Raw genomic sequence first — 126,178 nt, forward strand, 5'->3', positions numbered from 1 at the left:
ATATCAAACTATGTAAAACTATATAAAACTATATAAAACTAATACAACTATATAAAACTATATAGTACTATATAAAACTATATAAAACTACATAAAACTAACAAAACTGTATAAAACTATATAAGACTCTATAAAACTATATAAAACTATATAAAACTCTATAAAACTATATAAAACTATATAAAACTAACAAAACGATATAAAACTATATAAAACTATATAAAACTAACAAAACTATATAAAACTATGCAAAACTAACAAAACTATATAAAACTATATGAAACTATATAAAACCATGTAAAACTATATAAAACTATATAAAACTATATAAAACTATATAAAACTGTATAAAGCTAACAAAACTATATAAAACTATATAAAACTATATAGTACTATATAAAACTATATAGAACTAACAAAACTATAAAAAACTATGTAAAACTCTATAAAACTATATAAAACTATATAAAACTAACCAAACTATATAAAACTATATAAAACTATATATAACTCTATAAAACTATATAAAACTCTATAGAACTATATAAAACATACAAAACTATATAAAACTGCATAAAACTATATAAAACTCTATAAAACTATATAAAACTCTATAAAACTTTATAAAACTATATAAAACTATATAAAACTAACGCAACTATATAAAACTATGTAAAACTATATAAAACTATATAAAACTAATACAACTATATAAAACTATATAGTACTATATAAAACTATATAAAACTACATAAAACTAACAAAACTATATAAAACTATATAAAACTCTATAAAACTATATAAAACTATATAAAACTCTATAAAACTATATAAAACTATATAAAACTAACAAAACGATATAAAACTATATAAAACTATATAAAACTGACAAAACTATATAAAACTATATAGTACTATATAAAACTTTATAAAACTACATAAAACTAACAAAGCTATATACAACTATATAAAACTCTATAAAACTATATAAAACTATATAAAACTATATAAAACTATATAAAACTATATAAAACTATATAAAACTAACAAAACTATATAAAACTATATAAAATTGTATAAAACTATGTAAAACTATATAAAACTACCAAAACTATATAAAACTATATAAAACTATATAGTACTACATAAAACTATATAAAACTAACAAAACTATATAAAACTATATAGAACTATATAAAAGTAACGAAACTATATAAAACTATATAAAACTATATATAACTCTATAAAACTCTATAAAACTATATAAAACTATATAAAACTAACAAAACTATATTTGACTATATAAAACTATATAAAACTATATAAAACTCTATAGAACTATATAAAACTATATGAAACTCTATAAAACTCTATAAAACTATATAAAACTATATAAAACTAACAAAACTATAAAGAACTATATAAAACTCTATAACACTATATAAAACTAATGAAACTATATAAACCTATATAAACCTATATAAAACTGTATAAAACTATATAAAACTGTATAACACTATATAAAACTAACAAAACTATATAAAACTCTATAAAACTATATAAAACTATATAAAACTAATAAAACTATATAAAACTAACAAAACAATATAAAACTATATAAAACTATATGAAACTCTATAAAACTATATAAACTATACAAACCTCCATAAAACTACATAAAACTATATAAAACTATATAAAACTAATGAAACTATATAAAACCATATAAAACTATATAAAACTAATGAAACTATATAAACCTGTCTAAAACTCTATAAAACTATATAAAACTATATAGGACTAACAAAACTATATAAAACTATATAAAACTATATAAAACTATATAAAGTCTATAGAACTATATAAAACTATATAAAACTCTATAAAACTCTATAAAACTATATAAAACTATATAGAACTATATAAAACTAACGAAACTATTTAAGATTATATAAAACTGTATAAAACCATATAAAAGTAATAAAACTATATAAAACTATATAAAATTCTATAAAACTATATAAAACTATATAAAACTGTATAAAACCATATAAAAGTAATAAAACTATATAAAACTGCATAAAACTCTATAAACTATATAAAACTAACAAAACTATATAGAACTATATAAAACTATGTAAAACTAACAAATCTATATAAAACTATATAAAACTCTATAAAACTATATAAAACTATATAGAACTATATAGTACTATATAAAACTATATAAAACTATATAAAACTAACAAAACTATATAAAACTATATAGTACTATATAAAACTATATAAAACTATATAAAACTCTATAAAACTATATAAAACTATATAAAACTATATAAAACTCTATAAAACTGTATGAAACTATATAAAACTAACAAAACTATATAAAACTATATAAAACTATATAAAACTCTATAAAACTGTATGAAACTATATAAAACTAACAAAACTATGTAAAACTATATAAAACTATATAAACTAACAAAACTATATAAAACTATATAAAACTATATAAAACTATATAAAACTCTATAAAACTATATAAAACTATATAAAACTCTATAAAACTATATGAAACTACATAAAACTATATAAAACTATATAAAACTTTATATAACTCTATAAAACTATATAAAACTATATAGAACTATATAAAACTAACAAAACTATATAAAACTATATAAAACTATATAAAACTCTATAAAACTATATAAAACTATATAAAACTCTATAAAACTATATAAAACTATATAAAACTATATAAAACTAACAAAACTATATAAAACATATAAAAGTAATAAAACTACATAAAACTAACAAAACTATATAAAACTATATAAAACTATATAAAACTCTATAAAACTATATAAAACTATATAAAAATCTATAAAACTGTATAAAACTATATAAAACTAACAAAACTATATAAAACTATATAAAACTGTATAAAACTATATAAAAGTAATAAAACTATATAAAACTATATAAGACTCTATAAAAGTATATAAAACTATATAAAACTAACAAAAGTATATAAAACTATACAAAACTATATAAAACTATGTAAAACTCTATTGGACTATATAAAACTATATAGAACTATATAAAACTATATAAAACTACATAAAACTAACAAAACTATATAGAACTATATAAGACTCTATAAAACTATATAAAACTATATAAAACTCTATAAAACTATATAAAACTATATAAAACTAACAAAACGATATAAAACTATATAAAACTATATAAAACTAACAAAACTATATAAAACTATATAGGACTATATAAAACTTTATAAAACTACATAAAACTATCAAAACTATATAAAACTATATAAAACTCTATAAAACTATATAAAACTATATAAAACTAACAAAACTATATAAAACTATATAAGACTATATAAAACTCTATAAAACTCTATAAAACTATATAAAACTATATAAAACTAACAAAACTATGTAAAACTATATAAAACTCTATAACACTATATAAAACTAATGAAACTATATAAACCTATATAAACCTATACAAAACTGTATAAAACTATATAAAACTGTATAAAACTATATAAAACTAACAAAACTATATAAAACTCTATAAAACTATATAAAACTATATAAAACTATATAGTACTATATAAAACTATATAAAACTAACAAAACTATATAAAACTATATGAAACTATGTAAAACCATGTAAAACTATATAAAACTATATAAAGCTATATAAAACTATATAAAACTGTATAAAACTAACAAAACTATATAAAACTATGTAAAACTAACAAAACTATATAAAACTATATGAAACTATATAAAACCATGTAAAACTATATAAAACTATATAAAACTATATAAAACTATATAAAACTGTATAAAACTAACAAAACTATATAAAACTATATAAAACTATATAAAACTATATAAAACTAACAAAACTATATAAAACTATATAAAACTGTATAAAACTATGTAAAAGTAATAAAACTACATAAAACTAACAAAACTATATAAAACTATATAAAACTCTATAAAACTATATAAAACTACCAAAACTATATAAAACTATATAAAACTATATAGTACTACATAAAACTATATAAAACTAACAAAACTATATAAAACTATATAAAACTATATAAAACTAACAAAACTATATAAAACTCTATAAAACTATATAAAACTATATAAAACTATATAGTACTATATAAAACTATATAAAACTAACAAAACTATATAAAACTATATAAAACTAACAAAACTATATCTGACTATATAAAACTATATAAAACTATATAAAACTCTATAGAACTATATAAAACTATATAAAACTCTATAAATCTCTATAAAACTATATAAAACTAATAAAACTATATAAAACTAACAAAACTATATAAAACTATATAGAACTCTATAAAACTATATAAAACTATATAAAACTCTATAAAACTCTATAAAACTATATAAAACTATATAAAATTAACAAAACTGTATAAAACTATATAAAACTATATAAAACTATATAAAACTATATAAAACTAACAAAACTATATAAAACTATATAGTACTATATAAAACTATATAAAACTGTATAAAACTGACACAACTATATAAAACTATTTAGTACTATATAAAACTATATAAAACTCTATAAAACTATATAAAACTATATAAATCTATATAAAACTAACAAAACTATATAAAACTATATAAAACTGTATAATACTATATAAAAGTAATAAAACTATATAAAACTATATAAAACTCTATAAAACTATATAAAACTAACAAAACTATATAAAACTAACAAAACTATATAAAACTATATAAAACTGTATAAAACTATTTAAAAGTAATAAAACTATATAAAACTATATAAAACTATATAAAACCAACAAAACTATATAAAACTATATAAAACTATATAGTACTATATAAAACTATATAGAACTATATAAAACTAACGAAACTATATAAAACTATATAAAACTATATAAAACTCTATAAAACTATATAAAACTATATAAAACTAACAAAACTATATAAAATTATATAAAATTATATAAAACTATATAAAACTACCAAAACTATATAAAACTATATAAAACTGTATAAAACTATATAAAAGTAATAAAACTATATAAAACTATATAAAACTCTATAAAACTATATAAAACTAACAAAACTATATAAAACTATATAAAACTATATAAAACTATATAAAACTATATAAAACTATATAGTACTATATAAAACTATATAAAACTATATAAAACTCTATAACACTATATAAAACTAATGAAACTATATAAACCTATATAAACCTATATAAAACTGTATAAAACTATATAAAACTATATAAAACTAACAAAACTATATAAAACTATATAGTACTATATAAAACTATATAAAACTGTATAAAACTGACACAACTATATAAAACTATATAGTACTATATAAAACTATATAAAACTCTATAAAACTATATAATACTATATAAATCTATATAAAACTAACAAAACTATATAAAACTATATAAAACTGTATAAAATTATATAAAAGTAATAAAACTATATAAAACTATATAAAACTCTATAAAACTATATAAAACTAACAAAACTATATAAAACTAACAAAACTATATAAAACTATATAAAACTGTATAAAACTATTTAAAAGTAATAAAACTATATAAAACTATATAAAACTATATAAAACCAACAAAACTATATAAAACTATATAAAACTATATAGTACTATATAAAACTATATAAAACTATATAGTACTATATAAAACTATATAAAACTATATAGTACTATATAAAACTATATAAAACTATATAGTACTATATAAAACTATATAAAACTAACAAATCTATGTAAAACTATATAAAACTCTATAAAACTATATAAAACTATATAGAACTATATAAAACTAACGAAACTATATAAAACTATATAAAACTATATAAAACTCTATAAAACTATATAAAACTATATAAGACTAACAAAACTATATAAAATTATATAAAATTATATAAAACTATATAAAACTACCAAAACTATATAAAAGTATATAAAACTGTATAAAACTATATAAAAGTAATAAAACTATATAAAACTATATAAAACTCTATAAAACTATATAAAACTAACAATACTATATAAAACTATATAAAACTATATAAAACTATATAAAACTGTATAAAACTATATAAAAGTAATAAAACTATATAAAACTATATAAAACTCTATAAAACTATATAAAACTAACAAAACTATATAAAACTATATAAAACTATATAAAACTATATAGTACTATATAAAACTATATGAAACTATATAAAACTCTATAACACTATATAAAACTAATGAAACTATATAAACCTATATAAACCTATATAAAACTGTATAAAACTATATAAAACTATATAAAACTATATAAAACTGTATAAAACTAACAAAACTATATAAAACTATATAAAACTATATAGTACTATATAAAACTATATAGAACTTACATAACTATAAAAAACTATGTAAAACTCTATAAAACTATATAAAACTATATAAAACTAACCAAACTATATAAAACTATATAAAACTATATATAACTCTATAAAACTATATAAAACTCTATAGAACTATATAAAACATACAAAACTATATAAAACTGCATAAAACTATATAAAACTCTATAAAACTATATAAAACTCTATAAAACTTTATAAAACTATATAAAGCTATATAAAACTAACACAACTATATAAAACTATGTAAAACTATATAAAACTATATAAAACTATATAAAACTAATACAACTATATAAAACTATATAGTACTATATAAAACTATATAAAACTACATAAAACTAACAAAACTATATAAAACTATATAAAACTCTATAAAACTATATAAAACTATATAAAACTCTATAAAACTATATAAAACTATATAAAACTAACAAAACGATATAAAACTATATAAAACTATATAAAACTAACAAAACTATATAAAACTATATAGTACTATATAAAACTTTATAAAACTACATAAAACTAACAAAGCTATATACAACTATATAAAACTCTATAAAACTATATAAAACTATATAAAACTATATAAAACTATATAAAACTATATAAAACTATATAAAACTATATAGTACTATATAAAACTATATAAAACTAACAAAACTATATAAAACTATATGAAACTATGTAAAACCATGTAAAACTATATAAAACTATATAAAGCTATATAAAACTATATAAAACTGTATAAAACTAACAAAACTATATAAAACTATGTAAAACTAACAAAACTATATAAAACTATATGAAACTATATAAAACCATGTAAAACTATATAAAACTATATAAAACTATATAAAACTATATAAAACTGTATAAAACTAACAAAACTATATAAAACTATATAAAACTATATAAAACTATATAAAACTAACAAAACTATATAAAACTATATAAAACTGTATAAAACTATGTAAAAGTAATAAAACTACATAAAACTAACAAAACTATATAAAACTATATAAAACTCTATAAAACTATATAAAACTACCAAAACTATATAAAACTATATAAAACTATATAGTACTACATAAAACTATATAAAACTAACAAAACTATATAAAACTATATAAAACTATATAAAACTAACAAAACTATATAAAACTCTATAAAACTATATAAAACTATATAAAACTATATAGTACTATATAAAACTATATAAAACTAACAAAACTATATAAAACTATATAAAACTAACAAAACTATATCTGACTATATAAAACTATATAAAACTATATAAAACTCTATAGAACTATATAAAACTATATAAAACTCTATAAATCTCTATAAAACTATATAAAACTAATAAAACTATATAAAACTAACAAAACTATATAAAACTATATAGAACTCTATAAAACTATATAAAACTATATAAAACTCTATAAAACTCTATAAAACTATATAAAACTATATAAAATTAACAAAACTGTATAAAACTATATAAAACTATATAAAACTATATAAAACTATATAAAACTAACAAAACTATATAAAACTATATAGTACTATATAAAACTATATAAAACTGTATAAAACTGACACAACTATATAAAACTATTTAGTACTATATAAAACTATATAAAACTCTATAAAACTATATAAAACTATATAAAACTATATAAATCTATATAAAACTAACAAAACTATATAAAACTATATAAAACTGTATAATACTATATAAAAGTAATAAAACTATATAAAACTATATAAAACTCTATAAAACTATATAAAACTAACAAAACTATATAAAACTAACAAAACTATATAAAACTATATAAAACTGTATAAAACTATTTAAAAGTAATAAAACTATATAAAACTATATAAAACTATATAAAACCAACAAAACTATATAAAACTATATAAAACTATATAGTACTATATAAAACTATATAGAACTATATAAAACTAACGAAACTATATAAAACTATATAAAACTATATAAAACTCTATAAAACTATATAAAACTATATAAAACTAACAAAACTATATAAAATTATATAAAATTATATAAAACTATATAAAACTACCAAAACTATATAAAACTATATAAAACTGTATAAAACTATATAAAAGTAATAAAACTATATAAAACTATATAAAACTCTATAAAACTATATAAAACTAACAATACTATATAAAACTATATAAAACTATATAAAACTATATAAAACTGTATAAAACTATATAAAAGTAATAAAACTATATAAAAACTATATAAAACTCTATAAAACTATATAAAACTAACAAAACTATATAAAACTATATAAAACTATATAAAACTATATAAAACTATATAGTACTATATAAAACTATATAAAACTATATAAAACTCTATAACACTATATAAAACTAATGAAACTATATAAACCTATATAAACCTATATAAAACTGTATAAAACTATATAAAACTATATAAAACTAACAAAACTATATAAAACTATATAGTACTATATAAAACTATATAAAACTGTATAAAACTGACACAACTATATAAAACTATATAGTACTATATAAAACTATATAAAACTCTATAAAACTATATAATACTATATAAATCTATATAAAACTAACAAAACTATATAAAACTATATAAAACTGTATAAAATTATATAAAAGTAATAAAACTATATAAAACTATATAAAACTCTGTAAAACTATATAAAACTAACAAAACTATATAAAACTAACAAAACTATATAAAACTATATAAAACTGTATAAAACTATTTAAAAGTAATAAAACTATATAAAACTATATAAAACTATATAAAACCAACAAAACTATATAAAACTATATAAAACTATATAGTACTATATAAAACTATATAAAACTATATAGTACTATATAAAACTATATAAAACTATATAGTACTATATAAAACTATATAAAACTATATAGTACTATATAAAACTATATAAAACTAACAAATCTATATAAAACTATATAAAACTCTATAAAACTATATAAAACTATATAGAACTATATAAAACTAACGAAACTATATAAAACTATATAAAACTATATAAAACTCTATAAAACTATATAAAACTATATAAGACTAACAAAACTATATAAAATTATATAAAATTATATAAAACTATATAAAACTACCAAAAACTATATAAAACTATATAAAACTGTATAAAACTATATAAAAGTAATAAAACTATATAAAACTATATAAAACTCTATAAAACTATATAAAACTAACAATACTATATAAAACTATATAAAACTATATAAAACTATATAAAACTGTATAAAACTATATAAAAGTAATAAAACTATATAAAACTATATAAAACTCTATAAAACTATATAAAACTAACAAAACTATATAAAACTATATAAAACTATATAAAACTATATAGTACTATATAAAACTATATGAAACTATATAAAACTCTATAACACTATATAAAACTAATGAAACTATATAAACCTATATAAACCTATATAAAACTGTATAAAACTATATAAAACTATATAAAACTATATAAAACTGTATAAAACTAACAAAACTATATAAAACTATATAAAACTATATAGTACTATATAAAACTATATAGAACTTACATAACTATAAAAAACTATGTAAAACTCTATAAAACTATATAAAACTATATAAAACTAACCAAACTATATAAAACTATATAAAACTATATATAACTCTATAAAACTATATAAAACTCTATAGAACTATATAAAACATACAAAACTATATAAAACTGCATAAAACTATATAAAACTCTATAAAACTATATAAAACTCTATAAAACTTTATAAAACTATATAAAGCTATATAAAACTAACACAACTATATAAAACTATGTAAAACTATATAAAACTATATAAAACTATATAAAACTAATACAACTATATAAAACTATATAGTACTATATAAAACTATATAAAACTACATAAAACTAACAAAACTATATAAAACTATATAAAACTCTATAAAACTATATAAAACTATATAAAACTCTATAAAACTATATAAAACTATATAAAACTAACAAAACGATATAAAACTATATAAAACTATATAAAACTAACAAAACTATATAAAACTATATAGTACTATATAAAACTTTATAAAACTACATAAAACTAACAAAGCTATATACAACTATATAAAACTCTATAAAACTATATAAAACTATATAAAACTATATAAAACTATATAAAACTATATAAAACTATATAAAACTAACAAAACTATATAAAACTATATAAAACTGTATAAAACTATGTAAAAGTAATAAAACTACATAAAACTAACAAAACTATATAAAACTATATAAAACTCTATAAAACTATATAAGACTACCAAAACTATATAAAACTATATAAAACTATATAGTACTACATAAAACTATATAAAGCTAACAAAACTATATAAAACTATATAGAACTATATAAAACTAACGAAACTATATAAAACTATATAAAACTATATAAAACTCTATAAAACTATATAAAACTATATAAAACTAACAAAACTATATAAAATTATATAAAATTATATAAAACTATATAAAACTACCAAAACTATATAAAACTATATAAAACTGTATAAAACTATATAAAAGTAATAAAACTATATAAAACTATATAAAACTCTATAAAACTATATAAAACTAACAATACTATATAAAACTATATAAAACTATATAAAACTATATAAAACTGTATAAAACTATATAAAAGTAATAAAACTATATAAAACTATATAAAACTCTATAAAACTATATAAAACTAACAAAACTATATAAAACTATATAAAACTATATAAAACTATATAAAACTATATAGTACTATATAAAACTATATAAAACTATATAAAACTCTATAACACTATATAAAACTAATGAAACTATATAAACCTATATAAACCTATATAAAACTGTATAAAACTATATAAAACTATATAAAACTAACAAAACTATATAAAACTATATAGTACTATATAAAACTATATAAAACTGTATAAAACTGACACAACTATATAAAACTATGTAGTACTATATAAAACTATATAAAACTCTATAAAACTATATAATACTATATAAATCTATATAAAACTAACAAAACTATATAAAACTATATAAAACTGTATAAAATTATATAAAAGTAATAAAACTATATAAAACTATATAAAACTCTATAAAACTATATAAAACTAACAAAACTATATAAAACTAACAAAACTATATAAAACTATATAAAACTGTATAAAACTATTTAAAAGTAATAAAACTATATAAAACTATATAAAACTATATAAAACCAACAAAACTATATAAAACTATATAAAACTATATAGTACTATATAAAACTATATAAAACTATATAGTACTATATAAAACTATATAAAACTATATAGTACTATATAAAACTATATAAAACTATATAGTACTATATAAAACTATATAAAACTAACAAAACTATATAAAACTATATAAAACTCTATAAAACTATATAAAACTATATAGAACTATATAAAACTAACGAAACTATATAAAACTATATAAAACTATATAAAACTCTATAAAACTATATAAAACTATATAAGACTAACAAAACTATATAAAATTATATAAAATTATATAAAACTATATAAAACTACCAAAACTATATAAAACTATATAAAACTGTATAAAACTATATAAAAGTAATAAAACTATATAAAACTATATAAAACTCTATAAAACTATATAAAACTAACAATACTATATAAAACTATATAAAACTATATAAAACTATATAAAACTGTATAAAACTATATAAAAGTAATAAAACTATATAAAACTATATAAAACTCTATAAAACTATATAAAACTAACAAAACTATATAAAACTATATAAAACTATATAAAACTATATAGTACTATATAAAACTATATGAAACTATATAAAACTCTATAACACTATATAAAACTAATGAAACTATATAAACCTATATAAACCTATATAAAACTGTATAAAACTATATAAAACTATATAAAACTATATAAAACTGTATAAAACTAACAAAACTATATAAAACTATATAAAACTATATAGTACTATATAAAACTATATAGAACTTACATAACTATAAAAAACTATGTAAAACTCTATAAAACTATATAAAACTATATAAAACTAACCAAACTATATAAAACTATATAAAACTATATATAACTCTATAAAACTATATAAAACTCTATAGAACTATATAAAACATACAAAACTATATAAAACTGCATAAAACTATATAAAACTCTATAAAACTATATAAAACTCTATAAAACTTTATAAAACTATATAAAGCTATATAAAACTAACACAACTATATAAAACTATGTAAAACTATATAAAACTATATAAAACTATATAAAACTAATACAACTATATAAAACTATATAGTACTATATAAAACTATATAAAACTATATAAAACTATATAGTACTATATAAAACTATATAAAACTATATAAAACTCTATAACACTATATAAAACTAATGAAACTATATAAACCTATATAAACCTATATAAAACTGTATAAAACTATATAAAACTATATAAAACTAACAAAACTATATAAAACTATATAGTACTATATAAAACTATATAAAACTGTATAAAACTGACACAACTATATAAAACTATGTAGTACTATATAAAACTATATAAAACTCTATAAAACTATATAATACTATATAAATCTATATAAAACTAACAAAACTATATAAAACTATATAAAACTGTATAAAATTATATAAAAGTAATAAAACTATATAAAACTATATAAAACTCTATAAAACTATATAAAACTAACAAAACTATATAAAACTAACAAAACTATATAAAACTATATAAAACTGTATAAAACTATTTAAAAGTAATAAAACTATATAAAACTATATAAAACTATATAAAACCAACAAAACTATATAAAACTATATAAAACTATATAGTACTATATAAAACTATATAAAACTATATAGTACTATATAAAACTATATAAAACTATATAGTACTATATAAAACTATATAAAACTATATAGTACTATATAAAACTATATAAAACTAACAAAACTATATAAAACTATATAAAACTCTATAAAACTATATAAAACTATATAGAACTATATAAAACTAACGAAACTATATAAAACTATATAAAACTATATAAAACTCTATAAAACTATATAAAACTATATAAGACTAACAAAACTATATAAAATTATATAAAATTATATAAAACTATATAAAACTACCAAAACTATATAAAACTATATAAAACTGTATAAAACTATATAAAAGTAATAAAACTATATAAAACTATATAAAACTCTATAAAACTATATAAAACTAACAATACTATATAAAACTATATAAAACTATATAAAACTATATAAAACTGTATAAAACTATATAAAAGTAATAAAACTATATAAAACTATATAAAACTCTATAAAACTATATAAAACTAACAAAACTATATAAAACTATATAAAACTATATAAAACTATATAGTACTATATAAAACTATATGAAACTATATAAAACTCTATAACACTATATAAAACTAATGAAACTATATAAACCTATATAAACCTATATAAAACTGTATAAAACTATATAAAACTATATAAAACTATATAAAACTGTATAAAACTAACAAAACTATATAAAACTATATAAAACTATATAGTACTATATAAAACTATATAGAACTTACATAACTATAAAAAACTATGTAAAACTCTATAAAACTATATAAAACTATATAAAACTAACCAAACTATATAAAACTATATAAAACTATATATAACTCTATAAAACTATATAAAACTCTATAGAACTATATAAAACATACAAAACTATATAAAACTGCATAAAACTATATAAAACTCTATAAAACTATATAAAACTCTATAAAACTTTATAAAACTATATAAAGCTATATAAAACTAACACAACTATATAAAACTATGTAAAACTATATAAAACTATATAAAACTATATAAAACTAATACAACTATATAAAACTATATAGTACTATATAAAACTATATAAAACTACATAAAACTAACAAAACTATATAAAACTATATAAAACTCTATAAAACTATATAAAACTATATAAAACTCTATAAAACTATATAAAACTATATAAAACTAACAAAACGATATAAAACTATATAAAACTATATAAAACTAACAAAACTATATAAAACTATATAGTACTATATAAAACTTTATAAAACTACATAAAACTAACAAAGCTATATACAACTATATAAAACTCTATAAAACTATATAAAACTATATAAAACTATATAAAACTATATAAAACTATATAAAACTATATAAAACTAACAAAACTATATAAAACTATATAAAACTGTATAAAACTATGTAAAAGTAATAAAACTACATAAAACTAACAAAACTATATAAAACTATATAAAACTCTATAAAACTATATAAGACTACCAAAACTATATAAAACTATATAAAACTATATAGTACTACATAAAACTATATAAAGCTAACAAAACTATATAAAACTATATAGAACTATATAAAACTAACGAAACTATATAAAACTATATAAAACTATATATAACTCTATAAAACTATATAAAACTCTATAAAACTATATAATACTATATAAAAATATATAAAACTAACAAAACTATATAAAACTATATAAAACTCTATAAAACTATATAAAACTATATAGTACTATATAAAACTATATAAAACTCTATAAAACTATATAAAACTGTATAAAACTATATAAAAGTAATAAAACTATATAAAACTATATAAAACTCTATAAAACTATATAAAACTAACAAAACTATATAAAACTAACAAAACTATATAAAACTATATAAAACTGTATAAAACTATTTAAAAGTAATAAAACTATATAAAAGTATATAAAACTATATAAAACCAACAAAACTATATAAAACTATATAAAACTATATAGTACTATATAAAACTATATAAAACTATATAGTACTATATAAAACTATATAAAACTAACAAAACTATATAAAACTATATAAAACTCTACAAAACTATATAAAACTATATAGAACTATATAAAACTATCGAAACTATATAAATCTATATAAAACTATATAAAACTCTATAAAACTATATAAAACTAACAAAACTATATAAAACTATATAAAACTATATAAAACTATATAGTACTATATAAAACTATATAAAACTATATAAAACTAACAAAACTATATAAAACTATATAGTACTATATAAAACTATATAAAACTGTATAAAACTGACAAAACTATATAAAACTTTATAGTACTATATAAAACTATATAAAACTATATAAAACTGTATGAAACTAACGAAACTATATAAAACTATGTAAAACTATATAAAACCATATCAAACTATATGAAACTATATAAAACTAACAAAACTATATAAAACTATATAAAACTATATAAAACTCTATAAAACTATATAAAACTCTATAAAACTATATAATACTATATAAAACTATATAAACCTGTATAAAACTATATAAAACTAATAAAACTATATAAAACTATATAAAACTCTATAAAACTATATAAAACTGTATAAAACTATATAAAACTATATAAAACTAACAAAACTATATAAAACTATATAAAACTGTATAAAACTATATAAAAGTAATAAAACTATATAAAACTATATAAAACTATATAAAACTAACAAAACTATATAAAACTATATAAAACTATATAGTACTATATAAAACTATATAAAACTATATAGTACTATATAAAACTATATAAAACTATATAGTACTATATAAAACTATATAAAACTATATAGTACTATATAAAACTATATAAAACTATATAGTACTATATAAAACTATATAAAACTATATAGTACTATATAAAACTATATAAAACTATATAGTACTATATAAAACTATATAAAACTAACAAAACTATATAAAACTATATAAAACTCTATAAAACTATATAAAACTATATAGAACTATATAAAACTGACGAAACTATATAAAACTATATAAAACTATATAAAACTCTATAAAACTATATAAAACTATATAAAACTATATAAAACTAATGAAACTATATAAAACTATATAAAACTATATAAAACTAATGAAACTATATAAAACTATATAAAACTATATAAAACTAATGAAACTATATAAACCTATGTAAAACTCTATAAAACTATATAAAACTATATAGAACTAACAAAACTATATAAAACTACATAAAACTATATATATATATATAGTATAATATAATATATATATATATATATATATATATATATATATATATATATGTATATATAATAAATATTTATATATATATATATAATAAATTTCCCTAAATATACAAATTTAATTAATAACATCAATTAATAAAGAAATTAATTAAAATACATATAATAAATAAATCCCTTCAAATATGTAAATTTAATTAATACCATCAATAAATAAAGAAAATTAATTAAATAGGTATAACAATAAATTTCCCTAAATATACAAATTTAATTAATAACATCAATTAATAAAGAAATTAATTAAAATACATATAATAAATAAATCCCTTCAAATATGTAAATTTAATTAATACCATCAATAAATAAAGAAAATTAATTAAATAGGTATAACAATAAATTTCCCTAAATATACAAATTTAATTAATAACATCAATTAATAAAGAAATTAATTAAAATACATATAATAAATAAATCCCTTCAAATATGTAAATTTAATTAATACCATCAATAAATAAAGAAAATTAATTAAATAGGTATAACAATAAATTTCCCTAAATATACAAATTTAATTAATAACATCAATTAATAAAGAAATTAATTAAAATACATATAATAAATAAATCCCTTCAAATATGTAAATTTAATTAATACCATCAATAAATAAAGAAAATTAATTAAATAGGTATAACAATAAATTTATATAAATAAGCTAAATAACATAAGCTAATAGGTTCATACCCTAAAAATAGAAAATATATTAATTCTTTTATATAATTAGTAATATGCCTGATTAAAAGGATTATTTTGATGTAATATTTAATGTAAAAATTTTACTATTACTAAATATTTTTTATTTCAAAAATTTAAATTAAATTTTATTTAAATTTAAATATTAATAAATTATTGATATTTAAAATTCTTAATAATTAAATATTTTTTAATATATTTAAGTGTATTTGCACATAAAATTTTGAATTTTAAAGAATTTAAAAAAATTAAATAAATATAAAAATTTTTAAATTATATTAATTTTAAATTTTTTATTTATATATTATATTAATTTAAATTTTTTAATTATAATTTATGAAAAACTCAAATTATTTTTTAAATAATTAATAAATCTAAATTTAATTATAAATTAATTTTAATAATAAATCAATTTTTATATTAACTTTAATTTTATCTTATATACCTATTTTAACTTTATATCTTTCAAATTTTTTTTATTTATGATTAATTATAGAAACTTTAAATTTAATTTTTATTTCTATTATATGTTTTTTAAATTTTAATAAAAAAAGAGTTTTATATTTTTTAATTTCTTCAATTTCAGGATTAATAATAATTTTTTCTTTTTTAATAATTATAATAAATAAAGAAATAAATATTTATTATATAATATTTATATTTTCTATTTGAATAAAAATAGGTATTATACCAATACATTTTTGAACAAATATTATTATAAAAAATATAAATTATTTTCTTATTTTTTATTTTACAACATTTATAAAATTTATCCCAATATTAATTATTTATTATTTTTGTAATTTAAATTTTTTTTTTTTCATAACTCTATACATAACATTATTAATATCACCAATTTTTATAATATCACAAATTTCATTAAAATTAATATTTTCATATTCATCAATATTTCATTCATCATTAATAATTTTCTTAATTAATTTTAATAATGAAATTTGAATACATTATTTTTTTATATATTTATCAATTTCTTATTTACTTTTTATATTTTTGAATCATTTCAATTTTATTAATTCTACAAATTTTAAATCATTTTTATATTTCAATAAATCAAATAAATTTAAATTAACAATTTTAATTCTTTTATATTGTCAATTACCCCCAATAACTTCGTTTATTATAAAAATTGACATAATACAAAGTCTAATAAAAACAGGTATATTTAGAATAACTATCTTATTTATTATAATAATATCTGTATTTTCAACATTTAATTACTTAAATTTTTTTAATTTAAACTTTTCTGACACTCAAATAAAATATACTTATATATTTAATTTTAAAAAATTAAAATTTAAATTTATTTATAATAAAATATTTTATTTATTTATTTTTTTCTCACTAATATATTTTTTTTACTAAAATTTTAATTATTTACATAATATATTTAAATTTGCAATTTAATATTTTTATTTAAATTATAAAATTTTATTAATTTATAATATCAGAATTATCTATTCATAAATAAATTTACAATTTATCCCTTAATTTCAGGCATGATATTTTTCAAAAAGATTGTAAGTTAATTAATAAACTTTAATCCTTCAAAGATTAATATATATATATATAATTTTATCAATCTTAAAAATTTAAATTTTTATATTTAACATATCAAAATGATTTTATTCAACAAACCATAAATACATTGGAATATTATACTTTATTTTTGCAATATGATCAGGTATACTTGGATCATCAATAAGAATAATTATTCGAATAGAACTAAGTACACCAGGATCATGAATTAATAATGATCAACTTTATAATACTATTGTTACAGCTCATGCATTTTTAATAATTTTTTTTATAGTTATACCATTTATAGTTGGAGGATTTGGAAATTGGTTAATTCCTTTAATATTAGGAACACCAGATATAGCATTTCCACGTATAAATAATTTAAGTTTTTGATTATTAATCCCATCAATTTTATTACTAATTATTAGAAGAATTTCTGGATCCGGAATAGGAACAGGTTGAACAGTTTATCCACCATTATCATTAAGTACATTTCACTCATCAATATCAGTTGATTATGGAATTATTTCACTTCACATTGCAGGAATATCATCAATTCTAGGAGCAATAAATTTTATTACAACAATTTATTATTCAAAAAATATTTCATTAAATTATAATCAAATTTCATTATTTCCTTGATCAATTATTATTACAGCAATTTTATTACTTTTATCTTTACCTGTATTAGCTGGAGCTATCACAATATTATTAACTGATCGAAATTTAAATACATCATTTTTTGAACCATCAGGAGGAGGAGATCCAATTCTTTACCAACATTTATTTTGATTTTTTGGACACCCTGAAGTTTATATTTTAATTTTACCTGGATTTGGATTAATTTCACAAATTATTATAAATGAAAGAGGAAAAAAAGAAACATTTGGAAATTTAAGAATAATTTATGCTATACTAGGTATTGGATTTTTAGGATTTATCGTATGAGCACATCATATATTTACTGTAGGATTAGATGTTGATACTCGAGCATATTTTACTGCCGCAACTATAGTAATTGCCGTACCAACAGGAATTAAAGTATTCAGATGATTATCAACATTCTATAGAACTAAAATTTTCTTAAACCCATCAATTTTATGATCTTTAGGATTTATCTCATTATTTACAATTGGTGGATTATCAGGAATTATATTATCTAATTCATCAATTGATATTATTCTTCATGACACATACTATGTTATTGGTCACTTTCATTACGTTCTATCAATAGGAGCTGTCTTTGCAATTTTTTCAAGAATTATTCATTGATATCCAAATTTTACTATATTAACATTAAATAAAAAATTATTAAATATTCATTTTTTTATAATATTTATTGGAGTAAATTTAACATTTTTCCCTCAACATTTTCTAGGATTAATAAGAATACCACGACGATACTCTGATTACCCAGATGCATATTATTGTTGAAATTTAATTTCTTCAATTGGATCATTAATTTCATTTAATAGATTAATTTTTTTCATTTTTATTATACTTGAAAGTTTAATTAAACAACGATTAATTCTATTAAAATATGTCTTTTCATCATTAGAATGAATTAATTTATCCCCTTCAGAACATTGTTTTAATGAATTACCTATAATTCTTTTAAAAAATTAATTTAATATGGCAGATTTAAGTGCAATGGTTTTAAACACCATAAATAAAATGTAAATTTTTATTAAAAATTGCTCATTGAAATATATATTCATTCCCAGACCCAAATTCACCATTAATAGATAATCTAATTTATTTTTATAATTTTACAATAATTATTTTAATAATAATTACTATATCTATTATTTATATAAATTTTATAATTATAGAAAATAAATTCATTAATTTAAAATTTATTAAAAATCATAACTTAGAAATAATTTGAACTATCATTCCAATAATTATACTATTAATTATTTCTATCCCATCATTAAAAATACTTTACTTTATTGATGAATTATGAAATCCAACTTTTTTTTCAATTAAATCAATTGGACATCAATGATACTGATCTTACGAATATCCAGAATTTAATAATAATTCAATTGATTCATATATAATTAATCTATTAGAATTAAACTCATTTCGGTTACTAGATGTAGATAATCGATTAATCATTCCATTTAATACTCCAATTCGTATATTAACAACATCAATAGATGTTATTCATTCATGAACAGTTCCTTCAATAGGAATTAAAATAGATGCAACTCCAGGACGAATTAATCAAATATCATTAATTTCATTACGACCAGGATTATATTTTGGACAATGTTCAGAAATTTGTGGAGCTTACCATTCATTTATACCAATTACCATTGAAAGAACAAATTTAAAAAACTTTACTAATTGAATTAATAAATTAAACTTATAAATTAAAAAGAATTAGTTAAATTAAATAACATTAAATTGTCAATTTAAAATTATTTTATAAAAATATTTTTTTATCCATTAAGTATCTTAAAAATAAAGAATTAACCTTTTAAGTTAAATATAATAAAAAAATATTCTTAATGATAATTAAAAATTCTTTTATTCCTCAAATAAGACCTATAAAATGAACTTTAATTTTAATTTTTATTATTATTTTATTTACAATCATCACAATATTAATTCATTTCATAATAAATAATTTTATTTACAAAAGTAAAATAACTCAAAAAAAAATAAACTTCAAAAAAAAATGATAATAATTATTCAAAAATATTATGATAACAAATATATTCTCAATCTTTGATCCTTCAACATCTAATAATTATTCTCTAAATTGAATCATTATAATTTGACCTATTTTAATTTTTAATTGATCTTATTGATTTATCCCCTCACGATTTAATTTTAAATGAATTATATTAATAAACTTTATCTTAAATGAATTTAAAATTTTAACAAAAAAAATTAACCATTATAATTTAATTATATTTTTAAGATTATTCTATTTAATTATAAATATAAATTTAATTAGTTTAATACCTTACGTATTTACACCAACAAGACATATAAGAATTAATTTAAGTTTATCTTTAAGATTATGAATTAGATTTATAATATTTGGTTGAATTAAAAATACAAAACATATATTAATTCATCTTGTACCTATAAATACACCTTCTATATTAATAAGATTTATAGTAATAATTGAATCAATCAGAAACTTTATTCGACCATGAACTTTAGCAATTCGACTATCAGCAAATATATTAGCTGGTCACTTACTTCTATCTTTATTAGGTTCCTCAATAACAAATTTATCAATTAAATTCATTCCAATAATAATTATTATTCAAAATTTATTAATAATTTTAGAAATTTCTGTAGCATTCATTCAATCATATGTATTTACAATTTTATCATTACTTTATTTTAATGAAACAAACTAATTAAATTTATGAAAATTAATACAATTATAAATTCAAAAAATAATCCATTTCATATAACAACAAATAGACCTTGACCATTAATTTTATCATTTAATCTAATAAATTTATTATTTAATAATATCATTAGATTTAACTTAAATTTTTCTCTTCTTAATTTATTAAATTTATTTACATTAATATTAACATCATACCAATGATGACGAGATCTAATTCGAGAAAGAACATTTCAAGGATTTCATACCTTAAATATTATAAATATAATTAAATTTAGAATAATTCTATTTATTATTTCTGAATTATTTTTCTTTATTTCATTTTTTTGAACTTTTTTACATTCATCAATTTCACCTTCAATAGAAATTGGAAATTTATGACCTCCAAAAATAATTAATATATTTAATCCATATGACATTCCATTACTAAACTCAATTATTTTAATTTATTCAGGAATAACAATCACATGAAGACATAATTTAATTAAAAATAACTATAAAAAATCATTAAAATTATTAAATATAACAATCTATTTAGGAATATATTTTTCAATACTTCAATATATTGAATATCTAGAATCTAATTTTACATTTAATGATAGAATTTTTGGGTCAATCTTTTTCATAGCTACAGGATTTCATGGAATTCATGTAATTATTGGAACTATATTCTTAATTATTTGCTCTTTACGATTAAAAAAAAATCATTTTTCAATAATTCATCATTTAAATTTTGATTTAGCATCATGATATTGACATTTTGTTGATATAATTTGATTAATTTTATACATTTTAATTTATTGATGAATATATTAAATTATATAAATAGTATAACAAAACTACATTTAATTTCCAATTAAAAAATTTAAATAAAACTTAATTTATATAATACTTTCAATATTAATTATTGTAATATTTTTAATTTTAATTCCATTACTAATTTTGTCTATTAATAAATTTTTATCATTAAAAAATGATAAAGACCGAGAAAAAATAAAACCATTTGAATGCGGATTTGATCAATTAACACCTCCACAATTACCATTTTCTATTCAATTTTTTTTAATTACTTTAATATTTTTAATTTTTGATATAGAAATTATTTTAATTTTACCTATTATTAATTCATTAAATAGCTTACAAAAATTAAGAATATTTATTTTTTTAGTATTTATTTTAATCCTCTTTATAAGTTTGTGATACGAATGGACATATAATTATTTAACATGAATTTAAATTATACAACTATATATAAAGTAAAATAATACAAATTAATTTCGACTTAATTATTGGATAAATTTATTCCTATATATATATATATATACATAAATAAAAAATTAGGATATTAGTTAATAAATTTAAATATAACATTAAAATTGCAATTTAAAATAATTTTTAAATATATCTTAATTAATTGAAACCAAAATAGAGGTAAATTAATGTTAATAATTTAAATGAATACAAAATATTCCAATTAATGAAATAAAACTCATGAACTTCTAATTCATTCTTAAATGAAAATAAATCATTTATATTTCTAAATTTATATAGTTTATTAAAAACATTATATTTTCAGTATAAAAAAAATTTTACTTAAAAATTTATAAATATTTAAAAATTTTACAATTACAATTATATTTTCAATATAATACTCTTAATTAAGCTATTTAAATACAATAAAATTTATATAAATAAAAAAAACATAAAAATAATAAAATAATAAAATAATATATTTACAACACCAACATTTTCTTTATAAATTTTTATTAAAACATTATTTTTAATTATAAAATTTATCAAAAACTTTAAATTCATTATAAAAACCTTATCTACAGATTTATCAAACATAATTTCAAAATTAAATATCTTATTAATAAATCAAACATAAAAAATTTTTAATAAATATTCTGAATAAAATATACTTAAAATAAAATTTGATATTTTAACAAAAACTCTCTTTTTTAAAAAAATTAAACTTTTAAATTCAAAATAAAACATTAAAGATAAAAAATATATTAATAATAATACATATTTATCATTTAATGTTATTTTAAAATTTTCATAAATAAATATATTATAAAAATATTTACCATAAAAAATACTAAAACCTCCTATTAAAATAAATGAATAATTTATATATTTTGATCTTCTTTCATTTACATATAAATATCTAAAATAATTAATATAATAAATTAATACTCAATTTAATAAACGAATACTATAACTTACTGTTAATACAATTGAAATATACAAAATTATTATAATTAAAATAATTAAATTAAAATTATAAAATATTTCTATAATTAAATCTTTAGAAAAAAACCCAGTAATAAAAGGAAATCCACATAAATTTAAAATTGATAAAATAAATATAAATCTCTTTAAAGGATTAATATAAAAATTACCTCTAAAAAAACGTAAATCTTGAATACCCAAATTCATATGAATAAAACTTCCAACACTTAAAAATATTGTAGATTTAAATAAAGCATGACAAATTAAATGAAAAAATCCTAAATCAACATTTCCTAATAATAAAATACTTATTATAAAACTTAACTGACTTAAAGTTGATAAAGCAATAACTTTCTTAAAATTTATTTCAAAATTTGCTATTAAACCAGATATAAATATTGTAAAACTAAAAATTAATAATATTAAAATATTCATAAAATTTAAATCTATAAATATTTTATTATACCGAATCAATAAATAAACACCTGCAGTTACTAAAGTTGATGAATGAACCAATGAAGAAACAGGTGTTGGTGCAGTTATAGCTGCAGGTAATCAAAAAGAAAATGGAAACTGTGCACTTTTCGTTAATATCATAATTAACATAAATAATGAAATTAATTTAAAATCTTGATAAAAAAAAATATTTCAAGAACCAAAAAATGACAATATACAAATAATTAAAATTAAAGCTACATCTCCTAATCGATTACAACAAACAGTTAATATACCAGAATTATAAGAATTTTTATTTTGATAATAAATTACTAAACAATAAGAAATTAATCCTAACCCATCTCACCCTAAAATAATACCAATTATTCTTGGTCTCAAAATTATAAAACATATAGAAATCATAAAAATAAAAACTAATAATTTAAAACGTTCAATATACAAATCATTTTCTATATATTCAATACTATATAATATAACAATTCCAGTAATTAAAATAACTGTACTTAAATATATTATAGATATAAAATCAATATAAATAACAAATCTAAATTTTATAGAATTTATTTCAATAATTACTCATTCTATGAAATAAATAATTTTAAATAAATATAAATAAAATCCAAAAAAAAAAAAAAAAAAGAAGAAAAAAATATAAATAAAAAATAAACTATAAATTTTATAATAATAATTTAAAGTAATCAATTACATCTTTGAAATCACAATTCAATATTTTTTTTTAAACTACTTAAATTTAATTAATCAAATTATAAAAATATTGATAAATTAAAAATAAATAAATTTAAAGGAATTCAATGAGATAAAACAATTAAATAATCTATTAACCTATATTTATTAATTTTACAAAAATTAAATTCACCATGTTGAGTATATCTAAATAAATTTAGTGAATAAAAAAATCTAAAAAATATTAAAATTATTAAAATAAATAAATTTAAAAAATTTCAATTAACTAAACTTATAATTAAAAAAATTTCACTAATTAAATTTAATGATAATGGGGCAGATAAATTTGAAGTACATAATAAAAATCATATTAAAGATATTCTAGGATATAAATTTATTAGTCCTTTATTTATTAATATTAATCGTCTATTTCTTAATAAATAACATAAATTTACTAAAAAAAATAACCCTGATGAACATAAACCATGAGAAATTATTATTATATAACTACCTTTAACCCCACTATTTATTAATGTTATTATCCCTCTTAATGTTAATCCTATATGAACAACTGAAGAATAAGCCACTAAAATTTTTATATCAATTTGACGTATACATAAAATACTAATTAATATTGACCCAAAAATTCTAAAATATATAATAATTTCATTAAATTCAATAAAATTTTTTATAAATATTAATATAAAACGAATTAAACCATAAATTCCTAATTTTAATAAAATTCCTGCTAAAATTATTGACCCAATAACAGGGGCCTCAACATGAGCTTTCAATAATCAAGAATGGAATATAAATATAGGAATCTTAACAAAAAATGTAAACATAAAAAATAAAAATATAAACATATTTAAATATTTAATTTTTAATATTTCAAAGTAATACATCATTAAAATATTATAAAAATAATATAAATCTAAAATAAAAATTAAAAAAGGTAAAGAAAAAAATATTGTATAAAATAATAAATAAAATGAAGCTAACTCTCGTATTTCACCTAACCCTCATTTTATAATAATAAAAAATATAAGAACTAACCTAATTTCAAATATAAAATAAAATATTAATAAATTTATTGAAGTAAAAACAAAAATTAAAGAAATTAATAATGTCAATATTAATATTTTAAAATAAAAAAAATCATTATTTTTAACATCAAAAAAAATAAAAATTAACCCAAAAATTAAAAATGTTAATGATAATAATATATAAGAATATAAATTTATTCCTAATATTTCATTAATTATCCCATTTTCTACAAATTGATTAAAACAAAGAAATGGAATTATACAAAATAATAATATTAATATTCCTAATAAATACTTACTATTAAAAAAAATTAATAAGATTATTATAAAAATTACATAAATTATCATATTAAATTTAATACTTTAACACTTTGATTCCCAAATAAAAAAATTATTCTAATTATTAAACCTAGCCCAATTAAACTTTCACAAACACCTATAATTAAAATAACTAAAAACAATCAATCATTTAAATCTAAATCTGACAATATTAAAATTAAATGTAAAATTAAAATTAATAGAAACTCTAAACAAATTAAAATTAATAAAAATCTCTTAAATCTTAATATTATTAATAAAATTATAACAAATAATAATAATATATAATTAAATTCCCTAAAAACTTCTAAAAAAATTAATTTATAAAATAAATTTATTCAATAAATTTCAAAAAAATTATTTAAAAATAATATCTTTAATCTCCAAAATTAAAATTTTCTTTAAAACTATTTTTTGATAAATTCAATAAGCTATATAATTTAAATATAAAAATATTAATTTTGTAAATTAAAATCAGAAATTTATTTCTTATAGCTAATTGAACTATTTGTAAAAATTATCATTTTAAAAATCATTATATTATTATGAATAAAATTATATAATATCTCAAAAAATAATTTACCTCCTATAAATTTTATAATAACATTAATTTATTATACAATAACTTTAATAATAATTAACTACATTTTCATACCAAAAAAATCTTTATATTTAATAATAATTTTTATTACAATTATTAGAAGTATACTAATTATATTTATATACTTTGTTAGAATAATAAATAATTCATTTATTTCTAAAAAAAATAAAATAGATAAATATTTTCTTTTCATAAATTTTATATTTTTATTTTTATTTTCTTTAACTTTACTTTTATGCAAAAATAAAAAAATAATTATTAATTCAACTAATGAAAATGTTAATATTTACAAAATTTATGAATATCCATATACTTTAATTATTTTTTATTTAATAAGATTATTACTATTAATTTTAATTTTAACAATAAAAATTTCTATGACTAATAAAACAAATCAATCATTACGAAAAATAAAAAATTAATCTATGAAGAATAAAATTTTTTATAAATTTATAAATATTAATCCATTAATAAAAATACTTAATTTATCACTAATTAATCTACCAACTCCAATAAGTATTAACTACTTATGAAATTTAGGGTCAATTTTAGGATTATTCTTAATAATTCAAATTATTTCTGGATTATTTTTATCTTTTCATTATTGTCCAAATATAAATCTAGCCTTTAATAGAACTATTCATATTATAAAAAATATTAATCTTGGGTGATTTATACGATTAACTCATATAAATGGGGCCTCATTCTTTTTTATATCAATATTTTTACATATCGCCCGAGGAATCTACTATTTTTCATTCACACTTACAAAAGTATGATTAATTGGAATTATTATTTTACTACTATCAATAGCAACAGCATTTTTAGGATATGTATTACCTTGAGGACAAATATCTTTTTGAGGAGCAACTGTAATTACTAATTTATTATCAGCTATCCCATATTTAGGACAAATATTAGTTCAATGAATTTGAGGTGGATTTTCAATTAATAACGCTACTTTAAATCGATTCTATTCTTTTCATTTTATTTTACCAATAATTATTTTACTACTAGTAATTCTACATTTATTTTTTTTACATTTAAGATTTTCTCATAACTCTATAGGATTAACAAGAAAACTTTATATATTATCTTTCAACCCTTATTTTATTATTAAAGATTTATTTGGTTACATAATTATTTTAACAATTTTTTTTTTAATCACAATAAAATTTCCTTACATACTAAGTGACCCTGACAATTTTATTCTTGCAAACCCAATAATTACTCCTGAACATATTAAACCTGAATGATACTTCTTATTTGCATATGCTATTCTTCGATCCATTCCAAATAAATTAGGAGGTGTAATTTTTTTAATATTATCAATTTTAATTTTAATTATATTAACAATATCAAATAAAAATAATATAAATTCATGCAAATATTATTATTTAAATAAAATAAATTTTTGGTTATTCATTATATCATTTATTATACTAACATGACTAGGTAAACAATTAATTGAATATCCATATATTCAATTAACACAATTATTTTCAATTATCTATTTTTCTTATTTTTTTACCTCCCCAATTTTAAATTATTTTTGAGATAAACTTATTTATCATAACTAAGTTAATGAGCTTGAAATAAGCATATATTTTGAAAATATAATATAGATTTTAAATAAATCTATTAACTTTAAAAAATAATTATTAATAAAAATTCCTTAAATATAAAATTTAACAAAATATAATATAAAGAAATTAATAAAAACTTTTTTCAACATAAATCTATTAATTGATCATATCGAATTCGTGGACAAATTGAACGTATTAAAATAATGAAAAAAAAATGAATATCAACAAATAACGCAAAATTTCATCTTACAAAATCTACACCAAAAAAAATCAATACTATAATTACTCTAACAAAAACAATTCTTAAATATTCAGACATAAAAATTAATGTAAATGTACCTCTAAAATATTCAATATTAAATCCTGAAACTAATTCAGATTCACCTTCAATTAAATCAAAAGGTGAACGATTTAATTCAACTAATATACTAATTAAAAACATTAAATAAATAGGAAATATATATATAAATATATATATATATAATTGATACTTTAAAAAATTATATAATGAAAAATCTTCAATTAATAAAATTAAAGAAAATAAAATTAAAAATAAACTAACTTCATAAGAAACTGATTGAGCAATAGATCGAATAGAACCTAACATTGAATAATTTGAATTAGAAATTCAACCTCTAAATATTACAGGATAAACATTTAACCCAATAATTATTAACATAAATAAAATACCATAATCAAAAAAAATCATATAACAACTTATTGGATAAATAAATCAAATTAATATAGAAAATAAAAATATTAAAATAGGTATAAATCTATAAATCAAAAACTTTCTTTTTATAACTAAAAATAATTCTTTACTTAATAATTTAATTGCATCTCTAAAAGGTTGCAAAAATCCTAAAAATCCAACTTTATTTGGCCCAACCCGAAATTGAACTAAACTTAATAATTTACGTTCAAATAATGTCAAAAAAGCTATTCTAATTAAATTAAAAATTAATAAAATTATAAATATAAAAAAATCTAAAATAATTATTCTAAATTCAAATAAAATTATTATCTATTATAATACTTATTCTTATAATATTCATAAATTCTAAATTTATAACACTTTTCTGCCAAGATAATTATTAATAAATTTAAATTAACCAAAAAATAATATTTATTTAAACTTAGTCCTTTCGTACAAAAATTTAAAATTAATTTAAAGATAGAAACTGATCTGGCTTACGCCGATCTGAACTCAAATCATGTAAAATTTAAAAAGTCGAACAGACTTAATATTTAAATGTCTTCATTTAAATTTAATTTTAATTCAACATCGAGGTCATAAACATTTTTATAAATACGATCTTCCCAAAAATATTATGCTGTTATCCCTAAGGTAATTTTTTTCTAATAATTTTACAAAAATCTCAAAAATTTTACAATAATTATTGATTAAAATATTTTAAAGTTTATTAAATTTAAACATCCTCCCAATTAAATAATAAATTAATTAAATTAAAATTAAACTTTAAATAATATTTAATAAATTAAATTATAAAATTCTATAGGGTCTTCTCGTCCCTTAAAAAAAATTAAGCATTTTTACTTAAAATTTAAATTCATAATTTATACTTGAAACAGTTTATATTTCATTAACTCATTTATACAAGACCTTAATTAAAAGCCAAATTATTATGCTACCTTTGCACAGTTATAAATACTGCAACTATTTAAAATTAAATTCATTGAGTAGAGCTTACCTTAAAATAATAATCAAAAAGAAATGTTTTTGTTAAACATTTGAATATAAATTTTGCCGAATTCTTTAAATATATATATATATATTATATATTATAATATATTTTATTCATAAATAAATTCAATTACTAATTTAATCATTATAAATAATTTCAATTAATTCTAAAATATTATTTTATAAAAAATATATTAATAAAATTAAATTAATAATAGATAAAAATAAATTATAAAATTTTCTATATCAATAACAAATTTCATGTTTATAAATTTATAAAAATCTAAATTTTATAATTATAAATAAATTTATAGATTATCCCATAAATTTTTTATATTTAATAAATTTTTAATTATATATATATATATATATATTAATATAATAAAAATAATAAAAATTAACTTAAATATATGAATTAAATTCAATTCTAAAATAACTAGATATCTAAAATTTGAATAAAATTTCATTTCTAAATAAATATTAATAAACATTTTACTACATATAAAATTATATTTATTTAGATCATTTTATTTTCGAGATTTATAAATCTATATATATAAATTAAATAACCCTGATACAAAAGGTACAAAAATAAATTTTATTTTTATAAAATTAAAATATTTCTTTCACAATACTATTTAATAAAAAATAAATTTATTCAAAAATTTTACTAAAAGAATATAAAATTAAATTATTTTCTTTAAAAAATAAATATAACAAATTTAATATATATATATATATAATATTTAATAAAATTTTAAATTATAAAAATTAATCTTTTTATTGTAAATAAAAAATTTTTATTAAACTAAAATTTTAAAAAAGTACATTTTCCAATACACTAACTTTGTTACGACTTATTTCAATACTATTGAAATTGACGGGCGATTTGTACATTAAATAAAAAATATTTCAAATAATAAAATTTTATTTAATTTACTTTTAAATCCAATTTTATTAAAATATTAAAATTTTAAATTCAAAAATTTAATTTAATGTAATTCATATAAACCTAAAAAAAAATACATTTTGATCTGAATTCTTATATTGTTAAAAATATTTTTTAATTATAAAATTTAAATCTATAATCTTAATAAACGACAATACATAACCAATTTTTTAGTATATCTTAACGTGGACTATCAAATTAATCTACAAATTCCTCTAATTTAAAGATATTTAACCGCCAAATTTTTTAATTTTAATGATCAACATTTAATTGTTAAATTACAACTTTCATATCTATAGTAGGGTATCTAATCCTAGTTTAATTTAAATATTTAATAAAAATAATATTAATAAAAATTAAATTAATTAAATTTATATATATTTCACTAATAAAACTTAATAAAAATTAATTACATAAACAAATTATTTTAAATTTAATTAAATTAATTTATAAATAAAGTTTAACCGCAGATGCTGGCACTTATTCATCCTTTATTTAAATTAAATTCCTAATTATAACATTAATTAATAAAAAAAAATTAATTTCTAAATAAAATTATTAAAATTATTAAAATTCTAATAAATAAAAATTTTATATAATAAATTAAATTAAATAATTAATTATAATTCAAAAATCAAAAACTTTATTCTTCAATTAAAATTCATTTTAAAAAAAAATATTTGCAATAAATCCTTTAAATTTAATTCAATCTCCCTAAATAAAATTAAATCTATTAAATTTACTACCAATAAAATTTTTTCACTGAAAATTAAAACTACCGACTAAAATTCTTTCACTTTTTATAAACGTTATTGGGTAAAATTTTTTCTTTACTTATTGATGCTATCAATTAAAATTTTTTATTTGAAAGAACTCAATCTATTAAACTTTATTCTTCAATTAAAATTCATTTTAAAAAAAAATATTTGCAATAAATCCTTTAAATTTAATTCAATCTCCCTAAATAAAATTAAATCTATTAAATTTACTACCAATAAAATTTTTTCACTGAAAATTAAAACTACCGACTAAAATTCTTTCACTTTTTATAAACGTTATTGGGTAAAATTTTTTCTTTACTTATTGATGCTATCAATTAAAATTTTTTATTTGAAAGAACTCAATCTATTAAACTTTATTCTTCAATTAAAATTCATTTTAAAAAAAAATATTTGCAATAAATCCTTTAAATTTAATTCAATCTCCCTAAATAAAATTAAATCTATTAAATTTACTACCAATAAAATTTTTTCACTGAAAATTAAAACTACCGACTAAAATTCTTTCACTTTTTATAAACGTTATTGGGTAAAATTTTTTCTTTACTTATTGATGCTATCAATTAAAATTTTTTATTTGAAAGAACTCAATCTATTAAACTTTATTCTTCAATTAAAATTCATTTTAAAAAAAAATATTTGCAATAAATCCTTTAAATTTAATTCAATCTCCCTAAATAAAATTAAATCTATTAAATTTACTACCAATAAAATTTTTTCACTGAAAATTAAAACTACCGACTAAAATTCTTTCACTTTTTATAAACGTTATTGGGTAAAATTTTTTCTTTACTTATTGATGCTATCAATTAAAATTTTTTATTTGAAAGAACTCAATCTATTAAACTTTATTCTTCAATTAAAATTCATTTTAAAAAAAAATATTTGCAATAAATCCTTTAAATTTAATTCAATCTCCCTAAATAAAATTAAATCTATTAAATTTACTACCAATAAAATTTTTTCACTGAAAATTAAAACTACCGACTAAAATTCTTTCACTTTTTATAAACGTTATTGGGTAAAATTTTTTCTTTACTTATTGATGCTATCAATTAAAATTTTTTATTTGAAAGAACTCAATCTATTAAACTTTATTCTTCAATTAAAATTCATTTTAAAAAAAAATATTTGCAATAAATCCTTTAAATTTAATTCAATCTCCCTAAATAAAATTAAATCTATTAAATTTACTACCAATAAAATTTTTTCACTGAAAATTAAAACTACCGACTAAAATTCTTTCACTTTTTATAAACGTTATTGGGTAAAATTTTTTCTTTACTTATTGATGCTATCAATTAAAATTTTTTATTTGAAAGAACTCAATCTATTAAACTTTATTCTTCAATTAAAATTCATTTTAAAAAAAAATATTTGCAATAAATCCTTTAAATTTAATTCAATCTCCCTAAATAAAATTAAATCTATTAAATTTACTACCAATAAAATTTTTTCACTGAAAATTAAAACTACCGACTAAAATTCTTTCACTTTTTATAAACGTTATTGGGTAAAATTTTTTCTTTACTTATTGATGCTATCAATTAAAATTTTTTATTTGAAAGAACTCAATCTATTAAACTTTATTCTTCAATTAAAATTCATTTTAAAAAAAAATATTTGCAATAAATCCTTTAAATTTAATTCAATCTCCCTAAATAAAATTAAATCTATTAAATTTACTACCAATAAAATTTTTTCACTGAAAATTAAAACTACCGACTAAAATTCTTTCACTTTTTATAAACGTTATTGGGTAAAATTTTTTCTTTACTTATTGATGCTATCAATTAAAATTTTTTATTTGAAAGAACTCAATCTATTAAACTTTATTCTTCAATTAAAATTCATTTTAAAAAAAAATATTTGCAATAAATCCTTTAAATTTAATTCAATCTCCCTAAATAAAATTAAATCTATTAAATTTACTACCAATAAAATTTTTTCACTGAAAATTAAAACTACCGACTAAAATTCTTTCACTTTTTATAAACGTTATTGGGTAAAATTTTTTCTTTACTTATTGATGCTATCAATTAAAATTTTTTATTTGAAAGAACTCAATCTATTAAACTTTATTCTTCAATTAAAATTCATTTTAAAAAAAAATATTTGCAATAAATCCTTTAAATTTAATTCAATCTCCCTAAATAAAATTAAATCTATTAAATTTACTACCAATAAAATTTTTTCACTGAAAATTAAAACTACCGACTAAAATTCTTTCACTTTTTATAAACGTTATTGGGTAAAATTTTTTCTTTACTTATTGATGCTATCAATTAAAATTTTTTATTTGAAAGAACTCAATCTATTAAACTTTATTCTTCAATTAAAATTCATTTTAAAAAAAAATATTTGCAATAAATCCTTTAAATTTAATTCAATCTCCCTAAATAAAATTAAATCTATTAAATTTACTACCAATAAAATTTTTTCACTGAAAATTAAAACTACCGACTAAAATTCTTTCACTTTTTATAAACGTTATTGGGTAAAATTTTTTCTTTACTTATTGATGCTATCAATTAAAATTTTTTATTTGAAAGAACTCAATCTATTAAACTTTATTCTTCAATTAAAATTCATTTTAAAAAAAAATATTTGCAATAAATCCTTTAAATTTAATTCAATCTCCCTAAATAAAATTAAATCTATTAAATTTACTACCAATAAAATTTTTTCACTGAAAATTAAAACTACCGACTAAAATTCTTTCACTTTTTATAAACGTTATTGGGTAAAATTTTTTCTTTACTTATTGATGCTATCAATTAAAATTTTTTATTTGAAAGAACTCAATCTATTAAACTTTATTCTTCAATTAAAATTCATTTTAAAAAAAAATATTTGCAATAAATCCTTTAAATTTAATTCAATCTCCCTAAATAAAATTAAATCTATTAAATTTACTACCAATAAAATTTTTTCACTGAAAATTAAAACTACCGACTAAAATTCTTTCACTTTTTATAAACGTTATTGGGTAAAATTTTTTCTTTACTTATTGATGCTATCAATTAAAATTTTTTATTTGAAAGAACTCAATCTATTAAACTTTATTCTTCAATTAAAATTCATTTTAAAAAAAAATATTTGCAATAAATCCTTTAAATTTAATTCAATCTCCCTAAATAAAATTAAATCTATTAAATTTACTACCAATAAAATTTTTTCACTGAAAATTAAAACTACCGACTAAAATTCTTTCACTTTTTATAAACGTTATTGGGTAAAATTTTTTCTTTACTTATTGATGCTATCAATTAAAATTTTTTATTTGAAAGAACTCAATCTATTAAACTTTATTCTTCAATTAAAATTCATTTTAAAAAAAAATATTTGCAATAAATCCTTTAAATTTAATTCAATCTCCCTAAATAAAATTAAATCTATTAAATTTACTACCAATAAAATTTTTTCACTGAAAATTAAAACTACCGACTAAAATTCTTTCACTTTTTATAAACGTTATTGGGTAAAATTTTTTCTTTACTTATTGATGCTATCAATTAAAATTTTTTATTTGAAAGAACTCAATCTATTAAACTTTATTCTTCAATTAAAATTCATTTTAAAAAAAAATATTTGCAATAAATCCTTTAAATTTAATTCAATCTCCCTAAATAAAATTAAATCTATTAAATTTACTACCAATAAAATTTTTTCACTGAAAATTAAAACTACCGACTAAAATTCTTTCACTTTTTATAAACGTTATTGGGTAAAATTTTTTCTTTACTTATTGATGCTATCAATTAAAATTTTTTATTTGAAAGAACTCAATCTATTAAACTTTATTCTTCAATTAAAATTCATTTTAAAAAAAAATATTTGCAATAAATCCTTTAAATTTAATTCAATCTCCCTAAATAAAATTAAATCTATTAAATTTACTACCAATAAAATTTTTTCACTGAAAATTAAAACTACCGACTAAAATTCTTTCACTTTTTATAAACGTTATTGGGTAAAATTTTTTCTTTACTTATTGATGCTATCAATTAAAATTTTTTATTTGAAAGAACTCAATCTATTAAACTTTATTCTTCAATTAAAATTCATTTTAAAAAAAAATATTTGCAATAAATCCTTTAAATTTAATTCAATCTCCCTAAATAAAATTAAATCTATTAAATTTACTACCAATAAAATTTTTTCACTGAAAATTAAAACTACCGACTAAAATTCTTTCACTTTTTATAAACGTTATTGGGTAAAATTTTTTCTTTACTTATTGATGCTATCAATTAAAATTTTTTATTTGAAAGAACTCAATCTATTAAACTTTATTCTTCAATTAAAATTCATTTTAAAAAAAAATATTTGCAATAAATCCTTTAAATTTAATTCAATCTCCCTAAATAAAATTAAATCTATTAAATTTACTACCAATAAAATTTTTTCACTGAAAATTAAAACTACCGACTAAAATTCTTTCACTTTTTATAAACGTTATTGGGTAAAATTTTTTCTTTACTTATTGATGCTATCAATTAAAATTTTTTATTTGAAAGAACTCAATCTATTAAACTTTATTCTTCAATTAAAATTCATTTTAAAAAAAAATATTTGCAATAAATCCTTTAAATTTAATTCAATCTCCCTAAATAAAATTAAATCTATTAAATTTACTACCAATAAAATTTTTTCACTGAAAATTAAAACTACCGACTAAAATTCTTTCACTTTTTATAAACGTTATTGGGTAAAATTTTTTCTTTACTTATTGATGCTATCAATTAAAATTTTTTATTTGAAAGAACTCAATCTATTAAACTTTATTCTTCAATTAAAATTCATTTTAAAAAAAAATATTTGCAATAAATCCTTTAAATTTAATTCAATCTCCCTAAATAAAATTAAATCTATTAAATTTACTACCAATAAAATTTTTTCACTGAAAATTAAAACTACCGACTAAAATTCTTTCACTTTTTATAAACGTTATTGGGTAAAATTTTTTCTTTACTTATTGATGCTATCAATTAAAATTTTTTATTTGAAAGAACTCAATCTATTAAACTTTATTCTTCAATTAAAATTCATTTTAAAAAAAAATATTTGCAATAAATCCTTTAAATTTAATTCAATCTCCCTAAATAAAATTAAATCTATTAAATTTACTACCAATAAAATTTTTTCACTGAAAATTAAAACTACCGACTAAAATTCTTTCACTTTTTATAAACGTTATTGGGTAAAATTTTTTCTTTACTTATTGATGCTATCAATTAAAATTTTTTATTTGAAAGAACTCAATCTATTAAACTTTATTCTTCAATTAAAATTCATTTTAAAAAAAAATATTTGCAATAAATCCTTTAAATTTAATTCAATCTCCCTAAATAAAATTAAATCTATTAAATTTACTACCAATAAAATTTTTTCACTGAAAATTAAAACTACCGACTAAAATTCTTTCACTTTTTATAAACGTTATTGGGTAAAATTTTTTCTTTACTTATTGATGCTATCAATTAAAATTTTTTATTTGAAAGAACTCAATCTATTAAACTTTATTCTTCAATTAAAATTCATTTTAAAAAAAAATATTTGCAATAAATCCTTTAAATTTAATTCAATCTCCCTAAATAAAATTAAATCTATTAAATTTACTACCAATAAAATTTTTTCACTGAAAATTAAAACTACCGACTAAAATTCTTTCACTTTTTATAAACGTTATTGGGTAAAATTTTTTCTTTACTTATTGATGCTATCAATTAAAATTTTTTATTTGAAAGAACTCAATCTATTAAACTTTATTCTTCAATTAAAATTCATTTTAAAAAAAAATATTTGCAATAAATCCTTTAAATTTAATTCAATCTCCCTAAATAAAATTAAATCTATTAAATTTACTACCAATAAAATTTTTTCACTGAAAATTAAAACTACCGACTAAAATTCTTTCACTTTTTATAAACGTTATTGGGTAAAATTTTTTCTTTACTTATTGATGCTATCAATTAAAATTTTTTATTTGAAAGAACTCAATCTATTAAACTTTATTCTTCAATTAAAATTCATTTTAAAAAAAAATATTTGCAATAAATCCTTTAAATTTAATTCAATCTCCCTAAATAAAATTAAATCTATTAAATTTACTACCAATAAAATTTTTTCACTGAAAATTAAAACTACCGACTAAAATTCTTTCACTTTTTATAAACGTTATTGGGTAAAATTTTTTCTTTACTTATTGATGCTATCAATTAAAATTTTTTATTTGAAAGAACTCAATCTATTAAACTTTATTCTTCAATTAAAATTCATTTTAAAAAAAAATATTTGCAATAAATCCTTTAAATTTAATTCAATCTCCCTAAATAAAATTAAATCTATTAAATTTACTACCAATAAAATTTTTTCACTGAAAATTAAAACTACCGACTAAAATTCTTTCACTTTTTATAAACGTTATTGGGTAAAATTTTTTCTTTACTTATTGATGCTATCAATTAAAATTTTTTATTTGAAAGAACTCAATCTATTAAACTTTATTCTTCAATTAAAATTCATTTTAAAAAAAAATATTTGCAATAAATCCTTTAAATTTAATTCAATCTCCCTAAATAAAATTAAATCTATTAAATTTACTACCAATAAAATTTTTTCACTGAAAATTAAAACTACCGACTAAAATTCTTTCACTTTTTATAAACGTTATTGGGTAAAATTTTTTCTTTACTTATTGATGCTATCAATTAAAATTTTTTATTTGAAAGAACTCAATCTATTAAACTTTATTCTTCAATTAAAATTCATTTTAAAAAAAAATATTTGCAATAAATCCTTTAAATTTAATTCAATCTCCCTAAATAAAATTAAATCTATTAAATTTACTACCAATAAAATTTTTTCACTGAAAATTAAAACTACCGACTAAAATTCTTTCACTTTTTATAAACGTTATTGGGTAAAATTTTTTCTTTACTTATTGATGCTATCAATTAAAATTTTTTATTTGAAAGAACTCAATCTATTAAACTTTATTCTTCAATTAAAATTCATTTTAAAAAAAAATATTTGCAATAAATCCTTTAAATTTAATTCAATCTCCCTAAATAAAATTAAATCTATTAAATTTACTACCAATAAAATTTTTTCACTGAAAATTAAAACTACCGACTAAAATTCTTTCACTTTTTATAAACGTTATTGGGTAAAATTTTTTCTTTACTTATTGATGCTATCAATTAAAATTTTTTATTTGAAAGAACTCAATCTATTAAACTTTATTCTTCAATTAAAATTCATTTTAAAAAAAAATATTTGCAATAAATCCTTTAAATTTAATTCAATCTCCCTAAATAAAATTAAATCTATTAAATTTACTACCAATAAAATTTTTTCACTGAAAATTAAAACTACCGACTAAAATTCTTTCACTTTTTATAAACGTTATTGGGTAAAATTTTTTCTTTACTTATTGATGCTATCAATTAAAATTTTTTATTTGAAAGAACTCAATCTATTAAACTTTATTCTTCAATTAAAATTCATTTTAAAAAAAAATATTTGCAATAAATCCTTTAAATTTAATTCAATCTCCCTAAATAAAATTAAATCTATTAAATTTACTACCAATAAAATTTTTTCACTGAAAATTAAAACTACCGACTAAAATTCTTTCACTTTTTATAAACGTTATTGGGTAAAATTTTTTCTTTACTTATTGATGCTATCAATTAAAATTTTTTATTTGAAAGAACTCAATCTATTAAACTTTATTCTTCAATTAAAATTCATTTTAAAAAAAAATATTTGCAATAAATCCTTTAAATTTAATTCAATCTCCCTAAATAAAATTAAATCTATTAAATTTACTACCAATAAAATTTTTTCACTGAAAATTAAAACTACCGACTAAAATTCTTTCACTTTTTATAAACGTTATTGGGTAAAATTTTTTCTTTACTTATTGATGCTATCAATTAAAATTTTTTATTTAAAAGAACTCAATCTATTAAACTTTATTCTTCAATTAAAATTCATTTTAAAAAAAAATATTTGCAATAAATCCTTTAAATTTAATTCAATCTCCCTAAATAAAATTAAATCTATTAAATTTACTACCAATAAAATTTTTTCACTGAAAATTAAAACTACCGACTAAAATTCTTTCACTTTTTATAAACGTTATTGGGTAAAATTTTTTCTTTACTTATTGATGCTATCAATTAAAATTTTTTATTTGAAAGAACTCAATCTATTAAACTTTATTCTTCAATTAAAATTCATTTTAAAAAAAAATATTTGCAATAAATCCTTTAAATTTAATTCAATCTCCCTAAATAAAATTAAATCTATTAAATTTACTACCAATAAAATTTTTTCACTGAAAATTAAAACTACCGACTAAAATTCTTTCACTTTTTATAAACGTTATTGGGTAAAATTTTTTCTTTACTTATTGATGCTATCAATTAAAATTTTTTATTTGAAAGAACTCAATCTATTAAACTTTATTCTTCAATTAAAATTCATTTTAAAAAAAAATATTTGCAATAAATCCTTTAAATTTAATTCAATCTCCCTAAATAAAATTAAATCTATTAAATTTACTACCAATAAAATTTTTTCACTGAAAATTAAAACTACCGACTAAAATTCTTTCACTTTTTATAAACGTTATTGGGTAAAATTTTTTCTTTACTTATTGATGCTATCAATTAAAATTTTTTATTTGAAAGAACTCAATCTATTAAACTTTATTCTTCAATTAAAATTCATTTTAAAAAAAAATATTTGCAATAAATCCTTTAAATTTAATTCAATCTCCCTAAATAAAATTAAATCTATTAAATTTACTACCAATAAAATTTTTTCACTGAAAATTAAAACTACCGACTAAAATTCTTTCACTTTTTATAAACGTTATTGGGTAAAATTTTTTCTTTACTTATTGATGCTATCAATTAAAATTTTTTATTTGAAAGAACTCAATCTATTAAACTTTATTCTTCAATTAAAATTCATTTTAAAAAAAAATATTTGCAATAAATCCTTTAAATTTAATTCAATCTCCCTAAATAAAATTAAATCTATTAAATTTACTACCAATAAAATTTTTTCACTGAAAATTAAAACTACCGACTAAAATTCTTTCACTTTTTATAAACGTTATTGGGTAAAATTTTTTCTTTACTTATTGATGCTATCAATTAAAATTTTTTATTTGAAAGAACTCAATCTATTAAACTTTATTCTTCAATTAAAATTCATTTTATTTTTTTATATATATATATATATATACATATATTCCTAACTAAATATTTTATACTAAAATAAATAAATATAAAAAATAATTAAATTAATTAAATTTTCCATAAATAAAATATTGAAATTATCAAATACTAATAAAAAAATTAAAATTAAAAATTAATACGTAAAATAATTATATTAAATAAATGTAGCCCCTCCTAAAAATAAATAAATATCAATTATTTTAAAATAAATTTCTTATAAATTCAAATTAATCTTATTAAATAGATTAATCCAGCCTATTCCTATAAATTAATTAAAAAATAAATAAAAATATTAAATTAAATTAAAAAAAAAACAAATAAATCAGATTAATCAAAATTAATAAAAATTAACCAATTAAATATAAATAAATAAATATAGATTAAATAAATTATTTTTTAATAAAATTTTTAAAATTAAATAAATAATTATATATTATTAACCAAATATTTGATATATTAATAGGATACATATGATCATTTGTGTGATTATTAATAAATCTAAATATGAATATATAAATCTTAGATGAACGTGATACCTCCTAATGTTTCCACTGGTTTATTAATAAATTTAAATCATATCCAATAAATTATTACAAATAAAATTAAAAATTTTACAATAAATTGATAATTATATTATTTCTTTTTTTTTATTTTAAAATTTATAAATAAAATATTAAAAAAAAAATATTTTATACTAAAATAAATAAATATAAAAAATAATTAAATTAATTAAATTTTCCATAAATAAAATATTGAAATTATCAAATACTAATAAAAAAATTAAAATTAAAAATTAATACGTAAAATAATTATATTAAATAAATGTAGCCCCTCCTAAAAATAAATAAATATCAATTATTTTAAAATAAATTTCTTATAAATTCAAATTAATCTTATTAAATAGATTAATCCAGCCTATTCCTATAAATTAATTAAAAAATAAATAAAAATATTAAATTAAATTTAAAAAAAACAAATAAATCAGATTAATCAAAATTAATAAAAATTAACCAATTAAATATAAATAAATAAATATAGATTAAATAAATTATTTTTTAATAAAATTTTTAAAATTAAATAAATAATTATATATTATTAACCAAATATTTGATATATTAATAGGATACATATGATCATTTGTGTGATTATTAATAAATCTAAATATGAATATATAAATCTTAGATGAACGTGATACCTCCTAATGTTTCCACTGGTTTATTAATAAATTTAAATCATATCCAATAAATTATTACAAATAAAATTAAAAATTTTACAATAAATTGATAATTATATTATTTCTTTTTTTTATTTTAAAATTTATAAATAAAATATTAAAAAAAAAATATTTTATACTAAAATAAATAAATATAAAAAATAATTAAATTAATTAAATTTTCCATAAATAAAATATTGAAATTATCAAATACTAATAAAAAAATTAAAATTAAAAATTAATACGTAAAATAATTATATTAAATAAATGTAGCCCCTCCTAAAAATAAATAAATATCAATTATTTTAAAATAAATTTCTTATAAATTCAAATTAATCTTATTAAATAGATTAATCCAGCCTATTCCTATAAATTAATTAAAAAATAAATAAAAATATTAAATTAAATTAAAAAAAAACAAATAAATCAGATTAATCAAAATTAATAAAAATTAACCAATTAAATATGAATAAATAAATATAGATTAAATAAATTATTTTTTAATAAAATTTTTAAAATTAAATAAATAATTATATATTATTAACCAAATATTTGATATATTAATAGGATACATATGATCATTTGTGTGATTATTAATAAATCTAAATATGAATATATAAATCTTAGATGAACGTGATACCTCCTAATGTTTCCACTGGTTTATTAATAAATTTAAATCATATCCAATAAATTATTACAAATAAAATTAAAAATTTTACAATAAATTGATAATTATATTATTTTTTTTTTTATTTTAAAATTTATAAATAAAATATTAAAAAAAAAATACTTTATACTAAAATAAATAAATATAAAAAATAATTAAATTAATTAAATTTTCCATAAATAAAATATTGAAATTATCAAATACTAATAAAAAAATTAAAATTAAAAATTAATACGTAAAATAATTATATTAAATAAATGTAGCCCCTCCTAAAAATAAATAAATATCAATTATTTTAAAATAAATTTCTTATAAATTCAAATTAATCTTATTAAATAGATTAATCCAGCCTATTCCTATAAATTAATTAAAAAATAAATAAAAATATTAAATTAAATTTAAAAAAAACAAATAAATCAGATTAATCAAAATTAATAAAAATTAACCAATTAAATATGAATAAATAAATATAGATTAAATAAATTATTTTTTAATAAAATTTTTAAAATTAAATAAATAATTATATATTATTAACCAAATATTTGATATATTAATAGGATACATATGATCATTTGTGTGATTATTAATAAATCTAAATATGAATATATAAATCTTAGATGAACGTGATACCTCCTAATGTTTCCACTGGTTTATTAATAAATTTAAATCATATCCAATAAATTATTACAAATAAAATTAAAAATTTTACAATAAATTGATAATTATATTATTTTTTTTTTTATTTTAAAATTTATAAATAAAATATTAAAAAAAAAATACTTTATACTAAAATAAATAAATATAAAAAATAATTAAATTAATTAAATTTTCCATAAATAAAATATTGAAATTATCAAATACTAATAAAAAAATTAAAATTAAAAATTAATACGTAAAATAATTATATTAAATAAATGTAGCCCCTCCTAAAAATAAATAAATATCAATTATTTTAAAATAAATTTCTTATAAATTCAAATTAATCTTATTAAATAGATTAATCCAGCCTATTCCTATAAATTAATTAAAAAATAAATAAAAATATTAAATTAAATTAAAAAAAAACAAATAAATCAGATTAATCAAAATTAATAAAAATTAACCAATTAAATATAAATAAATAAATATAGATTAAATAAATTATTTTTTAATAAAATTTTTAAAATTAAATAAATAATTATATATTATTAACCAAATATTTGATATATTAATAGGATACATATGATCATTTGTGTGATTATTAATAAATCTAAATATGAATATATAAATCTTAGATGAACGTGATACCTCCTAATGTTTCCACTGGTTTATTAATAAATTTAAATCATATCCAATAAATTATTACAAATAAAATTAAAAATTTTACAATAAATTGATAATTATATTATTTCTTTTTTTATTTTAAAATTTATAAATAAAATATTAAAAAAAAAATATTTTATACTAAAATAAATAATCTCAAAATAAATCTATAATAATTTTATAATTATTTATTAAACTAATTAAATTAATTAATTATATAAATATTTAATAATATATAATATATAAATATTTATATTTAATTAAATATTTAAATTAACAATTATTATTTTCTAAATTAATTAAATCTCCCTAAATAATTTACATTTATAAATATATAAATATTTAATATATATATATATACAATATTATTTATATATATATTAAATATTAATATTTATATAAAAAAATAATAATATGTAATATATAAATACTTATATTTAATTAAATATTTAAATTAACAATTATTATTTTCTAAATTAATTAAATCTCCCTAAATAATTTACATCTATAAATATATAAATATTTAATATATATATACATATATATATTTATATATATAAATATTAAATATTTATTATTAAATATTCATTTTTTTATAATATTTATTGGAGTAAATTTAACATTTTTCCCTCAACATTTTCTAGGATTAATAAGAATACCACGACGATACTCTGATTACCCAGATGCATATTATTGTTGAAATTTAATTTCTTCAATTGGATCATTAATTTCATTTAATAGATTAATTTTTTTCATTTTTATTATACTTGAAAGTTTAATTAAACAACGATTAATTCTATTAAAATATGTCTTTTCATCATTAGAATGAATTAATTTATCCCCTTCAGAACATTGTTTTAATGAATTACCTATAATTCTTTTAAAAAATTAATTTAATATGGCAGATTTAAGTGCAATGGTTTTAAACACCATAAATAAAATGTAAATTTTTATTAAAAATTGCTCATTGAAATATATATTCATTCCCAGACCCAAATTCACCATTAATAGATAATCTAATTTATTTTTATAATTTTACAATAATTATTTTAATAATAATTACTATATCTATTATTTATATAAATTTTATAATTATAGAAAATAAATTCATTAATTTAAAATTTATTAAAAATCATAACTTAGAAATAATTTGAACTATCATTCCAATAATTATACTATTAATTATTTCTATCCCATCATTAAAAATACTTTACTTTATTGATGAATTATGAAATCCAACTTTTTTTTCAATTAAATCAATTGGACATCAATGATACTGATCTTACGAATATCCAGAATTTAATAATAATTCAATTGATTCATATATAATTAATCTATTAGAATTAAACTCATTTCGGTTACTAGATGTAGATAATCGATTAATCATTCCATTTAATACTCCAATTCGTATATTAACAACATCAATAGATGTTATTCATTCATGAACAGTTCCTTCAATAGGAATTAAAATAGATGCAACTCCAGGACGAATTAATCAAATATCATTAATTTCATTACGACCAGGATTATATTTTGGACAATGTTCAGAAATTTGTGGAGCTTACCATTCATTTATACCAATTACCATTGAAAGAACAAATTTAAAAAACTTTACTAATTGAATTAATAAATTAAACTTATAAATTAAAAAGAATTAGTTAAATTAAATAACATTAAATTGTCAATTTAAAATTATTTTATAAAAATATTTTTTTATCCATTAAGTATCTTAAAAATAAAGAATTAACCTTTTAAGTTAAATATAATAAAAAAATATTCTTAATGATAATTAAAAATTCTTTTATTCCTCAAATAAGACCTATAAAATGAACTTTAATTTTAATTTTTATTATTATTTTATTTACAATCATCACAATATTAATTCATTTCATAATAAATAATTTTATTTACAAAAGTAAAATAACTCAAAAAAAAATAAACTTCAAAAAAAAATGATAATAATTATTCAAAAATATTATGATAACAAATATATTCTCAATCTTTGATCCTTCAACATCTAATAATTATTCTCTAAATTGAATCATTATAATTTGACCTATTTTAATTTTTAATTGATCTTATTGATTTATCCCCTCACGATTTAATTTTAAATGAATTATATTAATAAACTTTATCTTAAATGAATTTAAAATTTTAACAAAAAAAATTAACCATTATAATTTAATTATATTTTTAAGATTATTCTATTTAATTATAAATATAAATTTAATTAGTTTAATACCTTACGTATTTACACCAACAAGACATATAAGAATTAATTTAAGTTTATCTTTAAGATTATGAATTAGATTTATAATATTTGGTTGAATTAAAAATACAAAACATATATTAATTCATCTTGTACCTATAAATACACCTTCTATATTAATAAGATTTATAGTAATAATTGAATCAATCAGAAACTTTATTCGACCATGAACTTTAGCAATTCGACTATCAGCAAATATATTAGCTGGTCACTTACTTCTATCTTTATTAGGTTCCTCAATAACAAATTTATCAATTAAATTCATTCCAATAATAATTATTATTCAAAATTTATTAATAATTTTAGAAATTTCTGTAGCATTCATTCAATCATATGTATTTACAATTTTATCATTACTTTATTTTAATGAAACAAACTAATTAAATTTATGAAAATTAATACAATTATAAATTCAAAAAATAATCCATTTCATATAACAACAAATAGACCTTGACCATTAATTTTATCATTTAATCTAATAAATTTATTATTTAATAATATCATTAGATTTAACTTAAATTTTTCTCTTCTTAATTTATTAAATTTATTTACATTAATATTAACATCATACCAATGATGACGAGATCTAATTCGAGAAAGAACATTTCAAGGATTTCATACCTTAAATATTATAAATATAATTAAATTTAGAATAATTCTATTTATTATTTCTGAATTATTTTTCTTTATTTCATTTTTTTGAACTTTTTTACATTCATCAATTTCACCTTCAATAGAAATTGGAAATTTATGACCTCCAAAAATAATTAATATACTTAATCCATATGACATTCCATTACTAAACTCAATTATTTTAATTTATTCAGGAATAACAATCACATGAAGACATAATTTAATTAAAAATAACTATAAAAAATCATTAAAATTATTAAATATAACAATCTATTTAGGAATATATTTTTCAATACTTCAATATATTGAATATCTAGAATCTAATTTTACATTTAATGATAGAATTTTTGGGTCAATCTTTTTCATAGCTACAGGATTTCATGGAATTCATGTAATTATTGGAACTATATTCTTAATTATTTGCTCTTTACGATTAAAAAAAAATCATTTTTCAATAATTCATCATTTAAATTTTGATTTAGCATCATGATATTGACATTTTGTTGATATAATTTGATTAATTTTATACATTTTAATTTATTGATGAATATATTAAATTATATAAATAGTATAACAAAACTACATTTAATTTCCAATTAAAAAATTTAAATAAAACTTAATTTATATAATACTTTCAATATTAATTATTGTAATATTTTTAATTTTAATTCCATTACTAATTTTGTCTATTAATAAATTTTTATCATTAAAAAATGATAAAGACCGAGAAAAAATAAAACCATTTGAATGCGGATTTGATCAATTAACACCTCCACAATTACCATTTTCTATTCAATTTTTTTTAATTACTTTAATATTTTTAATTTTTGATATAGAAATTATTTTAATTTTACCTATTATTAATTCATTAAATAGCTTAAAAAAATTAAGAATATTTATTTTTTTAGTATTTATTTTAATCCTCTTTATAAGTTTGTGATACGAATGGACATATAATTATTTAACATGAATTTAAATTATACAACTATATATAAAGTAAAATAATACAAATTAATTTCGACTTAATTATTGGATAAATTTATTCCTATATATATATATATATACATAAATAAAAAATTAGGATATTAGTTAATAAATTTAAATATAACATTAAAATTGCAATTTAAAATAATTTTTAAATATATCTTAATTAATTGAAACCAAAATAGAGGTAAATTAATGTTAATAATTTAAATGAATACAAAATATTCCAATTAATGAAATAAAACTCATGAACTTCTAATTCATTCTTAAATGAAAATAAATCATTTATATTTCTAAATTTATATAGTTTATTAAAAACATTATATTTTCAGTATAAAAAAAATTTTACTTAAAAATTTATAAATATTTAAAAATTTTACAATTACAATTATATTTTCAATATAATACTCTTAATTAAGCTATTTAAATACAATAAAATTTATATAAATAAAAAAAACATAAAAATAATAAAATAATAAAATAATATATTTACAACACCAACATTTTCTTTATAAATTTTTATTAAAACATTATTTTTAATTATAAAATTTATCAAAAACTTTAAATTCATTATAAAAACCTTATCTACAGATTTATCAAACATAATTTCAAAATTAAATATCTTATTAATAAATCAAACATAAAAAATTTTTAATAAATATTCTGAATAAAATATACTTAAAATAAAATTTGATATTTTAACAAAAACTCTCTTTTTTAAAAAAATTAAACTTTTAAATTCAAAATAAAACATTAAAGATAAAAAATATATTAATAATAATACATATTTATCATTTAATGTTATTTTAAAATTTTCATAAATAAATATATTATAAAAATATTTACCATAAAAAATACTAAAACCTCCTATTAAAATAAATGAATAATTTATATATTTTGATCTTCTTTCATTTACATATAAATATCTAAAATAATTAATATAATAAATTAATACTCAATTTAATAAACGAATACTATAACTTACTGTTAATACAATTGAAATATACAAAATTATTATAATTAAAATAATTAAATTAAAATTATAAAATATTTCTATAATTAAATCTTTAGAAAAAAACCCAGTAATAAAAGGAAATCCACATAAATTTAAAATTGATAAAATAAATATAAATCTCTTTAAAGGATTAATATAAAAATTACCTCTAAAAAAACGTAAATCTTGAATACCCAAATTCATATGAATAAAACTTCCAACACTTAAAAATATTGTAGATTTAAATAAAGCATGACAAATTAAATGAAAAAATCCTAAATCAACATTTCCTAATAATAAAATACTTATTATAAAACTTAACTGACTTAAAGTTGATAAAGCAATAACTTTCTTAAAATTTATTTCAAAATTTGCTATTAAACCAGATATAAATATTGTAAAACTAAAAATTAATAATATTAAAATATTCATAAAATTTAAATCTATAAATATTTTATTATACCGAATCAATAAATAAACACCTGCAGTTACTAAAGTTGATGAATGAACCAATGAAGAAACAGGTGTTGGTGCAGTTATAGCTGCAGGTAATCAAAAAGAAAATGGAAACTGTGCACTTTTCGTTAATATCATAATTAACATAAATAATGAAATTAATTTAAAATCTTGATAAAAAAAAATATTTCAAGAACCAAAAAATGACAATATACAAATAATTAAAATTAAAGCTACATCTCCTAATCGATTACAACAAACAGTTAATATACCAGAATTATAAGAATTTTTATTTTGATAATAAATTACTAAACAATAAGAAATTAATCCTAACCCATCTCACCCTAAAATAATACCAATTATTCTTGGTCTCAAAATTATAAAACATATAGAAATCATAAAAATAAAAACTAATAATTTAAAACGTTCAATATACAAATCATTTTCTATATATTCAATACTATATAATATAACAATTCCAGTAATTAAAATAACTGTACTTAAATATATTATAGATATAAAATCAATATAAATAACAAATCTAAATTTTATAGAATTTATTTCAATAATTACTCATTCTATGAAATAAATAATTTTAAATAAATATAAATAAAATCCAAAAAAAAAAAAAAAAAAGAAGAAAAAAATATAAATAAAAAATAAACTATAAATTTTATAATAATAATTTAAAGTAATCAATTACATCTTTGAAATCACAATTCAATATTTTTTTTTAAACTACTTAAATTTAATTAATCAAATTATAAAAATATTGAAAAATTAAAAATAAATAAATTTAAAGGAATTCAATGAGATAAAACAATTAAATAATCTATTAACCTATATTTATTAATTTTACAAAAATTAAATTCACCATGTTGAGTATATCTAAATAAATTTAGTGAATAAAAAAATCTAAAAAATATTAAAATTATTAAAATAAATAAATTTAAAAAATTTCAATTAACTAAACTTATAATTAAAAAAATTTCACTAATTAAATTTAATGATAATGGGGCAGATAAATTTGAAGTACATAATAAAAATCATATTAAAGATATTCTAGGATATAAATTTATTAGTCCTTTATTTATTAATATTAATCGTCTATTTCTTAATAAATAACATAAATTTACTAAAAAAAATAACCCTGATGAACATAAACCATGAGAAATTATTATTATATAACTACCTTTAACCCCACTATTTATTAATGTTATTATCCCTCTTAATGTTAATCCTATATGAACAACTGAAGAATAAGCCACTAAAATTTTTATATCAATTTGACGTATACATAAAATACTAATTAATATTGACCCAAAAATTCTAAAATATATAATAATTTCATTAAATTCAATAAAATTTTTTATAAATATTAATATAAAACGAATTAAACCATAAATTCCTAATTTTAATAAAATTCCTGCTAAAATTATTGACCCAATAACAGGGGCCTCAACATGAGCTTTCAATAATCAAGAATGGAATATAAATATAGGAATCTTAACAAAAAATGTAAACATAAAAAATAAAAATATAAACATATTTAAATATTTAATTTTTAATATTTCAAAGTAATACATCATTAAAATATTATAAAAATAATATAAATCTAAAATAAAAATTAAAAAAGGTAAAGAAAAAAATATTGTATAAAATAATAAATAAAATGAAGCTAACTCTCGTATTTCACCTAACCCTCATTTTATAATAATAAAAAATATAAGAACTAACCTAATTTCAAATATAAAATAAAATATTAATAAATTTATTGAAGTAAAAACAAAAATTAAAGAAATTAATAATGTCAATATTAATATTTTAAAATAAAAAAAATCATTATTTTTAACATCAAAAAAAATAAAAATTAATCCAAAAATTAAAAATGTTAATGATAATAATATATAAGAATATAAATTTATTCCTAATATTTCATTAATTATCCCATTTTCTACAAATTGATTAAAACAAAGAAATGGAATTATACAAAATAATAATATTAATATTCCTAATAAATACTTACTATTAAAAAAAATTAATAAGATTATTATAAAAATTACATAAATTATCATATTAAATTTAATACTTTAACACTTTGATTCCCAAATAAAAAAATTATTCTAATTATTAAACCTAGCCCAATTAAACTCTCACAAACACCTATAATTAAAACAACTAAAAATAATCAATCATTTAAATCTAAATCTGACAATATTAAAATTAAATGTAAAATTAAAATTAATAAAAACTCTAAACAAATTAAAATTAATAAAAATCTCTTAAATCTTAATATTATTAATAAAATTATAACAAATAATAATAATATATAATTAAATTCCCTAAAAACTTCTAAAAAAATTAATTTATAAAATAAATTTATTCAATAAATTTCAAAAAAATTATTTAAAAATAATATCTTTAATCTCCAAAATTAAAATTTTCTTTAAAACTATTTTTTGATAAATTCGATAAGCTATATAATTTAAATATAAAAATATTAATTTTGTAAATTAAAATCAGAAATTTATTTCTTATAGCTAATTGAACTATTTGTAAAAATTATCATTTTAAAAATCATTATATTACTATGAATAAAATTATATAATATCTCAAAAAATAATTTACCTCCTATAAATTTTATAATAACATTAATTTATTATACAATAACTTTAATAATAATTAACTACATTTTTATACCAAAAAAATCTTTATATTTAATAATAATTTTTATTACAATTATTAGAAGTATACTAATTATATTTATATACTTTGTTAGAATAATAAATAATTCATTTATTTCTAAAAAAAATAAAATAGATAAATATTTTCTTTTCATAAATTTTATATTTTTATTTTTATTTTCTTTAACTTTACTTTTATGCAAAAATAAAAAAATAATTATTAATTCAACTAATGAAAATGTTAATATTTACAAAATTTATGAATATCCATATACTTTAATTATTTTTTATTTAATAAGATTATTACTATTAATTTTAATTTTAACAATAAAAATTTCTATGACTAATAAAACAAATCAATCATTACGAAAAATAAAAAATTAATCTATGAAGAATAAAATTTTTTATAAATTTATAAATATTAATCCATTAATAAAAATACTTAATTTATCACTAATTAACCTACCAACTCCAATAAGTATTAACTACTTATGAAATTTAGGATCAATTTTAGGATTATTCTTAATAATTCAAATTATTTCTGGATTATTTTTATCTTTTCATTATTGTCCAAATATAAATCTAGCCTTTAATAGAACTATTCATATTATAAAAAATATTAATCTTGGGTGATTTATACGATTAACTCATATAAATGGGGCCTCATTCTTTTTTATATCAATATTTTTACATATCGCCCGAGGAATCTACTATTTTTCATTCACACTTACAAAAGTATGATTAATTGGAATTATTATTTTATTACTATCAATAGCAACAGCATTTTTAGGATATGTGTTACCTTGAGGACAAATATCTTTTTGAGGAGCAACTGTAATTACTAATTTATTATCAGCTATCCCATACTTAGGACAAATATTAGTTCAATGAATTTGAGGTGGATTTTCAATTAATAACGCTACTTTAAATCGATTCTATTCTTTTCATTTTATTTTACCAATAATTATTTTATTATTAGTAATTCTACATTTATTTTTTTTACATTTAAGATTTTCTCATAACTCTATAGGATTAACAAGAAAACTTTATATATTATCTTTCAACCCTTATTTTATTATTAAAGATTTATTTGGTTACATAATTATTTTAACAATTTTTTTTTTAATCACAATAAAATTTCCTTACATACTAAGTGACCCTGACAATTTTATTCTTGCAAACCCAATAATTACTCCTGAACATATTAAACCTGAATGATACTTCTTATTTGCATATGCTATTCTTCGATCCATTCCAAATAAATTAGGAGGTGTAATTTTTTTAATATTATCAATTTTAATTTTAATTATATTAACAATATCAAATAAAAATAATATAAATTCATGCAAATATTATTATTTAAATAAAATAAATTTTTGGTTATTCATTATATCATTTATTATACTAACATGACTAGGTAAACAATTAATTGAATATCCATATATTCAATTAACACAATTATTTTCAATTATCTATTTTTCTTATTTTTTTACCTCCCCAATTTTAAATTATTTTTGAGATAAACTTATTTATCATAACTAAGTTAATGAGCTTGAAATAAGCATATATTTTGAAAATATAATATAGATTTTAAATAAATCTATTAACTTTAAAAAATAATTATTAATAAAAATTCCTTAAATATAAAATTTAACAAAATATAATATAAAGAAATTAATAAAAACTTTTTTCAACATAAATCTATTAATTGATCATATCGAATTCGTGGACAAATTGAACGTATTAAAATAATGAAAAAAAAATGAATATCAACAAATAACGCAAAATTTCATCTTACAAAATCTACACCAAAAAAAATCAATACTATAATTACTCTAACAAAAACAATTCTTAAATATTCAGACATAAAAATTAATGTAAATGTACCTCTAAAATATTCAATATTAAATCCTGAAACTAATTCAGATTCACCTTCAATTAAATCAAAAGGTGAACGATTTAATTCAACTAATATACTAATTAAAAACATTAAATAAATAGGAAATATATATATAAATATATATATATATAATTGATACTTTAAAAAATTATATAATGAAAAATCTTCAATTAATAAAATTAAAGAAAATAAAATTAAAAATAAACTAACTTCATAAGAAACTGATTGAGCAATAGATCGAATAGAACCTAACATTGAATAATTTGAATTAGAAATTCAACCTCTAAATATTACAGGATAAACATTTAACCCAATAATTATTAACATAAATAAAATACCATAATCAAAAAAAATCATATAACAACTTATTGGATAAATAAATCAAATTAATATAGAAAATAAAAATATTAGAATAGGTATAAATCTATAAATCAAAAACTTTCTTTTTATAACTAAAAATAATTCTTTACTTAATAATTTAATTGCATCTCTAAAAGGTTGTAAGAATCCTAAAAATCCAACTTTATTTGGCCCAACCCGAAATTGAACTAAACTTAATAATTTACGTTCAAATAATGTCAAAAAAGCTATTCTAATTAAATTAAAAATTAATAAAATTATAAATATAAAAAAATCTAAAATAATTATTCTAAATTCAAATAAAATTATTATCTATTATAATACTTATTCTTATAATATTCATAAATTCTAAATTTATAACACTTTTCTGCCAAGATAATTATTAATAAATTTAAATTAACCAAAAAATAATATTTATTTAAACTTAGTCCTTTCGTACAAAAATTTAAAATTAATTTAAAGATAGAAACTGATCTGGCTTACGCCGATCTGAACTCAAATCATGTAAAATTTAAAAAGTCGAACAGACTTAATATTTAAATGTCTTCATTTAAATTTAATTTTAATTCAACATCGAGGTCATAAACATTTTTATAAATACGATCTTCCCAAAAATATTATGCTGTTATCCCTAAGGTAATTTTTTTCTAATAATTTTACAAAAATCTCAAAAATTTTACAATAATTATTGATTAAAATATTTTAAAGTTTATTAAATTTAAACATCCTCCCAATTAAATAATAAATTAATTAAATTAAAATTAAACTTTAAATAATATTTAATAAATTAAATTATAAAATTCTATAGGGTCTTCTCGTCCCTTAAAAAAAATTAAGCATTTTTACTTAAAATTTAAATTCATAATTTATACTTGAAACAGTTTATATTTCATTAACTCATTTATACAAGACCTTAATTAAAAGCCAAATTATTATGCTACCTTTGCACAGTTATAAATACTGCAACTATTTAAAATTAAATTCATTGAGTAGAGCTTACCTTAAAATAATAATCAAAAAGAAATGTTTTTGTTAAACATTTGAATATAAATTTTGCCGAATTCTTTAAATATATATATATATATTATATATTATAATATATTTTATTCATAAATAAATTCAATTACTAATTTAATCATTATAAATAATTTCAATTAATTCTAAAATATTATTTTATAAAAAATATATTAATAAAATTAAATTAATAATAGATAAAAATAAATTATAAAATTTTCTATATCAATAACAAATTTCATGTTTATAAATTTATAAAAATCTAAATTTTATAATTATAAATAAATTTATAGATTATCCCATAAATTTTTTATATTTAATAAATTTTTAATTATATATATATATATATTAATATAATAAAAATAATAAAAATTAACTTAAATATATGAATTAAATTCAATTCTAAAATAACTAGATATCTAAAATTTGAATAAAATTTCATTTCTAAATAAATATTAATAAACATTTTACTACATATAAAATTATATTTATTTAGATCATTTTATTTTCGAGATTTATAAATCTATATATATAAATTAAATAACCCTGATACAAAAGGTACAAAAATAAATTTTATTTTTATAAAATTAAAATATTTCTTTCACAATACTATTTAATAAAAAATAAATTTATTCAAAAATTTTACTAAAACAATATAAAATTAAATTATTTTCTTTAAAAAATAAATATAACAAATTTAATATATATATATATATAATATTTAATAAAATTTTAAATTATAAAAATTAATCTTTTTATTGTAAATAAAAAATTTTTATTAAACTAAAATTTTAAAAAAGTACATTTTCCAATACACTAACTTTGTTACGACTTATTTCAATACTATTGAAATTGACGGGCGATTTGTACATTAAATAAAAAATATTTCAAATAATAAAATTTTATTTAATTTACTTTTAAATCCAATTTTATTAAAATATTAAAATTTTAAATTCAAAAATTTAATTTAATGTAATTCATATAAACCTAAAAAAAAATACATTTTGATCTGAATTCTTATATTGTTAAAAATATTTTTTAATTATAAAATTTAAATCTATAATCTTAATAAACGACAATACATAACCAATTTTTTAGTATATCTTAACGTGGACTATCAAATTAATCTACAAATTCCTCTAATTTAAAGATATTTAACCGCCAAATTTTTTAATTTTAATGATCAACATTTAATTGTTAAATTACAACTTTCATATCTATAGTAGGGTATCTAATCCTAGTTTAATTTAAATATTTAATAAAAATAATATTAATAAAAATTAAATTAATTAAATTTATATATATTTCACTAATAAAACTTAATAAAAATTAATTACATAAACAAATTATTTTAAATTTAATTAAATTAATTTATAAATAAAGTTTAACCGCAGATGCTGGCACTTATTCATCCTTTATTTAAATTAAATTCCTAATTATAACATTAATTAATAAAAAAAAATTAATTTCTAAATAAAATTATTAAAATTATTAAAATTCTAATAAATAAAAATTTTATATAATAAATTAAATTAAATAATTAATTATAATTCAAAAATCAAAAACCTTATTCTTCAATTAAAATTCATTTTAAAAAAAAATATTTGCAATAAATCCTTTAAATTTAATTCAATCTCCCTAAATAAAATTAAATCTATTAAATTTACTACCAATAAAATTTTTTCACTGAAAATTAAAACTACCGACTAAAATTCTTTCACTTTTTATAAACGTTATTGGGTAAAATTTTTTCTTTACTTATTGATGCTATCAATTAAAATTTTTTATTTGAAAGAACTCAATCTATTAAACTTTATTCTTCAATTAAAATTCATTTTAAAAAAAAATATTTGCAATAAATCCTTTAAATTTAATTCAATCTCCCTAAATAAAATTAAATCTATTAAATTTACTACCAATAAAATTTTTTCACTGAAAATTAAAACTACCGACTAAAATTCTTTCACTTTTTATAAACGTTATTGGGTAAAATTTTTTCTTTACTTATTGATGCTATCAATTAAAATTTTTTATTTGAAAGAACTCAATCTATTAAACTTTATTCTTCAATTAAAATTCATTTTAAAAAAAAATATTTGCAATAAATCCTTTAAATTTAATTCAATCTCCCTAAATAAAATTAAATCTATTAAATTTACTACCAATAAAATTTTTTCACTGAAAATTAAAACTACCGACTAAAATTCTTTCACTTTTTATAAACGTTATTGGGTAAAATTTTTTCTTTACTTATTGATGCTATCAATTAAAATTTTTTATTTGAAAGAACTCAATCTATTAAACTTTATTCTTCAATTAAAATTCATTTTAAAAAAAAATATTTGCAATAAATCCTTTAAATTTAATTCAATCTCCCTAAATAAAATTAAATCTATTAAATTTACTACCAATAAAATTTTTTCACTGAAAATTAAAACTACCGACTAAAATTCTTTCACTTTTTATAAACGTTATTGGGTAAAATTTTTTCTTTACTTATTGATGCTATCAATTAAAATTTTTTATTTGAAAGAACTCAATCTATTAAACTTTATTCTTCAATTAAAATTCATTTTAAAAAAAAATATTTGCAATAAATCCTTTAAATTTAATTCAATCTCCCTAAATAAAATTAAATCTATTAAATTTACTACCAATAAAATTTTTTCACTGAAAATTAAAACTACCGACTAAAATTCTTTCACTTTTTATAAACGTTATTGGGTAAAATTTTTTCTTTACTTATTGATGCTATCAATTAAAATTTTTTATTTGAAAGAACTCAATCTATTAAACTTTATTCTTCAATTAAAATTCATTTTAAAAAAAAATATTTGCAATAAATCCTTTAAATTTAATTCAATCTCCCTAAATAAAATTAAATCTATTAAATTTACTACCAATAAAATTTTTTCACTGAAAATTAAAACTACCGACTAAAATTCTTTCACTTTTTATAAACGTTATTGGGTAAAATTTTTTCTTTACTTATTGATGCTATCAATTAAAATTTTTTATTTGAAAGAACTCAATCTATTAAACTTTATTCTTCAATTAAAATTCATTTTAAAAAAAAATATTTGCAATAAATCCTTTAAATTTAATTCAATCTCCCTAAATAAAATTAAATCTATTAAATTTACTACCAATAAAATTTTTTCACTGAAAATTAAAACTACCGACTAAAATTCTTTCACTTTTTATAAACGTTATTGGGTAAAATTTTTTCTTTACTTATTGATGCTATCAATTAAAATTTTTTATTTGAAAGAACTCAATCTATTAAACTTTATTCTTCAATTAAAATTCATTTTAAAAAAAAATATTTGCAATAAATCCTTTAAATTTAATTCAATCTCCCTAAATAAAATTAAATCTATTAAATTTACTACCAATAAAATTTTTTCACTGAAAATTAAAACTACCGACTAAAATTCTTTCACTTTTTATAAACGTTATTGGGTAAAATTTTTTCTTTACTTATTGATGCTATCAATTAAAATTTTTTATTTGAAAGAACTCAATCTATTAAACTTTATTCTTCAATTAAAATTCATTTTAAAAAAAAATATTTGCAATAAATCCTTTAAATTTAATTCAATCTCCCTAAATAAAATTAAATCTATTAAATTTACTACCAATAAAATTTTTTCACTGAAAATTAAAACTACCGACTAAAATTCTTTCACTTTTTATAAACGTTATTGGGTAAAATTTTTTCTTTACTTATTGATGCTATCAATTAAAATTTTTTATTTGAAAGAACTCAATCTATTAAACTTTATTCTTCAATTAAAATTCATTTTAAAAAAAAATATTTGCAATAAATCCTTTAAATTTAATTCAATCTCCCTAAATAAAATTAAATCTATTAAATTTACTACCAATAAAATTTTTTCACTGAAAATTAAAACTACCGACTAAAATTCTTTCACTTTTTATAAACGTTATTGGGTAAAATTTTTTCTTTACTTATTGATGCTATCAATTAAAATTTTTTATTTGAAAGAACTCAATCTATTAAACTTTATTCTTCAATTAAAATTCATTTTAAAAAAAAATATTTGCAATAAATCCTTTAAATTTAATTCAATCTCCCTAAATAAAATTAAATCTATTAAATTTACTACCAATAAAATTTTTTCACTGAAAATTAAAACTACCGACTAAAATTCTTTCACTTTTTATAAACGTTATTGGGTAAAATTTTTTCTTTACTTATTGATGCTATCAATTAAAATTTTTTATTTGAAAGAACTCAATCTATTAAACTTTATTCTTCAATTAAAATTCATTTTAAAAAAAAATATTTGCAATAAATCCTTTAAATTTAATTCAATCTCCCTAAATAAAATTAAATCTATTAAATTTACTACCAATAAAATTTTTTCACTGAAAATTAAAACTACCGACTAAAATTCTTTCACTTTTTATAAACGTTATTGGGTAAAATTTTTTCTTTACTTATTGATGCTATCAATTAAAATTTTTTATTTGAAAGAACTCAATCTATTAAACTTTATTCTTCAATTAAAATTCATTTTAAAAAAAAATATTTGCAATAAATCCTTTAAATTTAATTCAATCTCCCTAAATAAAATTAAATCTATTAAATTTACTACCAATAAAATTTTTTCACTGAAAATTAAAACTACCGACTAAAATTCTTTCACTTTTTATAAACGTTATTGGGTAAAATTTTTTCTTTACTTATTGATGCTATCAATTAAAATTTTTTATTTAAAAGAACTCAATCTATTAAACTTTATTCTTCAATTAAAATTCATTTTAAAAAAAAATATTTGCAATAAATCCTTTAAATTTAATTCAATCTCCCTAAATAAAATTAAATCTATTAAATTTACTACCAATAAAATTTTTTCACTGAAAATTAAAACTACCGACTAAAATTCTTTCACTTTTTATAAACGTTATTGGGTAAAATTTTTTCTTTACTTATTGATGCTATCAATTAAAATTTTTTATTTGAAAGAACTCAATCTATTAAACTTTATTCTTCAATTAAAATTCATTTTAAAAAAAAATATTTGCAATAAATCCTTTAAATTTAATTCAATCTCCCTAAATAAAATTAAATCTATTAAATTTACTACCAATAAAATTTTTTCACTGAAAATTAAAACTACCGACTAAAATTCTTTCACTTTTTATAAACGTTATTGGGTAAAATTTTTTCTTTACTTATTGATGCTATCAATTAAAATTTTTTATTTGAAAGAACTCAATCTATTAAACTTTATTCTTCAATTAAAATTCATTTTAAAAAAAAATATTTGCAATAAATCCTTTAAATTTAATTCAATCTCCCTAAATAAAATTAAATCTATTAAATTTACTACCAATAAAATTTTTTCACTGAAAATTAAAACTACCGACTAAAATTCTTTCACTTTTTATAAACGTTATTGGGTAAAATTTTTTCTTTACTTATTGATGCTATCAATTAAAATTTTTTATTTGAAAGAACTCAATCTATTAAACTTTATTCTTCAATTAAAATTCATTTTAAAAAAAAATATTTGCAATAAATCCTTTAAATTTAATTCAATCTCCCTAAATAAAATTAAATCTATTAAATTTACTACCAATAAAATTTTTTCACTGAAAATTAAAACTACCGACTAAAATTCTTTCACTTTTTATAAACGTTATTGGGTAAAATTTTTTCTTTACTTATTGATGCTATCAATTAAAATTTTTTATTTGAAAGAACTCAATCTATTAAACTTTATTCTTCAATTAAAATTCATTTTAAAAAAAAATATTTGCAATAAATCCTTTAAATTTAATTCAATCTCCCTAAATAAAATTAAATCTATTAAATTTACTACCAATAAAATTTTTTCACTGAAAATTAAAACTACCGACTAAAATTCTTTCACTTTTTATAAACGTTATTGGGTAAAATTTTTTCTTTACTTATTGATGCTATCAATTAAAATTTTTTATTTGAAAGAACTCAATCTATTAAACTTTATTCTTCAATTAAAATTCATTTTAAAAAAAAATATTTGCAATAAATCCTTTAAATTTAATTCAATCTCCCTAAATAAAATTAAATCTATTAAATTTACTACCAATAAAATTTTTTCACTGAAAATTAAAACTACCGACTAAAATTCTTTCACTTTTTATAAACGTTATTGGGTAAAATTTTTTCTTTACTTATTGATGCTATCAATTAAAATTTTTTATTTGAAAGAACTCAATCTATTAAACTTTATTCTTCAATTAAAATTCATTTTAAAAAAAAATATTTGCAATAAATCCTTTAAATTTAATTCAATCTCCCTAAATAAAATTAAATCTATTAAATTTACTACCAATAAAATTTTTTCACTGAAAATTAAAACTACCGACTAAAATTCTTTCACTTTTTATAAACGTTATTGGGTAAAATTTTTTCTTTACTTATTGATGCTATCAATTAAAATTTTTTATTTGAAAGAACTCAATCTATTAAACTTTATTCTTCAATTAAAATTCATTTTAAAAAAAAATATTTGCAATAAATCCTTTAAATTTAATTCAATCTCCCTAAATAAAATTAAATCTATTAAATTTACTACCAATAAAATTTTTTCACTGAAAATTAAAACTACCGACTAAAATTCTTTCACTTTTTATAAACGTTATTGGGTAAAATTTTTTCTTTACTTATTGATGCTATCAATTAAAATTTTTTATTTGAAAGAACTCAATCTATTAAACTTTATTCTTCAATTAAAATTCATTTTAAAAAAAAATATTTGCAATAAATCCTTTAAATTTAATTCAATCTCCCTAAATAAAATTAAATCTATTAAATTTACTACCAATAAAATTTTTTCACTGAAAATTAAAACTACCGACTAAAATTCTTTCACTTTTTATAAACGTTATTGGGTAAAATTTTTTCTTTACTTATTGATGCTATCAATTAAAATTTTTTATTTGAAAGAACTCAATCTATTAAACTTTATTCTTCAATTAAAATTCATTTTAAAAAAAAATATTTGCAATAAATCCTTTAAATTTAATTCAATCTCCCTAAATAAAATTAAATCTATTAAATTTACTACCAATAAAATTTTTTCACTGAAAATTAAAACTACCGACTAAAATTCTTTCACTTTTTATAAACGTTATTGGGTAAAATTTTTTCTTTACTTATTGATGCTATCAATTAAAATTTTTTATTTGAAAGAACTCAATCTATTAAACTTTATTCTTCAATTAAAATTCATTTTAAAAAAAAATATTTGCAATAAATCCTTTAAATTTAATTCAATCTCCCTAAATAAAATTAAATCTATTAAATTTACTACCAATAAAATTTTTTCACTGAAAATTAAAACTACCGACTAAAATTCTTTCACTTTTTATAAACGTTATTGGGTAAAATTTTTTCTTTACTTATTGATGCTATCAATTAAAATTTTTTATTTGAAAGAACTCAATCTATTAAACTTTATTCTTCAATTAAAATTCATTTTAAAAAAAAATATTTGCAATAAATCCTTTAAATTTAATTCAATCTCCCTAAATAAAATTAAATCTATTAAATTTACTACCAATAAAATTTTTTCACTGAAAATTAAAACTACCGACTAAAATTCTTTCACTTTTTATAAACGTTATTGGGTAAAATTTTTTCTTTACTTATTGATGCTATCAATTAAAATTTTTTATTTGAAAGAACTCAATCTATTAAACTTTATTCTTCAATTAAAATTCATTTTAAAAAAAAATATTTGCAATAAATCCTTTAAATTTAATTCAATCTCCCTAAATAAAATTAAATCTATTAAATTTACTACCAATAAAATTTTTTCACTGAAAATTAAAACTACCGACTAAAATTCTTTCACTTTTTATAAACGTTATTGGGTAAAATTTTTTCTTTACTTATTGATGCTATCAATTAAAATTTTTTATTTGAAAGAACTCAATCTATTAAACTTTATTCTTCAATTAAAATTCATTTTATTTTTTTATATATATATATATATATACATATATTCCTAACTAAATATTTTATACTAAAATAAATAAATATAAAAAATAATTAAATTAATTAAATTTTCCATAAATAAAATATTGAAATTATCAAATACTAATAAAAAAATTAAAATTAAAAATTAATACGTAAAATAATTATATTAAATAAATGTAGCCCCTCCTAAAAATAAATAAATATCAATTATTTTAAAATAAATTTCTTATAAATTCAAATTAATCTTATTAAATAGATTAATCCAGCCTATTCCTATAAATTAATTAAAAAATAAATAAAAATATTAAATTAAATTAAAAAAAAAACAAATAAATCAGATTAATCAAAATTAATAAAAATTAACCAATTAAATATAAATAAATAAATATAGATTAAATAAATTATTTTTTAATAAAATTTTTAAAATTAAATAAATAATTATATATTATTAACCAAATATTTGATATATTAATAGGATACATATGATCATTTGTGTGATTATTAATAAATCTAAATATGAATATATAAATCTTAGATGAACGTGATACCTCCTAATGTTTCCACTGGTTTATTAATAAATTTAAATCATATCCAATAAATTATTACAAATAAAATTAAAAATTTTACAATAAATTGATAATTATATTATTTCTTTTTTTTTATTTTAAAATTTATAAATAAAATATTAAAAAAAAAATATTTTATACTAAAATAAATAAATATAAAAAATAATTAAATTAATTAAATTTTCCATAAATAAAATATTGAAATTATCAAATACTAATAAAAAAATTAAAATTAAAAATTAATACGTAAAATAATTATATTAAATAAATGTAGCCCCTCCTAAAAATAAATAAATATCAATTATTTTAAAATAAATTTCTTATAAATTCAAATTAATCTTATTAAATAGATTAATCCAGCCTATTCCTATAAATTAATTAAAAAATAAATAAAAATATTAAATTAAATTTAAAAAAAACAAATAAATCAGATTAATCAAAATTAATAAAAATTAACCAATTAAATATAAATAAATAAATATAGATTAAATAAATTATTTTTTAATAAAATTTTTAAAATTAAATAAATAATTATATATTATTAACCAAATATTTGATATATTAATAGGATACATATGATCATTTGTGTGATTATTAATAAATCTAAATATGAATATATAAATCTTAGATGAACGTGATACCTCCTAATGTTTCCACTGGTTTATTAATAAATTTAAATCATATCCAATAAATTATTACAAATAAAATTAAAAATTTTACAATAAATTGATAATTATATTATTTCTTTTTTTTATTTTAAAATTTATAAATAAAATATTAAAAAAAAAATATTTTATACTAAAATAAATAAATATAAAAAATAATTAAATTAATTAAATTTTCCATAAATAAAATATTGAAATTATCAAATACTAATAAAAAAATTAAAATTAAAAATTAATACGTAAAATAATTATATTAAATAAATGTAGCCCCTCCTAAAAATAAATAAATATCAATTATTTTAAAATAAATTTCTTATAAATTCAAATTAATCTTATTAAATAGATTAATCCAGCCTATTCCTATAAATTAATTAAAAAATAAATAAAAATATTAAATTAAATTAAAAAAAAACAAATAAATCAGATTAATCAAAATTAATAAAAATTAACCAATTAAATATGAATAAATAAATATAGATTAAATAAATTATTTTTTAATAAAATTTTTAAAATTAAATAAATAATTATATATTATTAACCAAATATTTGATATATTAATAGGATACATATGATCATTTGTGTGATTATTAATAAATCTAAATATGAATATATAAATCTTAGATGAACGTGATACCTCCTAATGTTTCCACTGGTTTATTAATAAATTTAAATCATATCCAATAAATTATTACAAATAAAATTAAAAATTTTACAATAAATTGATAATTATATTATTTTTTTTTTTATTTTAAAATTTATAAATAAAATATTAAAAAAAAAATACTTTATACTAAAATAAATAAATATAAAAAATAATTAAATTAATTAAATTTTCCATAAATAAAATATTGAAATTATCAAATACTAATAAAAAAATTAAAATTAAAAATTAATACGTAAAATAATTATATTAAATAAATGTAGCCCCTCCTAAAAATAAATAAATATCAATTATTTTAAAATAAATTTCTTATAAATTCAAATTAATCTTATTAAATAGATTAATCCAGCCTATTCCTATAAATTAATTAAAAAATAAATAAAAATATTAAATTAAATTTAAAAAAAACAAATAAATCAGATTAATCAAAATTAATAAAATTTAACCAATTAAATATGAATAAATAAATATAGATTAAATAAATTATTTTTTAATAAAATTTTTAAAATTAAATAAATAATTATATATTATTAACCAAATATTTGATATATTAATAGGATACATATGATCATTTGTGTGATTATTAATAAATCTAAATATGAATATATAAATCTTAGATGAACGTGATACCTCCTAATGTTTCCACTGGTTTATTAATAAATTTAAATCATATCCAATAAATTATTACAAATAAAATTAAAAATTTTACAATAAATTGATAATTATATTATTTTTTTTTTTATTTTAAAATTTATAAATAAAATATTAAAAAAAAAATACTTTATACTAAAATAAATAAATATAAAAAATAATTAAATTAATTAAATTTTCCATAAATAAAATATTGAAATTATCAAATACTAATAAAAAAATTAAAATTAAAAATTAATACGTAAAATAATTATATTAAATAAATGTAGCCCCTCCTAAAAATAAATAAATATCAATTATTTTAAAATAAATTTCTTATAAATTCAAATTAATCTTATTAAATAGATTAATCCAGCCTATTCCTATAAATTAATTAAAAAATAAATAAAAATATTAAATTAAATTAAAAAAAAACAAATAAATCAGATTAATCAAAATTAATAAAAATTAACCAATTAAATATAAATAAATAAATATAGATTAAATAAATTATTTTTTAATAAAATTTTTAAAATTAAATAAATAATTATATATTATTAACCAAATATTTGATATATTAATAGGATACATATGATCATTTGTGTGATTATTAATAAATCTAAATATGAATATATAAATCTTAGATGAACGTGATACCTCCTAATGTTTCCACTGGTTTATTAATAAATTTAAATCATATCCAATAAATTATTACAAATAAAATTAAAAATTTTACAATAAATTGATAATTATATTATTTCTTTTTTTTTATTTTAAAATTTATAAATAAAATATTAAAAAAAAAATATTTTATACTAAAATAAATAAATATAAAAAATAATTAAATTAATTAAATTTTCCATAAATAAAATATTGAAATTATCAAATACTAATAAAAAAATTAAAATTAAAAATTAATACGTAAAATAATTATATTAAATAAATGTAGCCCCTCCTAAAAATAAATAAATATCAATTATTTTAAAATAAATTTCTTATAAATTCAAATTAATCTTATTAAATAGATTAATCCAGCCTATTCCTATAAATTAATTAAAAAATAAATAAAAATATTAAATTAAATTTAAAAAAAACAAATAAATCAGATTAATCAAAATTAATAAAAATTAACCAATTAAATATAAATAAATAAATATAGATTAAATAAATTATTTTTTAATAAAATTTTTAAAATTAAATAAATAATTATATATTATTAACCAAATATTTGATATATTAATAGGATACATATGATCATTTGTGTGATTATTAATAAATCTAAATATGAATATATAAATCTTAGATGAACGTGATACCTCCTAATGTTTCCACTGGTTTATTAATAAATTTAAATCATATCCAATAAATTATTACAAATAAAATTAAAAATTTTACAATAAATTGATAATTATATTATTTCTTTTTTTTATTTTAAAATTTATAAATAAAATATTAAAAAAAAAATATTTTATACTAAAATAAATAAATATAAAAAATAATTAAATTAATTAAATTTTCCATAAATAAAATATTGAAATTATCAAATACTAATAAAAAAATTAAAATTAAAAATTAATACGTAAAATAATTATATTAAATAAATGTAGCCCCTCCTAAAAATAAATAAATATCAATTATTTTAAAATAAATTTCTTATAAATTCAAATTAATCTTATTAAATAGATTAATCCAGCCTATTCCTATAAATTAATTAAAAAATAAATAAAAATATTAAATTAAATTAAAAAAAAACAAATAAATCAGATTAATCAAAATTAATAAAAATTAACCAATTAAATATGAATAAATAAATATAGATTAAATAAATTATTTTTTAATAAAATTTTTAAAATTAAATAAATAATTATATATTATTAACCAAATATTTGATATATTAATAGGATACATATGATCATTTGTGTGATTATTAATAAATCTAAATATGAATATATAAATCTTAGATGAACGTGATACCTCCTAATGTTTCCACTGGTTTATTAATAAATTTAAATCATATCCAATAAATTATTACAAATAAAATTAAAAATTTTACAATAAATTGATAATTATATTATTTTTTTTTTTATTTTAAAATTTATAAATAAAATATTAAAAAAAAAATACTTTATACTAAAATAAATAAATATAAAAAATAATTAAATTAATTAAATTTTCCATAAATAAAATATTGAAATTATCAAATACTAATAAAAAAATTAAAATTAAAAATTAATACGTAAAATAATTATATTAAATAAATGTAGCCCCTCCTAAAAATAAATAAATATCAATTATTTTAAAATAAATTTCTTATAAATTCAAATTAATCTTATTAAATAGATTAATCCAGCCTATTCCTATAAATTAATTAAAAAATAAATAAAAATATTAAATTAAATTTAAAAAAAACAAATAAATCAGATTAATCAAAATTAATAAAAATTAACCAATTAAATATGAATAAATAAATATAGATTAAATAAATTATTTTTTAATAAAATTTTTAAAATTAAATAAATAATTATATATTATTAACCAAATATTTGATATATTAATAGGATACATATGATCATTTGTGTGATTATTAATAAATCTAAATATGAATATATAAATCTTAGATGAACGTGATACCTCCTAATGTTTCCACTGGTTTATTAATAAATTTAAATCATATCCAATAAATTATTACAAATAAAATTAAAAATTTTACAATAAATTGATAATTATATTATTTTTTTTTTTATTTTAAAATTTATAAATAAAATATTAAAAAAAAAATACTTTATACTAAAATAAATAAATATAAAAAATAATTAAATTAATTAAATTTTCCATAAATAAAATATTGAAATTATCAAATACTAATAAAAAAATTAAAATTAAAAATTAATACGTAAAATAATTATATTAAATAAATGTAGCCCCTCCTAAAAATAAATAAATATCAATTATTTTAAAATAAATTTCTTATAAATTCAAATTAATCTTATTAAATAGATTAATCCAGCCTATTCCTATAAATTAATTAAAAAATAAATAAAAATATTAAATTAAATTAAAAAAAAACAAATAAATCAGATTAATCAAAATTAATAAAAATTAACCAATTAAATATAAATAAATAAATATAGATTAAATAAATTATTTTTTAATAAAATTTTTAAAATTAAATAAATAATTATATATTATTAACCAAATATTTGATATATTAATAGGATACATATGATCATTTGTGTGATTATTAATAAATCTAAATATGAATATATAAATCTTAGATGAACGTGATACCTCCTAATGTTTCCACTGGTTTATTAATAAATTTAAATCATATCCAATAAATTATTACAAATAAAATTAAAAATTTTACAATAAATTGATAATTATATTATTTCTTTTTTTATTTTAAAATTTATAAATAAAATATTAAAAAAAAAATATTTTATACTAAAATAAATAATCTCAAAATAAATCTATAATAATTTTATAATTATTTATTAAACTAATTAAATTAATTAATTATATAAATATTTAATAATATATAATATATAAATATTTATATTTAATTAAATATTTAAATTAACAATTATTATTTTCTAAATTAATTAAATCTCCCTAAATAATTTACATTTATAAATATATAAATATTTAATATATATATATATACAATATTATTTATATATATATTAAATATTAATATTTATATAAAAAAATAATAATATGTAATATATAAATACTTATATTTAATTAAATATTTAAATTAACAATTATTATTTTCTAAATTAATTAAATCTCCCTAAATAATTTACATCTATAAATATATAAATATTTAATATATATATACATATATATATTTATATATATAAATATTAAATATTTATTATTAAATATTCATTTTTTTATAATATTTATTGGAGTAAATTTAACATTTTTCCCTCAACATTTTCTAGGATTAATAAGAATACCACGACGATACTCTGATTACCCAGATGCATATTATTGTTGAAATTTAATTTCTTCAATTGGATCATTAATTTCATTTAATAGATTAATTTTTTTCATTTTTATTATACTTGAAAGTTTAATTAAACAACGATTAATTCTATTAAAATATGTCTTTTCATCATTAGAATGAATTAATTTATCCCCTTCAGAACATTGTTTTAATGAATTACCTATAATTCTTTTAAAAAATTAATTTAATATGGCAGATTTAAGTGCAATGGTTTTAAACACCATAAATAAAATGTAAATTTTTATTAAAAATTGCTCATTGAAATATATATTCATTCCCAGACCCAAATTCACCATTAATAGATAATCTAATTTATTTTTATAATTTTACAATAATTATTTTAATAATAATTACTATATCTATTATTTATATAAATTTTATAATTATAGAAAATAAATTCATTAATTTAAAATTTATTAAAAATCATAACTTAGAAATAATTTGAACTATCATTCCAATAATTATACTATTAATTATTTCTATCCCATCATTAAAAATACTTTACTTTATTGATGAATTATGAAATCCAACTTTTTTTTCAATTAAATCAATTGGACATCAATGATACTGATCTTACGAATATCCAGAATTTAATAATAATTCAATTGATTCATATATAATTAATCTATTAGAATTAAACTCATTTCGGTTACTAGATGTAGATAATCGATTAATCATTCCATTTAATACTCCAATTCGTATATTAACAACATCAATAGATGTTATTCATTCATGAACAGTTCCTTCAATAGGAATTAAAATAGATGCAACTCCAGGACGAATTAATCAAATATCATTAATTTCATTACGACCAGGATTATATTTTGGACAATGTTCAGAAATTTGTGGAGCTTACCATTCATTTATACCAATTACCATTGAAAGAACAAATTTAAAAAACTTTACTAATTGAATTAATAAATTAAACTTATAAATTAAAAAGAATTAGTTAAATTAAATAACATTAAATTGTCAATTTAAAATTATTTTATAAAAATATTTTTTTATCCATTAAGTATCTTAAAAATAAAGAATTAACCTTTTAAGTTAAATATAATAAAAAAATATTCTTAATGATAATTAAAAATTCTTTTATTCCTCAAATAAGACCTATAAAATGAACTTTAATTTTAATTTTTATTATTATTTTATTTACAATCATCACAATATTAATTCATTTCATAATAAATAATTTTATTTACAAAAGTAAAATAACTCAAAAAAAAATAAACTTCAAAAAAAAATGATAATAATTATTCAAAAATATTATGATAACAAATATATTCTCAATCTTTGATCCTTCAACATCTAATAATTATTCTCTAAATTGAATCATTATAATTTGACCTATTTTAATTTTTAATTGATCTTATTGATTTATCCCCTCACGATTTAATTTTAAATGAATTATATTAATAAACTTTATCTTAAATGAATTTAAAATTTTAACAAAAAAAATTAACCATTATAATTTAATTATATTTTTAAGATTATTCTATTTAATTATAAATATAAATTTAATTAGTTTAATACCTTACGTATTTACACCAACAAGACATATAAGAATTAATTTAAGTTTATCTTTAAGATTATGAATTAGATTTATAATATTTGGTTGAATTAAAAATACAAAACATATATTAATTCATCTTGTACCTATAAATACACCTTCTATATTAATAAGATTTATAGTAATAATTGAATCAATCAGAAACTTTATTCGACCATGAACTTTAGCAATTCGACTATCAGCAAATATATTAGCTGGTCACTTACTTCTATCTTTATTAGGTTCCTCAATAACAAATTTATCAATTAAATTCATTCCAATAATAATTATTATTCAAAATTTATTAATAATTTTAGAAATTTCTGTAGCATTCATTCAATCATATGTATTTACAATTTTATCATTACTTTATTTTAATGAAACAAACTAATTAAATTTATGAAAATTAATACAATTATAAATTCAAAAAATAATCCATTTCATATAACAACAAATAGACCTTGACCATTAATTTTATCATTTAATCTAATAAATTTATTATTTAATAATATCATTAGATTTAACTTAAATTTTTCTCTTCTTAATTTATTAAATTTATTTACATTAATATTAACATCATACCAATGATGACGAGATCTAATTCGAGAAAGAACATTTCAAGGATTTCATACCTTAAATATTATAAATATAATTAAATTTAGAATAATTCTATTTATTATTTCTGAATTATTTTTCTTTATTTCATTTTTTTGAACTTTTTTACATTCATCAATTTCACCTTCAATAGAAATTGGAAATTTATGACCTCCAAAAATAATTAATATATTTAATCCATATGACATTCCATTACTAAACTCAATTATTTTAATTTATTCAGGAATAACAATCACATGAAGACATAATTTAATTAAAAATAACTATAAAAAATCATTAAAATTATTAAATATAACAATCTATTTAGGAATATATTTTTCAATACTTCAATATATTGAATATCTAGAATCTAATTTTACATTTAATGATAGAATTTTTGGGTCAATCTTTTTCATAGCTACAGGATTTCATGGAATTCATGTAATTATTGGAACTATATTCTTAATTATTTGCTCTTTACGATTAAAAAAAAATCATTTTTCAATAATTCATCATTTAAATTTTGATTTAGCATCATGATATTGACATTTTGTTGATATAATTTGATTAATTTTATACATTTTAATTTATTGATGAATATATTAAATTATATAAATAGTATAACAAAACTACATTTAATTTCCAATTAAAAAATTTAAATAAAACTTAATTTATATAATACTTTCAATATTAATTATTGTAATATTTTTAATTTTAATTCCATTACTAATTTTGTCTATTAATAAATTTTTATCATTAAAAAATGATAAAGACCGAGAAAAAATAAAACCATTTGAATGCGGATTTGATCAATTAACACCTCCACAATTACCATTTTCTATTCAATTTTTTTTAATTACTTTAATATTTTTAATTTTTGATATAGAAATTATTTTAATTTTACCTATTATTAATTCATTAAATAGCTTAAAAAAATTAAGAATATTTATTTTTTTAGTATTTATTTTAATCCTCTTTATAAGTTTGTGATACGAATGGACATATAATTATTTAACATGAATTTAAATTATACAACTATATATAAAGTAAAATAATACAAATTAATTTCGACTTAATTATTGGATAAATTTATTCCTATATATATATATATATACATAAATAAAAAATTAGGATATTAGTTAATAAATTTAAATATAACATTAAAATTGCAATTTAAAATAATTTTTAAATATATCTTAATTAATTGAAACCAAAATAGAGGTAAATTAATGTTAATAATTTAAATGAATACAAAATATTCCAATTAATGAAATAAAACTCATGAACTTCTAATTCATTCTTAAATGAAAATAAATCATTTATATTTCTAAATTTATATAGTTTATTAAAAACATTATATTTTCAGTATAAAAAAAATTTTACTTAAAAATTTATAAATATTTAAAAATTTTACAATTACAATTATATTTTCAATATAATACTCTTAATTAAGCTATTTAAATACAATAAAATTTATATAAATAAAAAAAACATAAAAATAATAAAATAATAAAATAATATATTTACAACACCAACATTTTCTTTATAAATTTTTATTAAAACATTATTTTTAATTATAAAATTTATCAAAAACTTTAAATTCATTATAAAAACCTTATCTACAGATTTATCAAACATAATTTCAAAATTAAATATCTTATTAATAAATCAAACATAAAAAATTTTTAATAAATATTCTGAATAAAATATACTTAAAATAAAATTTGATATTTTAACAAAAACTCTCTTTTTTAAAAAAATTAAACTTTTAAATTCAAAATAAAACATTAAAGATAAAAAATATATTAATAATAATACATATTTATCATTTAATGTTATTTTAAAATTTTCATAAATAAATATATTATAAAAATATTTACCATAAAAAATACTAAAACCTCCTATTAAAATAAATGAATAATTTATATATTTTGATCTTCTTTCATTTACATATAAATATCTAAAATAATTAATATAATAAATTAATACTCAATTTAATAAACGAATACTATAACTTACTGTTAATACAATTGAAATATACAAAATTATTATAATTAAAATAATTAAATTAAAATTATAAAATATTTCTATAATTAAATCTTTAGAAAAAAACCCAGTAATAAAAGGAAATCCACATAAATTTAAAATTGATAAAATAAATATAAATCTCTTTAAAGGATTAATATAAAAATTACCTCTAAAAAAACGTAAATCTTGAATACCCAAATTCATATGAATAAAACTTCCAACACTTAAAAATATTGTAGATTTAAATAAAGCATGACAAATTAAATGAAAAAATCCTAAATCAACATTTCCTAATAATAAAATACTTATTATAAAACTTAACTGACTTAAAGTTGATAAAGCAATAACTTTCTTAAAATTTATTTCAAAATTTGCTATTAAACCAGATATAAATATTGTAAAACTAAAAATTAATAATATTAAAATATTCATAAAATTTAAATCTATAAATATTTTATTATACCGAATCAATAAATAAACACCTGCAGTTACTAAAGTTGATGAATGAACCAATGAAGAAACAGGTGTTGGTGCAGTTATAGCTGCAGGTAATCAAAAAGAAAATGGAAACTGTGCACTTTTCGTTAATATCATAATTAACATAAATAATGAAATTAATTTAAAATCTTGATAAAAAAAAATATTTCAAGAACCAAAAAATGACAATATACAAATAATTAAAATTAAAGCTACATCTCCTAATCGATTACAACAAACAGTTAATATACCAGAATTATAAGAATTTTTATTTTGATAATAAATTACTAAACAATAAGAAATTAATCCTAACCCATCTCACCCTAAAATAATACCAATTATTCTTGGTCTCAAAATTATAAAACATATAGAAATCATAAAAATAAAAACTAATAATTTAAAACGTTCAATATACAAATCATTTTCTATATATTCAATACTATATAATATAACAATTCCAGTAATTAAAATAACTGTACTTAAATATATTATAGATATAAAATCAATATAAATAACAAATCTAAATTTTATAGAATTTATTTCAATAATTACTCATTCTATGAAATAAATAATTTTAAATAAATATAAATAAAATCCAAAAAAAAAAAAAAAAAGAAGAAAAAAATATAAATAAAAAATAAACTATAAATTTTATAATAATAATTTAAAGTAATCAATTACATCTTTGAAATCACAATTCAATATTTTTTTTTAAACTACTTAAATTTAATTAATCAAATTATAAAAATATTGATAAATTAAAAATAAATAAATTTAAAGGAATTCAATGAGATAAAACAATTAAATAATCTATTAACCTATATTTATTAATTTTACAAAAATTAAATTCACCATGTTGAGTATATCTAAATAAATTTAGTGAATAAAAAAATCTAAAAAATATTAAAATTATTAAAATAAATAAATTTAAAAAATTTCAATTAACTAAACTTATAATTAAAAAAATTTCACTAATTAAATTTAATGATAATGGGGCAGATAAATTTGAAGTACATAATAAAAATCATATTAAAGATATTCTAGGATATAAATTTATTAGTCCTTTATTTATTAATATTAATCGTCTATTTCTTAATAAATAACATAAATTTACTAAAAAAAATAACCCTGATGAACATAAACCATGAGAAATTATTATTATATAACTACCTTTAACCCCACTATTTATTAATGTTATTATCCCTCTTAATGTTAATCCTATATGAACAACTGAAGAATAAGCCACTAAAATTTTTATATCAATTTGACGTATACATAAAATACTAATTAATATTGACCCAAAAATTCTAAAATATATAATAATTTCATTAAATTCAATAAAATTTTTTATAAATATTAATATAAAACGAATTAAACCATAAATTCCTAATTTTAATAAAATTCCTGCTAAAATTATTGACCCAATAACAGGGGCCTCAACATGAGCTTTCAATAATCAAGAATGGAATATAAATATAGGAATCTTAACAAAAAATGTAAACATAAAAAATAAAAATATAAACATATTTAAATATTTAATTTTTAATATTTCAAAGTAATACATCATTAAAATATTATAAAAATAATATAAATCTAAAATAAAAATTAAAAAAGGTAAAGAAAAAAATATTGTATAAAATAATAAATAAAATGAAGCTAACTCTCGTATTTCACCTAACCCTCATTTTATAATAATAAAAAATATAAGAACTAACCTAATTTCAAATATAAAATAAAATATTAATAAATTTATTGAAGTAAAAACAAAAATTAAAGAAATTAATAATGTCAATATTAATATTTTAAAATAAAAAAAATCATTATTTTTAACATCAAAAAAAATAAAAATTAACCCAAAAATTAAAAATGTTAATGATAATAATATATAAGAATATAAATTTATTCCTAATATTTCATTAATTATCCCATTTTCTACAAATTGATTAAAACAAAGAAATGGAATTATACAAAATAATAATATTAATATTCCTAATAAATACTTACTATTAAAAAAAATTAATAAGATTATTATAAAAATTACATAAATTATCATATTAAATTTAATACTTTAACACTTTGATTCCCAAATAAAAAAATTATTCTAATTATTAAACCTAGCCCAATTAAACTTTCACAAACACCTATAATTAAAACAACTAAAAACAATCAATCATTTAAATCTAAATCTGACAATATTAAAATTAAATGTAAAATTAAAATTAATAGAAACTCTAAACAAATTAAAATTAATAAAAATCTCTTAAATCTTAATATTATTAATAAAATTATAACAAATAATAATAATATATAATTAAATTCCCTAAAAACTTCTAAAAAAATTAATTTATAAAATAAATTTATTCAATAAATTTCAAAAAAATTATTTAAAAATAATATCTTTAATCTCCAAAATTAAAATTTTCTTTAAAACTATTTTTTGATAAATTCAATAAGCTATATAATTTAAATATAAAAATATTAATTTTGTAAATTAAAATCAGAAATTTATTTCTTATAGCTAATTGAACTATTTGTAAAAATTATCATTTTAAAAATCATTATATTATTATGAATAAAATTATATAATATCTCAAAAAATAATTTACCTCCTATAAATTTTATAATAACATTAATTTATTATACAATAACTTTAATAATAATTAACTACATTTTCATACCAAAAAAATCTTTATATTTAATAATAATTTTTATTACAATTATTAGAAGTATACTAATTATATTTATATACTTTGTTAGAATAATAAATAATTCATTTATTTCTAAAAAAAATAAAATAGATAAATATTTTCTTTTCATAAATTTTATATTTTTATTTTTATTTTCTTTAACTTTACTTTTATGCAAAAATAAAAAAATAATTATTAATTCAACTAATGAAAATGTTAATATTTACAAAATTTATGAATATCCATATACTTTAATTATTTTTTATTTAATAAGATTATTACTATTAATTTTAATTTTAACAATAAAAATTTCTATGACTAATAAAACAAATCAATCATTACGAAAAATAAAAAATTAATCTATGAAGAATAAAATTTTTTATAAATTTATAAATATTAATCCATTAATAAAAATACTTAATTTATCACTAATTAATCTACCAACTCCAATAAGTATTAACTACTTATGAAATTTAGGGTCAATTTTAGGATTATTCTTAATAATTCAAATTATTTCTGGATTATTTTTATCTTTTCATTATTGTCCAAATATAAATCTAGCCTTTAATAGAACTATTCATATTATAAAAAATATTAATCTTGGGTGATTTATACGATTAACTCATATAAATGGGGCCTCATTCTTTTTTATATCAATATTTTTACATATCGCCCGAGGAATCTACTATTTTTCATTCACACTTACAAAAGTATGATTAATTGGAATTATTATTTTACTACTATCAATAGCAACAGCATTTTTAGGATATGTATTACCTTGAGGACAAATATCTTTTTGAGGAGCAACTGTAATTACTAATTTATTATCAGCTATCCCATATTTAGGACAAATATTAGTTCAATGAATTTGAGGTGGATTTTCAATTAATAACGCTACTTTAAATCGATTCTATTCTTTTCATTTTATTTTACCAATAATTATTTTACTACTAGTAATTCTACATTTATTTTTTTTACATTTAAGATTTTCTCATAACTCTATAGGATTAACAAGAAAACTTTATATATTATCTTTCAACCCTTATTTTATTATTAAAGATTTATTTGGTTACATAATTATTTTAACAATTTTTTTTTTAATCACAATAAAATTTCCTTACATACTAAGTGACCCTGACAATTTTATTCTTGCAAACCCAATAATTACTCCTGAACATATTAAACCTGAATGATACTTCTTATTTGCATATGCTATTCTTCGATCCATTCCAAATAAATTAGGAGGTGTAATTTTTTTAATATTATCAATTTTAATTTTAATTATATTAACAATATCAAATAAAAATAATATAAATTCATGCAAATATTATTATTTAAATAAAATAAATTTTTGGTTATTCATTATATCATTTATTATACTAACATGACTAGGTAAACAATTAATTGAATATCCATATATTCAATTAACACAATTATTTTCAATTATCTATTTTTCTTATTTTTTTACCTCCCCAATTTTAAATTATTTTTGAGATAAACTTATTTATCATAACTAAGTTAATGAGCTTGAAATAAGCATATATTTTGAAAATATAATATAGATTTTAAATAAATCTATTAACTTTAAAAAATAATTATTAATAAAAATTCCTTAAATATAAAATTTAACAAAATATAATATAAAGAAATTAATAAAAACTTTTTTCAACATAAATCTATTAATTGATCATATCGAATTCGTGGACAAATTGAACGTATTAAAATAATGAAAAAAAAATGAATATCAACAAATAACGCAAAATTTCATCTTACAAAATCTACACCAAAAAAAATCAATACTATAATTACTCTAACAAAAACAATTCTTAAATATTCAGACATAAAAATTAATGTAAATGTACCTCTAAAATATTCAATATTAAATCCTGAAACTAATTCAGATTCACCTTCAATTAAATCAAAAGGTGAACGATTTAATTCAACTAATATACTAATTAAAAACATTAAATAAATAGGAAATATATATATAAATATATATATATATAATTGATACTTTAAAAAATTATATAATGAAAAATCTTCAATTAATAAAATTAAAGAAAATAAAATTAAAAATAAACTAACTTCATAAGAAACTGATTGAGCAATAGATCGAATAGAACCTAACATTGAATAATTTGAATTAGAAATTCAACCTCTAAATATTACAGGATAAACATTTAACCCAATAATTATTAACATAAATAAAATACCATAATCAAAAAAAATCATATAACAACTTATTGGATAAATAAATCAAATTAATATAGAAAATAAAAATATTAAAATAGGTATAAATCTATAAATCAAAAACTTTCTTTTTATAACTAAAAATAATTCTTTACTTAATAATTTAATTGCATCTCTAAAAGGTTGCAAAAATCCTAAAAATCCAACTTTATTTGGCCCAACCCGAAATTGAACTAAACTTAATAATTTACGTTCAAATAATGTCAAAAAAGCTATTCTAATTAAATTAAAAATTAATAAAATTATAAATATAAAAAAATCTAAAATAATTATTCTAAATTCAAATAAAATTATTATCTATTATAATACTTATTCTTATAATATTCATAAATTCTAAATTTATAACACTTTTCTGCCAAGATAATTATTAATAAATTTAAATTAACCAAAAAATAATATTTATTTAAACTTAGTCCTTTCGTACAAAAATTTAAAATTAATTTAAAGATAGAAACTGATCTGGCTTACGCCGATCTGAACTCAAATCATGTAAAATTTAAAAAGTCGAACAGACTTAATATTTAAATGTCTTCATTTAAATTTAATTTTAATTCAACATCGAGGTCATAAACATTTTTATAAATACGATCTTCCCAAAAATATTATGCTGTTATCCCTAAGGTAATTTTTTTCTAATAATTTTACAAAAATCTCAAAAATTTTACAATAATTATTGATTAAAATATTTTAAAGTTTATTAAATTTAAACATCCTCCCAATTAAATAATAAATTAATTAAATTAAAATTAAACTTTAAATAATATTTAATAAATTAAATTATAAAATTCTATAGGGTCTTCTCGTCCCTTAAAAAAAATTAAGCATTTTTACTTAAAATTTAAATTCATAATTTATACTTGAAACAGTTTATATTTCATTAACTCATTTATACAAGACCTTAATTAAAAGCCAAATTATTATGCTACCTTTGCACAGTTATAAATACTGCAACTATTTAAAATTAAATTCATTGAGTAGAGCTTACCTTAAAATAATAATCAAAAAGAAATGTTTTTGTTAAACATTTGAATATAAATTTTGCCGAATTCTTTAAATATATATATATATATTATATATTATAATATATTTTATTCATAAATAAATTCAATTACTAATTTAATCATTATAAATAATTTCAATTAATTCTAAAATATTATTTTATAAAAAATATATTAATAAAATTAAATTAATAATAGATAAAAATAAATTATAAAATTTTCTATATCAATAACAAATTTCATGTTTATAAATTTATAAAAATCTAAATTTTATAATTATAAATAAATTTATAGATTATCCCATAAATTTTTTATATTTAATAAATTTTTAATTATATATATATATATATATATATATATTAATATAATAAAAATAATAAAAATTAACTTAAATATATGAATTAAATTCAATTCTAAAATAACTAGATATCTAAAATTTGAATAAAATTTCATTTCTAAATAAATATTAATAAACATTTTACTACATATAAAATTATATTTATTTAGATCATTTTATTTTCGAGATTTATAAATCTATATATATAAATTAAATAACCCTGATACAAAAGGTACAAAAATAAATTTTATTTTTATAAAATTAAAATATTTCTTTCACAATACTATTTAATAAAAAATAAATTTATTCAAAAATTTTACTAAAACAATATAAAATTAAATTATTTTCTTTAAAAAATAAATATAACAAATTTAATATATATATATATATAATATTTAATAAAATTTTAAATTATAAAAATTAATCTTTTTATTGTAAATAAAAAATTTTTATTAAACTAAAATTTTAAAAAAGTACATTTTCCAATACACTAACTTTGTTACGACTTATTTCAATACTATTGAAATTGACGGGCGATTTGTACATTAAATAAAAAATATTTCAAATAATAAAATTTTATTTAATTTACTTTTAAATCCAATTTTATTAAAATATTAAAATTTTAAATTCAAAAATTTAATTTAATGTAATTCATATAAACCTAAAAAAAAATACATTTTGATCTGAATTCTTATATTGTTAAAAATATTTTTTAATTATAAAATTTAAATCTATAATCTTAATAAACGACAATACATAACCAATTTTTTAGTATATCTTAACGTGGACTATCAAATTAATCTACAAATTCCTCTAATTTAAAGATATTTAACCGCCAAATTTTTTAATTTTAATGATCAACATTTAATTGTTAAATTACAACTTTCATATCTATAGTAGGGTATCTAATCCTAGTTTAATTTAAATATTTAATAAAAATAATATTAATAAAAATTAAATTAATTAAATTTATATATATTTCACTAATAAAACTTAATAAAAATTAATTACATAAACAAATTATTTTAAATTTAATTAAATTAATTTATAAATAAAGTTTAACCGCAGATGCTGGCACTTATTCATCCTTTATTTAAATTAAATTCCTAATTATAACATTAATTAATAAAAAAAAATTAATTTCTAAATAAAATTATTAAAATTATTAAAATTCTAATAAATAAAAATTTTATATAATAAATTAAATTAAATAATTAATTATAATTCAAAAATCAAAAACTTTATTCTTCAATTAAAATTCATTTTAAAAAAAAATATTTGCAATAAATCCTTTAAATTTAATTCAATCTCCCTAAATAAAATTAAATCTATTAAATTTACTACCAATAAAATTTTTTCACTGAAAATTAAAACTACCGACTAAAATTCTTTCACTTTTTATAAACGTTATTGGGTAAAATTTTTTCTTTACTTATTGATGCTATCAATTAAAATTTTTTATTTGAAAGAACTCAATCTATTAAACTTTATTCTTCAATTAAAATTCATTTTAAAAAAAAATATTTGCAATAAATCCTTTAAATTTAATTCAATCTCCCTAAATAAAATTAAATCTATTAAATTTACTACCAATAAAATTTTTTCACTGAAAATTAAAACTACCGACTAAAATTCTTTCACTTTTTATAAACGTTATTGGGTAAAATTTTTTCTTTACTTATTGATGCTATCAATTAAAATTTTTTATTTGAAAGAACTCAATCTATTAAACTTTATTCTTCAATTAAAATTCATTTTAAAAAAAAATATTTGCAATAAATCCTTTAAATTTAATTCAATCTCCCTAAATAAAATTAAATCTATTAAATTTACTACCAATAAAATTTTTTCACTGAAAATTAAAACTACCGACTAAAATTCTTTCACTTTTTATAAACGTTATTGGGTAAAATTTTTTCTTTACTTATTGATGCTATCAATTAAAATTTTTTATTTGAAAGAACTCAATCTATTAAACTTTATTCTTCAATTAAAATTCATTTTAAAAAAAAATATTTGCAATAAATCCTTTAAATTTAATTCAATCTCCCTAAATAAAATTAAATCTATTAAATTTACTACCAATAAAATTTTTTCACTGAAAATTAAAACTACCGACTAAAATTCTTTCACTTTTTATAAACGTTATTGGGTAAAATTTTTTCTTTACTTATTGATGCTATCAATTAAAATTTTTTATTTGAAAGAACTCAATCTATTAAACTTTATTCTTCAATTAAAATTCATTTTAAAAAAAAATATTTGCAATAAATCCTTTAAATTTAATTCAATCTCCCTAAATAAAATTAAATCTATTAAATTTACTACCAATAAAATTTTTTCACTGAAAATTAAAACTACCGACTAAAATTCTTTCACTTTTTATAAACGTTATTGGGTAAAATTTTTTCTTTACTTATTGATGCTATCAATTAAAATTTTTTATTTGAAAGAACTCAATCTATTAAACTTTATTCTTCAATTAAAATTCATTTTAAAAAAAAATATTTGCAATAAATCCTTTAAATTTAATTCAATCTCCCTAAATAAAATTAAATCTATTAAATTTACTACCAATAAAATTTTTTCACTGAAAATTAAAACTACCGACTAAAATTCTTTCACTTTTTATAAACGTTATTGGGTAAAATTTTTTCTTTACTTATTGATGCTATCAATTAAAATTTTTTATTTGAAAGAACTCAATCTATTAAACTTTATTCTTCAATTAAAATTCATTTTAAAAAAAAATATTTGCAATAAATCCTTTAAATTTAATTCAATCTCCCTAAATAAAATTAAATCTATTAAATTTACTACCAATAAAATTTTTTCACTGAAAATTAAAACTACCGACTAAAATTCTTTCACTTTTTATAAACGTTATTGGGTAAAATTTTTTCTTTACTTATTGATGCTATCAATTAAAATTTTTTATTTGAAAGAACTCAATCTATTAAACTTTATTCTTCAATTAAAATTCATTTTAAAAAAAAATATTTGCAATAAATCCTTTAAATTTAATTCAATCTCCCTAAATAAAATTAAATCTATTAAATTTACTACCAATAAAATTTTTTCACTGAAAATTAAAACTACCGACTAAAATTCTTTCACTTTTTATAAACGTTATTGGGTAAAATTTTTTCTTTACTTATTGATGCTATCAATTAAAATTTTTTATTTGAAAGAACTCAATCTATTAAACTTTATTCTTCAATTAAAATTCATTTTATTTTTTTATATATATATATATATATACATATATTCCTAACTAAATATTTTATACTAAAATAAATAAATATAAAAAATAATTAAATTAATTAAATTTTCCATAAATAAAATATTGAAATTATCAAATACTAATAAAAAAATTAAAATTAAAAATTAATACGTAAAATAATTATATTAAATAAATGTAGCCCCTCCTAAAAATAAATAAATATCAATTATTTTAAAATAAATTTCTTATAAATTCAAATTAATCTTATTAAATAGATTAATCCAGCCTATTCCTATAAATTAATTAAAAAATAAATAAAAATATTAAATTAAATTTAAAAAAAAACAAATAAATCAGATTAATCAAAATTAATAAAAATTAACCAATTAAATATAAATAAATAAATATAGATTAAATAAATTATTTTTTAATAAAATTTTTAAAATTAAATAAATAATTATATATTATTAACCAAATATTTGATATATTAATAGGATACATATGATCATTTGTGTGATTATTAATAAATCTAAATATGAATATATAAATCTTAGATGAACGTGATACCTCCTAATGTTTCCACTGGTTTATTAATAAATTTAAATCATATCCAATAAATTATTACAAATAAAATTAAAAATTTTACAATAAATTGATAATTATATTATTTCTTTTTTTTTATTTTAAAATTTATAAATAAAATATTAAAAAAAAAATATTTTATACTAAAATAAATAAATATAAAAAATAATTAAATTAATTAAATTTTCCATAAATAAAATATTGAAATTATCAAATACTAATAAAAAAATTAAAATTAAAAATTAATACGTAAAATAATTATATTAAATAAATGTAGCCCCTCCTAAAAATAAATAAATATCAATTATTTTAAAATAAATTTCTTATAAATTCAAATTAATCTTATTAAATAGATTAATCCAGCCTATTCCTATAAATTAATTAAAAAATAAATAAAAATATTAAATTAAATTAAAAAAAAACAAATAAATCAGATTAATCAAAATTAATAAAAATTAACCAATTAAATATAAATAAATAAATATAGATTAAATAAATTATTTTTTAATAAAATTTTTAAAATTAAATAAATAATTATATATTATTAACCAAATATTTGATATATTAATAGGATACATATGATCATTTGTGTGATTATTAATAAATCTAAATATGAATATATAAATCTTAGATGAACGTGATACCTCCTAATGTTTCCACTGGTTTATTAATAAATTTAAATCATATCCAATAAATTATTACAAATAAAATTAAAAATTTTACAATAAATTGATAATTATATTATTTCTTTTTTTTATTTTAAAATTTATAAATAAAATATTAAAAAAAAAATATTTTATACTAAAATAAATAAATATAAAAAATAATTAAATTAATTAAATTTTCCATAAATAAAATATTGAAATTATCAAATACTAATAAAAAAATTAAAATTAAAAATTAATACGTAAAATAATTATATTAAATAAATGTAGCCCCTCCTAAAAATAAATAAATATCAATTATTTTAAAATAAATTTCTTATAAATTCAAATTAATCTTATTAAATAGATTAATCCAGCCTATTCCTATAAATTAATTAAAAAATAAATAAAAATATTAAATTAAATTAAAAAAAAACAAATAAATCAGATTAATCAAAATTAATAAAAATTAACCAATTAAATATGAATAAATAAATATAGATTAAATAAATTATTTTTTAATAAAATTTTTAAAATTAAATAAATAATTATATATTATTAACCAAATATTTGATATATTAATAGGATACATATGATCATTTGTGTGATTATTAATAAATCTAAATATGAATATATAAATCTTAGATGAACGTGATACCTCCTAATGTTTCCACTGGTTTATTAATAAATTTAAATCATATCCAATAAATTATTACAAATAAAATTAAAAATTTTACAATAAATTGATAATTATATTATTTTTATTAGTATTTGATAATTTCAATATTTTATTTATGGAAAATTTAATTAATTTAATTATTTTTTATATTTATTTATTTTAGTATAAAGTATTTTTTTTTTAATATTTTATTTATAAATTTTAAAATAAAAAAAAAAATAATATAATTATCAATTTATTGTAAAATTTTTAATTCAAGAAATCAATTTTAATTGAAGAATAAAGTTTAATAGATTGAGTTCTTTCAAATAAAAAATTTTAATTGATAGCATCAATAAGTAAAGAAAAAATTTTACCCAATAACGTTTATAAAAAGTGAAAGAATTTTAGTCGGTAGTTTTAATTTTCAGTGAAAAAATTTTATTGGTAGTAAATTTAATAGATTTAATTTTATTTAGGGAGATTGAATTAAATTTAAAGGATTTATTGCAAATATTTTTTTTTAAAATGAATTTTAATTGAAGAATAAAGTTTAATAGATTGAGTTCTTTCAAATAAAAAATTTTAATTGATAGCATCAATAAGTAAAGAAAAAATTTTACCCAATAACGTTTATAAAAAGTGAAAGAATTTTAGTCGGTAGTTTTAATTTTCAGTGAAAAAATTTTATTGGTAGTAAATTTAATAGATTTAATTTTATTTAGGGAGATTGAATTAAATTTAAAGGATTTATTGCAAATATTTTTTTTTAAAATGAATTTTAATTGAAGAATAAAGTTTAATAGATTGAGTTCTTTCAAATAAAAAATTTTAATTGATAGCATCAATAAGTAAAGAAAAAATTTTACCCAATAACGTTTATAAAAAGTGAAAGAATTTTAGTCGGTAGTTTTAATTTTCAGTGAAAAAATTTTATTGGTAGTAAATTTAATAGATTTAATTTTATTTAGGGAGATTGAATTAAATTTAAAGGATTTATTGCAAATATTTTTTTTTAAAATGAATTTTAATTGAAGAATAAAGTTTAATAGATTGAGTTCTTTCAAATAAAAAATTTTAATTGATAGCATCAATAAGTAAAGAAAAAATTTTACCCAATAACGTTTATAAAAAGTGAAAGAATTTTAGTCGGTAGTTTTAATTTTCAGTGAAAAAATTTTATTGGTAGTAAATTTAATAGATTTAATTTTATTTAGGGAGATTGAATTAAATTTAAAGGATTTATTGCAAATATTTTTTTTTAAAATGAATTTTAATTGAAGAATAAAGTTTAATAGATTGAGTTCTTTCAAATAAAAAATTTTAATTGATAGCATCAATAAGTAAAGAAAAAATTTTACCCAATAACGTTTATAAAAAGTGAAAGAATTTTAGTCGGTAGTTTTAATTTTCAGTGAAAAAATTTTATTGGTAGTAAATTTAATAGATTTAATTTTATTTAGGGAGATTGAATTAAATTTAAAGGATTTATTGCAAATATTTTTTTTTAAAATGAATTTTAATTGAAGAATAAAGTTTTTGATTTTTGAATTATAATTAATTATTTAATTTAATTTATTATATAAAATTTTTATTTATTAGAATTTTAATAATTTTAATAATTTTATTTAGAAATTAATTTTTTTTTATTAATTAATGTTATAATTAGGAATTTAATTTAAATAAAGGATGAATAAGTGCCAGCATCTGCGGTTAAACTTTATTTATAAATTAATTTAATTAAATTTAAAATAATTTGTTTATGTAATTAATTTTTATTAAGTTTTATTAGTGAAATATATATAAATTTAATTAATTTAATTTTTATTAATATTATTTTTATTAAATATTTAAATTAAACTAGGATTAGATACCCTACTATAGATATGAAAGTTGTAATTTAACAATTAAATGTTGATCATTAAAATTAAAAAATTTGGCGGTTAAATATCTTTAAATTAGAGGAATTTGTAGATTAATTTGATAGTCCACGTTAAGATATACTAAAAAATTGGTTATGTATTGTCGTTTATTAAGATTATAGATTTAAATTTTATAATTAAAAAATATTTTTAACAATATAAGAATTCAGATCAAAATGTATTTTTTTTTAGGTTTATATGAATTACATTAAATTAAATTTTTGAATTTAAAATTTTAATATTTTAATAAAATTGGATTTAAAAGTAAATTAAATAAAATTTTATTATTTGAAATATTTTTTATTTAATGTACAAATCGCCCGTCAATTTCAATAGTATTGAAATAAGTCGTAACAAAGTTAGTGTATTGGAAAATGTACTTTTTTAAAATTTTAGTTTAATAAAAATTTTTTATTTACAATAAAAAGATTAATTTTTATAATTTAAAATTTTATTAAATATTATATATATATATATATTAAATTTGTTATATTTATTTTTTAAAGAAAATAATTTAATTTTATATTGTTTTAGTAAAATTTTTGAATAAATTTATTTTTTATTAAATAGTATTGTGAAAGAAATATTTTAATTTTATAAAAATAAAATTTATTTTTGTACCTTTTGTATCAGGGTTATTTAATTTATATATATAGATTTATAAATCTCGAAAATAAAATGATCTAAATAAATATAATTTTATATGTAGTAAAATGTTTATTAATATTTATTTAGAAATGAAATTTTATTCAAATTTTAGATATCTAGTTATTTTAGAATTGAATTTAATTCATATATTTAAGTTAATTTTTATTATTTTTATTATATTAATATATATATATATATATATAATTAAAAATTTATTAAATATAAAAAATTTATGGGATAATCTATAAATTTATTTATAATTATAAAATTTAGATTTTTATAAATTTATAAACATGAAATTTGTTATTGATATAGAAAATTTTATAATTTATTTTTATCTATTATTAATTTAATTTTATTAATATATTTTTTATAAAATAATATTTTAGAATTAATTGAAATTATTTATAATGATTAAATTAGTAATTGAATTTATTTATGAATAAAATATATTATAATATATAATATATATATATATATTTAAAGAATTCGGCAAAATTTATATTCAAATGTTTAACAAAAACATTTCTTTTTGATTATTATTTTAAGGTAAGCTCTACTCAATGAATTTAATTTTAAATAGTTGCAGTATTTATAACTGTGCAAAGGTAGCATAATAATTTGGCTTTTAATTAAGGTCTTGTATAAATGAGTTAATGAAATATAAACTGTTTCAAGTATAAATTATGAATTTAAATTTTAAGTAAAAATGCTTAATTTTTTTTAAGGGACGAGAAGACCCTATAGAATTTTATAATTTAATTTATTAAATATTATTTAAAGTTTAATTTTAATTTAATTAATTTATTATTTAATTGGGAGGATGTTTAAATTTAATAAACTTTAAAATATTTTAATCAATAATTATTGTAAAATTTTTGAGATTTTTGTAAAATTATTAGAAAAAAATTACCTTAGGGATAACAGCATAATATTTTTGGGAAGATCGTATTTATAAAAATGTTTATGACCTCGATGTTGAATTAAAATTAAATTTAAATGAAGACATTTAAATATTAAGTCTGTTCGACTTTTTAAATTTTACATGATTTGAGTTCAGATCGGCGTAAGCCAGATCAGTTTCTATCTTTAAATTAATTTTAAATTTTTGTACGAAAGGACTAAGTTTAAATAAATATTATTTTTTGGTTAATTTAAATTTATTAATAATTATCTTGGCAGAAAAGTGTTATAAATTTAGAATTTATGAATATTATAAGAATAAGTATTATAATAGATAATAATTTTATTTGAATTTAGAATAATTATTTTAGATTTTTTTATATTTATAATTTTATTAATTTTTAATTTAATTAGAATAGCTTTTTTGACATTATTTGAACGTAAATTATTAAGTTTAGTTCAATTTCGGGTTGGGCCAAATAAAGTTGGATTTTTAGGATTTTTGCAACCTTTTAGAGATGCAATTAAATTATTAAGTAAAGAATTATTTTTAGTTATAAAAAGAAAGTTTTTGATTTATAGATTTATACCTATTTTAATATTTTTATTTTCTATATTAATTTGATTTATTTATCCAATAAGTTGTTATATGATTTTTTTTGATTATGGTATTTTATTTATGTTAATAATTATTGGGTTAAATGTTTATCCTGTAATATTTAGAGGTTGAATTTCTAATTCAAATTATTCAATGTTAGGTTCTATTCGATCTATTGCTCAATCAGTTTCTTATGAAGTTAGTTTATTTTTAATTTTATTTTCTTTAATTTTATTAATTGAAGATTTTTCATTATATAATTTTTTAAAGTATCAATTATATATATATATATTTATATATATATTTCCTATTTATTTAATGTTTTTAATTAGTATATTAGTTGAATTAAATCGTTCACCTTTTGATTTAATTGAAGGTGAATCTGAATTAGTTTCAGGATTTAATATTGAATATTTTAGAGGTACATTTACATTAATTTTTATGTCTGAATATTTAAGAATTGTTTTTGTTAGAGTAATTATAGTATTGATTTTTTTTGGTGTAGATTTTGTAAGATGAAATTTTGCGTTATTTGTTGATATTCATTTTTTTTTCATTATTTTAATACGTTCAATTTGTCCACGAATTCGATATGATCAATTAATAGATTTATGTTGAAAAAAGTTTTTATTAATTTCTTTATATTATATTTTGTTAAATTTTATATTTAAGGAATTTTTATTAATAATTATTTTTTAAAGTTAATAGATTTATTTAAAATCTATATTATATTTTCAAAATATATGCTTATTTCAAGCTCATTAACTTAGTTATGATAAATAAGTTTATCTCAAAAATAATTTAAAATTGGGGAGGTAAAAAAATAAGAAAAATAGATAATTGAAAATAATTGTGTTAATTGAATATATGGATATTCAATTAATTGTTTACCTAGTCATGTTAGTATAATAAATGATATAATGAATAACCAAAAATTTATTTTATTTAAATAATAATATTTGCATGAATTTATATTATTTTTATTTGATATTGTTAATATAATTAAAATTAAAATTGATAATATTAAAAAAATTACACCTCCTAATTTATTTGGAATGGATCGAAGAATAGCATATGCAAATAAGAAGTATCATTCAGGTTTAATATGTTCAGGAGTAATTATTGGGTTTGCAAGAATAAAATTGTCAGGGTCACTTAGTATGTAAGGAAATTTTATTGTGATTAAAAAAAAAATTGTTAAAATAATTATGTAACCAAATAAATCTTTAATAATAAAATAAGGGTTGAAAGATAATATATAAAGTTTTCTTGTTAATCCTATAGAGTTATGAGAAAATCTTAAATGTAAAAAAAATAAATGTAGAATTACTAGTAGTAAAATAATTATTGGTAAAATAAAATGAAAAGAATAGAATCGATTTAAAGTAGCGTTATTAATTGAAAATCCACCTCAAATTCATTGAACTAATATTTGTCCTAAATATGGGATAGCTGATAATAAATTAGTAATTACAGTTGCTCCTCAAAAAGATATTTGTCCTCAAGGTAATACATATCCTAAAAATGCTGTTGCTATTGATAGTAGTAAAATAATAATTCCAATTAATCATACTTTTGTAAGTGTGAATGAAAAATAGTAGATTCCTCGGGCGATATGTAAAAATATTGATATAAAAAAGAATGAGGCCCCATTTATATGAGTTAATCGTATAAATCACCCAAGATTAATATTTTTTATAATATGAATAGTTCTATTAAAGGCTAGATTTATATTTGGACAATAATGAAAAGATAAAAATAATCCAGAAATAATTTGAATTATTAAGAATAATCCTAAAATTGACCCTAAATTTCATAAGTAGTTAATACTTATTGGAGTTGGTAGATTAATTAGTGATAAATTAAGTATTTTTATTAATGGATTAATATTTATAAATTTATAAAAAATTTTATTCTTCATAGATTAATTTTTTATTTTTCGTAATGATTGATTTGTTTTATTAGTCATAGAAATTTTTATTGTTAAAATTAAAATTAATAGTAATAATCTTATTAAATAAAAAATAATTAAAGTATATGGATATTCATAAATTTTGTAAATATTAACATTTTCATTAGTTGAATTAATAATTATTTTTTTATTTTTGCATAAAAGTAAAGTTAAAGAAAATAAAAATAAAAATATAAAATTTATGAAAAGAAAATATTTATCTATTTTATTTTTTTTAGAAATAAATGAATTATTTATTATTCTAACAAAGTATATAAATATAATTAGTATACTTCTAATAATTGTAATAAAAATTATTATTAAATATAAAGATTTTTTTGGTATGAAAATGTAGTTAATTATTATTAAAGTTATTGTATAATAAATTAATGTTATTATAAAATTTATAGGAGGTAAATTATTTTTTGAGATATTATATAATTTTATTCATAATAATATAATGATTTTTAAAATGATAATTTTTACAAATAGTTCAATTAGCTATAAGAAATAAATTTCTGATTTTAATTTACAAAATTAATATTTTTATATTTAAATTATATAGCTTATTGAATTTATCAAAAAATAGTTTTAAAGAAAATTTTAATTTTGGAGATTAAAGATATTATTTTTAAATAATTTTTTTGAAATTTATTGAATAAATTTATTTTATAAATTAATTTTTTTAGAAGTTTTTAGGGAATTTAATTATATATTATTATTATTTGTTATAATTTTATTAATAATATTAAGATTTAAGAGATTTTTATTAATTTTAATTTGTTTAGAGTTTCTATTAATTTTAATTTTACATTTAATTTTAATATTGTCAGATTTAGATTTAAATGATTGATTGTTTTTAGTTGTTTTAATTATAGGTGTTTGTGAAAGTTTAATTGGGCTAGGTTTAATAATTAGAATAATTTTTTTATTTGGGAATCAAAGTGTTAAAGTATTAAATTTAATATGATAATTTATGTAATTTTTATAATAATCTTATTAATTTTTTTTAATAGTAAGTATTTATTAGGAATATTAATATTATTATTTTGTATAATTCCATTTCTTTGTTTTAATCAATTTGTAGAAAATGGGATAATTAATGAAATATTAGGAATAAATTTATATTCTTATATATTATTATCATTAACATTTTTAATTTTTGGGTTAATTTTTATTTTTTTTGATGTTAAAAATAATGATTTTTTTTATTTTAAAATATTAATATTGACATTATTAATTTCTTTAATTTTTGTTTTTACTTCAATAAATTTATTAATATTTTATTTTATATTTGAAATTAGGTTAGTTCTTATATTTTTTATTATTATAAAATGAGGGTTAGGTGAAATACGAGAGTTAGCTTCATTTTATTTATTATTTTATACAATATTTTTTTCTTTACCTTTTTTAATTTTTATTTTAGATTTATATTATTTTTATAATATTTTAATGATGTATTACTTTGAAATATTAAAAATTAAATATTTAAATATGTTTATATTTTTATTTTTTATGTTTACATTTTTTGTTAAGATTCCTATATTTATATTCCATTCTTGATTATTGAAAGCTCATGTTGAGGCCCCTGTTATTGGGTCAATAATTTTAGCAGGAATTTTATTAAAATTAGGAATTTATGGTTTAATTCGTTTTATATTAATATTTATAAAAAATTTTATTGAATTTAATGAAATTATTATATATTTTAGAATTTTTGGGTCAATATTAATTAGTATTTTATGTATACGTCAAATTGATATAAAAATTTTAGTGGCTTATTCTTCAGTTGTTCATATAGGATTAACATTAAGAGGGATAATAACATTAATAAATAGTGGGGTTAAAGGTAGTTATATAATAATAATTTCTCATGGTTTATGTTCATCAGGGTTATTTTTTTTAGTAAATTTATGTTATTTATTAAGAAATAGACGATTAATATTAATAAATAAAGGACTAATAAATTTATATCCTAGAATATCTTTAATATGATTTTTATTATGTACTTCAAATTTATCTGCCCCATTATCATTAAATTTAATTAGTGAAATTTTTTTAATTATAAGTTTAGTTAATTGAAATTTTTTAAATTTATTTATTTTAATAATTTTAATATTTTTTAGATTTTTTTATTCACTAAATTTATTTAGATATACTCAACATGGTGAATTTAATTTTTGTAAAATTAATAAATATAGGTTAATAGATTATTTAATTGTTTTATCTCATTGAATTCCTTTAAATTTATTTATTTTTAATTTATCAATATTTTTATAATTTGATTAATTAAATTTAAGTAGTTTAAAAAAAAATATTGAATTGTGATTTCAAAGTTTTGAAGTTCAAAGAACTATATAGTACTATATAAAACTATATAAAACTATATAAAACTAACAAAACTATATAAAACTATATAGTACTATATAAAACTATATAAAACTATATAAAACTAACAAAACTATATAAAACTATATAGTACTATATAAAACTATATAAAACTGTATACACCTGACAAAACTATATAAAATTATATAGTACTATATAAAACTATATAAAACTATATAAAACTGTATGAAACTAACAAAACTATATAAAACCATGTAAAACTATATAAAACTATATAAAACTGTATGAAACTAACAAAACTATATAAAACCATGTAAAACTATATAAAACTATATAAAACTATATAAAACTATATAAAACTGTATAGAACTAACAAAACTATATAAAACTATGTAAAACTATATAAAACTATATAAAACTCTATCAAACTATATAAAACTATATAAAACTATATAAAACTCTATAAAACTATATAAAACTATGTAAACCTCTATAAAACAATATCAAACTACATAAAACTATATAAAACTATATAGAACTATATAAAACTAACAAAACTATATAAAACTGTATAAAACTATATAAAACTAACAAAACTATATAAAACTATATAAAACTATATAGTACTATATAAAACTATATAAAACTATATAGTACTATATAAAACTATATAAAACTATATAGTACTATATAAAACTATATAAAACTAACAAAACTATATAAAACTATATAAAACTCTATAAAACTATATAAAACTATATAGAACTATATAAAACTAACGAAACTATATAAAACTATATAAAACTATATAAAACTCTATAAAACTATATAAAACTATATAAAACTCTATAAAACTATATAAAACTATATAAAACTCTATAAAACTATATAAAACTATATAGAACTATATAAAACTAACGAAACTATATAAAACTATATAAAACTATATAAAACTCTATAAAACTATATAAAACTATATAAAACTCTATAAAACTATATAAAACTATATAAAGCTATATAAAACTAACAAAATTATTTAAAACTATATAAAACTATATGAAACTCTATAAAACTCTATAAAACTATATAAAACTATATAGAAATATATAAAACTAACGAAACTATATAAAATTATATAAAACTGTATAAAACCATATAAAAGTAATAAAACTATATAAAACTATATAAAATTCTATAAAACTATATAAAACTATATAAAACTGTCTAAAACCATATAAAAGTAATAAAACTATATAAAACTACATAAAACTCTATAAAACTATATAAAACTAACAAAACTATATAGAACTATATAAAACTATATAAAACTATATAGTACTATATAAAACAATATAAAACTATATAAAACTAACAAAACTATATAAAACTATATCGTACTATATAAAACTATATAAAGCTGTATACAACTGACAAATCTATATAAAATTATATAGTACTATATAAAACTATATAAAACTATATAAAATTGTATGAAACTAACAAAACTGTATAAAACTATATAAAACTAACAAAACTATATAAAACTCTATAAAACTATATAAAACTATATAAAACTAATAAAACTATATAAAACTAACAAAACAATATAAAACTATATAAAACTATATGAAAATCTATAAAACTATATAAAACTATACAAACCTCCATAAAACTATATAAAACTATATAAAACTATATAAAACTAATGAAACTATATAAAACCATATAAAACAATATAAAACTAATGAAACTATATAAACCTATCTAAAACTCTATAAAACTATATAAAACTATATAGAACTAACAAAACTATATAAAACTATATAAAACTATATAAAACTATATAAAAGTCTATAGAACTATATAAAACTATATAAAACTAATACAACTATATAAAACTATATAGTACTATATAAAACTATATAAAACTACATAAAACTATATAAAACTCTATAAAACTATATAAAACTATATAAAACTATATAAAACTATATAGAACTATATAAAACTAACGAAACTATTTAAGATTATATAAAACTGTATAAAACCATATAAAAGTAATAAAACTATATAAAACTATATAAAATTCTATAAAACTATATAAAACTATAAAACTATGTAAAACTATATAGTACTATATAAAACTATATAAAACTGTATACAACTGACAAAACTATATAAAATTATATAGTACTATATAAAACTATATAAAACTATATAAAACTCTATAAAACTATATAAAACTATATAAAACTATATAAAACTCTATAAAACTGTATGAAACTATATAAAACTAACAAAACTATATAAAACTATATAAAACTATATAAAACTCTATAAAACGGTATGAAACTATATAAAACTAACAAAACTATGTAAAACTATATAAAACTATATAAAACTATATAAAACTATATAAAACTATATAAAACTCTATAAAACTATATAAAACTATATAAAACTCTATAAAACTATATGAAACTACATAAAACTATATAAAACTATATAAAACTTTATATAACTCTATAAAACTATATAAAACTATATAGAACTATATAAAACTAACAAAACTATATAAAACTATATAAAACTATATAAAACTCTATAAAACTATATAAATCTATATAAAACTCTATAAAACTATATAAAACTATATAAAACTATATAAAACTAACAAAACTATATAAAACTATATAAAAGTAATAAAACTACATAAAACTAACAAAACTATATAAAACTATATAAAACTATATAAAACTCTATAAAACTATATAAAACTATATAAAACTCTATAAAACTGTATAAAACTATATAAAACTAACAAAACTATATAAAACAATATAAAACTATATAAAACTATATAAAACTAACAATACTATATAAAACTATATAAAACTATATAGTACTATATAAAACAATATAAAACTAACAATACTATATAAAACTATATAAAACTCTATAAAACTATATAATCTATATAGAACTATATAAAACTAACGAAACGATATAAATCTATATAAAACTATATATAACTCTATAAAACTATATAAAACTATATAGAACTATATAAAACTAACAAAACTATATAAAACTATATAAAACTATATAAAACTCTATAAAACTATATAAAACTCTATAAAACTATATAAAACTCTATAAAACTATATAAAACTATATAAAACTATACAAAACTAACAAAACTATATAAAACTATATAAAACTGTATAAAACTATATAAAAGTAATAAAACTATATAAAACTATATAAGACTCTATAAAAGTATATAAAACTATATAAAACTAACAAAAGTATATAAAACTATACAAAACTATATAAAACTAACAAAACGATATAAAACTATATAAAACTATATAAAACTAACAAAACTATATAAAACTATATAGGACTATATAAAACTTTATAAAACTACATAAAACTAACAAAACTATATAAAACTATATAAAACTCTATAAAACTATATAAAACTATATAAAACTAACAAAACTATATAAAACTATATAAAACTATATAAAACTCTATAAAACTCTATAAAACTATATAAAACTATATAAAACTAACAAAACTATGTAAAACTATATAAAACTCTATAACACTATATAAAACTAATGAAACTATATAAACCTATATAAACCTATACAAAACTGTATAAAACTATATAAAACTGTATAAAACTATATAAAACTAACAAAACTATATAAAACTCTATAAAACTATATAAAACTATATAAAACTATATAGTACTATATAAAACTATATAAAACTAACAAAACAATATAAAACTATATAAAACTCCATAAAACTATATAAAACTATATAAAACTATATAAAACTAATGAAACTATATAAAACTATATAAAACTATGTAAAACTAATGAAACTATATAAACCTATGTAAAACTCTATAAAACTATATAAAACTGTATAAAACTAACAAAACTATATAAAACTATGTAAAACTATATAAAACTATATAAAACTCTATAAAACTATATAAAACTATATAAAACTCTATAAAACTGTATGAAACTATATAAAACTAACAAAACTATATAAAACTATATAAAACTATATAAAACTCTATAAAACTGTATGAAACTATATAAAACGAACAAAACTATGTAAAACTATATAAAACTATATATAACTAACAAAACTATATAAAACTATATAAAACTATATAAAACTATGTAAAACTCTATAGAACTATATCAAACTACATAAAACTATATAAAACTATATAAAACTATATAAAACTTTATATAACTCTATAAAACTATATAAAACTATATAGAACTATATAAAACTCACAAAACTATATAAAACTATATAAAACTATATAAAACTCTATAAAACTATATAAAACTATATAAAACTCTATAAAACTATATAAAACTATATAAAACTATATAAAACTAACAAAACTATATAAAACTATATAAAACTGTATAAAACTATATAAAAGTAATAAAACTATATAAAACTATATAAAACTATATAAAACTAACAAAACTATATAAAACTATATAAAACTATATAGTACTATATAAAACTATATAAAACTATATAGTACTATATAAAACTATATAAAACTATATAGTACTATATAAAACTATATAAAACTATATAGTACTATATAAAACTATATAAAACTAACAAAACTATATAAAACTATATAAAACTAATGAAACTATATAAAACTATATAAAACTATATAAAACTAATGAAACTATATAAAACTATATAAAACTATATAAAACTAATGAAACTATATAAACCTATGTAAAACTCTATAAAACTATATAAAACTATATAGAACTAACAAAACTATATAAAACTATATAAAACTATATAAAACTATATAAAACTAACAAAACTATATAAAACTATATAAAACTCTATAAAACTATATAAAACTATATAGAACTATATAAAACTATCGAAACTATATAAAACTATATAAAACTATATAAAACTCTATAAAACTATATAAAACTAACAAAACTATATAAAACTATATAAAACTATATAAAACTATATAGTACTATATAAAACTATATAAAACTATATAAAACTAACAAAACTATATAAAACTATATAGTACTATATAAAACTATATAAAACTGTATAAAACTGACAAAACTATATAAAACTTTATAGTACTATATAAAACTATATAAAACTATATAAAACTGTATGAAACTAACGAAACTATATAAAACTATGTAAAACTATATAAAACCATATCAAACTATATGAAACTATATAAAACTAACAAAACTATATAAAACTATATAAAACTATATAAAACTCTATAAAACTATATAAAACTCTATAAAACTATATAAAACTATATAAAACTCTATAAAACTGTATGAAACTATATAAAACTAACAAAACTATATAAAACTATATAAAACTGTATGAAATTATATAAAACTAACATAACTATGTAAAACTATATAAAACTATATAAAACTAACAAAACTATATAAAACTATATAAAACTATATAAAACTCTATAAAACTATATAAAACTATATAAAACTCTATAAAACTAATAAAACTATATAAAACTAACAAAACAATATAAAACTATATAAAACTATATGAAACTCTATAAAACTATATAAACTATATAAAACTCCATAAAACTATATAAAACTATATAAAACTATATAAAACTATATAAAACTAATGAAACTATATAAAACTATATAAAACTATGTAAAACTAATGAAACTATATAAACCTATGTAAAACTCTATAAAACTATATAAAACTGTATAAAACTAACAAAACTATATAAAACTATGTAAAACTATATAAAACTATATAAAACTCTATAAAACTATATAAAACTATATAAAACTCTATAAAACTGTATGAAACTATATAAAACTAACAAAACTATATAAAACTATATAAAACTATATAAAACTCTATAAAACTGTATGAAATTATATAAAACTAACATAACTATGTAAAACTATATAAAACTATATAAAACTAACAAAACTATATAAAACTATATAAAACTATATAAAACTCTATAAAACTATATAAAACTATATAAAACTCTATAAAACTAATAAAACTATATAAAACTAACAAAACAATATAAAACTATATAAAACTATATGAAACTCTATAAAACTATATAAACTATATAAAACTCCATAAAACTATATAAAACTATATAAAACTATATAAAACTAATGAAACTATATAAAACTATATAAAACTATGTAAAACTAATGAAACTATATAAACCTATGTAAAACTCTATAAAACTATATAAAACTGTATAAAACTAACAAAACTATATAAAACTATGTAAAACTATATAAAACTATATAAAACTCTATAAAACTATATAAAACTATATAAAACTCTATAAAACTGTATGAAACTATATAAAACTAACAAAACTATATAAAACTATATAAAACTATATAAAACTCTATAAAACTGTATGAAATTATATAAAACTAACATAACTATGTAAAACTGTATAAAACTATATAAAACTAACAAAACTATATAAAACTATATAAAACTATATAAAACTCTATAAAACTATATAAAACTATATAAAACTCTATAAAACTAATAAAACTATATAAAACTAACAAAACAATATAAAACTATATAAAACTATATGAAACTCTATAAAACTATATAAACTATATAAAACTCCATAAAACTATATAAAACTATATAAAACTATATAAAACTAATGAAACTATATAAAACTATATAAAACTATGTAAAACTAATGAAACTATATAAACCTATGTAAAACTCTATAAAACTATATAAAACTGTATAAAACTAACAAAACTATATAAAACTATGTAAAACTATATAAAACTATATAAAACTCTATAAAACTATATAAAACTATATAAAACTCTATAAAACTGTATGAAACTATATAAAACTAACAAAACTATATAAAACTATATAAAACTATATAAAACTCTATAAAACTGTATGAAACTATATAAAACTAACAAAACTATGTAAAACTATATAAAACTATATATAACTAACAAAACTATATAAAACTATATAAAACTATATAAAACTCTATAAAACTATATAAAACTATGTAAAACTCTATAGAACTATATCAAACTACATAAAACTATATAAAACTATATAAAACTATATAAAACTATATAAAACTTTATATAACTCTATAAAACTATATAAAACTATATAGAACTATATAAAACTCACAAAACTATATAAAACTATATAAAACTATATAAAACTCTATAAAACTATATAAAACTATATAAAACTCTATAAAACTATATAAAACTATATAAAACTATATAAAACTAACAAAACTATATAAAACTATATAAAACTGTATAAAACTATATAAAAGTAATAAAACTATATAAAACTATATAAAACTATATAAAACTAACAAAACTATATAAAACTATATAAAACTATATAGTACTATATAAAACTATATAAAACTATATAGTACTATATAAAACTATATAAAACTATATAGTACTATATAAAACTATATAAAACTATATAGTACTATATAAAACTATATAAAACTAACAAAACTATATAAAACTATATAAAACTCTATAAAACTATATAAAACTATATAGAACTATATAAAACTAACGAAACTATATAAAACTATATAAAACTATATAAAACTCTATAAAACTATATAAAACTATATAAAACTATATAAAACTAATGAAACTATATAAAACTATATAAAACTATATAAAACTAATGAAACTATATAAAACTATATAAAACTATATAAAACTAATGAAACTATATAAACCTATGTAAAACTCTATAAAACTATATAAAACTATATAGAACTAACAAAACTATATAAAACTATATAAAACTATATAAAACTATATAAAAGTCTATAGAACTATATAAAACTATATAAAACTCTATAAAACTCTATAAAACTCTATAAAACTATATAAAACTATATAGAACTATATAAAACTAACGAAACTATTTAAAATTATATAAAACTGTATAAAACCATATAAAAGTAATAAAACTATATAAAACTATATAAAATTCTATAAAACTATATAAAACTATATAAAACTGTATATAACCATATAAAAGTAATAAAACTATATAAAACTACATAAAACTCTATAAAACTATATAAAACTAACAAAACTATATAGAACTATATAAAACTATATAAAACTATATAGTACTATATAAAACTATATAAAACTATATAAAACTAACAAAACTATATAAAACTATATAGTACTATATAAAACTATATAAAACTGTATACACCTGACAAAACTATATAAAATTATATAGTACTATATAAAACTATATAAAACTATATAAAACTGTATGAAACTAACAAAACTATATAAAACCATGTAAAACTATATAAAACTATATAAAACTATATAAAACTATATAAAACTGTATAAAACTAACAAAACTATATAAAACTATGTAAAACTATATAAAACTATATAAAACTCTATCAAACTATATAAAACTATATAAAACTATATAAAACTCTATAAAACTATATAAAACTATGTAAAACTCTATAAAACTATATCAAACTACATAAAACTATATAAAACTATATAGAACTATATAAAACTAACAAAACTATATAAAACTATATAAAACTATATAAAACGCTATAAAACTATATAAAACTATATAAAACTCTATAAAACTATATAAAACTATATAAAACTATATAAAACTAACAAAACTGTATAAAACTATATAAAACTGTATAAAACTATATAAAAGTAATAAAACTATATAAAACTATATAAAACTATATAAAACTAACAAAACTATATAAAACTGTATAAAACTATATAGTACTATATAAAACTATATAAAACTAACAAAACTATATAAAACTATATAAAACTCTATAAAACTATATAAAACTATATAGAACTATATAAAACTAACGAAACTATATAAAACTATATAAAACTATATAAAACTCTATAAAACTATATAAAACTATATAAAACTCTATAAAACTATATAAAACTATATAAAACTAACAAAACTATATAAAACTATATAAAACTATATAAAACTATATAAAACTATATAAAACTAACAAAACTATATTAAACTATATAAAACTATATAAAACTATATAAAACTACCAAAACTATATAAAACTATATAAAACTGTATAAAACTATATAAAATAATAAAACTATATAAAACTATATAAAACTCTATAAAACTATATGAAACCAACAATACTATATAAAACAATATAAAACTATATAAAACTATATAAAACTATATAAAACTGTATAAAACTATATAAAAGTAATAAAACTATATAAAACTATATAAAACTCTATAAAACTATATAAAACTAACAAAACTATATAAAACTATATAAAACTATATAAAACTATATAGTACTATATAAAACTATATAAAACTAAATAAAACTAACAAAACTATATAAAACTATATAGTACTATATAAAACTATATAAAACTGTATAAAACTGACAAAACTATATAAAACTATATAGTACTATATAAAACTATATAAAACTATATAAAACTATATAAAACTGTATGAAACTAACGAAACAATATAAAACTATGTAAAACTATATAAAACTATATAAAACTAGCAAAACTATATAAAACTATATAAAACTATATAGTACTATATAAAACTATATAAAACTAACAAAAATATATAAAACTATATAAAACTCTATAAAACTATACAAAACTATATAGAACTATATAGTACTATATAAAACTATATAAAACTGTATAAAACTGACAAAACTATATAAAACTCTATAAAACTATATAAAACTATATAAAACTCTATAAAACTATATAAACCTATATAAAACTATATAAAACTATATAAAACTCTATAAAACTATATAAAGCTATATAAAACTAACAAAATTATTTAAAACTATATAAAACTATATGAAACTCTATAAAACTCTATAAAACTATATAAAACTATATAGAAATATATAAAACTAACGAAACTATATAAAATTATATAAAACTGTATAAAACCATATAAAAGTAATAAAACTATATAAAACTATATAAAATTCTATAAAACTATATAACTATATAAAACTGTATAAAACCATATAAAAGTAATAAAACTATATAAAACTTCATAAAACTCTATAAAACTATATAAAACTAACAAAACTATATAGAACTAAATAAAACTATATAAAACTATATAGTACTATATAAAACTATATAAAACTATATAAAACTATATAAAACTAGCAAAACTATATAAAACTATATAGTACTATATAAAACTATATAAAACTGTATACAACTGACAAAGCTATATAAAATTATATAGTACTATATAAAACTATATAAAACTATATAAAACTGTATGAAACTAACAAAAGTATATAAAACCATGTAAAACTATATAAAACTATATAAAACTATATAAAACTATATAAAACTGTATAAAACTAACAAAACTATATAAAACTATGTAAAACTATATAAAACTATATAAAACTCTATAAAACTCTATAAAACTATATAAAACAATATAAAACAATATAAAACTATATAAAACTAACAAAACTATATAAAACTATATAAAACTCTATAAAACTCTATAAAACTATATAAAACTATATAGTACTATATAAAACTCTATAAAACTAACAAAACTATATAAAACTATATAGTACTATATAAAACTATATAAAACTATATAGTACTATATAAAACTATATAAAACTATATAGTACTATATAAAACTATATAAAACTAACAAAACTATATAAAACTCTATAAAACTATATAAAACTATATAGAACTATATAAAACTAACGAAACTATATAAAACTATATAAAACTATATAAAACTATATAAAACTATATAAAACTAATGAAACTATATAAAACTATATAAAACTATATAAAACTAATGAAACTATATAAAACTAAATAAAACTATATAAAACTAATGAAACTATATAAACCTATGTAAAACTCTAAAAAACTATATAAAACTATATAAAACTGTATAAAACTAACAAAACTATATAAAACTATATGAAACTATATAAAACTCTATAAAACTATATAAAACTATATAAAACTCTATAAAACTATATAAAACTATATAAAACTATATAAAACTATATAAAACTAACAAAACTATATAAAACTATATAAAACTGTATAAAACTATATAAAAGTAATAAAACTATATAAAACTATATAAAACTATATAAAACTAACAAAACTATATAAAACTATATAAAACTATATAGTACTATATAAAACTATATAAAACTATATAGTACTATATAAAACTATATAAAACTATATAGTACTATATAAAACTATATAAAACTATATAGTACTATATAAAACTATATAAAACTATATAGTACTATATAAAACTATATAAAACTAACAAAACTATATAAAACTATATAAAACTCTATAAAACTATATAAAACTATATAGAACTATATTAAAACTATATAAAACTATATAAAACTAACAAAACTATATAAAACTATATAAAACTGTATAAAACTATATAAAAGTAATAAAACTATATAAAACTATATAAAACTATATAAAACTAACAAAACTATATAAAACTATATAAAACTATATAGTACTATATAAAACTATATAAAACTATATAGTACTATATAAAACTATAGAAAACTATATTGTACTATATAAAACTATATAAAACTATATAGTACTATATAAAACTATATAAAACTAACAAAACTATATAAAAGTATATAAAACTCTATAAAACTATATAAAACTATATAGAACTATATAAAACTAACGAAACTATATAAAACTATATAAAACTATATAAAACTCTATAAAACTATATAAAACTATATAAAACTCTATAAAACTATATAAAACTATATAAAACTCTATAAAACTATATAAAACTATATAGAACTATATAAAACTAACGAAACTATATAAAACTATATAAAACTATATAAAACTATATAAAACTATATAAAACTAACAAAACTATATAAAACTATATAAAACTGTATAAAACTATATAAAAGTAATAAAACTATATAAAACTATATAAAACTATATAAAACTAACAAAACTATATAAAACTATATAAAACTATATAGTACTATATAAAACTATATAAAACTATATAGTACTATATAAAACTATATAAAACTATATAGTACTATATAAAACTATATAAAATTATATAGTACTATATAAAACTATATAAAACTATATAGTACTATATAAAACTATATAAAACTAACAAAACTATATAAAACTATATAAAACTCTATAAAACTATATAAAACTATATAGAACTATATAAAACTATATAAAACTATATAAAACTAACAAAACTATATAAAACTATATAAAACTAACAAAACTATATAAAACTATATAAAACTGTATAAAACTATATAAAAGTAATAAAACTATATAAAACTATATAAAACTATATAAAACTAACAAAAACTATATAAAACTATATAAAACTATATAGTACTATATAAAGCTATATAAAACTATATAGTACTATATAAAACTATATAAAACTATATAGTACCATATAAAACTATATAAAACTATATAGTACTATATAAAACTATATAAAACTAACAAAACTATATAAAACTATATAAAACTCTATAAAACTATATAAAACTATATAGAACTATATAAAACTAACGAAACTATATAAAACTATATAAAACTATATAAAACTCTATAAAACTGTATAAAACTAACAAAACTATATAAAACTATGTAAAACTAACAAAACTATATAAAACTATATGAAACTATATAAAACCATGTAAAACTATATAAAACTATATAAAACTATATAAAACTATATAAAACTGTATAAAACTAACAAAACTATATAAAACTCTATAAAACTATATAAAACTATATAAAACTAACAAAACTATATAAAACTATATAAAACTCTATAAAACTATATAAAACTATATAAAACTCTATAAAACTATATAAAACTATATAAAACTCTATAAAACTATATAAAACTATATAGAACTATATAAAACTAACGAAACTATATAAAACTATATAAAACTATATAAAACTCTATAAAACTATATAAAACTATATAAAACTCTATAAAACTATATAAAACTATATAAAGCTATATAAAACTAACAAAATTATTTAAAACTATATAAAACTATATGAAACTCTATAAAACTCTATAAAACTATATAAAACTATATAGAAATATATAAAACTAACGAAACTATATAAAATTATATAAAACTGTATAAAACCATATAAAAGTAATAAAACTATATAAAACTATATAAAATTCTATAAAACTATATAAAACTATATAAAACTGTCTAAAACCATATAAAAGTAATAAAACTATATAAAACTACATAAAACTCTATAAAACTATATAAAACTAACAAAACTATATAGACTATATAAAACTATATAAAACTATATAGTACTATATAAAACAATATAAAACTATATAAAACTAACAAAACTATATAAAACTATATCGTACTATATAAAACTATATAAAGCTGTATACAACTGACAAATCTATTTAAAATTATATAGTACTATATAAAACTATATAAAACTATATAAAATTGTATGAAACTAACAAAACTATATAAAACCATGTAAAACTAACAAAACTATATAAAACTATATAAAACTTTATAAAACTATATAAAAGTAATAAAAGTATATAAAACTATATAAAACTCTATAAAACTATATAAAACTAACAAAACTATATAAAACTAACAAAACTATATAAAACTATATAAAACTGTATAAAACTATATAAAAGTAATAAAACTAACAAAACTATATAAAACTAACAAAACTATATAAAACTATATAAAACTGTATAAAACTATATAAAACTATATAAAAGTAATAAAACTATATAAAACTATATAAAACTATATAAAACTAACAAAACTATATAAAACTATATAGTACTATATAAAACTATATAAAACTGTATAAAACTGACAAAACTATATAAAACTCTATAAAACTATATAAAACTATATAAAACTCTATAAAACTATATAAACCTATATAAAACTATATAAAACTATATAAAACTCTATAAAACTATATAAAGCTATATAAAACTAACAAAATTATATAAAACTATATAAAACTATATGAAACTCTATAAAACTCTATAAAACTATATAAAACTATATAGAAATATATAAAACTAACGAAACTATATAAAATTATATAAAACTGTATAAAACCATATAAAAGTAATAAAACTATATAAAACTATATAAAATTCTATAAAACTATATAACTATATAAAACTGTATAAAACTATATAAAACTGTATGAAACTAACAAAAGTATATAAAACCATGTAAAACTATATAAAACTATATAAAACTATATAAAACTATATAAAACTGTATAAAACTAACAAAACTATATAAAACTATGTAAAACTATATAAAACTATATAAAACTCTATAAAACTCTGTAAAACTATATAAAACAATATAAAACAATATAAAACTATATAAAACTAACAAAACTATATAAAACTATATAAAACTCTATAAAACTCTATAAAACTATATAAAACTATATAGTACTATATAAAACTCTATAAAACTAACAAAACTATATAAAAACTATATAGTACTATATAAAACTATATAAAACTATATAGTACTATATAAAACTATATAAAACTAACAAAACTATATAAAACTCTATAAAACTATATAAAACTATATAGAACTATATAAAACTAACGAAACTATATAAAACTATATAAAACTATATAAAACTCTATAAAACTATATAAAACTATATAAAACTATATAAAACTTTATAAAACTAATGAAACTATATAAAACTATATAAAACTATATAAAACTAATGAAACTATATAAAACTATATAAAACTATATAAAACTAATGAAACTATATAAACCTATGTAAAACTCTAAAAAACTATATAAAACTATATAAAACTGTATAAAACTAACAAAACTATATAAAACTATATGAAACTATATAAAACTCTATAAAACTATATAAAACTATATAAAACTCTATAAAACTATATAAAACTATATAAAACTATATAAAACTATATAAAACTAACAAAACTATATAAAACTATATAAAACTGTATAAAACTATATAAAAGTAATAAAACTATATAAAACTATATAAAACTATATAAAACTAACAAAACTATATAAAACTATATAAAACTATATAGTACTATATAAAACTATATAAAACTATATAGTACTATATAAAACTATATAAAACTATATAGTACTATATAAAACTATATAAAACTATATAGTACTATATAAAACTATATAAAACTAACAAAACTATATAAAACTATATAAAACTCTATAAAACTATATAAAACTATATAGAACTATATAAAACTATATAAAACTATATAAAACTAACAAAACTATATAAAACTATATAAAACTGTATAAAACTATATAAAAGTAATAAAACTATATAAAACTATATAAAACTATATAAAACTAACAAAACTATATAAAACTATATAAAACTATATAGTACTATATAAAACTATATAGTACTATATAAAACTATATAAAACTATATAGTACTATATAAAACTATAGAAAACTATATTGTACTATATAAAACTATATAAAACTATATAGTACTATATAAAACTATATAAAACTAACAAAACTATATAAAACTATATAAAACTCTATAAAACTATATAAAACTATATAGAACTATATAAAACTAACGAAACTATATAAAACTCTATAAAACTATATAAAACTATATAAAACTCTATAAAACTATATAAAACTATATAAAACTCTATAAAACTATATAAAACTATATAGAACTATATAAAACTAACGAAACTATATAAAACTATATAAAACTATATAAAACTATATAAAACTACCAAAACTATATAAAACTATATAAAACTGTATAAAACTATATAAAAGTAATAAAACTATATAAAACTATAGAAAACTCTATAAAACTATATAAAACTAACAATACTATATAAAACTATATAAAACTATATAAAACTATATAAAACTATATAAAACTGTATAAAACTATATAAAAGTAATAAAACTATATAAAACTATATAAAACTCTATAAAACTATATAAAACTAACAATACTATATAAAACTATATAAAACTATATAAAACTGTATAAAACTATATAAAAGTAATAAAAGTATATAAAACTATATAAAACTCTATAAAACTATATAAAACTAACAAAACTATATAAAACTAACAAAACTATATAAAACTATATAAAACTGTATAAAACTATATAAAAGTAATAAAACTAACAAAACTATATAAAACTAACAAAACTATATAAAACTATATAAAACTGTATAAAACTAGATAAAAGTAATAAAACTATATAAAACTATATAAAACTATATAAAACTAACAAAACTATATAAAACTCTATAAAACTATATAAAACTATATAAAACTCTATAAAACTATATAAACCTATATAAAACTATATAAAACTATATAAAACTCTATAAAACTATATAAAGCTATATAAAACTAACAAAATTATTTAAAACTATATAAAACTATATGAAACTCTATAAAATTCTATAAAACTATATAAAACTATATAAAACTGTATAAAACCATATAAAAGTAATAAAACTATATAAAACTCTATAAAACTGTATGAAACTATATAAAACTAACAAAACTATGTAAAACTATATAAAACTATATATAACTAACAAAACTATATAAAACTATATAAAACTATATAAAACTCTATAAAACTATATAAAACTATGTAAAACTCTATAGAACTATATCAAACTACATAAAACTATATAAAACTATATAAAACTATATAAAACTTTATATAACTCTATAAAACTATATAAAACTATATAGAACTATATAAAACTCACAAAACTATATAAAACTATATAAAACTATATAAAACTCTATAAAACTATATAAAACTATATAAAACTCTATAAAACTATATAAAACTATATAAAACTATATAAAACTAACAAAACTATATAAAACTATATAAAACTGTATAAAACTATATAAAAGTAATAAAACTATATAAAACTATATAAAACTATATAAAACTAACAAAACTATATAAAACTATATAAAACTCTATAAAACTCTATAAAACTATATAAAACTATATAAAACTATATAAAACTATATAAAACTAATGAAACTATATAAAACTATATAAAACTATATAAAACTAATGAAACTATATAAAACTATATAAAACTATATAAAACTAATGAAACTATATAAACCTATGTAAAACTCTATAAAACTATATAAAACTATATAGAACTAACAAAACTATATAAAACTATATCAAACTATATAAAACTATATAAAAGTCTATAGAACTATATAAAACTATATAAAACTCTATAAAACTCTATAAAACTCTATAAGACTATATAAAACTATATAGAACTATATAAAACTAACGAAACTATTTAAAATTATATAAAACTGTATAAAACCATATAAAAGTAATAAAACTATATAAAACTATATAAAATTCTATAAAACTATATAAAACTATATAAAACTGTATATAACCATATAAAAGTAATAAAACTATATAAAACTACATAAAACTCTATAAAACTATATAAAACTAACAAAACTATATAGAACTATATAAAACTATATAAAACTATATAGTACTATATAAAACTATATAAAACTATATAAAACTAACAAAACTATATAAAACTATATAGTACTATATAAAACTATATAAAACTGTATACACCTGACAAAACTATATAAAATTATATAGTACTATATAAAACTATATAAAACTATATAAAACTGTATGAAACTAACAAAACTATATAAAACCATGTAAAACTATATAAAACTATATAAAACTATATAAAACTATATAAAACTGTATAAAACTAACAAAACTATATAAAACTATGTAAAACTATATAAAACTATATAAAACTCTATCAAACTATATAAAACTATATAAAACTATATAAAACTCTATAAAACTATATAAAACTATGTAAAAACTCTATAAAACTATATCAAACTACATAAAACTATATAAAACTATATAGAACTATATAAAACTAACAAAACTATATAAAACTATATAAAACTATATAAAACGCTATAAAACTATATAAAACTATATAAAACTCTATAAAACTATATAAAACTATATAAAACTATATAAAACTAACAAAACTGTATAAAACTATATAAAACTGTATGAAACTATATAAAAGTAATAAAACTATATAAAACTATATATAACTATATAAAACTAACAAAACTATATAAAACTATATAAAACTTTATAAAACTATATAAAAGTAATAAAAGTATATAAAACTATATAAAACTCTATAAAACTATATAAAACTAACAAAACTATATAAAACTAACAAAACTATATAAAACTATATAAAACTGTATAAAACTATATAAAAGTAATAAAACTAACAAAACTATATAAAACTAACAAGACTATATAAAACTATATAAAACTGTATAAAACTATATAAAAGTAATAAAACTATATAAAACTATATAAAACTATATAAAACTAACAAAACTATATAAAACTATATAGTACTATATAAAACTATATAAAACTGTATAAAACTGACAAAACTATATAAAACTCTATAAAACTATATAAAACTATATAAAACTCTATAAAACTATATAAACCTATATAAAACTATATAAAACTATATAAAACTCTATAAAACTATATAAAGCTATATAAAACTAACAAAATTATTTAAAACTATATAAAACTATATGAAACTCTATAAAACTCTATAAAACTATATAAAACTATATAGAAATATATAAAACTAACGAAACTATATAAAATTATATAAAACTGTATAAAACCATATAAAAGTAATAAAACTATATAAAACTATATAAAATTCTATAAAACTATATAACTATATAAAACTGTATAAAACCATATAAAAGTAATAAAACTATATAAAACTTCATAAAACTCTATAAAACTATATAAAACTAACAAAACTATATAGAACTAAATAAAACTATATAAAACTATATAGTACTATATAAAACTATATAAAACTATATAAAACTATATAAAACTAACAAAACTATATAAAACTATATAGTACTATATAAAACTATATAAAACTGTATACAACTGACAAAGCTATATAAAATTATATAGTACTATATAAAACTATATAAAACTATATAAACTGTATGAAACTAACAAAAGTATATAAAACCATGTAAAACTATATAAAACTATATAAAACTATATAAAACTATATAAAACTGTATAAAACTAACAAAACTATATAAAACTATGTAAAACTATATAAAACTATATAAAACTCTATAAAACTCTATAAAACTATATAAAACAATATAAAACAATATAAAACTATATAAAACTAACAAAACTATATAAAACTATATAAAACTCTATAAAACTCTATAAAACTATATAAAACTATATAGTACTATATAAAACTCTATAAAACTAACAAAACTATATAAAACTATATAGTACTATATAAAACTATATAAAACTATATAGTACTATATAAAACTATATAAAACTAACAAAACTATATAAAACTCTATAAAACTATATAAACTATATAGAACTATATAAAACTAACGAAACTATATAAAACTATATAAAACTATATAAAACTCTATAAAACTATATAAAACTATATAAAACTATATAAAACTATATAAAACTAATGAAACTATATAAACCTATGTAAAACTCTAAAAAACTATATAAAACTATATAAAACTGTATAAAACTAACAAAACTATATAAAACTATATGAAACTATATAAAACTCTATAAAACTATATAAAACTATATAAAACTCTATAAAACTATATAAAACTATATAAAACTATATAAAACTATATAAAACTAACAAAACTATATAAAACTATATAAAACTGTATAAAACTATATAAAAGTAATAAAACTATATAAAACTATATAAAACTATATAAAACTAACAAAACTATATAAAACTATATAAAACTATATAGTACTATATAAAACTATATAAAACTATATAGTACTATATAAAACTATATAAAACTATATAGTACTATATAAAACTATATAAAACTATATAGTACTATATAAAACTATATAAAACTAACAAAACTATATAAAACTATATAAAACTCTATAAAACTATATAAAACTATATAGAACTATATAAAACTATATAAAACTATATAAAACTAACAAAACTATATAAAACTATATAAAACTGTATAAAACTATATAAAAGTAATAAAACTATATAAAACTATATAAAACTATATAAAACTAACAAAACTATATAAAACTATATAAAACTATATAGTACTATATAAAACTATATAAAACTATATAGTACTATATAAAACTATAGAAAACTATATTGTACTATATAAAACTATATAAAACTATATAGTACTATATAAAACTATATAAAACTAACAAAACTATATAAAACTATATAAAACTCTATAAAACTATATAAAACTATATAGAACTATATAAAACTAACGAAACTATATAAAACTATATAAAACTATATAAAACTCTATAAAACTATATAAAACTATATAAAACTCTATAAAACTATATAAAACTATTTAAAACTCTATAAAACTATATAAAACTATATAGAACTATATAAAACTAACGAAACTATATAAAACTATATAAAACTATATAAAACTATATAAAACTACCAAAACTATATAAAACTATATAAAACTGTATAAAACTATATAAAAGTAATAAAACTATATAAAACTATAGAAAACTCTATAAAACTATATAAAACTAACAATACTATATAAAACTATATAAAACTATATAAAACTATATAAAACTATATAAAACTGTATAAAACTATATAAAAGTAATAAAACTATATAAAACTATATAAAACTCTATAAAATTATATAAAACTAACAATACTATATAAAACTATATAAAACTATATAAAACTGTATAAAACTATATAAAAGTAATAAAAGTATATAAAACTATATAAAAACTCTATAAAACTATATAAAACTAACAAAACTATATAAAACTAACAAAACTATATAAAACTATATAAAACTGTATAAAACTATATAAAAGTAATAAAACTAACAAAACTATTATAAAACTAACAAAACTATATAAAACTATATAAATACTCTATAAAACTATATAAAACTATATAGAACTATATAAAACTAACGAAACTATATAAAACTATATAAAACTATATTAAAACTCTATAAAACTGTATAAAACTAACAAAACTATATAAAACTATGTAAAACTAACAAAACTATATAAAACTATATGAAACTATATAAAACCATGTAAAACTATATAAAACTATATAAAACTATATAAAACTATATAAAACTGTATAAAACTAACAAAACTATATAAAACTCTATAAAACTATATAAAACTATATAAAACTAACAAAACTATATAAAACTATATAAAACTCTATAAAACTATATAAAACTATATAAAACTCTATAAAACTATATAAAACTATATAAAACTCTATAAAACTATAAAACTATATAGAACTATATAAAACTAACGAAACTATATAAAACTATATAAAACTATATAAAACTCTATAAAACTATATAAAACTATATAAAACTCTATAAAACTATATAAAACTATATAAAGCTATATAAAACTAACAAAATTATTTAAAACTATATAAAACTATATGAAACTCTATAAAACTATATAAAACTAACAAAACTATATAGAACTAAATAAAACTATATAAAACTATATAGTACTATATAAAACTATATAAAACTATATAAAACTATATAAAACTAACAAAACTATATAAAACTATATAGTACTATATAAAACTATATAAAACTGTATACAACTGACAAAGCTATATAAAATTATATAGTACTATATAAAACTATATAAAACTATATAAAACTGTATGAAACTAACAAAAGTATATAAAACCATGTAAAACTATATAAAACTATATAAAACTATATAAAACTATATAAAACTGTATAAAACTAACAAAACTATATAAAACTATGTAAAACTATATAAAACTATATAAAACTCTATAAAACTCTATAAAACTATATAAAACAATATAAAACAATATAAAACTATATAAAACTAACAAAACTATATAAAACTATATAAAACTCTATAAAACTCTATAAAACTATATAAAACTATATAGTACTATATAAAACTCTATAAAACTAACAAAACTATATAAAACTATATAGTACTATATAAAACTATATAAAACTATATAGTACTATATAAAACTATATAAAACTAACAAAACTATATAAAACTCTATAAAACTATATAAAACTATATAGAACTATATAAAACTAACGAAACTATATAAAACTATATAAAACTATATAAAACTCTATAAAACTATATAAAACTATATAAAACTATATAAAACTATATAAAACTAATGAAACTATATAAAACTATATAAAACTATATAAAACTAATGAAACTATATAAAACTATATAAAACTATATAAAACTAATGAAACTATATAAACCTATGTAAAACTCTAAAAAACTATATAAAACTATATAAAACTGTATAAAACTAACAAAACTATATAAAACTATATGAAACTATATAAAACTCTATAAAACTATATAAAACTATATAAAACTCTATAAAACTATATAAAACTATATAAAACTATATAAAACTATATAAAACTAACAAAACTATATAAAACTATATAAAACTGTATAAAACTATATAAAAGTAATAAAACTATATAAAACTATATAAAACTATATAAAAAACTAACAAAACTATATAAAACTATATAAAACTATATAGTACTATATAAAACTATATAAAACTATATAGTACTATATAAAACTATATAAAACTATATAGTACTATATAAAACTATATAAAACTATAGTAGTACTATATAAAACTATATAAAACTAACAAAACTATATAAAACTATATAAAACTCTATAAAACTATATAAAACTATATAGAACTATATAAAACTATATAAAACTATATAAAACTAACAAAACTATATAAAACTATATAAAACTGTATAAAACTATATAAAAGTAATAAAACTATATAAAACTATATAAAACTATATAAAACTAACAAAACTATATAAAACTATATAAAACTATATAGTACTATATAAAACTATATAAAACTATATAGTACTATATAAAACTATAGAAAACTATATTGTACTATATAAAACTATATAAAACTATATAGTACTATATAAAACTATATAAAACTAACAAAACTATATAAAACTATATAAAACTCTATAAAACTATATAAAACTATATAGAACTATATAAAACTAACGAAACTATATAAAACTATATAAAACTATATAAAACTCTATAAAACTATATAAAACTATATAAAACTCTATAAAACTATATAAAACTATTTAAAACTCTATAAAACCATATAAAACTATATAGAACTATATAAAACTAACGAAACTATATAAAACTATATAAAACTATATAAAACTATATAAAACTACCAAAACTATATAAAACTATATAAAACTGTATAAAACTATATAAAAGTAATAAAACTATATAAAACTATAGAAAACTCTATAAAACTATATAAAACTAACAATACTATATAAAACTATATAAAACTATATAAAAACTATATAAAACTATATAAAACTGTATAAAACTATATAAAAGTAATAAAACTATATAAAACTCTATAAAACTATATAAAACTATATAGAACTATATAAAACTAACGAAACTATTTAAAATTATATAAAACTGTATAAAAACCCATATAAAAGTAATAAAACTATATAAAACTATATAAAATTGTATAAAACTATATAAAACTATATAAAACTGTATAAAACCATATAAAAGTAATAAAACTATATAAAACTACATAAAACTCTATAAAACTATATAAAACTAACAAAACTATATAGAACTATATAAAACTATATAAAACTATATAGTACTATATAAAACTATATAAAACTATATAAAACTAACAAAACTATATAAAACTATATAGTACTATATAAAACTATATAAAACTGTATACACCTGACAAAACTATATAAAATTATATAGTACTATATAAAACTATATAAAACTATATAAAACTATATAAAACTGTATGAAACTAACAAAACTATATAAAACTATATAAAACTATATAAAACTCTATAAAACTATATAAAACTATATAAAACTCTATAAAACTATATAAAACTATATAAAACTCTATAAAACTATATAAAACTATATAAAACTATATAAAACTAACAAAACTATATAAAACTATATAAAACTGTATAAAACTATATAAAAGTAATAAAACTATATAAAACTATATAAAACTATATAAAACTATATAAAACTAACAAAACTATATAAAACTATATAAAACTATATAGTACTATATAAAACTATATAAAACTATATAGTACTATATAAAACTATATAAAACTAACAAAACTATATAAAACTATATAAAACTCTATAAAACTATATAAAACTATATAGAACTATATAAAACTATATAAAACTATATAAAACTAACAAAACTATATAAAACTATATAAAACTGTATAAAACTATATAAAAGTAATAAAACTATATAAAACTATATAAAACTATATAAAACTAACAAAACTATATAAAACTATATAAAACTATATAGTACTATATAAAACTATATAAAACTATATAGTACTATATAAAACTATATAAAACTAACAAAACTATATAAAACTATATAAAACTATATAGTACTATATAAAACTATATAAAACTATATAGTACTATATAAAACTATATAAAACTATATAGTACTATATAAAACTATATAAAACTATATAGTACTATATAAAACTATATAAAACTATATAGTACTATATAAAACTATATAAAACTAACAAAACTATATAAAACTATATAAAACTCTATAAAACTATATAAAACTATATAGAACTATATAAAACTAACGAAACTATATAAAACTATATAAAACTATATAGAACTATATAAAACTAACGAAACTATATAAAACTATATAAAACTATATAAAACTCTATAAAACTATATAAAACTATATAAAACTCTATAAAACTATATAAAACTATATAAAACTCTATAAAACTATATAAAACTATATAGAACTATATAAAAACTAACGAAACTATATAAAACTATATAAAACTATATAAAACTATATAAAACTACCAAAACTATATAAAACTATATAAAACTGTATAAAACTATATAAAAGTAATAAAACTATATAAAACTATAGAAAACTCTATAAAACTATATAAAACTAACAATACTATATAAAACTATATAAAACTATATAAAACTATATAAAACTATATAAAACTGTATAAAACTATATAAAAGTAATAAAACTATATAAAACTATATAAAACTCTATAAAACTATATAAAACTAACAATACTATATAAAACTATATAAAACTATATAAAACTGTATAAAACTATATAAAAGTAATAAAAGTATATAAAACTATATAAAACTCTATAAAACTATATAAAACTAACAAAACTATATAAAACTAACAAAACTATATAAAACTATATAAAAGTAATAAAACTATATAAAACTATATAAAACTATATAGAACTATATAAAACTAACGAAACTATATAAAACTATATAAAACTATATAGAACTATATAAAACTAACGAAACTATATAAAACTATATAAAACTATATAAAACTCTATAAAACTATATAAAACTATATAAAACTCTATAAAACTATAAAAAACTATATAAAACTCTATAAAACTATATAAAACTATATAGAACTATATAAAACTAACGAAACTATATAAAACTATATAAAACTATATAAAAACTATATAAAACTACCAAAACTATATAAAACTATATAAAACTGTATAAAACTATATAAAAGTAATAAAACTATATAAAACTATAGAAAACTCTATAAAACTATATAAAACTAACAATACTATATAAAACTATATAAAACTATATAAAACTATATAAAACTATATAAAACTGTATAAAACTATATAAAAGTAATAAAACTATATAAAACTATATAAAACTCTATAAAACTATATAAAACTAACAATACTATATAAAACTGTATAAAACTATATAAAAGTAATAAAAGTATATAAAACTATATAAAACTCTATAAAACTATATAAAACTAACAAAACTATATAAAACTAACAAAACTATATAAAACTATATAAAACTGTATAAAACTATATAAAAGTAATAAAACTAACAAAACTATATAAAACTAACAAAACTATATAAAACTATATAAAACTGTATAAAACTAGATAAAAGTAATAAAACTATATAAAACTATATAAAACTATATAAAACTGTATAAAACTAGATAAAAGTAATAAAACTATATAAAACTAGATAAAAGTAATAAAACTATATAAAACTATATAAAACTATATAAAACTAACAAAACTATATAAAACTCTATAAAACTATATAAAACTATATAGAACTATATAAAACTAACGAAACTATATAAAACTATATAAAACTATATAAAACTCTATAAAACTATATAAACTATATAAAACTCTATAAAACTATATAAAACTATATAAAACTCTATAAAACTATATAAAACTATATAGAACTATATAAAACTAACGAAACTATATAAAACTATATAAAACTATATAAAACTATATAAAACTATATAAAACTATATAAAACTCTATAAAACTATATAAAACTATATAAAACTAACAAAACTATATAAAACTATATAAAACTATATAAAACTATATAAAACTACCAAAACTATATAAAACTATATAAAACTGTATAAAACTATATAAAAGTAATAAAACTATATAAAACTATAGAAAACTCTATAAAACTATATAAAACTAACAATACTATATAAAACTATATAAAACTATATAAAACTATATAAAACTATATAAAACTGTATAAAACTATATAAAAGTAATAAAACTATATAAAACTATATAAAACTCTATAAAACTATATAAAACTAACAAAACTATATAAAACTATATAAAACTATATAAAACTATATAGTACTATATAAAACTATATAAAACTATATAAATCTAACAAAACTATATAAAACTATATAGTACTATATAAAACTATATAAAACTGTATAAAACTGACAAAACTATATAAAACTATAAAGTACTATATAAAACTATATAAAACTATATAGTACTATATAAAACTATATAAAACTATCAAAACTATATAAAACTATATAAAACTCTATAAAACTATATAAAACTATATAAAGCTATATAAAACTAACAAAATTATTTAAAACTATATAAAACTATATAGAAATATATAAAACTAACGAATCTATATAAAATTATATAAAACTGTATAAAACCATATAAAGTAATAAAACTATATAAAACTATATAAAATTCTATAAAACTATATAAAACTATATGAAACTGTCTAAAACCATATAAAAGTAATAAAACTATATAAAACTACATAAAACTCTATAAAACTATATAAAACTAACAAAACTATATAGAACTATATAAAACTATATAAAACTATATAGTACTATATAAAACAATATAAAACTATATAAAACTAACAAAACTATATAAAACTATATCGTACTATATAAAACTATATGAAGCTGTATACAACTGACAAATCTATATAAAATTATATAGTACTATATAAAACTATATAAAACTATATAAAATTGTATGAAACTAACAAAACTATATAAAACCATGTAAAACTATATAAAACTATATAAAACTCTATAAAACTATATAAAACTATATAAAACTATATAAAACTCTATAAAACTGTATGAAACTATATAAAACTATATAAAACTCTATAAAACTATATAATACTATGTAAAACTCTATAAAACTATATCAAACTACATAAAACTATATAAAACTATATAAAACTATATAAAACTTTATATAACTCTATAAAACTATATAAAACTATATAGAACTATATAAAACTAACAAAACTATATAAAACTATATAAAACTATATAAAACTCTATAAAACTATATAAAACTATATAGAACTATATAAGTCTAACGAAACTATTTAAAATTATATAAAACTGTATAAAACCATATAAAAGTAATAAAACTATATAAAACTATATAAAATTCTATAAAACTATATAAAACTATATAAAACTGTATAAAACCATATAAAAGTAATAAAACTATATAAAACTACATAAAACTCTATAAAACTATATAAAACTAACAAAACTATATAGAACTATATAAAACTATATAAAACTATATAGTACTATATAAAACTATATAAAACTATATAAAACTAACAAAACTATATAAAACTATATAGTACTATATAAAACTATATAAAACTGTATACACCTGACAAAACTATATAAAATTATATAGTACTATATAAAACTATATAAAACTATATAAAACTATATAAAACTGTATGAAACTAACAAAACTATATAAAACTATATAAAACTATATAAAACTCTATAAAACTATATAAAACTATATAAAACTCTATAAAACTATATAAAACTATATAAAACTATATAAAACTAACAAAACTATATAAAACTATATAAAACTGTATAAAACTATATAAAAGTAATAAAACTATATAAAACTATATAAAACTCTATAAAACTATATAAAACTAACAAAACTATATAAAACTAACAGAACTATATAAAACTATATAAAACTGTATAAAACTATATAAAAGTAATAAAACTAACAAAACTATATAAAACTAACAAAACTATATAAAACTATATAAAACTGTATAAAACTATATAAAAGTAATAAAACTATATAAAACTATATAAAACTATATAAAACTAACAAAACTATATAAAACTATATAGTACTATATAAAACTATATAAAACTGTATAAAACTGACAAAACTATATAAAACTCTATAAAACTATATAAAACTATATAAAACTCTATAAAACTATATAAACCTATATAAAACTATATAAAACTATATAAAACTCTATAAAACTATATAAAGCTATATAAAACTAACAAAATTATTTAAAACTATATAAAACTATATGAAACTCTATAAAACTCTATAAAACTATATAAAACTATATAGAAATATATAAAATTAACGAAACTATATAAAATTATATAAAACTGTATAAAACCATATAAAAGTAATAAAACTATATAAAACTATATAAAATTCTATAAAACTATATAAAACTATATAAAACTGTATAAAACCATATAAAAGTAATAAAACTATATAAAACTTCATAAACTCTATAAAACTATATAAAACTAACAAAACTATATAGAACTAAATAAAACTATAATAAAACTATATAGTACTATATAAAACTATATAAAACTATATATAACTATATAAAACTAACAAAACTATATAAAACTATATAGTACTATATAAAACTATATAAAACTGTATACAACTGACAAAGCTATATAAAATTATATAGTACTATATAAAACTATATAAAACTATATAAAACTGTATGAAACTAACAAAAGTATATAAAACCATGTAAAACTATATAAAACTATATAAAACTGTATAAAACTAACAAAACTATATAAAACTATGTAAAACTATATAAAACTATATAAAACTCTATGAAACTCTATAAAACTATATAAAACAATATAAAACTATATAAAACTAACAAAACTATATAAAACTATATAAAACTCTATAAAACTATATAAAACTATATAGTACTATATAAAACTCTATAAAACTAACAAAACTATATAAAACTATATAGTACTATATAAAACTATATAAAACTATATAGTACTATATAAAACTATATAAAACTAACAAAACTATATAAAACTCTATAAAACTATATAAAACTATATAGAACTATATAAAACTAACGAAACTATATAAAACTATATAAAACTATATAAAACTATATAAAAGTCTATAGAACTATATAAAACTATATAAAACTCTATAAAACTCTATAAAACTATATAAAACTATATAGAACTATATAAAACTAACGAAACTATTTAAAATTATATAAAACTGTATAAAACCATATAAAAGTAATAAAACTATATAAAACTATATAAAATTCTATAAAACTATATAAAACTATATAAAACTGTATAAAACCATATAAAAGTAATAAAACTATATAAAACTACATAAAACTCTATAAAACTATATAAAACTAACAAAACTATATAGAACTATATAAAACTATATAAAACTATATAGTACTATATAAAACAATATAAAACTATATA

General features: G+C 15.1%; 1 protein-coding gene and 11 pseudogenes across 2 annotated transcripts; 8 read left to right on the top strand and 4 right to left on the bottom strand.

Annotated features, from left to right (window-relative positions):
- Window positions 1–19,293: 19,293 nt before the first annotated feature.
- Window positions 19,294–23,393, top strand: LOC143175592 (cytochrome c oxidase subunit 1 pseudogene; annotated as a pseudogene).
- Window positions 20,906–23,393, top strand: LOC143175595 (cytochrome c oxidase subunit 2-like; annotated as a pseudogene).
- Window positions 21,903–23,393, top strand: LOC143175601 (ATP synthase subunit a-like; annotated as a pseudogene).
- Window positions 23,394–23,623: 230 nt separating this feature from the next.
- LOC143175602 (NADH-ubiquinone oxidoreductase chain 5-like) lies at window positions 23,624–25,828 on the bottom strand (the record flags this gene model as incomplete). Its single annotated transcript, XM_076374133.1, is given in 1 exon segment — window positions 23,624–25,828. A coding segment is annotated over 1 exon segment (1,062 nt), but the record flags the coding sequence as incomplete, so codon positions are not given.
- A 152-nt stretch (window positions 25,829–25,980) lies between these two features.
- Window positions 25,981–26,739, bottom strand: LOC143175596 (NADH-ubiquinone oxidoreductase chain 4 pseudogene; annotated as a pseudogene).
- A 1,289-nt stretch (window positions 26,740–28,028) lies between these two features.
- On the top strand, window positions 28,029–31,445 carry LOC143175591 (cytochrome b pseudogene; annotated as a pseudogene).
- On the bottom strand, window positions 29,142–32,438 carry LOC143175597 (NADH-ubiquinone oxidoreductase chain 1 pseudogene; annotated as a pseudogene).
- A 13,907-nt stretch (window positions 32,439–46,345) lies between these two features.
- LOC143175598 (cytochrome c oxidase subunit 2-like) lies at window positions 46,346–48,833 on the top strand (annotated as a pseudogene).
- Window positions 48,834–52,154: 3,321 nt separating this feature from the next.
- LOC143175600 (cytochrome b pseudogene) lies at window positions 52,155–54,927 on the top strand (annotated as a pseudogene).
- A 16,533-nt stretch (window positions 54,928–71,460) lies between these two features.
- On the top strand, window positions 71,461–73,948 carry LOC143175599 (cytochrome c oxidase subunit 2-like; annotated as a pseudogene).
- A 4,938-nt stretch (window positions 73,949–78,886) lies between these two features.
- On the top strand, window positions 78,887–80,041 carry LOC143175593 (cytochrome b pseudogene; annotated as a pseudogene).
- LOC143175594 (cytochrome b pseudogene) lies at window positions 79,696–93,208 on the bottom strand (annotated as a pseudogene). Its single transcript, XR_013000314.1, has 2 exons — window positions 91,280–93,208; window positions 79,696–80,851 (listed from the first exon to the last, which is right to left on the bottom strand). The product of XR_013000314.1 is annotated as a cytochrome b pseudogene (transcript).
- Between the last annotated feature and the right edge of the window lie 32,970 nt (window positions 93,209–126,178).

The sequence above is a fragment of the Nomia melanderi genome, unplaced genomic scaffold (genome assembly GCF_051020985.1).
Source record: "Nomia melanderi isolate GNS246 unplaced genomic scaffold, iyNomMela1 scaffold0137, whole genome shotgun sequence".
Lineage (NCBI taxonomy): Eukaryota > Metazoa > Arthropoda > Insecta > Hymenoptera > Halictidae > Nomia > Nomia melanderi.